Below are 144179 nucleotides of genomic sequence, written 5' to 3'. Positions count from 1 at the left end.
ATTTCTGAGGGTAATGGAAACACGACTAATGAGAGCGTCAGACTATATTATTCGTGCAGAGACTGCTATCACAGCGCTGCGAAATGCAGAAGAGACTTTAAGTGATGGTTTACTGATTGCAATGATTCTGAAAGGCTTGCCGGACTCATTTAAGACTTTTTCCATCCACATTACCCAAAGTGATGAAAAGATCACCTTTGCTGAGTTTAAGACAAAGCTGAGGAGTTATGAGAGCACAGAAAAGTTCAGTGCTGCCAGCTGTGGTGATGACAGCGTGATGAAAGTGAAAGGACAACTCGGCTGTGATGTGCAGCTGACCTGTTACAACTGTGGCCAGAGGGGACATAAAGCCAGAGAGTGTTCTGTGACTTGGCGAGTGCAGAGAGCAAAGACAGTGGTGCAGTTTCTGTAAGAGTTCTACGCACAAAGATGTCAACTGCAGGCGAAGGCGGCGAGACAACGACGGCTGGCGGCGGGACAAGGCGAAACAAGCGGTGGATGAGGAGGACCACACGTTTGCGTTCAAGGTGGGCCAGGTGGATGAAGGTCCCATCAGTGGACTGAAGGAGAGAGGGCTCATGGTTGATACCGGGGCCACGTCGCATATTGTGACTGACATTGCAAAATTCAAGAGCTTTGACTCCAGTTTTAAGCCGCAAAAGCACATCTTGGAGTTGGCTGATGGAGAGAGGACCAGTGGCATCGCGCTGAAGAGGGGCGCTGCAGAGGTTCGCCTGATCGACAGCAGGGGCTGTGAGGTGGAGACGACGCTGACAGAGGCGTTGTACGTCCCATCGTTTCCCCAAGACATCTTCTCAGTCAAGGCAGCGACCGCCCGAGGAGCGACTGTCATCTTTAAGGAGGGAGAGGACAAGCTCGTTCACAAGGATGGTATGACCTTTGACATTCAGGTGTATGATAGGCTGTACTATTTAAACACCGTTAGGCCTACAGATGAAAGTGATGATGATGTTGATGAATGTCATGGATGCTACGATCTTCAAACATGGCATGAAATTATGGGCCACTGCAACTATGATGATGTGTTAAAGTTGGAAAGTGTTACAGAGGGGATGAAAATTAAAGGTAAAACTGATAAATCCAACCTCAAATGTGAAGTCTGTATAAAAGGGAAATTTTCCCAGAGCAGAAATAGGGAACCAGATGAAAGAGCAAAAGTAGCACTTGCACTTGTTCATACAGATTTGGCCGGTCCCATAGAGCCAGTGGCAAAATATGGTTTCAAGTACACTTTAGCATTCACTGATGACTATTCTGGAGCAACTTCTGTTTACTTTTTGAAAGCTAAGAGTGACACAGTTAAAGCTACAGTGTAGAAAAGGCTCCAGGTTGTAGGCGTGGAGCTGACGCGATGACGTCACCCACACACGTTTTCCCCACACGCACAGACACTATCTCACTCTCTCCCTCTTAATTGATACGCGAGTCATAAAAGAATTAGCGCTCCTACCGTCTGCAGAAAGCCAGTTGAGAGACGAAAAGAGGTGAAAGGAAAGACGGGCAGTTCTCATTAAGCTAAGTCAGCAGTCCTCAGTTCTCCCTGTGTTGGATTCCTCCGACGTGCGGTGTGCGTCGCTGAAGAAGAGTAAGTGGACACTTTAAAGGAACACTCCGCCCATTTTCAACCAGCTTTGTATCATTAGAACATCAGCAGTATATCAGAAAACTGTAAACGGTTTTGAAGTCTGTCATTTAATTTGACAGTTATTGAGTGTTAAAGTGTGGACCAGTGACATCACTGGTCCACACTAACTCAAATGAATAACTCATTAACTCAAATCAACTCTCAATAACTGTCAAACTATTCATCATTCATCTAGTTTGACAGTTATTGAGAGTTACGGTCGATGACCTTATCATTGCAGCAAGTAATGATCAGGGCCCGTATTTATCAAGCTTCCTAGAATTACTCCTAAGAACACTGCTAAGAGTACACTTATGAGCAAAAACATTCCCAGCCAAAAGCTGCACTTAAAAGTCAGTTATTATGCATCTCACTCCCTCTTTCAGCGAGGTGTAGGACTGAATCCTAAGTGTCAATCTCAGAGCTGATTTACGACAGGTGTGTGTGCCGTAAAGGGAAATGTTGATGACGCAATTCCAAGTACACAGGAATGGCCAATCGCTGAATGGAATCCCTTATGCACGAATATCCTAAATAGAGATGATTCAACAGTGAAATGCACAATGGGAGTGTAGCATATATTCACCAATAATTTCAGAAGAAATTATCAACAAAATAATACAAGATAGCCTACATTGAAAATGATGATGTCCCTAATCAAATCGGTCACATAGATGATGCCCGCTCTGTCTAATCGATATCGTTTTATCAACTGCTCGTTGTCAAATAATTCAAGTACATCCTTCCGCTCTCTGAAGATTCGCGCACGTCTCTGTCTCCTGAATGCCATGATGTCAACATTGCCCTGCTGGCAACTCCTAACCACTTAGGACACCTCCTGAGGACTCCTAAATAGCTGGGGGAGTAGGAGTGTTTCCTAGTCTTAAGAAGGTTGATAAAAAGCTTTTATTCTTAAGTGTGAGAGTAGGACTAAATTTCACAAATTCTCAGCACTTACGACTAAAATGGCACTCTGAGACGCTTGATAAAAACGGGCCCAGATCATCAAAAATGTGAAAGAGATGTTGAGTGGTAAGTTTAAAATGAAAGATCTTGGTAAACTTACACACTTCTTAGGTATCGATTTCACACACGGAGAAGGTGAAGTAAAAATGAGTCAGAAAAGGTACATTACAAAGATCCTGGAGAGGTTTGATATGACTAACTGCAAACCAAGGTCGACCCCATGTGAAAACAAACTGCAACTTGACAAAGAGGGTCAACCTGTCGATCCAAAGAGGTACCGTGAAGTCGTTGGCAGCTTGATCTATGTCATGACGTGTACAAGACCAGATCTGAGTTGGGTTGTCAGTAAACTGTCACAACACCTGTCTGAGCCAACAGAGCAACATTGGATAACAGCAAAGCATGTGTTGAGGTATTTAAAGGGAACTGTAAACCAGGAATTGTGTTACAAAAGAAGTGATGTAAATCTCAAGCTTGTAGCATATAGTGATGCTGATTGGGCAGCAGATCATAATGACAGGAGAAGCATGACTGGGTACTGTTTTAGCTTGTCTGAGACAGGGCCTGTTATTTCCTGGAAGTCAAAGAAACAATCTACAGTTGCTTTATCCACTTGTGAAGCAGAATACATGGCACTGGCAGCTACAGCTCAGGAAAGTCTGTATCTTGTACAGTTATTGACTGCAATGGACAACGGATGTGAGTACACGCCAGTGACAATCTTTGAGGACAATCAGGGTGCTATTGCTTTGTCAAAAGATCCTGTATGTCGCAAGAGATGCAAACATATTGATATCAAATATAATTTTGTTCGGTCTGCAAAAAAAATCTCTATTGAATATTGTCCAACAGCAGACATGGTGGCAGATATTTTAACTAAGCCTGTAACTAAAGTCAGGATTGAGAAATTTGCGTGTTTTATGTTTGCCGTAAAGTGTTAAATACTGTATGTGGAAAAAAAAAGAAAAGAAAAAAATTGTGTCAAAGAAACATTGTCAGTGTTATAGCAAGTGGGGGTGTTAAACTGTTGCACAATGTTGGTGTTCCTGAATGTGCCCTTAACACTGACATCATGTCTTGGTGAGCTACACAGGTGCAGCTGATAATCAATAAATGACAGTGGCTTGCTCATGTGAGCAGTTCATGCCAGTCAAACTCAACTGAAGGCTGTGTGTGTTTGTTCTTCCTCCATGTCATGATAAACCGGTATTCCAGTCACCTTTATGATGGCAGCCTCAACACATGGCATAATCCATTCTGGCCAATCAGATTGGCGGATGATTGAGCGACAGAGCGTTTCATTCACTTTCATTTCAAGAGTCAATTTCCTTTAGTGCCACGTGCAAATCAAAGATAGCGTACAGAGAGAGCAAGGTTTCAAACAGGAAGCCTGCCGTGTACAAAGCCACGTTGTTTTTCTTCCACCGCTCATAATTCACATCTCTAGAAAACACCAGAGCTCCACTGAAAGAGACGGATTTGTACTTTGCTTTTCAGAAAACAGAATGAAGAACACCACCTATTGCAGTCCAAACTTTGACTTTCCACAGAAGTTCCTGCCTGCTGTTTACATCTTAGTATTCATTGTCGGCCTGATAGCTAATGGTTTGGGATTGAAGTCCTTGATCCAGAACTGGAAGAAACTGGGGAACATCAACATTTTTGTTCTCAACCTTGGAATCACAGATATTTTGTATCTGCTCACGGTACCGTTTATAGTCGTGTACTATTTATTGCAAAGTAAATGGATCTTTGGAGATGTGTTCTGCAAGATGACAAGATTCTTCTTCAACCTGAATCTATATGGCAGCATTGGGTTCCTCACCTGTATCAGTGTGTACAGGTACCTGGCCATTGTCCACCCAATGAGAGTGATGGGAAGAATAACCACCACCCACTCTGTGGTTATCACGATAATGGTTTGGGTCTTGGTGAGCATTCAAAGTCTCCCAGACATGTTCTTCACCAAGACAGATGGAAACGAGCCTGGGAAATGTCACGATACCACTTCTAAGTTCTACATTGAGGATTACCTGAACTACAGCCTTGGATGGACCGTCACTGGATTTTGCATCCCTTTCCTCATCACACTGGGCTGCTATGGACACGTGATTGTCATTCTCTGCCGAAGAAACACTATTGATAAGGTACTGAAACAGAGAAGCTTGAAGTTGTTGTTCATTTTGATCATACTCTTCTCAGTTTGTTACTTCCCCCATCATGTATTGAGGAACCTCAACATCAGGGCAAGAATTTTGATAAACCAGGGAGTGTGCCCTGAATGGAATAATAGAGTCTATATTGCTAGACAGATAAGTCGTGGACTTGTCTGTCTGAACAGCGCCCTCAACCCCCTGGTTTACCTCCACGGAAATGAAGGCCTTCCAGCTCAGCTCAGACAACTGTTCCAGCAAGCTCGTCAGATGGTCACGCGATCGTCCATCACTCACAGCCAAGTTCCAATGGTGGTAACTCACTCAGACTGAAACTTGTGAATGGAATGAAACATTTTGACAGTCACTCTCTTAACTCTCTTAACGGAGGCGCTGCACACGTGGCGACCCGGCTGATGGCTGCAGATGGTCTTTTGGAACATTGAAGTGTGCCTTTATTACTTTCAAACAAGTAATAATGTATTATAATTCTGAAGTGTGCCTTTATTACTACTTCAAACTAGTAATGATGTTTGTAGTATCCACTGCTGTCTGATGTGAACCAAAGTGCCCTTCTGGGACATGTATTAAACTGATTGATTGATTGATTGATTGATAACTCGCTCATGCATCTTTGTAATATATATTTCTAACTGAGAAGCACAACTTTTTGCTGTACTTGGATTTTTGCATTTGGCAGATAGTTGTTATCACATATGGAAAAAAGTTCAAATTAAAATACATGACATGCATTTAAGCCACTGTGACCATTTAGGGAGTGTTGTGAGGAGTAGTAGGCTATAGAGCTAGAGAGGCAAAGTGACCGCTTACTTCTTGCTTCAGCACTGTACCAGAGATTTTCATCCGCCATTTATTTTCCCATACACATTTCGTAAAATGCATATAAAAATAGTTGTACTGGTTCAAACCAAACGGTACAGATATATTTAGAAACAGGAGAGATCGCATAACATTTCACTGGGACCAAACAGTAAGAAAAATGCGGGTTTAAAGAAAATGTGTTTTCAATGTTTTTTTTAGTTTTGGTCAGAGTGAAATGTTCTATGGTCTCTTATTTATATATATATATATATATATATATATATATATATATATATATATATATATATATACGATTATAGCGTTAGCTGAACCGTTTGGTTCGACGAAGTAAAACTATTTTATAAGCATTCTACGAAATGTCTATGGGAAAATAAATGGCGGATGAAAATCTCTGGTACAGTGCTGAAGCAAGAAGTGACGTTCCACTTTGCCTCTCTATAGGGTGCGGTGGGCACGTTGCATGCTGCATCCATAGGTGTCATTTACACTGGGGATGCTTTTTAAAATGGCAGATTTGTCCCCTTCAGTTTTTTAAACATAATTTCTGGAGAGAGAAAAAAACTAGAACGACCGCACCGCGGATTTATGCCTCCGCCATCAGTTCATCCTTGAGTCCAAGTCATGTTTGAGGCAAATTTGATTAAATTCCGTCAAGGCATTCCTGAGATATCGCGTTAACAAGCTTGAAAATGGCGTTTGAGAGGTCACAGTGACCTTGACCTTTGACCACCAAAATCTAATCAGATCATCCTTGAGTCTAAATGGATGTTTAAGGCAAATTTGATTAAATTCCGTCAAGGCGTTCCTCAGATATCGCATTAACGAACATCGGACGGACGGACGGACGGACATACGTACGTACGGACGGACATGTACGTACGTACCGGACAACCCGGATCCATAGGCCCAATCTCAATGTCCGCACTCACAGACTCACAGACTTTGAGGCGCGTGCCCACGAGGTGTGCGAGGGCTTAGGGCTGTCCCACTGTCAAATCGTCAAGTGCATGAGGGCTCTCGGCAGACATTTCCAAGCCCTAAATGCAGACTTTCCGTAAGTCCGCAGCTCTGCAGACTTTGCCCGAGGGGATTTCCCACAGTTCATAGCTTTGTGATGCTACATTTTGGTTACCGTGGTTACTAGGGGATTTCCCACAGTTCATAGCTTTGTGATGCTATATGTTGGTTACCGTGGTTACTAGGGGGTTTCCCGGAAGTGTGAAAGAAACGGTAAACACGATGGAAGGAGCAAACTACCAAAAAGAAGTTCACATGTACAGTAGGTGTATACTTTCTTTCTTTTTTTTTTTATCTGTTTTTGTTTTTTGTCTTGTGAAGGAATGGGGTGAGGGGTGGGAGGAAGGTGGCTGGAGCAGGTATATATACTTGTTTGTAAAATAATCTATTATACTGTCACTGTTACAATCATTTGCAAACTGAAACTAATAAAAAATATTGTAAAAAAAAAAGTAAATGTAAGAGAACAAATCCCAACCCCACAAAGCTGAGAAACATGGCTGCACTTGTTGTTGGTGTTGTCAGGGTAACGTGAGAGTGCTGTCCCATTCCTCTTTATACCATTTTGACCCCTTGCAGCCTCTCCCACTCAATCTAGCAGCTGATGTCAATTAAGTCTGTGAGGGCTCAGTGCTCAGTGCTTAGGGGGGACATTGAGATTGGGCCATAATGTCTCCGGCCTGGCTATCGCCGGCGGAGGCATACAAATATGTGGCAATTATTAACCAAGAGTAGCCTACTATGTTCTCGATCCTTTAAAATGTACCATCTCTATTCTAAGCAGTCAGATGGTCAAGCGATGAGTAGTCAAACCATTCTTACCTGACATCATATGTGTCCAAAGAAGACACGTCGCAGCCTGGTGGATCCTGACCCATCAGATATATCCTGACCCACATGAGAAGCTGCTACCTCTGCAGCTAACTAGCACTGCAGAACCAGAACATCGATCTTAGCATCAATAATGTAAGCTAGTTTTATGAAGGTGCTATTTGATATAAGTTATGTTTACATTCTAGGCAGCACGGTAGACTTTATGTTGAAAGCCGGAAACGGAAGTGGTTGTGGTTGTTGTGGGGAACTGGATGCGGGAAGAGTACGAGGAGAACGGGACGGGAAGAGTAAATAAAGCTGGCGTCTCATGTTGAGAATGTTCAAGGTTGGAGTTGCTCCGTTTATTGCTTTTTATAACTAAGTCTAAGCGCAGCCTAAACGCTCGGCTACACTGGTGGCAGCGGTGGGATCAGCTCGGTGCTTGCGGGTGTGGAAGCCCGTTTGTTGAAGGAAGTGAGACGGTGTTACGCGCAAATCGGCCCCCCTGTACATGCGCGCCCCCCTATGTAAACAAACGCATTGGACAGACCTGCCCCCCGTAGTACCACATTTTAGCCGCCAGGTGTCATCTGGACATAAAAACACTGCTACATTTACAGGCAGACAGTACGTTACCACAGATCTTCAATTCTCACTAAATATAGACAGTTTTCACGGAACGATGTTGCTAGGGAACAGTTTGAAACATAGCTTAATTCCTGACAGTTATTGTATTAGCAAACACTGCAACTGGAAGTAAGCTAGGGACCATTTAGAATGCCAATAGTCAAGTTAAAACCGTCTAAAGTTGGATTGTAAAAACGTGTATTTGTAATTAAGAAAATAAATAAATAAAAAATCATGACTTGACAAGTAGGCTATAGGCTACGTGCTGTAGACATACTCTGTTATAATAAGGACATGCAAAACACATTACAACTGGGATTTGAACTCATGCCTCCCTAATCTGCAACATGGACCAGTAGTCAGCGCTTAACCCACTCCACCACAGAGACCATTAATGGCAATTGGTGTGTTTTGCATTAGTTAAATCGTTTCTATGTGCAACCTTGCTCTCCCGTACGTGATTGTCCCCCCTGTCTAAACACCTCTCCACACCTTCCACTTGTGTCTGGACAGAAAGGCCCCCCTGCAGTACCGCATTTCCACCACCATGTGTAGTTTCTCCCATGGAGGCTTATGTTTAACTGTAAAAACAGGTGCTAGTGAGATAGATAGATAAATAAATAAATAAATAAATAAATAAATACATACATACATACATACATACATACATACATACATACATACATACATACATACATACATACATAAATAAATATATAAATAAATAAATAACATTTAATCTCTAGGTCTCTTTAGATTGCCATAAGATGGACTGTAAAAACAGGTCAGTAAAATAAATTAATGAATAAACTAAAGAATTCATGGCCTTACAAGTAGGTAGTCATACTCTGTTATAATAAGGACAAGCAACAAACATTACAGGTGGGATTTGAACCCATGGCCTCCCTAATCTGCAACATGGACCAGTAGTCAGCGCTTAACCCACTCCACCACAGAGACCATTAATGGCAATTGGTGTGTTTTGCATTAGTTAAATCGTTTCTATGTGCAACCTTGCTCTCCCGTACGTGATTGTCCCCCCTGTCTAAACACCTCTCCACACCTTCCACTTGTGTCTGGACAAAACGGCCCCCCTGCAGTACCGCATTTCCACCACCATGTGTAGTTTCTCCCATGGAGGCTTATGTTTAACTGTAAAAACAGGTGCTAGTGAGATAGATAGATAAATAAATAAATAAATAAATAAATAAATAAATAAATACATACATACATACATACATACATACATACATACATAAATAAATAAATAACATTTCATCTCTAGGTCTCTTTAGATTGCCATAAGATGGACTGTAAAAACAGGTCAGTAAAATAAATTAATGAATAAACTAAAGAATTCATGGCCTTACAAGTAGGTAGACATACTCTGTTATAATAAGGACAAGCAACAAAGATTACAGGTGGGATTTGATCCCATGGCCTCCAAGTCTGCAGCATGGACCAAATGCTAACTCTTAGACCACTGTACCACAGAGACTTCTTGTGGCATTCACGCTGCTTTGCATTAGTTAATTCTCAATGTGCAACCTTGCTCTCCCATACATGATTGTCCCCCCTGTCTAAACACCTCTCCACACCTTCCACTTGTGTCTGGACAGAAAGGCCCCCCTGCAGTACCGCATTTCCACCACCATGTGTAGTTTCTCCCATGGAGGCTTATGTTTAACTGTAAAAACAGGTGCTAGTGAGATAGATAGATAGATAAATAAATAAATAAATAAATAAATACATACATACATACATACATACATAAATATATAAATAAATAAATAACATTTAATCTCTAGGTCTCTTTAGATTGCCATAAGATGGACTGTAAAAACAGGTCAGTTAAATAAATGAATAAACTAAATAATTCATGGCCTTACAAGTAGGTAGACATACTTTGTTATAAGGACAAGCAACAAAGATTACAGGTGGGATTTGAACCCATGGCCTCCAAGTCTGCAGCATGGACCAAATGCTAACTCTTAGACCACTGTACCACAGAGACTTCTTGTGGCATTCACGCTGCTTTGCATTAGTTAATTCTCAATGTGCAACCTTGCTCTCCCATACATGATTGTCCCCCCTGTCTAAACACCTCTCCACACCTTCCACTTGTGTCTGGACAAAACGGCCCCCCTGCAGTACCGCATTTCCACCACCATGTGTAGTTTCTCCCATGGAGGCTTATGTTTAACTGTAAAAACAGGTGCTAGTGAGATAGATAGATAAATAAATAAATAAATAAATAAATACATACATACATACATACATACATACATAAATAAATATATAAATAAATAAATAACATTTAATCTCTAGGTCTCTTTAGATTGCCATAAGATGGACTGTAAAAACAGGTCAGTAAAATAAATTAATGAATAAACTAAAGAATTCATGGCCTTACAAGTAGGTAATCATACTCTGTTATAATAAGGACAAGCAACAAAGATTACAGGTGGGATTTGAACCCATGGCCTCCCTAATCTGCAACATGGACCAGTAGTCAGCGCTTAACCCACTCCACCACAGAGACCATTAATGGCAATTGGTGTGTTTTGCATTAGTTAAATCGTTTCTATGTGCAACCTTGCTCTCCCGTACGTGATTGTCCCCCCTGTCTAAACACCTCTCCACACCTTCCACTTGTGTCTGGACAAAACGGCCCCCCTGCAGTACCGCATTTCCACCACCATGTGTAGTTTCTCCCATGGAGGCTTATGTTTAACTGTAAAAACAGGTGCTAGTGAGATAGATAGATAGATAAATAAATAAATAAATACATACATACATACATACATAAATATATAAATAAATAAATAACATTTAATCTCTAGGTCTCTTTAGATTGCCATAAGATGGACTGTAAAAACAGGTCAGTTAAATAAATGAATAAACTAAATAATTCATGGCCTTACAAGTAGGTAGACATACTTTGTTATAAGGACAAGCAACAAAGATTACAGGTGGGATTTGAACCCATGGCCTCTAAGTCTGCAGCATGGACCAAATGCTAACTCTTAGACCACTGTACCACAGATACTTTTTGGTGGCATTCATGCTGCTTTGCATTAGTTGATTTTCTATGTGCAACTTTGCATGCTTGTCCTCCCTGTGTAAACACCTCACATGTCTGTGAGTGTGCAGAACTGGCCCCCCTGCAGTACATTTCAACCACCATGTGTACAAATGTGTCTCCCATGGAGGCTTATAAAAGAATGGCACCTCATCAAGTCTCATCTGTACACACTAGCCCATTTAAAGGGAAAGGTTTCCAAGGTTTAGGAAAAGTGGTAACACCAGCATTGTATTCAAGTCAACAAAGTTACTGCACATATAATTCCAATAGGTCAAAATGTGTGGCTTGTTTGTGTTTTCAAAGTATTTTGGCCCACACTGTTAATCCCAATGTTATTGCATAGCTCACAAGAAACTAGATACAGCAACAACATTGTGATGGCCACATTAATCACTACAGGTATGTATATCAAATAACCAGTTACCACAAACACACAAAACTGTTCAATACAGATTGAAGCACACCACGTGGTTAGGTTTTATCCATTTTTATTTGTAGATGCTGCTAGGGAGTAATCAAGTTAGTTAACAGAAAAACAAGAGATATCAAATTAAAGTGTTAAGTGGCTTCAGATAATCAGCTTCAGATAATCAGCTCATCTGAACAGACAACTTCATCACCAGCCACTTTTTTTCCCCGAACGTTACATGTACACATAGGCCTATATACATATAATAAAACCAATCAAATGGTCATGTCCGACAAGCAGATACTAGTCTAGTCTAGTCCAAGCCCTATTCTCTAATATACTCTGTTCCAGAGTTGGTCATAACTATACAAATGTACATAGATTAAGATTATAACTTGATCAAAACAACCGTATTCATTCATGAATGTAAGGAGGAATTTTTTTTTATAGAAAAGCCAACACTATTATGATGATTGTGCATCCCCTTCTCTATATTTACCCAAAATGCAAAGTGAGCACCTCAGTGAGCACCTCAGTGGAAGAAAATACAAATAGGCTAGTGACAATGCCCCCAAAATTTGGAGATACCCCTACCCGAGGTAGAACAAGTCAAAACACAACAATGTTTTTCCTCATCTCCAAGATCTCCCATATATGAAATAGATTCTTGTGTAAAATATTTTACTGCAAAAATGAATTGATAAATATTGATAATATAAAATTGATAGATATTGTTATACACCCAAAAACAAAAAAATAACAAAAATCGAGCTTTGCCATAGTTGAGGCATATAAACTCATGTAGATTAATAATTAATGCTTTATAAATCAGTGAATGAAACACCTGTGATTTCAATTTGTCATTTGTTGACTTTTCATTAGCATTGCAATCTACTGTACACATCAGCGTCACTCATCCACATGATCATCTAGGACAAAATGGGTCACATTTGGGCAGTCAGGGAAAGGGCAAGAGCAAAACTCGGTGCATGCTAAGCCCACTGAAAGACCCTGGCATTTGCTGGCATCACTGCAGTTTCCATCTTTACAGTATAGGTGGGTGATGTCTCGGACTTCTTTAGATGCAGGTGCTTTCTGGAACATCACAGGTTCAAGATGGACCTCATCTTCTCTGAGTCTCCATCCTCTACCAACTGGGTTCCAAAGATGTGTCTTGGCCAGATGGCTGTGACGCCACACAGCTGTTTGATACAAGGCTCTCAACACATGTTGCTGGAAGGCATCTTCTGTCAACACATGTTGCTGGAAGGCATCTTCTGTTGGGGGTAGAGTTGCAGCTGATGAATCAGTTGTGGATGCCAGTGTGTACCTCAGTCAGCTCATCCAGGTTGGTGCAAGATTCCCTTCTCTTTTCCTTTGGCCATACAGGAGGAGGGCATACCGTCTGCCACTGGAAAAGCCTCCTCTATGCTTCCAGAGAGTCCAAGATTAGCCATTTATTTTAACTCGCTCAGATGCGTCTTGAGTCTTGTGAAAGCAGTAGTCTTCCCAACTCTGTACATGCTGCTTGTGGTATCACAGCCTGTGAGGGCATGGCATGCAGGTAAACATTCACAGTGCTGCACCAAGCTTCTGAGCCATGGAAGAGACTGGTACAAATCTTTCTTTTGGGCCATGTCCAGAGTGCATGTACACCATTGAAGATCCAAACATCCCCTTGCTGGAATAGTATACAAGCAAAACCAGCACATCTGCATCATCACATTTAACGATGAGACCGTCACTGCAAGATGTAAAGCATGTAACACCAATCTTGTGTCTGCCTTCTCCTGGATGAAGGAGAAGAGGCCTCCTCCTGGACACTATACAGATCTGTAAAGCAGTCAACGCCTGACTTGCTCACCATCTTGACCTCCTCACCATTTGTGAAGCACCTGCCAAGATGACTGTTCTGAAGAGATTCTCTGTGGCCTGTATTGGTTTGTAGTTTTGTCAAAACGACATAGTTCCCATTGTTCCCACTGATCTCAGGTCTTTCCTGTAGTTTGGAACATTAGATTTTCCATTGATAACATGCTTGCAGAACAAAGCTTCCTCCAAGATGGTGCAAAGCAGAATGTCCCTCGGCGGGCCCCAGCAGCACTCATCCACTGCTCTTGGCTGAATCAAGTAGAATATTCACAGTAATGGTGGAATCCGAAGCCCTTCGCTCCTCTCGGTGCAGAGAGTTCCTTGCTCTTGGAAGAGATTTCAAGGCTCTGTTAAGAAATGTCTCCGTGATGACAGAATGTTGCTTCGTTAGCGTTGCCATATCACAGGTCACAGGTCATCATGTTTATGGACTCTTTTATGTCTTTTATGTCCTCCAGATCCTTTTGAAGCTGTTTCAGTGTCATATTGATCGTTGGTAGGCGGACCGTAGCAGCTCTAGATTAAAGACAAATCACACTACAACGGTACCGCAGATCTGATGTAAACAGACTCATCCACTGCTCTTGGGCTGAATCAAGTAGAATATTCACAGTAATGGTGGAATCCGAAGCCCTTCGCTCCTCTCGGTGCAGAGAGTTCCTTGCTCTTGGAAGAGATTTCAAGGCTCTGTTTAAGAAATGTCTCGTTTACCCGACTACCGACTACTTGCTCGGGCAGGTATGCTGCGGGCAGGTATGCTGATGCTTCTGCAAAATTAGGCAGCCATTATTTTTTAGGCATTAGGCAGCCGTTTTTTTTTTTTAGGCATTAGGCAGCTGTTTTTTTTTTTTTTTTGCCATTATGCAGCCTTTTTTTTTGCATTAGGCACCAGTTTGTTTTTTGTTATCAATGGAAAATCTATTGTTCCAAACTACAGGAAATACCTGAGGATCAGCTGGGAACAAAGCTGCTCTATGTAGTTTTGTCAGCAACTACAAACCAATACAGGCCACAGAGAATCTCTTCAGAGAACAGTCATCTTGGCAGGTGCTTCACAAATGGTGAGGAGGTCAAGAGGGTGCGCAAGTCAGGCGTTGACTGCTTTACAGATCTGTATAGTGTCCAGGAGGAGGCCTCTTCTCCTTCATCCAGGAGAAGGCAGACACAAGATTGGTGTTACATGCATTACATCTTGCAGTGACAGTCTCATCGTTAAATGTGATGATGCAGATGTGCTGGTTTTGCTTGTATACTATTCCAGCAAGGGGATGTTTGGATCTTCAATGGTGTACATGCACTCTGGACATGGCCCAAAAGAAAGATTTGTACCAGTCTCTTCCATGGCTCAGAAGCTTGGTGCAGCACTGTGAATGTTTACCTGCATGCCATGCCCTCACAGGCTGTGATACCACAAGCAGCATGTACAGAGTTGGGAAGACTACTGCTTTCACAAGACTCAAGACGCATCTGAGCGAGTTAAAATAAATGGCTAATCTTGGACTCTCTGGAAGCATAGAGGAGGCCTTTCCAGTGGCAGACGGTATGCCCTCCTCCTGTATGGCCGAAGGAAAAAGAGAAGGGAATCTTGCACCAACCTGGATGAGCTGACTGAGGTACACACTTGCATCCACAACTGATTCATCAGCTGCAACTCTACCCCCAACAGAAGATGCCTTCCAGCAACATGTGTTGACAGCTGATTCCTTCCAGCAAGATGTGTTGAGAGCCTTGTATCAAACAGCTGTGTGGCGTCACAGCCACCTGGCCAAGCCACATCTTTGGAACCCAGTTGGTAGAGGATGGAGACTCAGAGAAGATGAGGTCCATCTTGAACCTGTGATGTTCCAGAAAGCACCTGCACCTAAAGGAGTCCAAGACATCACCCACCTATACTGTAAAGATGGAAACTGCAGTGATGCCAGCAAATGCCAGTGTCTTTCAGTGGGCTTAGCATGCACCGAGTTTTGCTTTTGCCCTTTCCCTGACTGCCCAAATGTGACCCATTTTGTCCTGGATGATCATGTGGATGAGTGACGCTGATGTGTACAGTAGATTGCAATGCTAATGAAGAGTCAACAGATGACAAACTGAAATCACAGGTGTTTCATTCACTGATTTAAATCATTAATTATTAATCTGCATGTGTTTATATGCCTCAACTCCCATACAGCCAGGCTAGATTTCCTTTTGTTTTGGGTGTATAACAATATCTTATCAATTTAACCATTTTAGCTGTAAAATATTTTTACACAATAATCCATTTCATATATGGGAGACCTTAGAGATGAGGAAAAACTTTGTTGTGTTTTGTTCTACCTCCGGTAGGGGTTTCCCAAACACTAAAGCCCTTTTTGACAATTGGTCACTAGGCTAAAAGCTAGCCAAGCCAACAGGAAGTGAAAAATGCAGGACCAAAAACAAACCAACACTAACCTTCAAGGCCGACATGCTGGACAGATCCAGATAGGGGTGGAGGGATAACCCACACACTCGCTGTGGTACCACCTCTGACAGCAGTCACAGGCAATCTAGGAAGATCAAAAAAAATTAAGATTTACACATGCAGAACCCAGGATTTAGCCTGCGAACAAGTCACAAGTAGCCATCGTACCCAGAGAGTGGGCTCTACCCTTGTGGTTCTCCTGCCACATGTCCTGCACAGGTTCTTCCTCCTACCTGCAAAAAAGAAAGGAAATAAAGACCATGCATTCCTCGGTACACATGCATGTTGACTTGACCTTTACCTTACCTTCCCGGAGCAGACTGAGCGCAATCTCCCTCCTGAAGCGGTTGACTGCTGGAATGTCTGAGGGGAACACCATCGCCTGACCCCTCAGGAGAAACTCGGCAAACTGTAAAACTCATTTGTTATAAACTCAAGTTTCATATGAAATGGATAACTCACTTTCATATCCCACTTTTCCATCTGTGCCCACCTTGCACACAAAGACGCCACATGAAACACCATCAGGCTGAAGTGGGTGAGGGAGCGTGGTGCATCTCCACCGTGGTGGCTCATGGCCTTGGAGCTCCATGTATTGCCTGTGAAATTTAACACAGGAAACAGTGCTCCAAACATGTGCATCCTGAAGACATGACAAGGCAATGTACTTAGTACCCTTTACTTACTTGGTACGTTCTCGGCAGAGAGTGAGCTGTGCCCGCGACTCCCTCAATGAGTTGAGGTAGAGCACCCTCCCCTCCTTTGGGTACATGGCCTATTGAAGAAATCAAATTTGATCATGCAGAATTCCAATACATCCAAGTCAAGCTAGAAAACTACACCTCAGCCAATGATGATACATATACATAAGAGAACCATGTTTGAATCATTGCCATCTGCATCCAGTTCACTTACGACAAATGTCCAGTGGTTGCCTCTACACAGTCCACCAATCAGGATATCGAATGCCAGTGGGTCAAACTGTATAATGGAAACACATGGCATAAGAAACTGATCAATTTACATTTAGAATTGATATGACGAGGGGGTATACACATCTATTTACACAAACACGTCAGCGTCTTTGGGTCATTGAAAAGCGCAATATAAAATAAATGTACACATCTAACCTTACGCATCCGTGTGGCAGTCTGGTTGAATATGCGTTCCATCTGGTAGGAGTCTATGACCGCAACTCTCGTTGTTGCCACAGAATTGTGGGCGTTTGCGAGCAGGGTCAGGTAAGCATTTATGACCTGCAGGACATAATGGGGAGGGATCAGGATGGCAGAACACTAATAATTACATACCCAACAACATTCATGTAATGTAATCATGTTAAGTGCATCCAATATGACAATTAAACAGTGTTGAGCATAATAGAGCTCATTTGATTATTACAGTAGTACAAAGTTCAAATGGCCTACCTCACTCTCAAGGTCCCTGTCCGGTGCCAGCCTTTCCAGGTCAAATGCAAACAGTTTGAAGGGCCCTATTCGGCTGCATAGGACCAAACCACTTTTACCTGCCCAGATGTCGTCGAGCCCTTTAACATAAATTTATAGTTGGCTCTGATAGTCAAGATAATGCCAGTTACACAACTTAAAATACAAACTCACATGTTTCCAGATCTTCCTCAACTGCTGTGGGTGTGCCATCAGGGTCTGAGTCCCGATCTAACTCAGACTCCGGTGTCTCACTGCCTGATGAGACTACGATAACAGACGTCACTGGAAGGGGAAGCCTCGCAGGAAGTGGGGCGGCAGGAGGACTCACAGGAAGTGGGGCGGCAGGAGGACTCACAGGAAGTGGGGCGGCAGGAGGACTCACAGGAAGTGGGGCGGCAGGAGGACTCACAGGAAGTGGGGCGGCAGGAGGACTCACAGGAAGTGGGGAAGCGGCAGGAGGACTCACAGGAAGTGGGGCGGCAGGAGGACTCACAGGAAGTGGGGAAGAGGCAGGAGGACTCACAGGAAGTGGGGAAGAGGCAGGAGGACTCACAGGAAGTGGGGAAGAGGCAGGAGGACTTGGGAGTAGAGGGGGAGATCTCGCAGGAGAGGGGACAGCAGAAGGCAGGGATCTAGCGGAAATAGTTGTGGAATCAGAGGGGGAGGGTGACAACCTCCTCAACTTGTGGGGGATTCGCTCCTCTGGGGTTATGAACGGGGTGAGATGATCAATGTTCACCTTGTGGGTAACCTTCCCATTTCTCTCCAGGTCGGCGCTCTTTCCCTCCAGGCTGGTGATGGTGAAGGGGCCTTCTCTTTCCTTCTCAAGCTTCCCACCAACCCTTTGCTTGTTTCGCCTGTTCGCCCTTTGAACTTTATCACCCACTTTGAAGTCAATCCCAGGTCCCTCAGCCAACTTCCTCTTTACAGTTTTCTGTTGAACCTTTGTGACATTCTTCTGGATGATTTTGAAGAGCTCATCCTGCCTCGTCAGGCTTTCATGGACGATCTCATCCATGAGGCAATCCTCTATGGTACTGCTCAACTAGTGTAAAGTGCAATATTATTACAATGTTATTGACTTAAATACACCTGGCGTAAAATACTAGATTCTGAAAGATTGGTTCCCACAGCGGAGCAACACTTACCGGATAATCCCTTGGGACCTCAAGTGGATAGCGTGCCTCTCTCCCAAACATGAGGAAGTAGGGGGATATCTTGTTTGTGAGCTGCACTTGGGTCCTCAGGTTAAACATGGTGGAGTCCAGGAAGTCTGCCCACTTGCTGGGCTTTCCATCCACCATTTTCTTCAGAATCCTATAAGATAAAGTATAGTAGTTTTGCACACGCAGGTTTTCACATCATTCTACAATGGCTAAATTCTGAAGCCCACACACATCTTGATCGTGTATATATATATATATATATATATATATATATATATATATATATATATATATATATATATATATATATACACGTCTTGATCGTTACAGACACGACCTTTTGCATCAGGACATAACAAGTTTGTTTGATTACTTCTGAATTGTCCCATTGAGACGCTCGACCAGCCCGTTGGTCTGTGGATGGTATGGTGCACAGAAGCTCCTCTTGATACCAAGTTCAGCACACACTGCTCTGTTGAGCTGAGGATTGAAAGGGAAAGGCAAACTGTAGCATATTGAAGTCAGACCTGTTAATGCTGTAGGTTCATAGATTAGAGACTGCTTCTCACCTTGTTTGTGAATTCACTGCCCTGGTCTGTGAGGATGCGCTTGGGTGCACCAAATCTGTAAAACAGCTTAATGATGCAGTCTGTGACCTCCTCTGCCCTCTTGGTGCGCAGTGGGAAGGCCTCACTCCACCTTGTGTAATAGTCTACCATTACACAGATGTACTGGTAGCCTTCACTTGTGGTTGCAAGAGGCCCCACCAGGTCCATTCCCACCAACTCCCATGGCTCAGTGACCTGCAAAGGTTCATATATGCTAATACTTAAGCAACTGATTTGTATCCACTCTGAACATGTTTATTTAGTCAGTCATCCGTTATAAACTTACCACAATGGGAGTATGAACTGTTGGCCTTTTCAGCCCCGTCCTCTCTCCCTGACAGGTGGGACACTGTTTTATCTGTGGAAACAAGGATTACAGTTCACAACCAATTTAGTGCAACATGGGATTAAATGATACATCCCCTCCTAAACTATTGAGTACATGCATCTGTTTGATTAGAAAACGAAGGATACTCAAGGTTCAGGGATATTCAGTCATGTTAGCTATGAGCTAGTGCAGTGGATGCAGTGTAGCAAGCATACTGTATGTACTCCGTGCATGTGTTGATTGTAATCGTGTGACAATAAAGACGGGCTTGTCCGTCTGAAATCGTGTAGGTTAATGGGTAATGGAAACAAAGCATCAACACTTACCCACTTCCTTATGTCCAGTGACATCCCAGGCCAATAGAAGCGGTGCCCAATGACATGCTCCGTCTTGTGATTGCCACAATGGCCACCAATTGGGCTGCAGTGGAACTGCTCGAAGATTTCATTTGCCTCCTTTGCTGACCTGACCACTTTGACAAGAATTTGATCCCCAAGAGGATCCAGCCTCTTGCGGTAGAGGTCATTATCTAGATACACAAGAGATGAAGGACTTGTTGTGAGATTTACTATATTTTACACACATTTTAGAAGACAATTGGTGATTTAGATTATACATCTTACCTTTGACTTCAAAAGGCTTGCTTTGCTTCCGGATTGACCTCTTGTCCTCTTTGGAGGCTTCTCCGGGGTATCTCCCCCAAAGAAGGTACTCCAAGATGATGTGATATTTAGCTGCTTCCATGACTACTATATTCTCCAATATTATATTCTCCAACACTGACTACTATATTCTCCAACACTAACAACTATATTCTCCAATACTATATTCTCCAACACTGACTACTATATTCTCCAACACTAACAACTATATTCTCCAATACTATATTCTCACAACATAACACCACTGACTACTTCAACAACAATGTTATGTTTCCATGTGCTTAAATACTCACCCCAACTAATTTGCTGAAGACCACACCTTGTCCTTGCAGGTGTCACCTATTTCTCACAATCATCCTGATTAGCATGTCTCATAAATGCATGTATGAGAGAATGCAACAAGCAGAGGTTCTTTAAATAACAATTTATTTTTGCACTGGACAATTTAGGATAGTCTACATTCAACCATTTAAAGTGATTTATGGGTTAACTCCTTCCAGAAGTCTAAGATGTTGGTACTGCAATTCACAGCCTGGATATAGCCTATGTTTTGACCTCTTTCCCTTTGAACATTGTGTAGCCTACAGAATATATTCAATGAGGTTATTATTTTTGAACACGATAAGCATCCACAGGGGACACATTTGGACAGCAAGCATGTGTGATGGCTGAAATGTATAGTTCATACAAGGATTAATTCCAGTCAACTGAAATAAATGTGTCTGCAGTGGGGACAACGACATTTTTCATGGTTCAGAGTTGCACCATGTGTGCTGACTGGGGGCTTATTTATTTCCCTCATTGACTTCTCTGTTACTGGCACATTGACAATTAGATTAACCACACCTTGTTGCAGCTTATCATCATGCTAACCATGTCTGTCTCTTTCATGTATTGCATGTGTGAGAGAATGCAACAAGCAAAGGTTCTTGAAATAACATGTATTAATGTTTGGTAGGCTGATCAACAAGGAATAGGCCTACATGTATTTTGCTTGAAAATAATAGCATTTCAGCATCTGTCACTAACTAGATTAAAACCTATAGGCTATCTGTTTTGTTTCAGACAGCCTTGTGACTTGCTTTGAAAGAAAGAAGGAGCCTGCCTGCATATCAAAATGTGGCTAATAATTGTTTATTTAAAATAGTACTTGACCAAATAAAATACAACAGAATATTGAGGAAAAACCATCTTGTCTCTAGCACAAGTCTGGGTAAGGAATGCTTATGAAAGATTCTGAGGCCTTAGTAGAAGTGTAATGTTGAAGGCAAGGCAAGGCAACTTTATTTCATGCCAAAGGCAATTCAAAGTGTGTTACAGAAATAGAAGAGATGAAACAATACAACAATGAAACACATGAAATTACATCAGAAAAAAAATTACAATCACAGTAAAAAAAATAACAATAAAAAAGAATTGAAGTTGAAGAATACAACATGAATCTCCTGGTAATTCAACGTATTAGCAAGATACACCTGGGTGTATTCATTCTAACAAAGCTTGTTTGCTGGTCGGACAAAACTGCCTCCCCACCAAGCCCCGCCCCCGCAGCAGATGTGTGCAGACTCGAGTTTGCCAATGAGTTTGCTTCAAGAAAGTCAACACAGGCAGATTCAATGTTGGAGTGCATGCGCCCCCTAGTGGATGCATGCATTTACACAGGGGGGGGCACGCATGTACAGGGGGGCCGATTTGCGCGTAACAACGGCTATTGGATGCTACGCCTGCCTGGGCAGAGGGGCTGAGGCGGATGCTACGAGAAGTCATACAGCAGGTGGATGTGTTGAGCACAGAGGTGACGAAGAGTGGAGAACGGCCGGAGGAGCAGCAAGAGAGACGGTGTTGGACTTGTGGAGAACCTGGGCACATAGCGAGGTGGTGTCGCAGCGGTCACGGGGGACAGACCAGGTGCGCGGAACAACGGTACTGGGGACGCCCGGGTGTCTGTTGGTCATGCGGTGCGTTTGGACATTTAGCCAGGGAGTGTCAAGAGGCTGTCTGGGACCGGAGGACAGCGGAAGAGGAGAGACGTGCAGGCGGCTGGCAGGTGAGACTCTGCTGGTCGTGTGGTAGGCCAGGTCATTTGGCCAGAGAGTGCACGGAGAGGATAGAGGACAGAGGAGAGACACAGGCTGGGGAGAATGTGAGCAGCCGGGGAGAGGTAATCTGCAACGCGGTGACAGTCGGAGGAGCGACGCTCGTGTCTCCAGGTGAGCGAGAGGGGTTGACGCCGGAGGAGCCGGCCCAACCTAGGTGCTCCACACACCCCACGGTTGCTGAGCAGAAAGCCGAGGTGGAGATGGATGCCGGTGGTGTTCGCCTTGCTGCCCTCAACACGCCGCCCCCTGGGGGAGGAAGACGAGAGGACGAGCGAGTGCAAGAGGCGGAGGAACAGGAGGAGTGTACAGATGTGGACCTGACGGACGACAGAGTGACCATCAGGGATGTCGAGGTGACAGAGTGGAAGCGCAGACAGATGGAGGATGCGGATATCGGTCCGGTGTACGCGTGGGTAGCGGCTGGACGCCGGCCCCCTGTGGAGGAGATTCCCCTGTGTTCCGGTGCCATGAAGGGACTGTGGGAGATTGTTACCGACCTGCGTCTGGATGAAGATGGGCTGTTGGAGAGGAAAGGGCATGGTAGAAGGGGGTTCCAGACGGTTGTACCCAGCTACCTGCGAGAATTAGCACTGAAGGGGGCGCACAAGGGCCCTGGAGCAAGTCATTTTGGGCCCGAAGAGACACTCAGCCGCATCCGTGGACATTTCTACTGGAGCGGACACACTGGGGATGTGCTGAGCTACTGCAGTGCGTGTGATGTCTGTGGGACACCGAAGGGGGTGTGGGAGAATTTTTGGGGTTGAGGGAGTAATGTGCTTCAGCTGGGGGAGATGCTGTAAAAGGGGGGATGGAAAAAGTGGTGGTCAAAATGAAGGTACAAAGAGAAAAGAAGTAGTGAAAATAAATAATGTAAATGTTGGGGTTATTGTGGAATGGAAATGTGTGTAAAAAAGATTGTTGTTATGGAAATGCACTGTGAATGTTTGGAAGTATTGATGCCTTTGCACAGGGGGGGATGCAGTGTTAAGAGTGTGTTCATTTCTGGGTCTTTGAGTGATGGGGTATTGAGTTGCTGAGTTAAGAGGGTGTGATTTTGAGAGTGATGGAATGTGTTGGGTGCTTTGTTACATTGCAATGCCAGGTAGTTACACCGTGAATGGATGCTGAAACGAGGACGTTTCTTTTGGAGGAGGGGAGGTGTGTAAGCTAGTTTTATGAAGGTGCTATTTGATATAAGTTATGTTTACATTCTAGGCAGCACGGTAGACTTTATGTTGAAAGCCGGAAACGGAAGTGGTTGTGGTTGTTGTGGGGAACTGGATGCGGGAAGAGTACGAGGAGAACGGGACGGGAAGAGTAAATAAAGCTGGCGTCTCATGTTGAGAATGTTCAAGGTTGGAGTTGCTCCGTTTATTGCTTTTTATAACTAAGTCTAAGCGCAGCCTAAACGCTCGGCTACAATAACAACTTTGCTTAATGTGACCCTAGTTCAGGGATGCAAACTCATGGAATGAAACATGTGACAGATAGCAGGGCAGACACACACTCAAAACCATTCACGTAATTAAGTGCCCTATTCTGGCATCATCAAATAGGTGACTGACTGTCATTTGCATCCCGGGCTAGTTCAGGCTTAGCGAAGTTAGCAAGCTAAACACACAGAGCTGTTCTTTATGTGTCCGTAGCTCATATTACAGCTTCTTCACTAAATGATCGCCAGTAGTGGCTGTCTGTCATCATTATTAGCCCATTCTTTTAAAGGAGCAGGTTAATCCCGTCCTGTCAGGAGGAAGTGTGGTTAAAATAGCTTCAGCTAAACATCACCTCACGCTGCTCTACTCTGAGTCTGACAGAGCCCCGTGCCCCCTCCCATGTCCCGTGACTCCCGCCCTAGTCTGCCCTTGATTGGTTGTGTTTAGGCATGAGGAGTGATGATTGGTTGGGTTTAGGCATGAGAGTTAAGGCGATTGGTTGTGGGGATGATATTTCAACCAGGGTAAGCCAATAAGAAGCAGAGTAGGGCGGGCCATCGCGTCGCCGGAGGCGATATTTCTTTCCCATGATTGCGAAGGCTAGTGCTGCCTTCCAGACAACTGGGACCTTCGGATTTTCTGGCCTCCTATTAGGAAAAGTGCGCTGGAACGGCACTCAAAGTGGGAGCTCCCACTTGAAAACTGGGAGAAAAAAATCTACCCCCACTAGGCTGGGAACCAGTTGTCTGACGTCACACAACAATGGCCGCAACATGGAGTATGTAGTCCAAAGTATTAAGTGCCTAAATAAAATGTATAATAGAGTCTGTTACATGATGTGTCATTGCTGCTCCTCATTTTCATTTAAATATGTAAGGAGGGTGCTCTGCTCGTTGTTAAGCTGTCTTGCTATTTGCCAAACAAAAAAAAGTTTGTCACGGTCCGCCATGTTTCTTGGTTGCATTTTGCCTGTGTGCTCTGGAATGCTTTGAAGGTGGGGGGTGGGACTTTTCCACTGGGAAACACCCACGTCCCAGGTGTCTGGAAGGCAGCATAGGCACTCGGCTTCACCTCAAACGAGCCTAATATATTTCATTCAGTCACTATAACATTATTTGTTCATAAAGTGAGCAGCAGGTGCAAAACAATCATTAAATCAACAAGCATGAGATGGCAGATGGCAGCATAGAATCAAAAGGTTATGTGTGAGATCAATAGCCTACTTGAATGTGTATTTTTTCTTTTCATTCTAAATGTCATCACCTTGTTTCTTCTGATTTATATTTCAATTCAAATACATGTCACTCTTGTGTTACAATGAGCTGAATTAAAGTTCAATGTAATGCATTGACCCTGTTTTTATATCCTTGATCATTCTCATGAGTCTTTTATCTTCTTTTTTTTAAATTTCCCTATAGGCTACATACATGCACTGCCAAGAGTAGCAGCAGCGTTATAAACGACAGGGCCAGACTATATTAAAAACAGAAACACACATGGCGTCTTTCATTCAGGCTAGCAAGCAAATTGCTGTCTGTCTGATCCACTGTCTCACCCATTGTCTCACCACATACTGTAGAAAGAGATGCAGGATAGCTAAGTGAATGTGATTGGATGAACATTTGACGCTAGGCCAATCAGAGGCAGAGAGGGGCGGGTCATCCCTTCGCCATCATGGGAAAAGAAATATCGTTCACCGGAGCTCTGGGCCGGAGCCAGTACAGAGCACGCCCCCTAAGTACAGAGCACGCCCATAGGCGAGAAATGGCGGCATGGAGAAAAATATCCAACATCATCTACGTCTCCTCTATGCCACTCTCGCCCATAGCTCGTCCTCGCCTGACCCAGCAGCTGTTTTGCCCTTGTGGTCAGGTAGCTCTCCTGGCTCATGAAGTTTGCTTTTTCTCAGCAGGAGTCAGTCTTCAACTTGATGATTCTTCTATAGACAGTTTTAACTTGACAACAATAACAACCGTCATAACCCACCTGAATATCTGGTTTACTTCCTGTATACATAGCTGAGCAGGCTGATATTCGGCTCATATTAAATGTTAACGTTAGGCCGTGTCTCCGACAGACACATTAACAAGGTAGCCTATTTCGGTCTTTATGTCTTGTAGTAGTTAGTAGTAGTTGTTGTTGTTGTTGTTGTTGTTGATAGTTGCCATAACAACCACCCCTGTCGGAAAGACTGCACACGCTGGGTAGGAAGCGTTGTTGTCCCGGAGGCGATATTTTTTTTCGGATGATGGCGAAGGCTATGCGAAGGCATAACCCGCCCCTCTCTGCCTCTGATTGGCCTAGCGGCTATCCTGCATTACATCTCTTTCTACAGTCTGTGGTCAGACCGTCAGACTCAGTGGGTCAGACAGACATACAGCAGTTACACTTGCTAGCCTGCATGAAAGACGCCAGTGTGTTTATGTTTTTAATATAGTCATATCTATGGTTTATAACGCTGCCTGCCACTAATCAGAGGCAGAGAGGGCCAGGGGTGGGTTATGCCTTCGCCGTCATCCAAAAAAATTATCGCTTCCGGTAAGCTAGCTAGCTAGCTAATGTTAGCTGCTGGTTGGTTGGCTAACTAGCGAATGTTAGCCGTTAGCTAACGTTAACACATTAACTAGACAAACACAGACATGCAGAGCTCCAAAAACAGCGCAATTCGTGATTTTGTTACTGTAGTTTCTGCAGAGTAACGTCCATGTACCTTGCAAAGGGATCTGACGGATAGTGCAACAGTCAGCAGCTATGATAGCGCAGCCAGGGGGGGGAGGAAGTCCATATATGGTCCATCCGGTTATGGGGCACAGCACATTACGTCATCACAGGATAACGCGATTGGCTGGCTCAGATCTGTTCAAATCTGAGCCAGCCAATCACGTTGTCCTGCGTTGTTTGCGACGTGTATAAAAGGCGACCGCAGATGGGGGTGGGTGGGGGGAACCAGAGGAGGCGAGGAGAGCAGAGGAGAGGGAGAGAGGGGAGAGGAGAGCAGAGGAGGGGAGAGGGGGAACCAGAGGAGAGGAGAGGGGGAACCAGGGGGAGAGGAGAGGGGGAGAGGAAGGGGGAGAGGAGAGCAGAGGAGAGGGGGAACCAGGGGGAGAGGAGAGGCGAGGAGAGCAGAGGAGAGGGAGAGAGGGGAGAGGAGAGGGGGAACCAGAGGAGGGGAGAGGCGAGGAGAGCAGAGGAGGGGAGAGGAGAGGGAGAGAGGGGGAACCAGAGGAGGGGAGAGGAGAGGGGGAGAGGAAGGGGGAGAGGAGAGGAGAGCAGAGGAGAGGGGGAACCAGGGGGAGAGGAGAGCAGAGGGGGAACCAGGGGGAGAGGAGAGCAGAGGGGGAGGAGAGGAGAGGAGGGGAGAGGGGGAGAGGAGAGGAGAGAGGGGGAGAGGAGGAGAGGGGAGAGGAGGGGAGGGGGATAGGGGAGAGGAGAAGAGGGGAGAGGAGAGAGGGTGAGAGAGGAGAGGAGAGGGGAGGAGAGGAGGAGAGCGCCGCCAGCGGTGGGCCCTTCCAGAGAGCAGAGGAGAGGGGGAACCAGGGGGAGAGGAGAGAGGGGGAGAGGAGAGCAGAGGGGGAGAGGGGGAGGAGAGGAGGGGAGAGGGGGAGAGGAGGAGAGGGGAGAGAGGAGGAGAGGGGAGAGGAGAGGAGGGGGGAGGGGGATAGGGGAGAGGAGAAGAGGGGAGAGGAGAGAGGGGGAGAGAGGAGAGGAGAGGAGAGGAGAGGGGAGGGGAGGAGAGGAGGAGAGCGCCGCCAGCGGTGGGCCCTTCCAGGGGCACTGCCATCTCTCTGGGCGGCCCTGGTAGTGGAAGCGATCATCTTGCTCTACAATGACCAGAATGGGTGTTGTTCAAACTGAACATTTATTTCTTCAACATGCTGCAGCAGAAAGGGAGATAAACAGCCAACACTATTTTCATAGTTAAGCTATGAAGTAGCCTACTTCCCCCCGCAGCATCGTGACATTGAATGAAAGTATAGGCTCGTTTGAGATGACTTCTGGCTCGCCTGGGAAGCAGGCGAGAGCAGCCGAGTGCAGTCAGCCAATTAGAGGCAGAGAGGGGCGGGTCATGCCTTCGCCTAGCCTTCGCCATCATGGGAAAAAAAAGATTGCGTCCCGGAGCTAGCCTGAGAGGCTAATAAAAACTACATGTTACAGAGTAAGCTGACTATCAGTACGTTATTGCACGCATAGGCCTATCTTTACTTAAACGTTTACATAGCAAAAATAGAAATAGAAGTAGGCTATGTCAGTGTTTTCCCCTGAATAGCTGAGAAAGTGGACACTGTCAATAGTTAGCACTGTGAAGCTGATACAATTCAGGTGGCGGTAATGCAACATTTAATGATGCCAACCGCCATAAAACACAGAAGAAGAAGCTGAGAAAAAGGAAGTGCTGTGGGGTTGCAGCTGGTGAAAACCGTCTATAAATAGGTCACAATGACATCAATTTCATTGTGACATCATTAGTGATGTCATTACTTTAATACTAATGTGTAATGTTGGTTCGGATTATTAATCCAGTCAGAATAAACCCATTGTGCAACGCACAGGCCTTCTTGAGGCATCCTCTCTGCCTCTGGATGCCTTTGCCCCGGGAGGGCCTGGTGAGACGAAGGAGGAGAGCGGCTGGGAGACAACCCATAGAGCCTCCATGCACTGAAGGGTCTTGCAATGCTGCGATGTAGCACTAGCTCTATTGCAGCAGATTGGGTGTGATCGGCCCTTCCGCGGGCAACGTTGCAGACAGAGTAGGAGGGCTGATCCGTGAGCGGCTGCTTCTGGGACGCGGGTCGGGGTCTTAATCGGCCTCTGCTGGGTCTACTGGGCGAGGGTGTATGATGTTCGACAGACCCGAAACACCTCACGACCCCAGTTAACATCACTGATGACGCGTCCCAGCGCATGCTGAAGTATGTATTTGTAACATTGGGGGTTCCTGTCTCTACCAGCACAATATTTTTGCTTGTTTTGTTTCTTCCTTTTGTTTTTAATTTTAATTATGCAAATAAATAAAACTAAACTCCCACTGTCTTATGAAATTATGACCATTAGTTGACACTATGCTTCCTCCAACCAAACCACCACCAATTAAAAGAGCATTTGGTATTAAAATGATATATTCACATTCGGTTGCATTGACACATGCCAGCTTGGCAGCCAGGAAATGAAGAGGTAATCAAATCACAGCCAATTATATGGTGAAGCGCCATATCGGTAGGAGATTCATGTGACATCATGATGATTAATGAATGAATATTGACACTGCAAACTGGCCACTAGCCAACAAGTTTGAGAGCCACTAGCTAGCCCAAAACTAGTAGCCTGGGTAAACCCAGCCTCCACGTGACCTCTATGTACATCACGTTACAGGCATAGTCTGTGACGTCACGTTGAAGGCTGGGTTCACCCAGGCTACAAAAGTAGTACTGCTGCACAGAGCAGATGGCAGAAAAGCTTCATAGATATTCAACATGGCAAGGAAAAAAGTAGCGTAGACAAAATGGACGATCATGAAACGGGAGTTTAGTTCTGGACATTCAGTAATATTAATTAATCATGTAAATATTAGACAATAAAACCTGCTCCATTTAGACTGGTATGCCTGACTTTGCATCTCCAACAGTGCTGGGTAACTAGTTTGAATGTATTTGCTGCAGTCTCAGCTGGTTAACTTAAACTACCACAGCTGAAGCCAGCTTGACTGAGGTTAGGTTACAGGTGTGGTCATGAAAAACTGACATTAAAGTCTTTTTTATTTATTTGAAAGATCATAAAGCAAAAGCTTTATACAAACAAGATCAATCTGGTACAATAACATTTGTATTTAAAACAGCAAACCTTATTCAAACCCAAACACACACACAACCAATGTAAAAATGAATTGCAGCCCAACATATTTGTGGAGACTGATAAGTGATGCAGTTCAAAGTATAAAAAGAAAAAAGGGGGAAATCTGAGGCTAATGTGTTATCTTACATACATACTATTTAGTAACTAGTAGGCAGTATGAGATTTAAGCCAAAGCCTTCTCCTCTAAAACCATAGAGCCCTAACCCTTATAACATCACACTCCACGCCTGAAGAATGAGACACTGGAAATATTTTCAGGCAATGGAAATGAGCAACTTTGATGCATTTGTACTTTGCTAACATGACATCACAGAAGAGACTTCTTTAACATTTTTGAAAAACCAAACTCAAACTGACCAAATTCAGTATGACCCAAGCTCATTCAAAACATGACTAGTCTTCTGTTATCTAAAGCCTCCTTAAGCAGGCCAGCCGCCTGTGATGGGTCCCAAACCATGGATTATGAAACACTCTAACACCATAGAATTGCCTTGAACAGGTAAAGGTTTTCGCAACTTGAACAAAATCAATGTGGATCATATGGTGCTGTACTCTATGAGGAATCAATGTACCATGGAAAAATAGCAACGCTGTCCAAATTGTCTCAAAATGTGATATTTTGCCCAGAAGAGGGCGCCAGTGACGGTGCTATGCCATGTTGGGCTCCACTGTGGACTCGATCTTCATGACTTTAACAGGCGTCCCCAGACAGTCTTCATCCTGGACAGAAAAAAACGGCACATTTAGGAACGAGCTGTCAAACAGGCTTCCCTAAGTTACATTTAAGACTTTTTCATACGCGAACGAAATTTAATGCCAACTTCACTGCCATAGAGCTCAATAGTCACGTGACTTTCCATGACGTCTCCCGGTCCGGAACAGAATTCGCCATTCCTTTTCTCTATAATTTTGAAAAATCCTTATATATCCTTAAACCTGGAACCAAGCCAACCAGCCACCTACTGAAGTGTGAGTGACCATAAAACATTTCACTTGGAGCACAAAAAAAAAAAAAATCTATTTCTTTTCCAGGCTTTTTATTGCCATGATATGCGGTGATATGTCGACAGTCTAAAATTTGACAAGAATCTTATAAAAACTTAAAGACCCCCTAAAGTCATGTTTCAATATGTATATAAAATACTCTACTTTAGGGGGTCTTTAAAGTTTTGGATTCACACGAAGGCTAATAATATCAGTGAAACTCTCAGAGATTATATACATGCAAACACTATGTTAAAACAGGCTATGATTTTGAATATGAGTTATATTATAAGAAGTCAGCTTAATCAATGAAGACAAACTTGCCTCCAGTATAGGGTTGCATTTGGTGGAGGAGGCCGTCGTCTTCTGGGAGTCTGGGAGGTTTGGGAAGTCCAACTCAATGTCCATCACATCACAACGGTCCAGCTCCTCACTAGAGACGGCCAGTGGACAAATACAACATTACAGCTACATATTTATATCCCCCTATTTTATTATTTTTTAATTTAAAGACTTTTGGGGGCATTTCTTCTTTTCCTTTGACAGTCACTGTAGAGACAGACAGGAAAGACGGCAGAGAAAAGGAATATTCCTAACAAATACAACAGAGTTCCCTGCACTAGCACTGCTCAGAAGCGACTTTATGGAACCCACTGCAGATTTGCAGTGGGACTGAAAGAGGCGTATAAATATGAAACTTCATACACTTCTTTCCTAATTTTCAACCCAGTGTGAGTAACTTTATAAGCGTTCAAGTGAATTCAAGTCGTTTACAACGTTGTGAAGTAGCAGCAGTCACACAGATACACAGCTCTCATTGACAAGCTCAGCGAGCATGCAGGCAATTAAGTCCGCTAATATTATGGTGAGCCCACCTATAATTCACATTTTGTGGCAAATAATATCTGCACGTCGGACTGAGAAAAGTTGGATGAAAATCGGCCATCAGGAGGACAGATGAGGAGCTTTTTGTCACAAGTTTATAAGCCTGAAAGAAAGTTTACTATGAGCCGCGGAGTGGACGGTGCTGAGAGTCCTTTCAACTCAAAGTGAGTAGCCTACAACTAGCGTTGATCAGACCTGTTCCCAGAACTAAATGACAGGGAGGCAATTCAATATCTTAGGTGGGGCACTACTCCAAAAAGCATGCTGGCGAAGCTTTTTGGACGCTTTTAAGCCCATTTTTTTAAGCCAGATTTAGAGGAATATTTCATTTCTCATCATTCACTGTAGTAGCTGTGTCAATATGTATATACTCTTATTTCAATATATTGTTTTTCTAAGTTCTCACTGACACCTACCTCTTTGTGTGTTTTTGACATAAGTTAGGTTGTTGTTGATGATTCTGTTGCTGTAATGCCAGAATTTCTGTCGGGATGAATAAAGTACTGTATCTATCTATCTATCTATCCATCTACTGTATCTATCTACTGTATCTCCAGCTACTGTATCTATCTATCTAAATTACCAGAGAAATGCACGTAGGAAAGATGTTAAGGATCACTCTGTTGGGCTTCTCTGTGCCAAGATCACTTGGTGCTGTAGCCTAAAATGGCCCATTATTCATCCTAGCATAGCACTGCTAGCTTCAGTAGTGTTGTTATTTACATCAGTGCTGCTCACGTTTTTAGCTCCAGGAGTGACGCTGCTCGATGCTGCTCTGATGATGCTACGCCATGTGCTGCTCTGCTGGCATTATTGTTGTTAAAATTGCCCCAAGCTTCATCCTATTTCGCCATCCTAGGAATACCTAGGATGGCGAAACAGCCAAAGATGGTGACGGGCAGCATGAATGAATGACCCGCCCTACTCTGCCTGTGATTGGCCAATACGTTGCCTTCCTTAGTTGGGATTGGTCAGGTTTTAGGCGTCATAACACGTTTCCCACAGCACTCTTTTAAAAACCAAAATACAACCACACTTCAGACTAGTCATCTTATTAGAAGGCAGAGAAATCTCCGGAGCGCTGCCTGCCGCCATGACACACTTATTATTTCATTGACCAAAACAAACCCACTTGCATGACCCGTCTGGGTCCGGGTAGTCTCGCTAGCCAGCCTCTCTTCCTTTCCGTCAGAGAGTCTGGCGCCGCAGGTTTCCATTGTGGGATTGCGAAAAAAATGCTCTGTTTGGGTTAACCAATCATCCTCGTCTTGGGCGGTGCTTAGCGTTAGTGCCCTTGGAAAATAGTTTCGGGGTGGAACTTGTGTCGGCGGAACATTTAGACGGGAGGAGAGCTCACAGGCATAAAGACAAACATGCAAGAACGTCACTGTTAGACAGCAAATGTTCTAAACATATTCTCTGGATATCTTTACAACCATCCACCGAAAGTGCCGAGCAGGCCTTCTTTAATGCACAATCCATATCTTCTTCAAAACTTGCCATTTTCAGCGTGTAGCAACGAGTTAGCCCGTAGGTTTCTGCCGTTAGCTTTCTACGCTAGCTAGTTAGCGTTGTTCGGCGGCCGGGAGCATTACGGCGACACACATGGGAGCGGAAGCCGCTCTGATTGACATATGGTCGGAGCCAATGAGAGAGCTTGCAAGCGGGGGAGCGGATATCCTGCTGCCACCGAAACAGCCGCTCGAATGGGAGAGCAGCTTTACAGGAAACAGGCTGATCCCTGTTGCCTGTTTCCACGGCGCCAGACTCTCTGACGGAAAGGAAGAGAGGCTGGCTAGCGAGACTAGGGTCCGGGAGACTGTTGCTAACTTTGATTGAGATTGATGCTGGACAGTAGGCAGTTTAACGTTCCAATACCATGAGTATTTACCGGTCTTTCAAAGCGCAGTAAACACAGATACTTTTCCATCAGCATTAAAAACACCATCTGCATACCTACAGCAAATGTACAGGTAAACTTAACACCGTTTAAGACTTAACACTTGGCCCAAAAAAAAGGTGATGGTGTTAAAGAGTGTTGTGCTTTCTTGTACTTGTCATTGTGAAGGGCAAATTTCTTTCTTACAAGTGACTGAGGTCGTTTTCTTGGCCCTCCTGTGCAGGAGAGTCCCAGGTGTTTTCTTGGCCCTCCTGTGCAGGGGGGTCCCAGGCGTGCAGTTTGACCTTCCACAGTTTGATCTGCTGGTCCCAGGAGCGACGGCTGTACTTCTTGAACTTATTAGGAGTCTTAGGGTGAACACCTGGCTGCCGCTGATGCCTACAAACAAACAGAGAGACAGAAGCAGTAGATGGAGTTTAACGGTGAGTAGCGTTGGAGTCCTCCAGGCCGGTCTTGGTCTCATGACCGGTCAAGACTAGAGGCCGGCCGATTATTGACATTTTGCAGCCATTTTGAGATAGCGCCATCGGCCGATTAAAAAGAAATTCTGCATGTCTGCTCTTAACTGGCACTGGGACTAAAAACAAGGAGATGTTGCTATAATAACATTATTTTTGATTTATGCAAGTAGTTATTACAACTGAAAATAGTGCGACTCCAGCTGCTCTCTCTGCCTCCGGCCATGGGGGGGGGGGGGGGGGCACTGGCCTTCTTGTTTCACCTAAATGGACCTACACGGTCACCCCTCTCTCATCTCTCTCTATCCTCATTTCAATCTCACGCTGTTGCTGTATCTCTTCCTATTAGGCTCAGCATTGTGGTGATTTAGCACCCTCCCGGCCAGCTTGGAAACTTCCTGGATGAGCTGGATACCCTTCTCTCCTTGTTTCCTGAAGATGACACTTCACTTCTGGGTGACTTTAACATCCTGGCGGCAACCCTGCAATCTCCCCTCTTCCTTAACTTTTTCTCTTCTTTCGACCTCTCCCTCTTTTTCTCCGCCCACTCATAAGGCAGGGAACCTCCTCCACCTGGTCTTCACCCGTTCCTGCATTATTTCCAATTTCACGGTTACTCCTCTCCCTGTATCCGACCACCATTCTCCCTTCCCATCTCCCTCCCATTACCCACTCATACCATTACCACCCGACGCAACATGAAAACCCTCTCACCCACAGCCCTCTCTTCTGCTGTCCTCTCCCTCCTTCCCTCAGCTGAACATTTCTCTCTTATCCACTGATGAGGCTTCCACTAGTCTTCTTTCCTCTCTCTCCTCCGCTCTTGATTCTCTGTCCTCTCATCTCGATCCTTCCCCCCGGCTGATCCTTCCCCCCGGCTGATCCTTCCCCCCGGCTGATCCTCCCCCCGGCTGATCCTCCCCCCTAACCCTAACCCTAACCCCTAACCCCCCGGCTGTCCAAGGCTCTGCAAGCTCATCGAACAGGGCAGCGGGCAGCGGAAAGGAAATGGAGAAAATAGATGTCTCTGCATATCACCTCATCTTATCTAACTTGACCATGTCTCTGCATATCACCTCATCTTATCTAACTTGACCACTGCAAAATCTTCCGTTTTCATTTCCGAAATCCAGTCCTCCGCCTCCAATCCCAGTAAACTGTTTTCCACCTTTTCCTCTCTCCTCAACCCTCCCTTCCCTTTCGTTTTTTTCCGGATTTTGTACCCCATTTAGACCCCCCATTAGTGCTAATTTTAATTTATTTATCCTGGTTGCTGCTCCACCCTCTGCTGATCTGGGGAGAGCCGAACTGGCTCCATGCTTCCTCCGAGACATGGGCAGTAGCCAGCCACTTCTTTTCACCTGACAGGGGAAGCTTCACCGGTAGGACATAGCACGTGGGAGGATCACTCACGCTATTCCAATGAGTTCCCCTCCCTCCGAACAGGCGCCCTTAACGACCAGAGGAGGAACCACATTAACAACCAGGATATTGCATGTTTTCGTGTGGGGTTCCTATATGAAGGAAACCCCCAAGGGGCACGGGGAGAACATGCAAACTCCACACAGAAAGGCCCTTTTGACGACCCCACCCAGGCGGTAGGCACTCGAGGACATGCGGACAGGCACGCACTCCTTCAGTGTTCACAGCGTCATCAAATCAAACCCAGGACCTTCTAGCTGTGAGGCGACAGCGCTGCCACTGCGCCCCCCTTCCCTCTTCCCTTTCTGCTGATGATTTCATGACCTTCTTTTCCAAGAAGGTTGATGACATCAGCTCTTCCTTCCCCCCTCCAGTCACTAACAGCAGCACTCCTAACCCCAGATCTGACTCTCTGTTCCCTGCCACAGGCCTTGCCTCCTTCTCTCCCCTGAAGACGTCCTTAAGCTTGTCATGTCCAACCGCGCCACCTGCTGCCCCCTGGATCCTATCCCCTCCTCTCTTCTCCAAACCATCTCCGCCCGATGATCCATTGCTGTGTGCTGTACATAAATAAAAACATCCCTGTGGTACTCTATAGGTTATAGGTTGTAGGCTTGTGTGGGTGTGTGTGTGTGTGTGTGTGTGTGTGTGTGTGTGAAAGAGAGAGGGAGAGAGTCAGTGAGAGTGTGTACCTGGGAACCTGCTTGGTGTATCGGTCGTAGGCCAGTGTGTTCTTGCCGTAGTTTATCTGTTTCTGCCGCCGTAGCAACACATCTTCATCAGTCTCCATGTCTCCCTCTCTAGAGTCACTGCTGCAGACAGATTGTGAAACAGACAGTGGTCAAGTGAGGTCCACTCTACATTGGACATTGGCATGTTGAGTAGGATTGCACAATTCATTGAAATTTTATTGAAATCGCAATATGGCCTACTGCAATTTTCAAACTGCATGAGGCGCAACATTTGTCAAAGGAGAAAATGTGTCAAAATACCATTCAAATTAAATATTGTCGTGCTGCAGAAACATCCTGGCATACATTCTACAGTTATGAAAAGATCTTTGGTACAGATCTCAACAAAAATCATACCATAATCATAATCTTATGTTTTTCAATGAAAATGAGAATAATGATGAAACTAGAAATACTGCTGTAGGGAAGTTGTAGCTTCCGCTTATTATGGGCTGGATTATTTAAATTGGAACTCGCCACAGGTGATTGGTCAGAATCTTATTATGGGCTGGATTAGTGTCCTCTAGAGAGAGAGAGTGGCGTCAGCGGAGGACCAAAATGCAAGACTCATTAGCCAATGAACAGCCAGGAATGGGTCTCGCGCTACTTTTGCATGCTAAAATAAAGCTGATAATGTACAATTTGATTCAAGGGGGGGAAAACCCTTTCAGAGTACAACACAAACTGTCTACCGTAAATTCCGGACTATAAGACGCACCGGTCTATAAGCCGCAGCACCAAAATTGACTATTTTTTTCTTCTATAAGCCGCACCGGACTATAAGCCGCGGGTGTTTTGATGTTTAATTACCATATGAAAGGGTTCGTGCACAGAGAGGAATGTCGGGAAAGAGATCGCTGTTTGGGGAAGCTCCCATTTATTAACATTTCAACAAAACAAAACAAAAGTCAGGTCACTAATCCCCAGACAAAATCACACAACAATAGGCTACCGTATATGTGCAGCAAACCTGTAACCAGAGAAGTCAAGTCACTAATCCTCGTCTTCCTCTTCTTCCTGCGTACTGAAACCACCAAAGTCCTCATCTTCAGTGTCGGAAACGAACAGGTTCAGGGTGGCTTCGTCAACCACTCTCCTCTCTCCTTCATTGTCACTCAAAACCAACGAACTCCTCTTCATCACTGTCGGCATCGAACAGCCTCTGAAGCCTCTGACGGCCCTCAGCGCCAGCTGTGGCGGCGTCATCCTTTTCATCCCGCAGCAGTCCAGCGTTTTGGAACCCGTTGGTGATTGTGGATGTTTTCACACTCCTATAATATTCCGTGATCTTCCTTTGTGTGAATTCGCCGAAGTTTGTGATTTTCTCCTGGTAGTCGGGAGGGAGTTGTTCAGTAGTTCTCCCCCGGACGGACAGTCCCTTTCGTCTCATGAATCGGTAGCACCAAGATGGCCCACCTCTGAAATGTTCAATTTTCATCTCGGTGGCGATTGTTTTGGCCTTCAGTCGGATCTGCACCGTGGAAACGCCTCGGCCGTCTCCTCTCTGGGTCAACACCCAGTCCTCAAGGGAATCTTCAAGTTCCGGCCATCTGCTTTTGTGGCCTCTGAAGGACTTTTTTGTCTTATTACACTGAGACAGTTCCTCCTGCTGCTGCTTCCAACGTCTCACCATTGACTCATCGATGCCCAGGGTACGCGCTGCTGCTCTGTTTGTTTCTTTTAGTGCGAGTTCGACTGCTTTCAGCTTGAAAGCTGCGTCGTGTGACTTTCTGCGTACCTTCCCCATGGTAAGTGAGAGAGAGACTGCTCGTCTTGTTGTGATTCCGGGCTGATGAACTTTGCTTACCGTAATTACCATATGTAAGGGTTCACGCACAGAGGGGATTGTTGGCTGTTTGAGGAAGCTCCCATTTACCGTATTACCGTAACATTTCAACAAAACAACATAACACAACACCTTTGTTTATTTCGACAGTGCACACAGTGTCCGCGGTGTGGTGAAAAGAGGGCAACAGAGGAAATTAAAACAGAAGTGGATTTATAGGTAGAAAGAGTGCTAAAAAAGAGAGATTTTATTTGTATTTGAAAAAAAAAATCTGAAAAAATCCATAGATAAGACGCACCGTTATATAAGCCGCAGGGGCCAAAAAACGGGAAAAAAGCCGCGGCTTATAGTCCGGAATTTACGGTATTTTGCTGCAACTCGACAGTGCTGCTTAATCCAGAACCTTACTTCCTGGAACTCTTGAGAGTAAAAAAAACTGGTCCATTGGAGTGAATGGAGATGTCGGGACTCTTCTATCTACATGGCTCTGGGCTGGATTATTTAAATTGGAACTCGCCACAGGTGATTGGTCAGAATCACGGAGATGTCTTTCAAGCTTTATTGGGCAAACAGGCAAAGTAGGGCAGCCAATCAAGTACTTAGCTGTCGAACAACAGAATCAAAAGAGACCTGAAACATTGCTTATGCTGCCTACACACTAGAGGATTTTAAAATCTTAACCGATTTTAAAAACATGAGAGACCACAGACATGAGGACAATTTCATCAGATTTTAACATTAAAATCGCCTGAACACACACACTAGACGATTCGGCCAGACTGCGAGACCACACACCAGCCGTTTCAAGTACCGACTCACAGCGATTCCAGCAACTAGACTGTAGGCTGTTTATATCCCACAGAACCGCAATTTTTTCCCACAGACAACGGCGGATGGCTCTCCAAACATGCGCCGAGCGGCGGGTCCGCTACAAGCGGGCGGACACCCTCGCAAAATAAGTTAAAACAACGTCCTGTCTGAGAGCTCATATTGCAGCATGTCCGCTCCCTTGGGGCGGGCCGCTCCGCTCGGCGCATGTTTGGAGAGCCCTCCGCCGCTGTCCACCCTGTTTTAAGCTGCTGTGAGGATGCTGGGGAGAGGAGCTACATGGCTCTGCTGTTGCCATGGCTGTTGCTCGTTTGTTGTGAGCGCTGCATTAACATCCGGGTATGACGCGTCGACGAGTCCCGGTCTGCTTGCTCTCATTGGCTATTGCGGGTTCCGTCGGGAGACAGCCATCGTAAATATCAAACATGTTTGATATGCCCGATTCGAGATCGGGCAGGCTCCGATTCAATCAATAATTTATTGACACCAGACACTTGACAATTATTTTGACAAAAAATCGGTTGAGACTAGCCTCGAATCGGGCCACGCCCCCCCGAGGGGAATCGGGCATTAAATCGGGCATTTTATCCTCTAGTGTGTGGGAGGCATTAGTTATATCTTGGCATGTATGACATCACTGATGACATCACAACTGCACTTATGACATCATCGATGACCTCATAGTCATCATCGATGTATATTTAAGCAATATCACACGAGAGGGAGTGCTGTTGTTGGCTAATATCGGCACTGCTGTGATTCGGTCGCAGGCACGGCCGAGTGCCGAAGATAATCACAGCAGTGCCGATATTAGACAACAACAGCACGACCTCGAGTGTGATATTGCTTTTATACAACAGTTCTATTAAACAAAGCTGATTAAAAAAATGACAAAAAGCTGAGAAAATATATGATTTCTCTATTTGATCCTACGCCAACAAAAATAGTCCCCTCAGCTTTCTGCTTTGCCAAAAATGTAGCCTAATCAGCCTAATTAACTGCAGGCTGTCTACTTTACTACTGTCTACTCTACAGCTGTGAAGCATTTGTTGATTACAGCAGCTGTGAAGCGGAGTGATCTACACACAGTGAAGCGCCAGTGCGTTATGAAATATCGGCACTGGTAGGATCCCTCTTGTCCAATCAAATTGCTCGGCCGGAACTACCTGTTGTATAAATAGTCTATATATATAGTCTATATATAGAGCACGGTTGTGTGCAAATTGTGCATATCACCTCAAGCTTCCGGTATCACCTCAATGCTATTGCAGCTAGCGTGGAAGCCAGAGCTAACGTTAGCTTAGCCGCTGATAATGCTAACGTTAGTTCCAGTCGTCCTAGTACGCGTTCTTTTAATACATCCATGGTACGAGCAAGCAGTCGCCAGCCTACACTCGACCAGATGACAGGGTTCAGAGCCAAGTTGAGGAAGTCCACGTCTGACAAAGTAACCAACTCACTGGGACTGCCGTGGACTGTAGACCACTTGCAGTGGTAGAAGATAAGGGGCGAGAAGAGGTGCTACAGATTGCATCGTCTGACACAATTTATGAACTACCCCACAGAAAGACAATTTCGGGAAAAGATCCAGCAGCTTTATGACACTGAAGAGGAAGCAAAGGAGTGTGTATTGGAGAAAGCCAAATGTGTTGCTCTGACTGGGGATAATCATCAACTTAAAAAAAACTTTATTTTTTCTTTACTGTTCTTTAAGTGCTTGAATTTACCTGAATCTCTGAGTTTGAGCCTTCTGAATATTGTCATCTCAAAATCCACTATCATATTCCTAAAATTGCTGTACTTTATGTTAGAAATTGCACTGATCTGCGTAGTAGCTTGATAAAAAATAAACAAGATTTTGTTGCTTAAGCTTATGTATCTGTGTATTCATTGATTCACTCGTATACCAGAATCCATTTGAAATGAAAAATGTCTTCTCGTGTCAAATATTGATATGCGATTAATTTTGATTAATTAATGACAAAGCCTCTAATTAATTCGATTGTTTTTATCGCGTCGCACCACTAATATATATATATATATACATATATATATATATATACATACACATATACATATATATATATACATACTGTATATATCTGAGTGACCATTTACCTTCCAGAAGAGCCAGAAGACATCTTTCTCTCTCTCTGAGTGAATTCTGCATCCAGGATCCTCCTCCTGTAACTAAACACACACACAGTCAGTTAACACACTCTGATCCTCCTCCTGTAACTAAACACACAATTAACACACTTTGCTCGTCCTCCTGTAACTAAACACACACACAGTTAACACACTCTGATCCTCCTCCTGTAACTAAACACACAATTAACACACTTTGCTCGTCCTCCTGTAACTAAACACACACAGTTAACACACTTTGCTCGTCCTCCTGTAACTAAACACACAATTAACACACTTTGCTCGTCCTCCTGTAACTAAACACACACACAGTTAACACACTTTGCTCCTCCTCCTGTAACTAAACACACACACAGTTAACACACTCTGATCCTCCTCCTGTAACTAAACACACAAACAGTTAACACACTTTGATCGTACACCGGACCGGATTGGCAAAACCGGAAATCGACCCATGCCTAGGCGGCGCAACGCTGCTCTAAGATGTATAGGCGAAACACTGCAGTAGGTCTGTCTGCCACACCGAGAGAGTCAGACAGACAAAAAGACAATGTTTTTACCGCTGTATGTCTCTTTGGACATCATTTCTTCTGAGCTCATCGTTCTCCACCCGGCTGCCCCAGTCCGTCTGTCTGCCACACCGAGACACAGCGCCCTCACTCTCTGGAGTGGTGAAACTACAGGACAAACACAAAGGTTACATAGTAGTCACATAGGGTTGGCAATAGCATTTTTTTGATTGATTGATTGATTTTATTTTGGATAAAGAAGGACAAAATCCAAGGAATAACATGAAAAAGTGTAAACACTTATTTCCATCATGGTCCCTGGCCTTATAAAAACATACAGTAACACATAATTAAGCAACAGATCATGACAGGCCGTGGTATATGCTCATTATAGCACACCTAAGGGTCGTGCTCGGTGTCGGGCAAAAACACCCTTAGGTGTGCTATAATGAGCATATATCACGGCCTGAAGTGATCTATTGCTTTTATAATACGGTTACCAAGTATGGCAATATGAAAGGAAATAAACAACTCCAATTTAAATTTAAATGGCTGTTATTCAGAAATCATACTCTTGGCTCCCTACACAGAGCCAACCCAGAACTGAACATGTCAGATAGCAACACAGACTTGATGACAAACAGCTAACGTTAGTGTGGTGTGTTCTATGTTGATTAATTCTATGTGTGAGTAACAGGGAGCCTTGTGGGACATAGCTTATTCGTAAGGTCACTCTGGAGTTACTTCCGGTGTTTTTGCTGGGGATATGGGGCTCGCTCTCTTATGGGTTATGCCCACTGATGCCAAACTCAATCCAAAAACATGTCAGTTTTACTGTTGTCTTGCTTGTCACTAAGTGCGCCCGACTGCTATAACATGACTTTAGACCTGTTCAGTGGGGTCTTTTCTAATATTCGGGCTAAAAACTGAAGCTCAGACCACGTAGGTGTCTTGTTTATTTACAAAATTCACATACACGCTCATTGTTTTGAATGGCGAGTTACCCCCAGTTCCGGGTTCCGTGCAGCCCCCCTTGCTCGCGTGACGTCAGAGTGACCTTACGAATAGGCTGCTGGTGGCGGGTTGTTATGGTTGGTTACTTCCTAGGGCAACAGTTGACATGTTGCTACGCTAAATAAATAGATTTGATCATAGTTCACAGTTTGTCTCACGTTGCTTCTTTTTTAATGTAAGTTAGCTAGCTAACTTTGGCTAATGCTTGCACTAACGTTAGTTAACGCTAATGTTTCAATGTTGTTTAAATGGTTGGTTGATTCATAGCATACTTCTTTATTTAATGGGAAACCTTATTTCCTTATTTAATGGGAAATGTTTGTTTTATAATGCATCAAGAGAAGAGATTATCAAGTATAGGTGATGATACCCAGTATGCGAAATCTGTGTGGTCTTGTGAAAACTAGGTACTTCTGCAGATATACTAAAGAAACTGACTAAAACCCATAATCTTCAAAAATTCTCTTTTAATTCAACATAAAGGCAGAAAAAAACACGTTGTTTGCATCGGAAATCTACCACAATGCAGCGCTGCCCAAATGCGCAAAATTGGTTGTTTTCTAGAGGCAAACTTGCTGCTGCCTTGCTAGCTAAAGGTTTTGTAGCTTAAAAACACAGGGCACATCATCTCCAGAGTCTAATGCATGATGACTTCATGACATCCAGAAATTTTGCGTGCAAAATTCCTAGATGTTATGGATTGTCTGTGCCCCACCAATTTTATCCAGGCCCACCTATAATTGAATTTCTGCCTATACCTCTGGCGTATAAGCACTTTACAAACAAAAAATTAAATTATTTTAATAGAATGTTTTGTACAGTCATCTATATGGTTGTGCGATGTCAACCAAATAGCTATCGTGATGGTTCCACAACTTTCAAAGCCTTGTTTTTTTTTCTCTCAAATTCACTGACTTTCAAGGAGCCATGGGAAGCCTGCTTATGATCTTACCTGGCAATGCTGGCATGTCTGTGGTCAGAGTGTGTGTCAGAGTGTCTGATCTTACCTGGCATGTCTGTGGTCAGAGTGTCTGATCTTACCTGGCATGTCTGTGGTCAGAGTGTGTGTCAGAGTGCCTGTGGTGTTTCCTATCAGCCCCATCTGTCTCTCTCAGGCTTCCGTCGACTCCTCTCTTCCGACAGTGGGACCAGCGAGACGGGCCATGGCTCCTACAAAGGAAAGACATGAATAACACATAGAAACAGAACTAATACACAAAGTAAAATAAATGCCTGGTCAATAAGCATTTGTGCTTGTGCCATTCCCTCTTTAAACAGGACAGAGAGAGATGAGTTACTCCTCAAAATGGGCTTATGTATCCTCATGTAAAGATTGCAACATCAAATCCTGTGTACAGAGGGGATGCTACCAGCAGCAGAATAAGTTAGGAATAACTGATGGTTGATGATCACAAAACAAAAAAATTCTGAAGAATTAAGAATTAAATCTAGGTCTATTGGATCGCTATCCATGTGCTGCACTTTAGCACTCTGCACTTTACAGTCAGCTGAATTCAGATACTAAGTCTAGCTAATTGTTTGTGCAATAAATCAATGTGCAAAATACAAGCACTTAGCACTTTAACTCAATAGTGGAGAACTCATAGCTAGCCAAAGTGTCGAGTAACAAACAGCTCAACTTTAACCAGACTCCATGACACCTGAAGTGATTCTATGTCAAACGCTGTTTTCAGGGCAACACTTGACTTTAATAGCTAACTTGAATGCTAAAATGTGTAGGTGCAGGCACAGCTGCGCGGCAAATGCATGACTAACGTTAGCTAGCCGGCTACAAAGCAAAAGTGGCAGTCTGTACATTTGTAAAGGAAATGCTAGCTAACTCGCTTGTAACAGCAGCTAGCTAATAGGCTAGTAAAGCTAAGGGCAACGCTACAACCAACCAACTCTTTGTCATTTTCCTCCAGTTCATTCTTCAGTGAACTCATTGTATTTAACCTGACCTATATGTCTTCATGCTAGCTGTCTTCGCTTTAAAGAGCACAAAAGCAGCTTTGCCTGTCCCTGATTTATATTACGAGCTAGTTGCAGTGCAGAATGGCGCCAGATACGCTATGTTTGAATCGGTGCTCTTCAGTGGAACAATTCATTAGAAATGACCACTCCAATCAAACACGTAACGTTGCAATCGACAGAAACATTATTTCCCTTCATTTGAAGGTACAGTATTATGCAGAACGTAACGTTCTGACTAGCCTCGACGCGAGGCTACGTTCTGACCAGAGAGAACAGAGATAAGTGGCACTCGCCTCTGTTGATGTTTTAAAGTCAGTCAACTCAAAGCTGTAAGGTTAAACTTCACAACTCACGTATCGTCATGTCCATTAACGTCCCTGTCAGCAGCGCGACGTGTTCTGCTCCAGTCAGACATGTTCTTCACAGTGAATTTGTGTTGTGATGTAGACGAACTGTAGTTGAGCTGAATGAATGCAGAGTACTTTCTCTGGCTGAGAGAGTCCGCGCCGGCGCCAAACAACAGCGCAAAAACCCGGGCTGTCAGCGAATATAAGAGATAGCGAATATATGGAGTTCCGGTAAGGTTTTTCAAAGTAAAAGAACGATTCTGCACAATTATAGAGCAGACAGAGGCGATTGAAAAATGATTATTTTCCACATTAAACTAATAAACAAAGCATTTAAATGAAGCTATACCATACAAATGATGTTTCTGTATGACAATAACTGTTTCAATAACATTGAGAACGTTCTTCTCAGATGAGATTCTGAAGGCTGAACGTCCAAACCGGAACTCTTATATTCGCTAGCTCGGCAACCGGAAGTCATATATTCGTTGATGTTACGGAGGTCCGAGCTCCGTCGGCCGGCCGCCTGCCACACTTCCTGCGGGTCAAGCTACCCAGTCAAAACAACACGACGTTCCGTTCTCACTTTCAAAATAAATCCCGTTCGACTTTCCCTCGATCAAGCAAAACACCAAAGTGAGGATAAAGAATGTATTTAATAGGGCGACTGGATCCACATCTCCCAGCTTGCACAGCAAAGTTTCAAAGGTTTTCATTCAGGCCGCTGCCGGTCTTCAAATATTAATTCCATGCATTGTCATCCAGTGCAGCGGTAGCCTGGGTAAACCCAGCCTCCACATGACCAATGTGCCATCTTTTTTTTTTTTTTTTTTAATTCAAACAGACAAGTGAACATTGAATATTGGAACAGACATGTGCTCATAACAGAAAATAAATTAAGATTGACAAGTATGATGGTACAAATTACAGTCGAGAATCAAGTAGCAATGACAAGAGTGAAAACAAAAACAAATTATTCCTCTTTAAATAGTTCACAATATAATTTGACAGTTTTATTACTCTTATTACTATCTATACGTTTAAGAGTCCTAATGTAATCATTAAACTCACAAAGAAACCTTATGAAATTGGGGGAAGATTTTAACACTCTGGCCTTATGTATATGAAATTTACCATATAAAATCCACAGGTTAACAATGTATTCAATTACACTATTCTCATGATCAAAGTAGGTAATGACATGTATACATTCAATCCTGATGTTATATTTAGTTTTGCTTAGAATGTAATCGTGCATTTGAGTCCAGAACGCAAGTGAGTGCAAACAATGGTAAAATAAATGAACAAAAGTTTCAGGGTCAACACTGCAAAAATTACATTTGTTATCTACTTCTAAAAATTTAGAAAAATACAGGTTTGTTGGATACATACTGTGCAAAATTTTGATGTGTACTTCTTTAATCTTATTATTGATACAGAATCTATGTGGTGAAAGCCATGCTCTCTGCCAGTCAATGTCAGCAAAAATGCTGTTCCAGTAAGCCTTCCCTCTAGGAGTAATTTTCTTTTTTTCATAGAAAGCATTACGGATATGTTTATTGTTACATTTAGCATTCAAAATGTCAATACCATTTATCTTCAAAAGGGTTTCCAACCGCAATACTTCTTGATATTGAAGATGAGTTTTCATTAGATGGGAAAGACCGTTAGGGATGGCTTTCATCACATAGTTGAATTCCCTGCTTGTTACTGGAAAAGCTTTACGCAGGAGGAAACCTAGTACAGCCTACTTGATATATCTGCCATCATCTGTGATCATTGGGCAAACAGGTGTGAAGTTACTTCCTTTTTTGTGTTAGGCCACGCCCACTTTTGGCATTTGCGGTGCCCCCTTTTGCTCACATCGCAAAATAGCATGTCAGAAATGCCATTTCAGATGAGGCTGAGAAGTTTGCAACCGGTTATGCGAATGGACTTGATTTACCACTATTACATGCTTACACCATAGACCCTGCCCACTTTCACCAATGATGACAAAACTTCTGATTCTGACTAGGACATCCTCCGCAATCATTGGACAAACAGGTGCGGAGTTACGGCCTTTTTTGTGTTAGGCCACGCCCATTTCTGGCGTTTTTGGCGCCCCCTTTTGGTCGGATTGTGCAACATTTGACCCACATGGTCTGTGATGATCTCCGAACATCTCCACCAAGTTTCGTCATGATTTGTTAATCGGTCATGAAGTTATGACAATTTAGCTGAGAGCCCACACCCTCTCACAACTCTAAGGGTTAATATCTCCGAAACGAAAGAATATTTCAAAAATCCAAAAAATCAGGATTGTAGCGCTTGCTCCATAGATGCTTCCTGGCAATTTTGGTGGAAATCAGTCAAACGGCCTAGAAGGAGATGTCGAAAATGTGTTTTCCAAACTTTTCAAAATATCTCAATATCGCAGCTTCACCTGAACATGTGGAAAATCAGACAAACGCCGTGGAAGAAGTTATGGCCTTTAACGTAAAACCTTTAATTATAGCGCCACCTTAAGGCCGAAAAATATTTCTTGAGCAAAAACTAGTAGCCACCAATATCTGTCAATGTGCCAAATTTCAGGTCTCTGCGATTTACCAACTCACAGAAATTTGCATCGAGGCAGATGAAGAATGAGAACAAGGAGACAAAGAATAAACCAGCACAAAAACAATAGGGCTTCAGCCCCTTCGGGGCTTGAACCCCTAATAATTATAATAAAAAAATCAGCGGCACGCCAGTACGGCAGCCGGGCCATGACACACAGGAGCTCGCCAGCCGCCTCAGTCGTCACCGCACTCAAGCACCAGGACGCCAGTAGCCTGGGTAAACCCATCCCCCACGTGACCTGCTCTCAGACCTGCTCTCAGTCACTAGTCGCTAGTGACTGGGAACTGAGAGAGCAGGTCACGTGGGGGCTGGGTTTACCTAGGCTAGGACGCCAGTGCCCGCAGCAGCCTACGGCCAGCAACTGCAGAAGTCTGCTTCAGCCAGGGCTCTGGCACTGGATGCCAGCGCCCCCTGCAGCCCACCACCAGCTACCACAGCAGCCAGCCTCATGGGCGGCACCTGGCACCGGGATGCCAGTGCCCCCTGCAGCCCACCACCAGCTACTACAGCAGCCAGGCTCAGCACGGGAACCTGTCACCGGGATGCCTGTGCCCACAGCAAAATATTTACGGCTTTCGTTCTCTAATTCACGCACCAGCATGTTAATCCAGGCCTCAACTCCCTTCGAAAATATTAACGGTCACTTTGGCCTACATACAGCGCCACCGCAGCCCACTTAAGCCGGGGCACCTGGCACCGGTACACAAGTGCCCCACCAGGGATTCCGGTTCCACAATCACCTCTGCCTCATCCTTTCCCAGATCACTTCTCCAGACACTCCTCCAGCATAAGAGCCCCCAGTTCAGCCTTCCTTAGCGGTATCCCAGAACACCTCATCCCACTCACGAGCCACGGGTCCTCCCCCACTTACGACAGCCACGTCCGTTCACGTCTCAAAGATCTCTGTCACGCTTAGTCTCAATTCTTCTCGTAACTGGAGGTTTTTGGGGGTCTGTCGTAGCCCGGGCACTGCGGCTGATCCCTTCGAAGCATCCCCACACCGCAGACGGCATTCATCGTGTACATTCAATAAACTGTCGTTAATTTCTGCACATTCGATCATCGTCGATCACCCGCTTATTGTAATAAATCTGTTAAACGTTCCTGGTTGATGTGTGGTCCTTGCAACGAACCCAAAGTGGTTGATGGTGTGGTCCTAGCTAGTGAAATAACAAATCATAAAATGCATGATTCCATTTTACCAGAAGCAATATGGTGGCCATCTTGAGTTTTTTACATGGCGACCTTTAAAGGGATAGTTCGGTTTGTTTGAAGTGGGGTCCTATCAGCTAGTTCGATACACTAACTTAATTAGGTACAGTGTTCAGGAGGCTGGGCGCATTGTGGAACGAGACCGCGCACTCAGAGCAGCACCCAAACCAGCCTTTTCTCTGTAAGTACGGGGGGTCAACAACTAAAACGTAATTTAGCCACCTAAAACAACGCCCACCTAAACAAATCGATATCTGTGTACATGCACGCTCTATTTTGACAATTTTCAACGCTTTACTTTTCCGCCAAACAGCAGTTTCATTCGGCACTGCTTTTTCTCCCAACCGGACAACTACCGTATTCCTCCGCTAAAAGCCAGCACAGAGCACAGAGCCGCGGTTTACAAAACAGGAAGGCTTAGAAGAGAGATAAAACACTGACTTACTTTAGAGACAACAAGTCACCTGGCCTCTCTGGTCTGGGACGTTTTCCACAATTTATCCTGGGAATGGTGAAAAAGGTCTGCAGGGCACCCCTGCATTTAGGCAGCAGGCGCATCTCTCTGCCTGTTCACTCTCTGCAAAAGTTCTTCTGTATTCTCTCTGGTTCATAATTGTATCCTCTTGTCACCAAGGTGAATGGCATATCATCCTCGCTATCAAAATCACTCATATTTTCGTTCGTGTATTCTATTTGTTGTGTCTTCACTAACAAACCGAGAGAAATAAAATACCCCCAAATAACTGCGGAGTAATCCAGTGCTGCGGCTCGGTGCAGGCTTTTAGCGGAGGAATACGGTAGTCGTACGGTTGGGAGAAAAAGCAGTGCCGAATGAAACTGCTGTTTTGCGGAAAAGTAAAGTGCTGAAAATTGTCAAAATAGAGCGTGCATGTACACAGATATCGATTTGTTTAGGTGGGCGTTGTTTTAGGTGCTAAATTACGTTTTAGTTGTTGACCCCCAGGACTTACAGAGAAAAAGCTGGTGAGGCTGCTGCTCTGGGTGCCGGATCTCGTTTGACGCTGCGCCCCGCTTCAAGACCACTGTACCTAATTAAGTGAGTGTATCTTACTAGCTGATAGGACCCCACTTCAAACAAACCGAACTATCCATTTAAAGCCCCATTCAGCAACTTTTCCAAGTTTTGCTATTGGGGAAACTGTGCCCTAAGGGTGCAATCGTATCGGTATCGATATCGCCGTTCAAAGTCAACAAAACACAGCACGAGAAAGCTCTATGTAGCCTACATGTTGTGATGTCGGGTAGCCTACTCACCACGTGATGAAATGATAATCCATAGTTACGTGAAACGTTTTTTTCGTAGCAAATCCGCACCGAGTTACTTCCTTGTTTTACTGAACACAGCGCTTCAGCTGTACAGTGCATGCACAGTATATGCCTCCAGGCGGCCTCCGGGACGCAGGCATGAAATAGCTTAGTCCCAGGAGAGGCCTTTGGAGGGCGCTGTGTGACCAATAGAGGCGACATTCTCTCTGTTATAAGTCACTGTACCATCTCCAATGACTAAAAAGCTGTTATATTAAGGTGAAAAAAATGCTTATTGGGGCTTTAAATATTCGTTTTTCTATCCTAAATTACCTAGGATCATGATTTGAGTAGCTAGATCTACATTTTTGGGGGCAAGAAATCCAATGGTGCCAATTAGAAATCAGTACAGCTGATCAATGGCACAGGTTTAGGTCGCCATCTTGGATTTTTAATGCACTGACGTTTACACTCATCTCCTTATCCTGGCTCCTAGATTACATAAGAACCTGATCCAAGTGGGTATCTGAACAAAAGGTATCAGATGAAGATATAGTATATTATTTTACATAACCCTAACCCTAACCCTAACCCTATATATTATATTGGATTTATTTTAATAATTGCTGTTACCCCATAAAACATAGAAATCTGGCTTCTCGACTAAAGGAGAATAAACCCCTAAAAACAAGTCGATTTCAGCAGAAGCAGAAAAATCTGAGAATCACATTGTCAAAAATGGACAAATCATAATATCATAATCACTAGCCCTGAAGCCACGGGCAACTCATAGAGATACATACAATACACTCAGAACTGCCTGCGTGTGACGAAATTGCAGACTTGTCATTATCCTTAAGTTGTGCACAATGCATAAACAAGACAATGCCCAAATATGACACTGCAGACAAAATTGGCAATGCAAGCTTTCAGCGTTCGTGATTACAATTTTTAAACACTAATATATATAGATATTTTTTGCCTGATGTTCCTTAAACTTTCATCAATCGGTTTCTCAGATTTTTCTGTTTCTACTCAAATTAATTTGTTTTTCGGTTTTTATACTCTCTGAAGTGTGTTGTATCAGTATAATGTACACATGACATGGATTGGCCACAACAAACACCATGTTCGAGCATAAGGATGCTCATAAGTGTACATGGCACCAGAGTATCTTAGGCCAATGCTCAGTGGTCGATTTTATTATTGTGTCATAACCTAAGGTTGGACACTCGGGCATGGGCGGAGTTAATGGGGCTGGCCCCCCCAGTCGTAAAAAAAAAGAAAAGAAATCTCCATTATAAATCTCCATCTCACTGTCTGGCTGAATATGATCATACAATGTATATCCACTTTGACAAGAATCACAGGTATCTCTTTGCTAAAGCTCTCCCCTCTGGACTGCCCTCCCCAGTCACATCTGACAGGCCAAAACTCATTGTCTTTCATACTCATTATGTCATCTTTCCAAAAAAGCCCTTTTCACTGTTGCTTTTGGCCTATACTATTTCTCTCTCTATCCCCCTCTCTCTCTCTCATCTATTTAAATATTTTCTCTCTTTATTAAAGTTGTTTTATCCTGTATTTGTAAAGTGTCTTTGAGCACGGTCAAGAGCAACAGTGAACAGTGAAGCGCTATATAATATACATTACATTACTAAACATACAATAATGAGTATTAATGTTCTGTAATTCTACATAACGTAATTCTATATTCTATTCATATTCTATTTCCATTCTTATACTTATTAAACAATAATTAGAGAGAAACCATGATGATGCCAGCCTTAAAATGAGATATTCCTCTAAATCTGGCTTCAAACGGGCAAAATTTCAAATGTAAAACGGCCAAAACAAATTGGGGCAAATGTACGTCTCCTGCAGAAGTGCCAGGATCCATCCAAGCTGTGTACAGTAAGGATGCAACACTGTTGACCTTAACTGAGCAGTGGAAGGAGCACTTTGAGGAACTTGTGAACCTGCGCTTTGGGCCCACCTGGCGCCGTTCCTGGTTCCTGAGCGGCGGTTCGACCACATCAACGTGGAACTGGTTTACAGCCAGACACTGTGGTTGTTGATGCCTGGTTTGGTCTAGTTAGCTATTCAGTTGAGCTCAAGCTGTACATGCTACATGCTAGCTGATGTAGTCAAAGAGAGAAGTTGTCAGTCTCATCGTTCCTGCCTCCCTCTCTAAAGTGGACGCAATGAACAACTGCCACTGCACTTTCTGGTCGATGTACTAGCGCATCTCTGGTCGGTCGGGATACCTGTGCAGGAGCGAGGTGAACTGGGGGGGGAATAGCATGATTCTCCCAGGTGCTACCGGTGAAACTGCTCGCTGTCAGGTGAAAAGAAGTAGCTGTCAACTGCACATGTATCAGAGGAAGCATGTATAGTCTACAACTCTCCCCAGATCAGCAGAGGGGGTGGAGCAATGACTGGGAAGTACAATTGGGGAGAAAACAGGAGAAAAATCTGAAGAAAAATACCTTGATCAAAAAAAGAATAGTAGAGGATAGTCTGACATAAATAAACAGTACTAGGTCGTGTTTTGTTTTACGTCGTAGTCATTGGTCCTGGGGGGTCCTGGGGGGTCCTGGGGGGTCCTGGGGGGTCCTGGGGTGGGGGGTGGGAGTGAAGATGTTTTCTTTTTGTTTATTTTTCTCTTTTGTTTTTCTTGTATGTGTTTTGGTTTGATTTCCCCCTTTTTTTAATCCTCACTGTTGCTGGTGGGTCACTGGCTATTATGATATGCAATCATTGTATATTATGTATGTCACTTATAATTTTGAATAAACTAAAATATTTGATTAAAAAACCCCATAAATAAACAGTACTATTGATTCAATATTGTAATCTTGGCCGTGACCCTGGCGAGCCTCACCTCCAGCTCAGCCTATCAGATGACAGCTGTGGACAGGAGAGCGTGGTATCAGCCTATCAGATGACAGCTGTGGACAGGTAGGGCAGGGTATAAATAAGAAAGAGACGTGTGAAACACACACCTGTCGCCTCAGATACACACAGGAGCCATGAAGCTCACGGTGCTGTTGCTGCTCGTTCTGCCCGGTGAGTTCAGCACTAAGACAAACAACAACAATAATAATAATAATACTAATAATACTACTACTAATAATAATAATAATAACAATAGTAATAATAATAATAAATAAGAAGAAGAAGAACAGACGTGCGTGGGGCTTTACAGTAATGGAAGGTAACTTTTTGACCTAAACCTTTCCATCTGCAGTTTGTCACATTTGCAGGCTGAACGTCTTTAAGGGGGTAAATCCAGAGCAGAGATCATAACCAGTAGTATCAAACTGATTATATCAGAATAAGGTCTTTAAAAGAAGAGCAAGTAAAATGTAATGCTTTCTTAAAAAGTATCATACATTCCTTTCTTGGTGGATGATGGCACACTATACCTGCTAATTTATGCTAATCGGTAAATACATGTTTTGACACAAAATAAATGGTGCATGTGATTTTATGGGATTGACAGGTTGCATTAACTGTAAGAAATTCGCTTTTTTTGGTGTCTTTTCAAGATAAAGAGGGATGGGTGGCTGAGTGGCTAGCACTGTCCCCTCACAGCAAGAAGGTTGTGGGTTTGAATCTCTAGCCCAGTCCTTTCTGTGTGGAGTTTGCATGTTTGCCTGGGTTTCCTCCCACAGTCTGAAGACATGTTCTGTGTAGCATCATAATGTCATCTAGTATAATGTGTAGTAGCATAATGTAATAGTATGTATTATCATGTGTGTAACCTATGTTGTGTGTAGATATATAATGTACTGTAGTATATGACTGTGATGATGCTAAAGCCCTGTGAGACATGCTTGTGTGATAATGGGCTATAAACAGAATTGAACTGCATATATATATATTTTTGATATATGATATTGATGTATATTAGGCTACAGAATGTGGACTATGAACAAAGAGTTGAAAATATGTAGGCTTCCTCAGGGCAGGCTTTCTCAGGCTTTCTCTCGCTTTCTGAGGCTTGGGCTTTAAAACCAGGCTCACGGGAGAAAGGGCCTTTTCTTTTTCCGCACACAGAGACAAAGGAGGCTTTAGCTGGAAGTAGCATCTTCAGTTTCACTGACCGTGTTCCAGACAACAAGAGACAAGACACGACACCACAGAGACACAAACAAGACACAAACAACAAACAACAGACAAGACATGACAGTACAGAGACACAAACAAGACACAAACAACAAACAACAGACAAGACATGACAGCACAGAGACACAAACAAGACACAAACAACAAACAACAGACAAGACATGACAGCACAGAGACACAAACAAGACACAAACAACAAACAACAGACAAGACATGACAGCACAGAGACACAAACAAGACACAAACAACAAACAACAGACAAGACATGACAGCACAGAGACACAAACAAGACACAAACAACAAACAACAGACAAGACATGACAGCACAGAGACACAAACAAGACACAAACAACAAACAACAGACAAGACATGACAGCACAGAGACACAAACAAGTAGACGAAGACAATAACAACAGACAAGACACATCAGCACAGAGACAAACAAACAGACGAAGACAATAACAACAGACAAGACACATCAGCACAGAGACAAACAAACAGACGAAGACAATAACAATAACAACAGACAAGACAAGACAGCACAGAGACACAAACAAGCAGACGAAGACAATAACAACAGACAAAAGAGGAAGAGCAGAGCAAGCTGAGACTCTGGGCTGCATTCCTCCGCACAAAGAGCACATTATGTTACAGGATGTCTCACACCCTCACACAAAACAATGTTCTGACAAAGTGAGCGTTATGTTACATGATGTTTCACATCTTCACACAAAACACTGCTTCATCCTTACTGAGAGGTGTGGTCCCCTTTTACATTAAAGGACAACTGACCGTGTGTGTGTGTGTGTGTGTGTGTGTGTGTGTGTGTGTGTGTGTGTGTGTGTGTGTGTGCGTGTGTGTGTGTGTGTGTGCGTGCGTGCGTGTGTAGTCCTGTCACAGGAGAATGAGGCGTTTACAGAGATGGATGATATGAGCCCGTCTGAGGAAGCCATCCAGCCTGAACCAGTGGTGAGCCTATTTTGAAGCTCCAATTTGACAGAAATAAACAAATAAATAAACATAAATACTATGTGTGTGTATATACTGTATATAGGCTATATACACGATTCCTAGGCTCGCCCGCCCTGCAGCTCGCATCCGCAGCTCGGTCGCTGCGCGGCCTCGCCCGGAGCTAAGCTGCTGCGTGGCCTTGCCTGCTCTATTGGCAAGCGTGTGTGTGTTGCTCACAAAATGTTATTGCCCTTAAGTTTACATGCGCGGCGGTGTGTCTGTGTGCCCCTTAAGTTTACATCAGTGCCCATGACATCATCAGTGATGTCTTATACGATGATTTTGTCTGCAGCCTGGCTGTGAGCAGTATGAGGAAGGACACTGCACCCGGGAGTGGGAACCAGTCTGTGGCACCGACGGACACACATACCCCACCGAGTGTGTCCTCTGCATGATCAACAGGCATGTGACACACACACACACACACACACACACACACACACACACACACACACACACACACACACACACACACACACACACTAATGGTATGTCCTGTTTTCTCCTACAGGGTTAAGAAGCAGCATGTGACGGTGGCACAAAGAGGAGAATGTCCACCTTCCACCACCACTGTGTCTTAAGCAGAACACACACATGCACACCCATGCGCGTGTGCACACACACACACACACACACACACACACACACATACACACGCTCGCTTACACACACACACACACACACACACACACACACACACACACACACACACACACACACACACACACACACACACACACACTTCCACTTTGTCTTAACCATCTGTCCTCGGGTCAATTTGACCCCATAAGAATAAACATATGGTTTTCTTCCATCGAATTTCCCGAAAATAACATGGGTGGTTCAACACTATGCCCTTCACAAATAAAATTAATTTGAACTAATTTCATTGAATTATGGGTGTTTTATTAAAAAAGTTCCATCCTGTTGTCCTCACCTCACAGTCGAAACCTTCCTGGTTCGACTGTTTATAAAAGCAACATGAAGTATATATTTTAACCCAATGTGTTACACCTTTTTAGGAACTCCATTCCAACCCATTACCACCATCTATGTATATTATAAGTGGCCGGGCCAGCGAAACGGCAGGGCCACTGTTTGTATTTGCCAATATCATTAGTGGCCGGGCCAGCGAAGCGGTAGGGCCGCTTATTGTATTTGCCAATATTATTATTATTATTCTCCCGGGAAGTTGGACTTCCCATACATGAAAATAAACCAAACTTTGCACAAAGGTCCAGTCCATGCCAGACTTAGTCGACATGAATTTGGCGCCAATAGTCCTGATGGTGGCGCTACAGCGACCGTCTAAAGTTTCAAACTTTGAAAATTCATAACAAATCAGGCATACGTGCTACGGCTTTGCAACTTTCAATGAAATGTGGGCCCAAGTGAGGAGAGACTTTTGTACACTGCAACCTATGGCCAATTATGAAGTCTAAAGACCGCAAAACTGCAAAAACTGTAAAACTATTTAAACCCTACTCCTCCCACATTTTTTCTTCAAATGACACCAAACTTCAGCATCTGCATCGTTACACTGTCCTACACAAAACAGACAGATTTTCGATTTATCAAAAATTTAGCCCACAGTGCATCAAAATGTTTTACTGTAAACGGTACTGTAAACAACTACAACTTTCACTCACTGAGCCTCCCCTTAAACTGTTTGAGCCCCCCTGGGGGGGGCCACCTCCTACTTTGGAATCCTCTGAACTGGAGTGTTAGTGTTCAGGCTAAAATCAACTATAGCAAGATCAAAGTGAAAATAATGTTCTAAACGCATCGGCTAGAAAGAATATAGCCTATCCCTGGCTGGATGTCATGATGAGATTAGATTGGTGAAAGTAGGGGCAGAATGATATCGTTTTCTCTCGTTACCTTTTCTTATCCCCCACTGCACAGGTAGGATGATGCAACAGCCTCTGAATGACAGGGGCTCAAAACTACGGTATAACAACTTTTATTTTCATCGGTCATTGTGCCTGTTTGACGCGCGAGAGAGAGGGAGTGAGAGAGAGAGGGGGGGGAGAAAGAGTGAGATGGCAGAGGAGTCATATCTCCGGTGCACTGAATAAGGCCTGGTTTTGAAAAGCGATAAACGCTAAATTAACGCCAGGGCGGAAGATAGCGCAAGGCCGGTATTTAAGGCCGAAACGCCCATTCTGGCCTATTCTGGCATTGCGCCACGCCTCTTCGGCGTAAAGCACATTTAGGGGCCTGAAACCATGATGCTATCTTCCCGAGGCAGTCGCAAGGTGCATTTTTTTTGCGTTTAACGCCAGTTTTAGCGCCTAAGGCCAGTGGGAAGATAGGGGCCACTTCCTCAGTTCTGTTACTTCTGTAGAATACCTGGCTATAGTTATTTCTGACCACGCACCACTTCAGCTAGACATTTCATTTCCTCTTAATGTTAGAAAACGTCCTCCCTGGCGCCTGGATGCTTTGCTACTCAGAGATAAAGAGTTTTACATAAAAATTGCTGAATCTATAGACAATTTATTGGCAGAGAACAAATCTGACTTTGTCTCCTATTCACTGTTATGGGAAATGTTAAAGGCAGTTTTATGAGGTGAAATAATAGCTTTTGCATCCTACGATAAAAAGAAGCGCAACAAACGTCTCACAGACCTCAACGCTGCAATATCCACACTGGAAGTGTGTAATGAAAACAAAATGGATTATTTTTTAGGTAACCTCATTTTCCCTAACCTGACGCTGCCAGATGGACGGTATAGCTCCACATAGGTTTCACTAAATGAAATGTGAGTTCACGTGACGGGCGGTTTACCAGGCTACATTTTCCCAACAATTGACCGCGAAGAAAAAAATCTAACTTGACAAACCTATAGAACTCAAAGAAATTTTCACAGCTAACAGATCTTTACGCAATGGCAAGGCTCCAGGCCCAGACGGTTTTGTGGCTGAATTTTACAAGAAATTCTGTGACAAACTAGCTCCAATTCTGTGAAAAATCTTCAATGAATCTCTAGAAAACAATTATTTACCATTGTCATTCACACAAGCAACTATAGTACCCACTGACTGGATCTTACCGCCCCATTCACTTTTAAATCAAGAACCAACAATCTTAGCCACAGTTTTAGCACAACGTCTTGAATCTGTCCTACCTGAGTTAATTTCGGCAGACCAGACAGGCTTTATTAGAGGTCGACACTCATTCTCTAATATCAGGAAACTTCTAAAGATTATTCACACGTCGGAACCAACTCTCCCCTCAGAAGTAATCGTCTCTCTGGATGCAGAGAAGGCGTTCGACCAAATAGAATGGCCTTAACTTTTTTCAGTTTTACGTAGATTCGGCTTTGGTGACACCATTTAGTTGGCTTCAACTGCTATATTCAAAACCGATGGCCAGTGTCAACACAAACTCATTGCACTCTTGCTTCTTTCACCTCTCCAGAGGGGCACGCCAAGGATGTCCTCTGGCCGCACTGCTTTGCTCTTAAAACATCACCCAATATTCGGGGTATTACGCGACATGGTAGAGAGTACAAGGTTTCCTTATACGCAGACAACCTTTTGCTCTACATAGAAGATCCTATACATTCCACGCTGTAGAAATTCTAAAGGATTTGGGGCATTTTTCCAGTTATAAGTTGAACTTCAATAAAAGTGAATGTTTCCCTATCAATACCCCAGCCCTACAGATTCAACAAAAAGACATTCCTTTCCACCTCTCCCATTCTGGTTTCATACTTAGGTATTAATATCACGCCAAACCTATCCTCTGTACGAAGCCAATCTTGTACCATTAATAAAAAACATGAAATCCAATCTTCAGCGCTGGAATAGTCTGCCCTCATCATTAGCAGGAAGAGTGCAATATGTAAAAATGGCTATCTTCGCAAAAATTTTACATTTTTTTCAATATCTTCCCATCTTTCTACCCAAAAAGTTGTTTAAGACTATAGACCAAATTATAACCGGTTGTATCTGTTTCTCTGTAATAAAATTCCCAGAATGAGCAAATCCACCAGCAAGGTCATGCTGGTCCACCAGCATCAGACCAGCCCTAACCAGCATATACCAGCATCAGACCAGCACTAACCAGCAGACCAGCAAGAAGTTCATGCTGGTCTATGCTGGTTTTTTTCAGCAGTACCCCACTAATATTGATATTGATAGGACAGGGTAGCCCGAGAGGGGTGAGAACTAACAGTAGATGGCGCCAGGGGACCATCTAACAACCTGGGGTGTGTTCAATATGAAATCGGTGTGCTACGGTTTCCGGGTCATGAATCCTCGAAACGGTCAGAAAGGGGGTTGAAATGAAATCCGCCCACCCCGACGGACGACAGCCGATACAGCCGAATCTCGATGGATTGTGTGTGAATTCGGCCTTAGCCAATCGGCAGCGACGTGTATAAACCCCCGCCGTTTAGAGAGGCAGTGCCCACACTACAGTGGATCCAACTACAACTAGGTTCAACACACCACTGTTTATAATAAAGGTTTTGCTACGTGTTGTCGGGGCTGAACTCAGCCCTGCTGTTGAACTATGGAATGGGGATAAAGAGTAGGTTTGACTGTAAAATATAGACCTAACGTTATGCCCACGACACGAATCTGTGTTGCACAGAGCCAACGTTATTAAATAACTCTACTTCATTAGGAAAATGTGCATTACACTAAATCAGCAGGTGGCTGATGTTCATGGCATTTAGCTAACTAGCCTATTAACAATGAGTTTACAGTAGCCTACATTTCAAGGGACATATCAGTCAGAATAATTCATGGAGTGACAGACAGACGGAGTAAAAGCTTATTTTTTTAATATATATATATAGATACAGGTGAAACAGAAACACTGCTCAGGCGATTTCATGTTGACGTATTTCTCCGCGACGCCTGCTTGAAACACAGGAAAAAACGGTGCGCGTTCCCGAGGTGATCCTGTGCGCGTTACCTGTGGCTAATGCTACCTTCAGGGCATCTAAGATAAACCAATCATTTTACTTATGAAGAAAAATAAATCTAATTAAATTACCTAAATTGGCTGTTTGGAGTGATTTTCAATATAATAAATGCTGAAAATAAGTGTATAGTATGTTCTCTATAATTTCATCTAGTGATAAAATTAGAGGTTACAGCATGACAATATTTTTTTGGCCCCCGGCAACAATCTGGGTTTCTCATGCGGCCCCCCAGGAAAGATAATTGCCCACCCCTGATCAAAACGGACGCTGTAGTTAATGTAGCCTGCTACTTATTAGAAACCAGGATAGTTTTGTCGTCGCAACAGGATGAACAAGATAAAATACATGTCAGTTATGCAAATAATACTTTAATCAATGTAATAACCAAAAGTTGATGTAAAATTGCTATAATACATAACTTTTCCTCCAACTAACGTTATCAGTTATGACAGGGTGCAACGCATCCATTATTCTCCATTTCTTCCTATTTACCACATTGGGTCGTTCTTGTGTTAAAGTCGTAATTCCATTATTTCAGACAGCACATGAAGGCAGCATCAGATAGCTACGTTAGCTAATCGCTTCCAGCGGAAAGCCGAGAGAAGCTAGTGAAGACAAGATGGCGGAGTGAGTCGGTTGCGCTTTTTTAAAGACGGCTGGCCCTTGAAGTTCGTCAGAAACGCTATTAAAGACGACAGAGTGTAAATCCAAAGTAACATCGGACGCGCGATTAAACAAAGGGCTGCTGTTGATGCCCTTCAACACGAAGGAGGTTCGGACTTTTTTTTTTCCGCGGTGGAGAACGTTAGCTTGGTGCTAGCTAGGTTTGGCTAGCGACTACTTGGAGGCTCTGGATGATCGTCGAAGGCCAACGGCTTATTGGGATTCATTTTCGGACGAGTATATAGTAAATTAGGCGGGCTGTTTCATGTCCCCCGCGGTGGTGTTATTTTAACAAAGGCATTTTGTACTTTTTTCGTGAAGTAAGTAGGAAGAACACTTTCCTGCCTTGCTTGCTAGCTGACGGTAATATCGTTAGCTAGAAGGTAACGTTGTTAGCCCTCACAGCCTCGGTGGTCCAGCTAGCACAGCACAGCCAGGCCAGGACTCTGTATGTTCTGCTGACATCTGGGCCAGAGAGTTTCTTCAGTGACTCGGGTGGAGATCGGTGGATATTATGGCGAGCAGCAGCGGCTCCAAAGCCGAGTTTATAGTCGGTGGAAAATACAAGCTCGTCAGAAAAATCGGATCGGGATCTTTTGGTGACATATATCTGGCCATCAACATCACAAATGGAGAGGTACGTTCTTGAACTGAAATCTACAGTTGCCATTTCCCTATGGAACAGTTAGCAATGTAGCTGGTGCAGTGTCGACAGTGCCTTCAAAATAATAACGTTAACCAATGATGTGTGTGGTTTTCAGGAGGTAGCAGTAAAGCTGGAATCACAGAAAGCCAGACATCCACAGTTATTATACGAAAGCAAGCTGTACAAAATCCTACAAGGAGGCGTTGGGATTCCACATATAAGGTAAAAAGAACCAATACATTATCTAATGCATTTTCGTAGTGTCGTGTGTATTGTCAATAGAGTGATGTCACGAGTCGTCTTCTATATTGTCTTGTTTGATCTAATGGTCTGTGTGCCTTGGTAAATAGAGACAGCTGTAGTAACTGCTTGTCCATGGCCTTAGCGCTGCTAATCTGCCTAGCCAGTCTATTCCGGTATCTAGCGTTATACCAACACAAAAAAAAACTTAATCTTGACACTTGGCATGGTTTTAGGTTTGTGTTTAGTAACCGTCGTGTTGAAGCTGGATCTGTGCTGTTAGCCATCAGATAGCAGCGGCTGGGGAGAAGCTAGTGAGCAGTTGGAAATGGCCGCTCCTCTTTTGTTGTGTTTGCTCTGCCCTGTTACAAAATGGCGGCGGGCGGAGCACAGCAGCCAAAACAACAGTAGGCCCCGCATTAGCAATAGGCTGTCCCTGTGTGTCTGATGGTGTATTTTGTTGTGTTGGAGTAAATGTTGAGAGAGGCAACCTTGTAACGCAGTGGACACACTTGGCATCGTGTAATAGTTTTGGATAATGCCTGATTGGCCTCAGCTGCAATTTAGTTGAATTACCGCCCATTCAAAACCTTGGAGGAAATGTTGACAACATAACATACCATACAAGTTCTGCTATGATAGCATTTTCTTTGAATATGTACACGAGGATTGCATGTGAACGTAGGTTAGACATGATTCAGATGTTAAGTTTCACAGTTAAAATCAACTTTGAAGGTCTTAGAAACAAAAGTCCATTTCCAAGTCCACTCTTCACCCTCCTGCAACCACAACCCAGCAATTTCAGAAGTCAAAGCTAAGTAATATGAGCAAATGACATGCATGCATGCACACATAGATGGACCACTGTTTGGTTTAAGTAGTTGATCGTGTAAGCAGGATTTTCACAGGCTGTTGGTGTAGGAAATTTAAATAATATTTGGGGGCAACTTTTGCCCCCACTGTCTAAAAACTGGGGGGATTTATATGCATAGACAAAATGCCACTGATAGTTGTGATATGGATATTTGACACTTTGTGCATTGGTTTAGGTTAGGATTAGTAACCTTGTAGTTGTAGACTGATATCAGTGTGTAGTGGACAAGATTGCTGAGCAGAAATAAAGGCAACCCAGTCGTTTTAGGGGCGAGGCCATTTGGCCTTCGGCGTCGCATATTTTTTGAGGCCACATGCCAGGGCACAAAGGCCATTGCTCTATTGACATCGTGAAGAGCGATTTTTCTGAAATGTGTAAAATGAGCCAATGACACATCCTTTGCATAGGGCAGGCTACATTAAACTGAGACCATTGACGCTTTTAAAGCAACTGACTGTACAAGGCTGGTAGCAGGGCACTGCCAAGGTGGCCTTAGGGATCTCAGGGCATCATGGCCTCCATGTAATTCCCACCATGCAACTCAGCATAATAATCTTATACATAGGGACCCTTACAGCTCTTTTAGAGCCTACTGCGAACACAAGAGAGCCGCCTGCTATCACTGAAGCCACTTCTAAACATGGAAGTCTGGACCCTGGCCGGTTAGACAGGGCAGCTTATTTGCTGCTTTTACCCTTCTAGACATGAGGGATCTTTGTTTAGAAACATTGGGGAATGGTCAGTTTTTTCTGCTGATTACGAGTGAGCGGGCGGGGTGAGGGGGGGGTGAGGGGGGGTGGCGTGGCGTGCGGAAGAGCAGAACCTGAGGCAGGAATTGGCATTGCCTAAAAAGCACGCACAGGTCTCCAGACACTGCGTTCACAACATGAGATCTCTGCACAACACTTTTCTCCACTACTCCATAACGCACATGTCTCACTGCGAGGTTCCTGATGCATTCCGAGTGTTCCGGCGATATCGTAGGGTTAGGGCTGCACGATAAATCGATTTTCAATCATAATTCGAATTAATTAGTTAGGACGATGTAAAAAAAAAAGTGTCAAATTGATTTTCACTTTAACTAGGGTAATTACAGTATGGCGGCTCTCCCTCATGTATGCGTGCAGCTTCCTCGTCCCTCCCTGCTGTAAAGTCTCTCTAAAGGTCGTGGCTAGTGGCTACTGAAGACAGCAGCGCAGCAAACTTATTTCAACACCTCAAAAAAAGCACACATCAGAGTTCTGATCGGGAGGAGATGAGAAACATCTATTTAAAGTACGGTAGAGGTCGACCGATATGGGTTTTTCAATGGCCGATGCCGATATTTAGAGAGCAGCGTGGCCAATGGCCGATATATAACGCCGATTATTTTATTATTTTATTTTTCGGCAATATAACAATGAATGAGAGTATTTGGCTAAAAAAACAAGTAGCCTATAATTCCATTATCCATTCATGCACATTGAGAATCTAATATAACGGTGGCGCAGTCGGTAGCGCTGTCGCCTCAGAAGGTCCTGAGTTCGATTCTCGCCTGGGACACTGTGGGCGCTGTGGTTGTGTTCCCCCCATATCTTCAGTGCCTACTGCCCAGGTGGGTTATCTCGTCGTAAGGGCCTTTCTCTCTGTGTGGAGTTTGCATGTTCTCCCCGTGCTCCCCCAGGGGGTTCCTCCGTGTATAACCCCCCACTAAAAACATGCAGAAGATCAGATCGTCATCGTCATCCGACCAGTGACGACAACATCCGAAGTTGGTCCCCGGGCGCTGTACGAGAAAGCGACCACTGCTCCTGGCCTGCCCCTCGGAGGAAAGGACATGTCTGGATGGGTTAAATGCAGAGGACACTTTTCACCGGCCACCGTCAGCATGAGTGTGTTGTGGCCGCATGCATGTATTGTGGTGTTCGTGTGACAATAAAAGACAGGCTTGTCCGTTAAGAGAGTTTTTAAAATACATCTATTAAAAGATGGTTATCTTAGCCAATAACATGCTTTAGATTTTTTTATTTTATTAATGAAATAGGCTACTAGCCTACTTTTTATGAAAGACTTGGATGTGCAAATATCGCAACGCCAAACTTTCCAGCAGCAATCTCCTGAAATGGACCAAGTGATGCTGGTAAGAATAGCGCTGCTCTGTTTATTCTCAACAGAAAAACTCAGCTGATTCTACCTACATCTCTCTCTCTCCCCCCCTCCCTCACGTGTCGGGGAGGGTGAGCTACGGCTGCATGTAAACGGGAATATTAGTGGATTATAGGGCTTTTGTATTCGAATATTATTCAATTTGCATAAATATTAATACAACTTGATTATTATTATTTTTGGAATTAATATTTAATTAAAAAAAATCGTTTTTATTTTTTTGTACGGCGAATCTCGTCTGTCTTGCTCTGGCCTTGGCCAACCAGCATGTGAAAACAAATCCTTTTGTCACGTGATGAATTATTAATGTTTTCTGAGTGTGGATCTGCAGTGCATTAACGATGCTTCTCTCCCCTCTCCCTTCACACGTGTTCGTATGCATTCGCTTCAACTCGGGAGTTCTCGGCGGAGGTGTTTAGTGGAGGAGCATGTCTGTCTCGAGTGGGTCTGACTACGTGAGACTTGAGTGGAGCATACCTTCCCAAACTCTCCTCATTTCCACAGTCTTTTCTTGCTGCCCTCAGCCTCTGGTGGAATAAAATCGATCCCCTTGATCAGCCAACAATACGGTCGTTTGAGAGAGTGGACTAGGCCGCAGGCAGGCACGGTTTCCTAGGGACTGGCCGGGGAAACGGCTTCACTGCCCGGCTAAGCAAGGGTCCATTTCCGGTTTGTCCGGTCCGGTGTACGAGCCGGAACCGGTTTGATTTGACATTAACCAGCCAAACCGACAATGTATTTCTCTAATCCTACTGTCCCATTTCTACCTAACGCTGGCTTAACACAGACAGACACAGGTAACTCAGACAGACAGAGAGAGGCTGCTGACGTACAGTACATTACACAGCAAGAAGCTGTTCATTGGTCCCACATGCTGTTTTGTTGTGATAAGGTGTTCTAAACACGTTTCACTGTGCGAGCATGAAGTTGTTTGTGTTTGTGAAACGCATGTATGTCTGACTCCTGTAGCTGAGCTACAAGTAGCCACCTGACTAGGGATGGGACCGATCCAATATCGTTATCGGGTGCCGATACCGACGTAATGCATGGATCGGATTTTGCCGATCCACGTGCCGTGTGCGGCCGAGCCAGTTTTTACATGGCTCGCGCTCGCGCTGAATGAGCCCAAGTAACATGAGGCACGCCTCCGTTCCAGTCTCCAGAAATTCCATTCCACAGTTTGCAGATCGCTAGCCTGTAGCTTGTAGCAGCCAGGCCGGCCGCAGCACTGTGACTGGCTGTACACAGAGCTCAGCTGAGCGGACTGGGCTAACGTAATATGCCCGTGGCGTGAAGATATGAAATAATAGATACACGGACAACTTCTCACTAATCCATTTAGCATTCGTGTTGACTGCTGGAAGTTTACTCTGCATCTTCGAGTTACTCGAGTGTCTCCTTTCGGCTTGTGTTGTCTGTCTCTTTGGCTGCTGGCTTTCAGACAACGCAACGGAGCTCCACCACTCGGAACGACAGCTTTGCAAACATTATACGTTGCTGTCTTGCTTTTTGGTGTTAGGAGAAACATTCCAGAAGTAGAATAAACTTCCAGCAGACAACATGAAGGCTAAAGGGATTACTGTGAAGTTGTCTGTGTTGCCCTGGCTGTTGGCGTTTGCTCTCTCTCTCTCTCTCTCTCTCTCTCTCTCTCTCTCTCTCTCTCTCTCTCTCTCTCTCTCTCTCTCTCTCTCTCTCTCTCTCTCTCTCTCTCTCTCTCTCGCCCTCTCTGATGTCAGCATCAGATCATAGCAGTAACGTTAATGGTAGCCTCACATACATAGCATCATTTGCACAAATCATTTCACTAAAAATAAAGATACAAGACATATCTTGGCAAATAAATGTATATTTATTACTTTTCACAAATCATTTCAAATTGTTTTGGAAATATCTAATGACCCATTTGTTATTGTGGGATATTATGAACCAGGTACCTAACAACTAATTTTATGAAATAAAACACTAAGTAATGTATCTTAGTAGGAGCCAGCTACAGGCAGAGGGCCCTTATTTAAAACAGCAATGCCTAAATAGTGCTCATTTGATTTATAAGCACCCTCATTTGCCTTGTATATTTTTCTTCATTTTGTTTTTTGCAAGTTGTAGTTTTCTTTCATTTTTTTTTCAATTGGCCAATTTTTTGTCTGTAATCTATAGTCAAGAAAAAAATAGCGATGATATCGGAATAATATCGATATCCGCAGACATCCAAATTCAGATATCGGAATCGGATCGGAACAGAAAAAAGTGGATCGGTGCATCCCTACACTTAACCACAAGTTCCACTTCTAACGTTATGTAATAAAAGTGGATTTGTCAATGATAACGTGTTCCACTTCTAACGTTATGTAATAAAAGTGGGTTTGTCAATGAACTAAACTCAACGTTTCACTGTGCGATCATGTGTTCGTGAAACGCATGTCTGTCTTACTCCTGCTGTCAGCTGAGCTCATTGAAGCTCATCGCCTGGTTCATTGAACTTCATGAAATCCCTCGCCGTCCACCACGCTTCATGGCAGCATATCTCGTTTTCCACCATAAAGCAAGGCTTCTGTGTTGTTGTCTCTGCACGCACGATGCCATCTCCGGTCGCCTAGTATTTAATATTTATAACTTTTATGAGTGACAGCATCCAGCGATAATGGAACGTAACGTGACGTTCAACGATGCTCGTCGGGGAATCATAAATTGCCCCTGGAGTTGAATTTTTAGAATGACGTCGCAATATTTACATTATGTACTTTTAGTGTGTAATGCTTCCATGCTGTTGCTAGCGTGAGCTTGCTGCTAATTTTAGCATTTGTTTGTTTCATGGGGTTTGCCAAAGAGGGCTTGCTCAATCAAAAAAAGGTTGCATTTAACCACTTCATTTTGAACCACCTTATTGTCAAGGCACACAGGCAATTCTTAACACACATGCTCTGAGTGCAACTGCAAGCAGTAATTTACAGACATGGGGATGTTTTATTTTGATGACAGCCTTGCATTGCCAGCCTCCTAAAAAACATTTGGACAGTTCAGTTTCCACAGTTCAGACTTAATTTTTCAGTTATCGCTGCCTGCTTGTACTGTTAGCTGACGAGAGAGAGGCGTGCTGTTGGGTGATAGCAGTTCCCTCGCTGTGGTAAGAAACCCAGTCCAGTGATGGGAGTTGCAGACACTAACGTTACCTTGATGAGCAGCAGTGCTTTTGAGGTTTGCATCATTTGCGCGTGGCTCGTTAATGCCCCTGCCTCTCTCTCATGTTCAAAATATTGAATGTTTTGCGGCAACACAACCTGCATTTTGCTTGGCCAGGTTTTGGTCTGTTGCAGTTGCCCATGACATGATGTGTAGGCATGCAGCCTATTTCTCCATTAACCAAGTGGCTAGTCTGCCTACCTCCCTCACCGAGTTTATGGAATTGTGTCAGGCCACCACCAATCTAGTTTTCATGTAACGTTATTGAGCGTGTGCCTGCTTGTTAACGTTATTTCTTAGTTTCCCAAACTATGGGTCGGGAACCAATTTGGGTCGCGGACCCGTGGGGGGTGGGTCGTCATGGCAACTCATTACAGTATGTTTTTTTTTTTTCAGTTTGAGTCCCAGGGGGAGACAACATTTATCTTTTGGGTCCCAAGATGAAAAAGTTTGAGAACCCCAAACATGAATTATTCTAAACTCGGTGTAAAACATTAACGACATGAAAATATTTATGAAACCAATTCCCATGACTTTTCCCAAACTTTTTCTATAACTTTTCCAGGGCCTGGGAATTGTATTTTAAATTTGACTTTTCCAGGTTTGTCATGATCGTACGAACCCTGAAATTAGTTTGGATGTACTTGTACTGTTCAGTAATAGGGATGGGGCGGGTACTCGAGTACTCGTTTATAACGTCATTAGTCGACTAGTGAAACATCCTTTTGGACGATGGCAGGGTGGGGGGAATAATGAATTATTTATTAAGTTGCTGCGTTGCTGTAATTCCATTTGGCTAGCCGCTGCAATGCGTTCACGTTAATAACACACGGCAGCTGAGCTCTATGATACCAGCGGGCTTGGATAGGCTATTAGCCTCTGCTCTGTGCTAGGGCTGTGCGATTAATCGATTTTGAATCGTAATCGAATTAATTAGTTAGGACGATGTTAAAAAAATGAAAATCGTAAAATCGTTTTTTTTATTTTTTTTTTTATTTTTTTTTTATTATTATTATTATTATTATTTTTTTTTTTTTAATTTTCACTTTAACTAGGGTAAGTACGTTACGCGGGGCGGCTCTCTCTCATGTTTGCATGCTGCTACTTGTCCATTCTCCCTGCTGTAAAGTCTCTCTAGAGGCTGTGATACTGGCTAAAGACAGCAGCGCAATGGACTTATTTCAACACCTCCGACCAAAAAGCACAGAGTGAGCACTGAGCGCAGCTTGTTGCACTGCGGGCTGTAGCCTACAAGATAACGATTGCCACAACACACTCACGCACGCACACGAACACAGACGTTATCACCGGACGATGAAACGTTACCTTTACAGTTCACATAATAACAAAACAACACGTGAGGCTACCGAGTACTGATAGATTGGCTGTATTCATGGCTGTAAGTTATCAGCCTCAGCTGACTCACCTGTCCCTGTGTGTCTGAATTTCCCCCTAACTGCTATCGCAGTTCCACGCATTCCTGTTGTGACTTTGTGTTATTCTAGTACAGATATAACTCCGAGCACGGGTGGTCGCTTAGACACTAATATAATTATCTCACGGAGGAACACGCAAATCCACCAGTGTCAAGTTAGCAAGCAACAGCCAGGAAGTTAAGCATAGCAGCGGCAAGCTAAAACAGGAAGTTGAGTTGTTCTACCTTCAGAGTAAAAGCGTAAATTGTCAATTATGGAAAAAAGAGCTCTGCAGGGCAACAAATGTTTAGAGAAGTATAATAGTATAAAAATCGAAATCGAAATCGAAAATCGAGTTTTGAGAGAAAAAATCGTCAATTTTAGTTTTAGGCAAAATCGCACAGCCCTACTCTGTGCTACAGCACAGAGCCAGGTGACTGAAGTGGGCAGTGGCTGTCACTACCAGCAATTTGAACGGCGCAAAACAAATAACATTAACGTTACAGATCCTCACCAACAACGTGTGTGTTGAATTTAACTAGCTGGCAGAAAACTGACTGAATTACTAGCTGATATAACGTTAGATTCACGTGGGCTTTTGAACCTAGAGAGAGTTTAGGATAAATGGCTAGAGAAATGCAGCTGCTGTATCTAGTATGGAGCAACTCCAACTTTCACTTTGGAAACAGGCAAGTTAAATTCACAGTTGAAGACTTGTACTCACTTTGGGTTGAAAACAGGAAAGAACGTGAAGTTTCTTTGTCTTAAAAAGTTTTCACAACACAGCCGACTTCACACCCGCGGGGGACGCGCCCGCGGCATTAAACAATCGCACCCAGTTCAGAGAAGCAGTGGAGTGGAGGAGGAGGTGGGGGAGTGGAGGCTTCCCTGAACTGAACTGGATGCGCTTGTTTAATGCCGCCGGCGCGTCCCGGTAAGTGGACTTGGCCTTTTTTATTATTAAAACGGCACAATTAAAACGGCCACACTTGCGTGCCTTAACCCATTGATACCTGATGCAGCATTTGTGTTTGTATCCCTTTAAGACCGCGAACCGCGCTAACGCGGTTCGCGGTCTTAAAGGGATACGCAAACAAATGAGGGATATACACGCAAATGCTGCATCAATGGGTTAAGCGCAAATTATGCTCAAGCGGAATCGCCGGCGCCGAGGGGGTCGCCGCAGCCTGCCGTCCTATCGGCGCAGCTCGGCGGAGGGTGCGTGCAGCTCCTCGAAAATGTGACTCCGCTTTACCGACGGCTCCTGAACGTGTCATGTGCAGGACTGGAAAGGATGCAGTCTCACTTTAATCTTCATCACAGTGGCTCATTAACCCGCTGTACACAACGTGCACCAGTTCTGCACAAGCACTCGCGGGTCTCTTCTCCTTTTACCGACTCTCTGACTAATCTCACCGTTGTTTACATGCTTTTCAGATCGGCTAGCTAACACCCTTAGCTGTTAGCTACTTAGCTTAGCTCTCTCCCTTTCTGTAAGATGTTAATGTTTATGTTCGTTAAGCATAGCATTCATGTATATTTGCTGGAGGGGAAGAAGTCTCACGCTAGTGTTGATGTCCAGTGTGATGGCAGAGACACTGGGAAATGTGTGTTTATTTGTTGTGTCGTGTGTAACGTTAATTTGACGCGTTTGACGTATGCATGTGATTTCCCCCCCCTTCCTGTTTGTTTGAGTGTGAGAGAGGGAGAGCTGACAAAAGGAAACATGAAGCGAGTCATGCCGGCGCCTTTAGTTATAAACAATGCGCGACAATTATACTCGAATGTTCACGATATAGTCATTTACTACATCTCACGTGGCACACGCCGAGATACATCGAGTATATTCGATATATCGCCCAGCCCTACATTGACTGTATGTTAACGCTAAACAAATCCGCTGCCTCCTCCCCACGTTTGGTTTAATGTAACGACAGCTTAGACTTTCCCCTCATCTCAGAAACCTTGCGGGGCATGTATTGCAAATTGCAATAGCGTTTTGTTATCATTTGAAACTGTCAATAGCCACACTGGAGGCAGCCATCATGTCTCGCCAGCTGCTTGTGACGTCACGAGATAATAATCGCGATTATTTTCAGAGGCTGCAGCAGGCTCAGTTTTACAGCCAGAGTTTCTGGTATCATATGAAACTAGAAGACCTAAGGAATCGATTTGTACCAACCATGTCATGCTAGTTTGTCAGGAAGGTATGTAAGTAACACTTGATAGTTAGGCAAAATTTTGGCGAGGGGATTTTTTTTAAAGGGGTCCTCTTTTTCACAGCCTAATATTGACAGGTGTGTGTGTGTCCGGGTGCCTTATATGATCATTTAGCCTTTCTGCTGCTATTGCATGGTTATATCAGCTAATTTTATTTTATGGTGGGGGGGTATACGCAGTGGAAGTGGTCCCTGGGAAATTTGGTTTGGTACGTAGTGGTACTTGGACAGAAAAGTTTGGGAACCCCTGGCCTAGGTAACCTGCGGTGGATACATTTTTGTTTTAATCATCCCTCCCTGCCCCTCAATTGCCCAGTGGGCAATTTTTGTACCCAAGATCACTGTTTTTAGGGCATTCTGTGATTTTTGGGGGGACATTTCTGCCCTGGCCCCTGCCTAATTTCCGGCACTGCATGATGCATGAATGTTTTCTTATGTTTCTCTTATATTTCAGGGTATCCGCGGGGTCTTGAAAAGTATTAAAAGTTAATAAATCAATTTAGGGAAAATTAAGGCCCTTAAAAAGTATTAAAAAGTAGGGATGCACCATAATTATCGGACCGATAAATTATCGGCCGATATGGCCATTTTGCGTTATTATTTATTATTCCGATAATGGCCTTTTTCAGATAAATTAACAGCCGATAATCAGGCTTTGTTTTTGCCTCGGAAGTGGAGCTATTCTTGTCGCACGCTCGTGACGTCGCAGCTGCCTGGCCAAACATGGCTGCCGCCAGTATGTTGCTGCTTTTCAGTTTCAGATGATCACGAGTCACAACGCTGTTGCAATTTGCAATCCATGTCCCGCACGGGTTCCGAGAGGAGGGGAAATGTCTAAGCTGCCATTACGTTAAACCAAACCTGGCGATGATGCAGCGGATTTGTTTGTTGTTTACTTTAGCTGTTGTCTTTAGCGAGTGTTAGCTTGTGTAGCACGGCCTACACTTCAGGCCACCCTGCTTGGCAGACAAACTGCTTGTGATCAAACAGCCCCGCAAAAGCACTTCATACTCACAGAGCTGACGTAAACATATAGAAACCTGATAGAAACTAATGGAAACCCCTTTACCCGAAATGAAACGCCCAGGGATTGTCTGAAACAACCCGCTAACGTTAAGCTAGTCTTAACACCAGACCCATGAGAGTTCTTACGCTGATACACTACGTTACTGCATGCTGCAGAGCTCTCTCTGGGTCTGGGACACTTTCCCTCAGAGGGCTGGTTATGGGAGGGAACCGTTCACTTGGCCAGTCATATGCCAGTGATGGCTTCAGTCCTCTCCAATCAGTCATCAAACGACTTTGCATCAGACAACACGGGAGGCGCAGCCCATTTTTCGAACCGCTCTCTCATCAGTGCTACGACCTGTCACTCATTCAATTTCAACCCGCCTTCAAAACCAGCAGTGGCTGTGAACTGGCACAGACTCACTTATGTACTATGCAGAGCGCAGCCATTCAACATAATATTTGAGTCTGGGGAGAGACTAACGTTAAGCTAACCGCACTAGCCGGGAGTCCCACTATAAACCAAAGGGACTTTGGAGTTGAGGTAACGCTAGCTAGATTCAGATTCAGATTTATTTTGCCCCCCACACACACAAACAGTTGACATGTAGATCAACATCAAGATACAATTGTGTGGAGTGCCAGGTCTCCAAAGAAGCTACTTAAAGCTTGTAGCAGGAGCCTGAGCAAAGACTTAAAACACAACTTAAATACATTTTTTTTTTTTTTTTTTTTCAGCTGCTGGACGGAGCCCTCTTTTTGGAGACCAATAATAAGGAAAACAAATGCGCACATTACATAAAAAGCATCCGTCAACATCACATAGTGTCTTTTCTTTAATCTGGTGGCAGCATTTTTCAGTAAAGAGCAAAACGACACGGATGGTTTATAGTTCCTGCCCCATTCAATGGAGCCAGGCTACAGTTCACAGAGAACTGGCACAAATGCTCGATATTGTATCATGGCAGACTTTGTGATATCAGATGATCTATATCAGTGGTTCTCAAATGGGGGTCCGTGGCACTTTGCCAGGGGGTCCGCGAAAAGTTTTCAGAAAAATAAAAACTTTTTTTGTTGTTGCAAAAGCTTCATAGTTCAACGAAAATATTGTATTCTTTAAATCTAAAATGGTTCATGGATTATATTCTAATCTAACAAACCTATCAATTTAAAAGTCAAGCACGTTACCGTGGAAACAATTCAGCTTAGCCACAAATCAGAATGAGGGGGTCCCCGGTATATTTTCTATCTTGTAAGTGGTCCTTGGCTGAAAAACATTTGAGAACCTCTGATCTATATAATATATCGTGATGAAACTTGTGATTTACACCTCTATCGCTGATGCGATGAAAGTGGCGCTGACGTCTTAAAATATATTTAAAAGGGCAAAAAAAAAAAAGGTCTTAAAAGGTATTGAATTTAACTTCAGGATTCCTGCATCCTGTATTTAATGCATTAAGAGCAAAGTAAGAAAATCCTATGTGGGATTGTTGAAAGGTGCACTGACAGCCAGTCTGTTCTCTCCCTTGTTGTGGCAGGTGGTATGGGCAGGAGAAGGACTATAACGTCCTAGTCATGGACCTACTGGGACCCAGTCTGGAGGACCTGTTCAACTTCTGCTCTCGTCGCTTCACCATGAAGACGGTTCTTATGCTCGCAGACCAGGTACACACACTCGCACAAACTCACAGACCAGCGTTTCCGCTAGAAAAAAACGGTGCCGGTCAACATGTCCGGCATGATTTCAGTTTCAATTGGAATAAATTCCGGTCAAATATTAGATCTGTGTTTATTGAGCTTAAAAATGATATGATAGTGGACTATAGCCTATAATCTCAATATTCCCTGCACCAACCATGCTTGTATGACCGGGCAATCAAATGGAACAACGCGAAATGCAAGCTTCAGGGTTAATTAATTTCTCCGTGCCGTGCAGTGTCAACTTTGATAGACGCTGCCTTGCATGCTGAGTCTCAGAAACGGCCCCCAAATTCCCCCGAATTTTGGAGCCCCCAGTGGAATTCGCAGAGGGTTGTTAAAATGACGAGTGAGAAAAACAAAAGCATAGTCGCCTGAAAAAATAGGGCTCAACTCAAGACCATGGACATAGCCCAGGGGTCCCCAACCTTCAACTCAAGACCATGGACATAGCCCAGGGGTCCCCAACCTTCAACTCAAGACCATGGACATAGCCCAGGGGTCCCCAACCTTCAACTCAAGACCATGGACATAGCCCAGGGGTCCCCAACCTTCAACTCAAGACCATGGACATAGCCCAGGGGTCCCCAACCTTCAACTCAAGAACATGGACATAGCCCAGGGGTCCCCAACCTTTTTTGGCTTGTGACCCTACTTTGACGTCACAAAAATCTAGGGGCCCGAGACATTCAAATTCCGGTACACCATCGATAATATCATCAGTGACATTGTCAGTGATGTCACATAGTATGCTTCTTTCCCCCCCCGCAGAATTCGGACTTTAATCTCAGAATTACATTACATTACGTCATTTACATTACGTCTTTGTCCAAAGCGACTTACAATATCACAATTTGTCAACAGTACAGAAAACAACTATGCAACACAATCACTGACAGCTAAGATATTTTGATAGACTAGCACCATGTAGGAGGTAGTTAGAGAAGGAATAAGTAACATGTAGCATTAGTAGGTTTGAGTTTTGTTTTTTTACTGTAATCTCAGAATTCTGACTTTATTCTCAGAATCCTGATTTACAATGTTGATTGAGGCTATGGTCGATTGATGGAAGCCTTTATTAGTAATGTCTGCATCACTGTTTGGATCTCACCTGCAATTACCACTCATCGCCATAGGTCTCATCCAAGAGAACAAAACCAAAATCTTAGAGATTATCACTTTAAACTCAGAACTCAAATAAATTAAATTTAAAACATCACAAGTGACTCTAATCATCTTCGGTAGTACAGTATTAAATTGTGTTTTTTTGTTGTTGTTTTTTAAGAAATTTCAGGTGACCCTATTTGAATTCTAGGTGACCCCACTTGTGGTCGCGACCCTAAGGTTGGGAACCACTGCGTTACTCCCACATGAGCTGTGTCATTCGGCATTTTCCAACCCAGTGACTGTGACTCACACTTGGACTCCAGAACGCTAGATTTTGGTGCTCAAAGGTCAAAGTTCAATGTCACTGTGACCTCACACAACCGCTCGTTTCGCTTTGATGGAATTTCATCCAATTTTCCACAAAACGTCCACTTGGACTCAAGTATGAACTGATTACATTTTGGTGGTCTAAGGTCAAGGTCACTGACCTCACAGACGCCATTTTCAAGCTCTGTAACGCCATATCTCAGTAACACCTTGACCAAATTTCTTCACATTTGGCTCAAATGTCAAAGTCTGGACAGACATGGATGTCCACTGCTGACTTGTTGGCGGAGTCATATATCCGCGGTGTGGTCGTTCTACTTTTAAATGCATGTTTCAAAAGTTTGATCGTGGCAGTTCTTTGTAAGTACATTAAACACACATGCTCACGTTTTTGTGTATCTGTTGGTGGGCTATTTTTGATGATTTTTACGACATTTATGGGTCTCGTTAAAAAAAATCCTCCGTGAGCAACCCCCCAAAGAAAGTCAATAAATGTGATCTGTTTGTTATTTTTCCAATGATGACCAGTACATTATCCCTTACTTAAACATCTGTATTGGAAATGTGACCCTTTTACAAATCTGTCATTTGTCTTAAATGACGTGGTTTATTCATAAAAAAAAATTAATACTAATTTTTTTAACTGTGTCCTTTGTGTCCTCAGATGATCAGCAGAATTGAGTATGTCCACACAAAGAACTTCATCCACAGAGACATCAAACCAGACAACTTCCTCATGGGCATCGGCCGTCACTGTAACAAGGTGAGACATTACACGTCTGGAGATTAACTTCATTTAAAACTTGTCCTAGATCTATACAGAAACAAGGTGAGAGCCATTTATTTTATTTATTTATTTGCACATTTAAAAAATGGAAACTGACTAAATGAAAATTACAAAATAATGTGTGGGTAGAGACAGGAAAGCGTAGATGCGCCTTATACAGGGTCTCTACCTCAGTATAGACGGGAAAGCCTAGATGGGCCTTATACCGGGTCTCTACCTCAGAAAACCAATATTAATAATAATCCGTACAAAGCATACATACATACATGACACGCTTGGAAAGAGCCAAAACCACGCCCACTTCTGCTTTAGGCATACCAACCAAGGGATTTCATCTGCCATTCTTTTGTCCATAGACATTTAGTAAAATGCATATAAAAATAGTTTTACTAGATCAAAACCAAGCGATTCAGGAGAGACCATACATTTCACTCAGGCCAAAACTTTTTTTTTCAATGTTCTATGGTCTCTCGTGATTCTAAATATAGCTGAATCGCTTGGTTTGACCAAGTAAAACTATTATCATACGCACTTTACGAAATGTCTATGGAAAAAATAAATGGTGGATGAAATCCCTTGGTTCTTATGCCTAAAGCGGAAGTGGACGTGGCTTTGGCTCTCTATAGATATGGATTATCCTAGGAAAGATTGGTGGTTGTTTTTCAGTTAACTTGATAGTCCTGTCCCATAGCTGTTGACTAAGTCATCTGATCTTTATAATGTTAGTCATCTCACCATGTTGATGTCAGATCCAGACTTATTGGCTCTACAGAAGATTCTCTGTTAATGGCTCTGATTTGGTCTATACCAGGGGTTTTCAAAGTGGGAGGCGGGCCTCCCCACGGGGGCTCCAAACAGTTTCAGGGGAGGCTTAGTGAATTGAAGTGAAAACATGACATTAATTATGAAAAGGAAATCACATAGAATAGCCTAAATGTGTGTGATTTGGTTAAAAAGATAGTTCAGAGATACTATTGGGGAACTTTAAGGCCTGGAATTAGGGCTAGCGTCAGTTCAGTTAAATTATTTTGAAAATGGAAATGGAAACAGTTTCTCCACTGACAGAAAGTTCACTCACATTCATTATTGTGCATTGATGAATGATTCCTTAGGATTTATAAGACCGCTTTCTCATGGAAGCTTTTTTTTATACCAATATTTAAATGAAAATCAAATTCTTCCTGAATTGATAGAATTTAAGCCAGTGTTGAAAATGACACCTGCTTATTGTGTCAGCTGGTTTCCGTGTTACTAATGGCGTGTACTGATCACACAACTGAAAGTACTGTACATCCCAAATCCCAATGCATATAAACTGATTAATAATGATAAATAAATGAGGGGGAGAAAAATCTCACCAGCCTGCCTGAAGTTTGAAGCTTTCATATTTAGTTAGACTTTTCCCCCCTTAATAGTCCACTAGATGAATAAAAAAGAATCCGCACAGATTGATAGAGCAAAACAATGAAATGTAAATTTCTAAATTCTTGCTGGACAAATGCCTCGTTCATTTCATATTGGAGGACATATTTACCATTTAGGTCAGCATCCTAGTGCCATTTACAAGTAGGACATGTGGGAAGGTTTTTGTAGTTTTTGATATCTCCCACTTTGTCACCAATTCGAAGTATGTCAAGCGGCAATGTCGTCAGGGGTGGCCAAACTTTTTGGGTTGTGGGCCGCATACAGAAAAATATAAGGAGACCAGAAAACCCTTGTGCCATCAACATTTTTATTTCTACCTAAATAAATATATGACGCATAGTTTATTGATGTGCTCACCTATTACAATGGGTATTTCTGTATGTTTAGGGTTAGGGTTTGGCCACCCCTGGTCAAGATAATTAAAAACAAAACTCACCAGTGTGTGCACACCAATACAATCAACACTACTTACACAAAGCAAGCAATATCTGCTCTTTATTTTACATTAATACCTAATAATTAATGAGTGTGTTGCAAACAGTTAAACACATGAAATCCTCTGAGTTGTAGTAACAAGATGCCATCCTGTTCTTCCACTTCTTCAGATATGACCTGGCGCCAATAACCATTTAAGGCTGGTGGTTTAGATCTGTCACTCTTAAAATGGGATAGCCAGATAAGATCTGCCTGTCAAATTAACATGATCTTAGTGAAATCTCATCAGTTGTTTTCAGACTACTATACACAGGTACAACTACCAAGAACCATAACAACCAGGCTAGCATTGTAGGTCATCTGTCAAGCACGGGAGTGTGGTCCCATTTGGTACAAATAATAAATAATCTTTATAAGTATTTTGTGGAAAATGAGAGGGGGAACAAGAATCTAACTCCCCTCTTGTTAAAGGGCAACTTGCCCCCTCATGTTAAGGACATTCTTCGAGGTAACCAAGCTAGTCTCTAAAGAGGTCTCTCTCTCTGCATGCATTGGTTCTCTGCCTAACCACAGAACAACACAATCATCCACAGCTTTGTTTTCTGCTGATTGTTGACATTTGTTTGATCTGGTCAGTGGTGTGTAGGCCACTGTATAATCAAGTTGCCTGAACATAACGAGGTATATTCTGTACCTCCTCATTCTGAGCCCTTGCAGACAGGCAACATTTGGCTAAGTTAAAGCAGAGACGATGGATTATAGAGACTTTGACATCCAGTCACTTCCTGTATCTGTGTCACGTGGGTTTCTCCACTGCCACGCCCCCTTAGGAGACTAACAGCAGGTCCTGAGTCTATTGGAGTCAGTAGCCCCTTTTACACAGCATGTAAAAGCCGTGATCGTTGTGGGACTATTATGTCTCGCCTCCGGTGTAAAAGTCACAGGGACGGAATGGCGAGTCATTTTGTTACGCCTTTCGTTATGCCAATGGAGGTAATATCAGGCCTGCACTGTTGAGAGCTGCTCCGCAGAGCCTACATCGGCGATGTTTCGTTTATAGCCTACACTATCCTACACAAAATATATTAATTTAGGCTATTTAATAGGAGGAGCTGTAATTTGTAATTTGAGTTTATTTTAATACAACTCAAATTGTGCGGAGATGGGATTCTTTTCACCGGACTTGGTGACCGGCATCATTTTAATTTGCTGGACTTTGATTAATTATAGCGGTCCGGCAATTACCGGATAAAGGAAACTCATCGGCGCCCATGGTTCACGCCTCATTTCAATCCGGGAGGGGTGGATGCTATGTAAAAGCACTCCGGGGCGGAAATATGGCGGGCTGCTTGGTTCTGTGTAAAAGTGCAGAGGGGGCCTAATGGCGGATCTTCTTTACACCAATATTGCGGGATTTCTGTGTAAAAGTGGCTAATGGGGGAAGTGAACCTGATCTCAGATTGTGACAGATTATTTCACCCCATAGTCATCAAAGTAAATATTGGGCCCATTTTCCACAAGCCACATATCTTAACATTCTGACACAAAAATTGCATATTTCAGACCGACGGATGAGGAAAAAATTTACTTTGTTCAAACCTGTCTGCCTCAGCAACAAACTCTCGCGAGATTTGGCAACAGGAGCTCACATTAGCTAAAGCGAATTGATTGATTTTATTATGGATATAAAAGACAACAAAATCCAAGGGATAAACATGTATCAAGTGCGGACACTTATTTCCAACATGGTCCCTGGTCTTAGAAAACAGGACATACAGTAACACATAACATCAAATAAACAATACAGATCAATCAAGAATAAAAAGAAACAAGAGATACAAGCAACACAAGTTCAAAAACCATTTAAACGAAAGGCTCAGCATGTTACTCTAGCGTACGCAAGAATTTTTCAGAAGGTTCTTAAAACCGTTCAAAGAATTTGCAGACTTAATTTCGTTAGGAATCTTGTTCCACTCCGCCCATATAGAGGAATGTACTTCTCCCCACCTTGCTTTTTAGAGTGAGTAGTTTCAAGTCCGCTACACTAGCTCTCGTGTTCAGGCTATGAGTGTCCCGAACAAACTGAAAGTACTTAGTAAAGTCATTTGGACAAAGGTCATGCAATATTTTATAGACCATGATGAGTTTTAACTGTTGAACTCTACTTTCAACGGGGAGCCAATTCAACTCTTTGAAATGAATTGGGCTAATGTGCGTTCTTGAACTGAGGATAAGGATAACCCCCATTAGTTTGTTTTGAGCTTTTTGAAGCCTGTCTTTTGATCTATTAGTTACACCACTGTACCAGGATATACAGGTGTATTCATAGCGCCATTGAATTAAAGACGTAGCTAAAACCCTCATACTCTTCTTGTCAAGGAACTTAGATATTCTTACCAAATACTTTGTCCTTGAGTGGATCTTCCCATTGACAGAGAGGGCCATAGCCTCACTCATCATACACTGATCCAATTGACTTCCCAGATACGTTAACACAAAAACAATTCTGTAACTTAGAACCGTTACATTCCACCAGAAAACTGGGTTGGTCCCTTAATTTAGGCTTTGTTTCAAAAACAATACATTCAGATTTTCCTAAGTGCAGGGATAAGCTTTTTGTTGCATAACCATGTGCTACATGTGAAGTTCGCTGATGTAGTAGCTAAATCTGTGGTTGTGGTTCAGGGAATATTGTAGTTACAACTAGATTGAGCTCACAAAGGGGCAGCTTTGTGTTTATATGTGTGGTGTGTGTGGTAGGGTTGTGCTGATTGGCGATCGGATCGTATATTGCTGACTCAGTGGCTGAAATGACGATTGATTTTCCCGCCGATCTCGATCGCCCCCGCGTGTGACTGCTGCCTGAGAGCAGAGATGTGACGCAGCAGTGTGACTGAGTGTGTGTTCTTCAGAGTATTAGTGAATAAGTGCTACTCCTACTGTATATTTTAACATGTTTCTGATGTCTGCAATAGGGCTGTGAATCTTCACTGGCCTCACGATTCGATTCGATTACGATTCAGAGGGCTACGATTCGATTCGATAACGATTATCGATGCATCTCGATGCATCTTAAATCGATGCATCACTTTTTTTCCCGAATACACGATTTTTTTTCTCACTTTCTTTTTTCTCACTGTGTGGCTACTTTTAAAATAATAGTGCATTTAGAATTGCATTGTATTATGATTCATAATTAAAATAAACAACTGCATGTACTTCCATTATATTTAATTTGATTATATAATTATTTTTTTTTATATAATCGATTTTTGACATTTGTGAATCGATGCAGAATCGTGCAGGTCCGCAGCGCGATGCATCTTATAATCGATTATTTTTGACACCCCTAGTCTTCAATAAGCCTCGTTATTAAAATCTTTAATAGAGAGCCCCAGGGATTATGTATTTTTGTAGTCGGAACGCGGAAGTCCCGGACTTCCTGGTTCTTCACTGTTTCTGCCTATGGGAATTTTGAATGGGTTTTTGCCGCGATGCTTCAAATAAGGTCTGTGGGCAACGCAAGCTTAATCAAATGTGAACCAGTGTTCAGCCGGATAATCTTCACACATGAGGACCACTTTCATGTTGTTGATGTGTGCGCTGCTGTGCACTGATTACCCCGGGCTGAACCAGGTGAGGGAAAGAGAATTTCCGTGTTCGTCCTTTGAAGTGATGACATTATTGACGTATAATATCCCCGTTGACTCAACAGTGTAGTCTCATTTAGCCGTTTGCTAGCTAGCCGCCCTTTTAACGGCATGTAAAAGCTTAAAAACTCATGAAAGTGGTCCTCATGTGTGAAGATTATCCTACTGAACACTGGTTCACGTTTGATTAAGCTTGCGTTGCCCAGATACCTTATTAGAAGCATCGCGCCAAAAACCCATTCAAAAATCCCATAGGCGAAAACAGTGAAGAACCAGGAGTGTTGGCATCGATGATTTCCGGACTCGTTCCTGGGGCTCTCTATTACAAATCTGTTTGCTGTCGCTTGTCCTTTGAGGTGTCTCATCTTGCCTATTTTCCCTTATTCTCCACATGCCGCGCCGCCTGGCATGCAAAACTAGGCTACTCTGTGCTCAGCTCCATAACAGTAACATTATATGTAGATGTAGGCAGGCACAATGACCGATGAATAAAACGTTATACCGTAGTTTTGCTCCGCTGTCAGTCATAGGCTGTAATTAATCTTCCTACCTGTCATCCAGTGCTGTCGGAGGATGAAAAAACAATCCAGTCTGTCCAAACCTTTTACCGATCTAATCTCCGTATGAGATGCAGGGACATATATCTGAGTAGCCAATGTGTTTAGAAGATCGTTCTCACTTTGTTCAGACAGTCTTGCTATAGTGTATTGTATATTTTACATGCTTGCTATATTTAAACTGCTGTGAGATTTGTTTGCGGAGATGACGGCGGGGATGAAAGTCGCTGTGTGGAGGAGAGAGGGGGAGGCTCACTTTTAAAAGACTGTAGGCTACGTGTGTCTGTGCTTTGATGCGACAATATCACTGCATCTCATGTTCAGTCAGTTTAACAAATAGCATCTTATCTTATCAACGTTACTTTTATGGAGCCGATGGTGAGCAGGCAAAAAGAATAAGAGATGAGATGAGACGTAGATCAAAGGACAAGCGGCGGCAAACAGGCTTGCAATTAGATTTTATTAAGGAAGCTCATTGCGGACATCAGAAACATGTTTAAATATAGCCTACAGTAGGCTAGTAGCATTTATTCACTGACAAATAGTCTGAACAAGTTCAACACACACTCACTGTCACACATCTCTTCTCTTTCTGCTGCCCGTCAGCGTCCACCGCACAATTGGACGATCTACCGAGGCCACTAGGCCGGAGCCGCGGGTTTTCCTAGCGACTGGCCGCGCTGCTGGCTTCTCTTCTCCCTGTAGCGTAACCCCGGTGCCGTGCCCAGTGCATGCATGTAAATAACCAAGAAGAAATATCCAATCTCCTGGTCTCATTTGCTCACGTAGGTCATATCAGAGGCATCAGTATTTCATAACCAGTTTAAAAGTCCCATGTAGGCATTTCATTTTAACGTAATATGTCCTCACCCTCTTAACCCATTGATACCTGATGCAGCATTTGCGTGTATATCCCTCATTTGTGTGTGTATCCCTTTAAGATTGCGAAACACTTGACTCGGTTTGCGGTCTTAAAGGGATACACACACAAATGCTGCATCAGGTATCAATGGGTTAAAATAATGGCCTATGTCACTTTTTGAGGTGCCATACCCACAATCCCGCACTGAATTTCAGGGCCCGAGCAGTAATCTATCGAAGCTGTGTCCTTTCTATTTTGATAGTGGTAGCTTGTGGTAGCCGTAATCTATCTAAGATGTACTCTCTCTATTCTGATAGTGGTAACTTGTGGTAGCAGTAATCTATCTAAGATGTACTCTCTCTATTCTGATAGTGGTAACTTGTGGTAGCAGTAATCTATCTAAGATGTACTCTCTCTATTCTGATAGTGGTAACTTGTGGTAGCCGTAATCTATCTAAACTGTCCTATCTATTGTGATAGTGGTAACTTGTGGTAGCAGTAATCTATCTAAGTTGTCCTATCTATTGTGATAGTGGTAACTTGTGGTAGCAGTAATCTATCTAAATTGTCCTATCTATTGTGATAGTGGTAACTTGTGGTAGCAGTACGGTAATCTATCTAAGATGTACTCTCTCTATTCTGATAGTGGTAACTTGTGGTAGCAGTAATCTATCTAAGATGTACTCTCTCTATTCTGATAGTGGTAACTTGTGGTAGCAGTAATCTATCTAAGATGTACTCTCTCTATTCTGATAGTGGTAACTTGTGGTAGCAGTAATCTATCTAAGATGTACTCTCTCTATTCTGATAGTGGTAACTTGTGGTAGCAGTAATCTATCTAAGATGTACTCTCTCTATTCTGATAGTGGTAACTTGTGGTAGCAGTAATCTATCTAAAGCAGCCGTGGGTAACATTTTTTTCCTGAGGGCCATACAGACTTACATCAAGTAAGTGAAGGGCCACACATTGGAGAATTATATCTGCCAACAACGATTTTCACAGGAGTCTCCCTATTTGTAACCCTCTCTTTTGTGATTGGTAATTTCTTGTTAATCTCCTGATATAATAGTGATACAAATCCAAGGGCTGTAGCAGATGAGATTTATTAACATAATTCTGCCTTTTATTGAGTTTTTGGGGGTTCGTTTCGTTTTTCTTTGAGTCCCCCCCTGGGGCAGCATTTAGCCCCAGGGCTGCAAGAAATGACTGTAGAACAGTCATTTCTTAAACATGAGATTACTTTTAGCCTTTTAGTCATAAAGATTATTGAAAGATAGCCTATTCCATATTCCAGACTGAAATGTTATAACAGAAGTGGAGTATTGGCCAGAATGACATGAACATTTGGACACTTATTCATACTTTTTTTTTTTTTTTAAATTAGTATTCCATCGCGGGCCAGAGGGCTGTATTTTGCCCATGTGTGATCTAAAGCCCTTTTTAGACTGGCCAGAAATCCCACTAATATCCACAAACTAGTGGCATTTTCTTCAGTCTAAAAGTTTCCAAGCCGGCCCGTTTAGCTAATAGAGTGACCCTGCAAGTGAGGTGGGTTTTTCCGCGGTGGCTCTGCTGCGGCTGACGATATATATCTTGGCGGTGGTCCAACCCGTGATTTTCCGACCTTGTTACTCCTCCTGATTTACCGCCCCTTTTCCAGCGTGAGCGTGAGATTCAGTGATTCCCACAGGCTGAAATTCGACTTTCTTAACAGTGAACTACTTTACATTGACGGAAAATGCAGAGAGAAAGTGTCTCTCGTCATGCACGAGTGCACCCCACACAGAACCAGCCCCAGGTGCATAGACTGCATCAAGTCATCAGTGAGGCTATTTACTTGTTTAAATGACATTAGTTTGAAATTTTTAGTTTCCGTTTTGTTTTGGCTGGTGGCCTGACACTGCGTCTGGACAGCAGTGAGAGAAGAAGGGAAAAAAGAGGGGAAGAGACAGCCTGCAGTGGTGGAGAAACACAGGTTGAGAGTGTTATCTAAAAGTTTAAAAGGCGATGCGGCTGCTGCTGCCCCCTGCTGCTTTCCTGGGTAACAAAAAATACATGTACTAGTGGGACTTATGATGTAAAAAAGTTATAAGCTGTGCCCCCTCTATTCTGATAGTGGTAATTTGTGGTAGCAGTAATCTATCTAAACTGTCCTCTACCTGTTCTGATAGTGGTAACTTGTGGTAGCAGTAATCCATAGAAGCTGTCCCCTCTATTATGATAGTGGTAATTTGTGGTAGCAGTAATCTATCTAAACTGTCCTCTACCTATTCTGATAGTGGTAACTTGTGGTAGCAGTAATCTATCTAAGCTGTGCCCCCTCTATTCTGATAGTGGTAACTTGTGGTAGCAGTAATCCATAGAAGCTGTCCCCTCTATTCTGATAGTGCTAACTTGTGGTAGCAGTAATGCATAGAAGCTGTCCTCTACCTATTCTGATAGTGGTAACTTGTGGTAGCAGTGATCTATAGAAACTGTGCCCTCTATTCTGATAGTGGTAACTTGTGGTAGCAGTGATCTATAGAAACTGTGCCCTCTATTCTGATAGTGGTAACTTGTGGTAGCACTAATCTATAGAAACTGTCTCCTCTATTCTGATAGTGGTAACTTGTGGTAGCACTAATCTATAGAAACTGTACCCTATTCTGATAGTGGTGGACAGAGGACAGCCATGGGCTCTCTCCCTCCCCCTGCCCCAGCCTCTCCTCTTCCTCACAGGCTTTTTCTGAGCCGTGGTGTTGCCTGTCTGCTCTGGCCTTTATTGCTGCTGTCAGACATGAACTTCAACTCAACAACGCCACGTCTATGGAGGCAAACTAAGACAGATTATGTAGGCTCTTTTTGGCACAGAGTTGATGTTTCCAGAAGAATCCTATTCCACCTGGTTTCTGCTAGATCCAAGAGCCCGGAAGATCACCTCTGTGCCACAAGAATTGTAAAGCACATCTGTGTAGATCAGCTCTGGATGTACAAAAAGACGTGCTGATCCTAGATGGACAGCAGAATTAGTTGTGTGAAAGGGAGTCAACCTTGAGGGTACAACCAGAAGTGCTGGTTGTACCCATGCTAAATGTGACTTAAAGTCGAGCTGAAATGGCATTCCAGAGTATTTAACTTCCATATTGTGACGTATTTCTGAGTGAAACGTTGATTGGAGGCGGGACCAGAGATTTAGAGGAATTTGATTGGACAACAGACTGCTAGAGAGGGGGGACAAAACATTTGGGGAGTTTGATTGGATCATTGGAAAGTGGGTGCGTCACTAGCATCAGAATAAACCAATATGGAGTCTGACAGCGATGAGTTGGATGCTAGCCCCGCTAACATTAGCCTCCATTCAGTTGTGGAGGACTCCTTCCCTCTCCCCTGTTACCAGAGCAGGCAGACGTTCCCCCTCGAGCTGCCGGGGGCAGAGACGAGGGAGAGGACGATTATTTGGTCCTGGGAGTGAGGCCGTGCATGTTTGTGCCTCCCCCCTTCCCCCACGCAGAAAAATCTTAGCTATTTAACGTTAGCTCTGCGTCAGCACCGCACAGTTGCCGGAGAATGACAGTTGGAGATTAATTGACAGCTGTCATGTCATGATATTATTGGTTGAAATTGAGTGGTAAATGCCGACGTAAGCACACTGTAGATTTCATTATAAATGAAGACAATATGGTTGAATTTTGATGTGAAAACCCAAAGACATTTTTGATTGAATTTTTTGTGATTTTTTGGGGGGCATACATTGTTAAATAGGTGCGCTCTATGACCAGGGATGTGATCTACAATAGTTAAGTCATTTTTCATTTCAGCTCGACTTTAATATGGCTAGAGGCTGTGTTGTTGTTGACCCCTGCCCCTCGTCTGTCTGCTCTAGTGTTTAGACTCGTCAGTGGGGAAGAGGAAACGAAGCTTGGCTGTTAGCTCTGCTCAGGACCCATCTTTCTCAGGATTAAACCAGGTGTGACCTATGACCTTTACCACAACACCAGTTACCTCACAACAGCAGTTGTCGCTTTGCTACCATACCTAATGGGCCATTCCATTTGTACTGGGAACTAGGAATCTCACAGTTCAACGGTCAGGAACGCCCCCTGCCCACGGATTTCTTCCGCTGATCTCAGGGGAGCCTCACTAGCCCCCAGTCGACCTCAAAATCCAAGATGGCAGGTCCGCGCTTCAATAGTAGTTAAAGTTGTAGTAAATACTGTTTATTGTTCTCCTGTCTTAATTGTGTCTCATTAAATAAGTCACACACAGAGTACTGTCTAACTTCTATCTGTGGACATGTTGCTACAGTGTCTGTATGCGTACTATACAGCGAAATACGTTGTTTATCAGTTGTTATTGCTAACAATGGCTACCCTTGCTAGAGCTAACCCTGGCTGGTTTCCCCACTGTATTAACGGAACGTGGTCAACTCGGGTGTGACGTCACTCAACTGGGATATTCCTAGTTCCCAATACAAAAGGAATGCCCCATAACTACACTTGTTCAGACTTATCCGGACCACCAGCAGCCACCTGGCCCTCATCATACCAATGTATACCTGCATCCAGTCTGCACTTTATCATGCTGGCAGAGAAAAGCATCCTTGTTCCTCAGCTTTCCTTCTAACATTTCTAGTTGACTAGCGGAATTCCATTCATATTCAGCTGCAACAAGAGGGGATGTCAACTCTTTTCATCCTTGCTGAAAGATAAGACACTTCCTATCTCTGTCACGAGATCTTTGGCCTGACAATGGTCTGAGCACCAGGTGAATCTGCAATGCATGGCTTGGTTCTCAGGTAGCGGCTTTATACAGTATACGTCCACAAAAATAGAGCTAAAACCAAAGTTTATCACAGTGATAGCTTATCACTCTGATTACGTTGATATGGACTGCAATAATCCGACTGTTGGGTCTTATTCAAAATAAGAGCATTTAGATGATGTTCAGATGAGTTCCTTATAGAATATTCCATTCACATTTCCGTTTACATGTTACACTCCCACTCCCGCATTACATCCCTACGTCTGAGTTTCCCTCCTGAATTTAACCTGAAAGTCTTTCTGTCATGTGTGTTCCATGTTAGGGACAAGATGTTAGGACTTATTTTTTACCGGTGGCAGCCATCTTTTCTTCTGTAAACATTAACAAGTTGTGCAACACACGCTGGAAGCTAGAGCATGCGTCGGACGTGTCGCTAAATGCTGGGGGTGACCCCAAATAGTTGGCGATTTGTTCGAAGGAGCCTGATTTGAAGCCTATCTCACAGTCGAATAGTCGCAAAATGTCGTTATGAAACAAGGATCATTCCATTCCGGCTATATGGGGGTGTTGAATCTTTGGTTTTGCATAGAATTGCTTGGTTCCTCCCAATAGATTGTGATATATAGCCTATTTTGGTATAAGTACCGGTAGTCACTCTCCTGAAACCTCTCTCAAAACAATGACAAAGGTTATGTGTTGAAGACTCCACAGCCGCAAGGAATTGTGGGATGGCAGCATTAGCCGCGTTAGCTTGCTATCGCGGAAGGGGGGGGAGCAAGGTCCTGAGTGCGAGTTGTGCGCTGGTGTTTTGTGTCCCCGCTCCTCCTTCAGTAGGAATGTTTCTCCTTGGTTCCTTTTATCAGCGTTTTCGGGATAGAGGCGATGAAGTCCATCTACACTCGTTCATGTGAAATGCTCCGTGTCTTTGAATAGAAGAGGATTTTTCTGGGTTGTAACATTGTTGAAAACATTTAAAATAATGGAAGTAGACGACAACAAAAAGTGTATGACAAATTTTTAGATAATTTAATGTAATAATCTTACTTAAGTTTACATATTGCATCTTTAACATGACGGTGGTTTTCAATTGTGTAGAGAGAGAAAAAGTCCGCTGCTCTGGAAGCCCTTGTAGTTGTGTTACGTCGGCTCCGCTAGGCCCGAAGGCGGGGGTTTAGCGAAACCGCAGCTTTTCCTGGTGAGTGGCCGCCGGGGTAGTGCCTTCCCTTCTCCGCGTAGCGTAACCCCCGTCTTTGGCCCTGTATAGCGGCACCAGTATTTCATAACCAGTTTAAAAGTTCCATGTATGGATTTAATTTTAATGTTGTACGTTATAGCATAGATATGCGGTCGCTAGGCTTGCCGCGATATTAGGTGTTACCGGTGTTACACGGTGGTGAGGCATACACTGATTACATAACATGCCCACCAGTAACACCTTCGACTCCACCCGCTCGTGACAGTTTCAGCATGCGCTCAGCTGCGCTGGTGTATATTACAAGCGCTCCCTCCTATCCTGGCTGTCTGAGTGTGGCTGTACTGTTCCTCGTATCTCTCTGGTTAGACATACCAGCAAGTAACGATAGTTGTACATGTTGTGAACACAATCCCCCTTCATACACATGTAGGTAAGACAGTTTTAACAGAGCTAAATCCCCCCTAGCATTGATGCTAATATGTTAGCTAAACCTCCGCGAACATTGATGGTTATAGTTAGCATTTATGACTTAGCTGTGATAAAAGCACGTGCTTCTCAGCTATCGTCATTGCCTGGCTTACTGCTGCTTGCTGGTCACGTTAATCCCATGGCCAGAAAAAATCCCCAGATTTGTGGCTAATGTTAGTTTCTTTTCTCCAGGAGGAGATCTGTCCTCAGTGTTTAACGTTATGTGAGGCTGACAGACAGGAGATCTGTCCCCAGTGTTTAACGTTATGTGAGGCTGACAGACAGCGCTCACAACAGCGCGCAGCAGCAGGGATGGGAGGGGCTGACTGACTGGGGGAGAAACATGGGGTAGAAAGGACTGTGTGCAAAGTAGCCTAATTTATAGGCCGACAAACGTAACCGCTCCAAACTATTCTCTGTGGTTAACCTGACATCCCTACCACGCTTGCATTGGTGACTAACCTGTAGCTAGTCTCATCATGGAGCGAGCGAATCGCAACTGAAGCACATGGCTAATTAATATGGACGTTAACATCCATATTAATTAGCCATGTGCTTCAGCTGCGCTCACCCTGTACTTTGCTAACTTAGCATCGATGCTAGTGGGACTTACCCAGCTATCGTCATTGCCTGCTTACTGCTGCTTGCTGGTAATGTTAATCCCATGTCAGAAAAAGTCTCCAGATTTGTCACTAACGTTAGTCTCTTCTGAGAAAGATTGTCTCCAGGAGGGTCTGAAAAGTTGTCTCGAGTTGGATGCAGCCAAGTATTGTGAGGCAGCCAGTGTTGTGACTGTGAGCGTCCAAGCTAACACAGCAGCGGAGAGGAGCTGACTGACTGGACCTTGAGGACAGCTGAGGATTATTATTATTTTTTTTATATTATTTTAATATTTTATATTATATTATATTATATATATTTATACGATGTTACCGGTAACACCGGTATTGTCACGTGTTTATTACCCGGTGTGAAAATGACCACACCGTGGCATCACTAGCGGTCGCATTGACGACCAGTTGTGGGCGGATGCGCGTAAACTTGCGGTGGAAGCAAACAGTCTTATCAGGTCGAGGCGAGTAAGGCCAAGTAAGAGTAGAGTTGTACTGTGCTGTTATATGTGGTGGAAATGAGCCATATGTTCCTCCCGTGCAGTTCTGGGCTGATCCCTCACCTTTTTTAGGATCATTGATACCCCACAAGGCGAGATCTTGCGTGGAGCCCCAGACCGAGGGCGATTGATGGTCATTTTGTGTTTCTTCCATTTTCGAATAATCACACAGTTGTCTCCTTCTCACCAAGCTTCTTGCCGATGGTCTTGTAGCCCATTCCAGCCTTGTGCAGGTCTGCAATCTTGTCCCTGACATCCTTGGACAGCTTTTTGGTCTTGCCCATGGTGGAGAGGTTGGAATCTGATTGATTGATTCTGTGGACAGGTGTCTTTTACACAGGTAACGAGTTGAGACAGGTGTCTTTTACACAGGTAAAGAGTTGAGATTAGGAGTCCTTTCTTAAAACGAGAGGACTAATCTAAACCAGTGGTTCTCAAATTCTTTCACATGAAGGACCCCTAAACTGACAAAAATTAGACCACGGACCCCCATTTGATAGGATTTTGTCCCACGGACCCCCATATGATAATAAGATTGATGCTTTTATATGTTTTATTACAGAAAGTGTATAAAACCCATGACCAAAATAGTCATTGTGTTACTTATGAATGGAATTATAGCGAAAATAAATTACCCCCCTTTGGGCTGGGGACCCCCTGGAACCCCATTTGAGAACCGCTGATCTAAACGGTCTGTGGGAGCCAGAATTCTTGCTGGTTGGACGGGGATCAAATACTTATTTCACTCAATCAAATGCAAATCAATTTATAACTTTTATTTGGTGTGATTTTCTGAATTTCTTATATACTGTATATACTGTCTCACTGTTAAAATAAACCTACCATTACAATTATAGACTGTTTATTTCTTTGTCAGTGGGCAAACTTACAAAATCAGCAAGGGATAAAATGATTTCCTACACTGTAACTAGTGACCCAGTTGGATATCTAAAAAAGCTGTTGTTTAGCACTAACAATATGGACATGGACGCACATAACCAGTTGTTTGAAGTGAACTGTCAGTTGCCTGAAATTTACCAATACTAATTCATAACATTAGCAGCCAGTAAGCGGAAAAGTTGAAGGTTGGTGGGGGGTGACTTTAAATCATTTCTATTTCAAGCTAAAGGATGATATCTGAAATGTAACTTATGCAGGTTTGGACCGTATGACTCACATTCATTTAACATTAGCCATGGCTTAATGTTTGTGAGAGTTGAGAGTGGTGAACCTAACCATATACTGTGTGTGTGTACAGTATATGTATATGTGTGTGTATATATATATATATATATATATATATATATATATATATATATATATATATACACAGTATATATTAATTATATAATTATTAGACAATGAATCATTACATCCATTTAGATGGCTGGATGGTTGCACCCCTAGTAACGACAGACAATGGAACAAGACAGTGTGTGGAGGTGCAGGGTCTGTAGACTGGTTGGATGATACTGGATGAAGCTATAATATAGGCATGGCCATCTTATCAGTGCTGATCCTATCTTACTACCCTGCGTCTGGATGCTGTGCTTCCATGATTGGCTGACATGGCTGATTGGCTGATGATTGCTCCAACGTGGACTGTAACCCTGCCTTGTTGTTGTAGGCTTTTGAGTTGTATTTAAATGAGGGGCCCAAAATAAGTAGTGTGCATGGTTTGACCCTGATTTAGTTATTAGTGTTTTGAATGTCGCTTTGGCATGATTTACTTACCATTAGCGTTTTGATTATAGCTTTTTTTCTTGCACTACTGAGTATGTAGTTACCCAGGTGTGTTTGCTACCTTGTATCACATTAATGTAAATAGGTTTCTAATGTAGTGAGTCCCTGTGACCCACAGGTGGTCATTTGAGTGGGCCCCAGGGAAATTGAGGGCATCCCAGTTAGATTTGTATGCCTCCGTCGGCGATAGCCTTGACCTGAGGGCGGCATTATGTTTTTGGCTTGGACAGCCGTCTAATGCTCGTTAACAAATCATCTCAGCAATGCCCATTCAAGCTTAGCTCAAACTTCCACTTGGACTCAAGGATGAACTGGTTCGATTTTGGTGGTCAACGTTCAAAGTCACTGTGACATGACCAAACAATCTAACCTTAACGACATGCAGCGAAGAGCGAGAGAAATGAGACATGACCAAACAATCTAACCTTAAAACGTCTTCTTGCTGCTGGTGACCTGTGGCTTTGCATTGCACATTGTTTGGATGTGTGATTGACAGAGGGCGGGGCCTAACTAGGGCTGGAGCCATCTTGCGTTGGCTGTTGTAATGCAGGCTGTAGAGTACCCTGACTCAACACACCTGGAAGTCTGCTGCTTCTACCTGCATGACAGCTGATGCTGACTCACTGCATTTCTTAAGGGAGTTTGTTTGTTAATCAATTTTTTGTACATGTTGATGTTGTCACAAGGACCTTGTCAGTCCAAAAGTTATTTTTTTAATGCAGAAAGTTATGGCTAGAATAAGTTCAGTAACACTGGGATCCATGAAACCCCTTTCAAAACTCAGCTAATCATAAAAATACATTAATTCATTCAACCTTTATTTAAAGCCCCGTTCCGTAACTTCTGACTCTTACTGACACCGGTGGCCGTTCAGAGTAACTGCAGCATGTGCTCGAGCTGGCCCACGTGCACCATACAGTCAATGTTAGCTGATGAAAGTCACTTGAAAACGGCAACCTGGACAATGTTTCAGCCAGATCAGCCTCGAGGCGCCCGGATGGATTCTGGATGAATTAGCGGATGTTATTATGGCATGTTTGGTCATGTTTTGGCTTGTGTTGGCTGCCAGGAAGTGGATACTAACGTTAGCTTGAGCCAGAAGCTAACTGCCTGCTATAGGGCCTATTACAGTCTGTGCCTGGGGCTGATGTGAGCTGGACACACTGCAGTCAAACAATGTTCCATACGCATAATGCAATTTAAAAAGTAATCACACCGTGAGAAAAAATAAATCATGTATTGAAAAAAGATGCATCCATAATCGTTTCATCATCGCATCGTAGCCCTCTGAATCGGAATCGAATTGTGAGGTGCCTAGAGATTCCCACCCCTAGAAGTTTATTACCCACATCCATTATATTTCCCCTAGGGGATCAATAAATCTTAATAATAATTCAAAATACGAAATAAATAATTTAAATAGTAAAGTACAGAGACAAAAACATAGGCAAATGATCCTAGGTGCCAAGAACCATAATAGAGATCAATCAAAAGAAGAACAGACGGAAGTGAAATAAGTAGAGATTAGAAATGTAAAATGTCCTAAGGATAAAAAAATACGCACACTTTAGACTGGTCTGTATGTTATTCCAGGTAGCAGGTCCACAGTGAGAAAAACTGGATTTTCCAACTTCACTAATAGCAGCTGGCACCTGCAGCGTGATCCAAGCATTTGAGCTTGTTCAATAGGGCCCACATTAAAAGACAGTAAAGAAGCAATCTGGGAACTCTGGGCCGTACTCTTTATTTTGGCTTCCTGTACAGCGCGAATCTTGCGCCCAGGACTTCTGCCTCTGCGCAGTGCTCTGTTGTTGTACCGGCGAATGTAAGAGTTCCGGTCCCGAACGCTAATGAATATATATATATATAATATATATATATAGTGAACGCTAATGAATATATATATATAATATATATATATATAGTGAACGCTAATGAATATATATATATATATAATATATATATATAGTGAACACTAATGAATATATAAGCAAGACAAAATAAAAGCAACGCAATGTATGTTTTTAAAAGGCAGCGTTGCTCGGAAGTGGAAGTCCCGGGCGGAAGATCCGCGCTGTACAGGAAGCCTAAAAAAAGCTATGGCTGTCCCAGAGTCTATGTACGTGCCGAAATAGACTCTGGGTTCCCAGATTGGTAAAGAAGTGATGTAAGAGGGTGAAAGACCAGTAAGGGCCTTATAAATAAAGATAACCCAGTGCCTTTCAGAGAGAGAGGGGGCCACCAAACCTTAGCATACAGGTCACAATTATGAGTATTATAGTTATCACACATGATGAATCTTAGAGTGATAGATAGTATCTAAAGGCTTCAGAGTCGCAGCTGAAGCATGCATGTATAAAACTACCGTAGGCATACACACACTCGATTACTAGGCTCGCACTGCAGCCCTATGACATCATCAGTGATGTCATGATTTTGCTCTTATGACATTAGTGATGTCATAAGAGCAAAATCATCTTATCTCATCAGTGATGCCACAATGCCTCCTATGACATCATCAGGGGTACAAAAATGGAAACAGAGATTGCCCTAAGCCCATTTTATATACTGTAGATAGATAGATATAGGTAAGGTAATATTTTATTGTTGTGTCATTCATACTACAGTATGCCCAGCCCTTACAAGAGACCATAGATTGCTTCATAGCCAGACCCATATATATGCCACCATAGTCCAAGACTGATTGTTAGTAGGGAGTGTGATTATCATAATCAATATTTTTAGCTCTACCGAAAAACATGAATTTAAATTTGTCTGCATTTAAAACTAATTTATGGTTAGCAAATGCCACTTGTAAATCAACAAAGCAGTCTTGAAGGGACTTGATAGCAGAATGTGCATTAACTACAATACAGTACAAAATTGTATCATCAGTATTGCACATTTTTATGGGAAGGTCCCACTGACGGCAAACACCATGTTGTCTCTCTCTGTCTCTCTGTCAGTTGTTCCTTATTGACTTTGGTTTGGCCAAGAAGTACCGAGACAACCGAACACGGCAGCACATCCCCTACAGAGAAGACAAGAACCTGACCGGGACCGCCCGCTACGCCTCCATCAACGCTCACCTGGGCATCGAACAGAGGTCTGTGTACTCACACTCACACACATACATACATATAGCTTGTTAACAACAAAAATAATCCTCCAGCACACTAAACAAAAACATTCCTCAGATATACAGTATACTGCTTAGGAGCTGCACACATTGATCAAAAGGGGGAAATGCCGGCAGGGAAAAAAATCGATACTCACAATTCTCAAACGAATTATTGAACTACACACGTTGGATTTAGGGTAAAAAAAAATCAGCAGAAACAAATTTTAAAAGCTCAGAACAAAAATGTGTTGCTAGTGAACGAATTTCCACTTTAAGGAGCGCATCACTCAGCCGCCCTGTGCAGTGCGTTTCAGAGGATGACAGTGCTGTCTCACCAGGCATCGTGTGTGTGTGTGTGTGTGTGTGTGTGTGTGTGTGTGTGTGTGCGTGCCACAGCACCCTGTCAATCTCTCCCCCTGCATCATGCACACACAGAAAGATGGGGAAATAGCAAAAGAAGATGCTTTAGACTTGTGCAGAATCATTTTATTTTGGAAATATCCGACTGAAGATTGTGGTTCATTTCACGGATGTGTCACTAATCACAGTAACGTGAACGTTGACAATCATGACCTGTCAATTCAAGGACATTTTCCACCACATCAGCATTACATAATGTTAGGCAAACAGATGACTAAATAATGTCCTGTGTTCTACTAGCGATAAGGACGATACGACTTCCAGTTGGATTTTCAAAGTAAAACCATTCTGCCCAAGTCTAAAGCACTCAGAAGCAATTGAAAATGTTTTATTTTTCTATTTCCCCTGTCTTTCTATGTGAGCGATTCAGATTGACAGAGCCGCACGCTGTGGCACAAGAGCAGGGTGGTAGAGAGAGAGAGAGAGAGAGAAAGACTACAAGACACTACAAATTCCAAGATGCACCAGTGCGTGTTATGAAAATATTTAGGCTTACTGGAAGATTTTAAGATGGGAAAATTTGTGTAAAAATACGCACTCTGGAGCCCTGCTATACACCTCTGACTGCAGGCTTAGTCCAGAATCCAGTTGCCACCTCCAAAAAATGTCTGATGCTTCTGCACTTGTTGGCTACATCAACAATGGCAACCACCTAGCCTAGAACATACCCAAGGAAGGCTGAGCATACTATACATAACGTTAGCTGACGAGCTGACTTCGAAAATGGCATTTCTCCGCCTGGATTCTTTTTATTTCTTATTTTGTCTATTCACACATAATTATTCACAACAAGTGTCACAGCTTACATGTATGTCTTTCATGCGCACACTTCAGGTTTATAGACAGTCCATATTGTTGTCTCTAGACTGCCTTTCACCGACGCAAGATAACAACTCGTTAACTACTGCGGGGGTCAGCTCTTAACAAGCCGCAGGTGCAGCCAGGGCTGCATGTCGGGAAGATGAGAGGGAGAGCGTCGGTGTTTGTCACGTCACCTTATTAAGATCGATTTCAGGTTTTATGAATATTATAAAAATATTTATTTTGGGGTGCACGGTTTGCTGTTTGCCGCACGTTTTCAGGAAGAAGCAATTGCGGCAACCAATCAAATGTGTTCGCGGGGGAGTTTTCCCAGCCCATACTAGGAAGAAATGTTAGTCCAGGAACAACTGTTACTTGGTGAAATCAGTTTGCGCCCAAAGCCCACATCCATGGTGTACATGGGCAATATATCCATTTACACTGTATATTATGTCAAAGATTCCTTGTTGTCTTTCATGTGTAATTCACAACTAACTGTGTTTGTTCTAGTCGTCGTGACGACATGGAGTCGCTAGGCTACGTGCTGATGTACTTCAACAGAACCAGCCTGCCCTGGCAGGGATTAAAGGTATGAGACATTAAAGCTTATGAGACTATGGTATCCTGCTGAGGTCTCCGATTGCCACGCTTTTTATTTTATTCATTTATTTTGGTATTTCTTCTGATTATTATGGGATGCGTAAACTCCTGCCCCGCCCCCATTTTCCTCCCATTTTCTTCCCAATTTTACTTGGCCAATTCCCCCTGTTGTCCCGGTCATTGCTCCACCCCCCTCTGCCGATCTGGGGAGAGTTGTAGACTAGCACATGCTTCCTCCAATACATGTGCAGTCGCCATCCGGTTCTTTTCACCTGACAGCGAGGATTTTCACCGGCAGGACGTAGCGCGTGAGAGGATCACGCTATTCCCCCCAGTTCCTCTCCCCCCAGAACCGGCGTCCAAACCGACCAGAGGAGGCGCTAGTGGGGATGGGCGTTTGTATAAATTTCCATAATTGAAATTCTGGAAAATTAACGATCAATTATCAATAACAATAATATTAAAACGTGCGTTCTCGGCAGGCTGTGCCCATGCCACTGTGTAGTGGCTCGAAGAATATCGGACAACAGTAGCGCTGTGACTAACACACTGCAAACCACATGTCGATGAGCCAAACAGAGAAACAAACATGTAGGCTACGAAGTGTACAAAGTTTCTTGTTTACAAAACTGCCTCTATCGGCTCCGCAGCTCACGGTCTATGTGTGCGCTGCCTGGCTGCTGGGTGCGTTTGTTTGTGCTCACGGCGCCTGCCGGTGTGAGTTCCCGGTGTTAAAGGATGGCTTTGTATCGAGATACAGTATATGTATATAATCTCGGTAATATAAGCACGTGGGCCGTGTTTTATCTTCTCTCTCGGTTTACCTCATGGAGAAAAATGCACCTGTCGCTGGCTGCAGAAACTCCGCCCCCACCAGCTGCAAGTCATTAAGGCTTGTTAAGGCTCTCCATGCGATTCTCCGTGGATGTGCGCATACTTAAAAAAATAAACAATAACAGCCGCCCTCGGAGCAGATTCTGCCTCTCCAGCACAACTTCGGCAGCACCGTTGTGACGTGTTGTGATGTAAAACGCATCAGAACGGAGCGCTTTGCCAGAGGAGGAAATGGGAGATCTCCGTGAGGAAAACAGAGAGAGAAGGTAAACTGCCCAAGTGCTTATATTACCCAGATTATTAATGCTACAAAGTGGGTTGATTACCGGTAAAGCCATCCTTTAAAAACAGTGTTGGTTGGCGCAACGATGATACACACACCCGCGCGCCAATGGAGCAGGCAAGGCCACGCAGCAGCCGAGCTGCGTATGCGAGATGCAGGGCCAGCTTCGGCGAGCTGCAGGGCGGGCGAGTGCTAGGAATCGGGCACACTGCCTAGTTTTAAATACATGCTATTTAATGTTTATTATCACCTAGTTCAAAATGTACCATAGGTGCCTCAAGCACTAAGAAATGTACACTGCAAAAACTTTACTGCTGACCTCCACAACACCAATCTAAAGCATGGCTACCAACATGATTTTTACAATCAACACTTACAGTAGCAGCTACCAACTGGACTTAAGGATGAATTGATTACATTTTGGTGGTCAAAGTTCAAGGTCACTGTGACCTCACGGACGCCATTTTCTAGCTCGTTAACACGATCTCTCAGGAACGCCTTGACTTAATTTCGTCACATTTGGCTCAAACGTCCACTTGGACTCAAGGATGAACTGATTACATTTTGGTGGTCAAAGGTCAACGTCACTGACCTCATGAATGCCATTTTCAAGCTTGTTAATGCGATATCTTCGTAATGCCTTGACGAAATTTCTTCACATTTAGCTCCAACGTCTACTTGGACTCAAGGATGAACTGATTACATTTTGGTTGTCAAAGTTCAAGGTCGCTGTGACCTCACAAATGCTATTCTAGCTTTTTTAACGTGATATCTCAGTAACGCCTTGATGGAATTTCTTCACATTTGGCTCAAATGTCAATGTCTGGACAGACATGGATGTCGATTGCTCACTTGTTGGTGGAGGCATATTTCCGTGGTGTTGTCGTTCTAGTTGATGATGTAATCCACATGCTCCTCAGGCTGCCACAAAGAAGCAGAAATACGAGAAGATCTCTGAGAAGAAGATGTCCACTCCTGTGGAGGTCCTCTGTAAGGTGAGAACCTAAACACACAGCAAGGACCATACAAGTCATCCTTTGATGCAGTGTGAGACTAAAATGACTAAATAAAAACAGGATGAGGTTGACTAAAACTAGACTAAAATAGTTCGGTTTTTCTTTGCCTAAGATGAGACTAAAATACTCACTTTTAGTCGACTAAAACTTGACTAAATCAAATCAGGATGAGGTTGACTAAATAAGATCAAAACTGACAAGGACATTTGACACAGGACTAACTAGAAAGTAGCTGACAAAATGAACACTACTTAGATGGTCCAAATTCACACCTGTGTGCGTGTGTGTGTCTGTGTCCAGGGTTTCCCAGCAGAGTTTGCCATGTATCTGAACTACTGCCGTGGCTTACGCTTTGAGGAGGCTCCAGACTACATGTACCTGCGCCAACTGTTCCGCATCCTCTTCAGGTATACAAACATACTCATACTATACACAAAGTACACACTCACACTACACACACTCCTACTACACACATCATCTTCTACATTTTCAATTTGTGTATTGTATTGAGTTTGAATGAAAGCTTTTATTTTGAAAATCTCTGACCAAACGTCCAAATGACTCTCCTGGGGTGTATTCAAGCCACAATAAATCAGAAAACTGTTTGCTACGGTTTCCAGATTGAACATCATGATCCCTTGCCTGTTTTCAACGCACCACCGTTTCCACCACCGTTTTGATATGTTGTGCCGACATTGTCAGGGCTCACGTTATCCAGCTGATCTAATAGTCAGGGCTCACGTTATCCAGCTGATCTAATAGTCAGGGCTCACGTTATCCAGCTGATCTAATAGTCAGGGCTCACGTTATCCAGCTGATCTAATAGTCAGGGCTCACGTTATCCAGCTGATCTAATCAGGGCTCACGTTATCCAGCTGATCTAATCAGGGCTCACGTTATCCAGCTGATCTAATAGGCGCTCTGCAATAGGCTATGTCAACAAAACATGTTGCAGATCTGTCGCCAACGTTAAATTACCCTTAATGACAGCATTGCACTGAAGAAGTTTGTTATTGTGAGAATTGGAAATAACACGTTCGAGGGATCGCTGTCATTGTGAACAGCCTATCCAACATTTAGGCTACTATCTACGAGTTGCAGCTAATGCTACCGCAAGTGACCACGTTAGCCAAAACTAAACGCAAACCAAGCAATGTAATCGGAATACGTTATACTAGGAACCCTGAAACCATGGCAGAGTGAACTGCAAGCATAAAATGCCTGACAGCCGCAGTAAGAAAGCTCCAAACCCAGAGTTAATGTATATTGCTGCAAAGTGGGTGGACTCAAACATGAGCGATGCAGGTAAGCAACTAGCTTATGCTTACTTTATGAAGTTAGCCAAACACGCTCAAATGTGGCTGCAGTAACATTATTATTTTCGGTGTATTCCCCCCTGACAGCGCGGTGTTGATGCTTTTTCGACGACCACATGTCATTTCGACCATAAACATGCATCTCCGCAGAAATAACATTACCAAGTTAAGGTCCTCACACATCAAGAGCGATGCGAATATACAGCACGGAATTGCGATGCGAGTTTTGACCCACCTGTCAATCACAGCCACAGATGTGTACACGTCGGAAGCGAATTTCTGAAAAATCAACCGTGGTTCGAAAAAATAAACGCTGCAAATAACGCTCAGTGAAACTTCGCCGTTGGTATGCACGGTTGCATTGACTGATATAAGTTGGGAAAATAATATTGACGTGCGAATTAATCGCACGAAAAAAACACTGATGTCTAAGGACCTTTTAGTCTAGTGGAGTTTCACTAGTGGCGATGTGAGCAACGTGATAACCTAGTGCAGGATAGGCTATAGTAACTAGTTACAGCTACATTAGCTGCTTCTCTGGGTTAGCTGATAATGATTCCCTCTGTCACCTGAATCCATGCTACTAGTTCTGTAACTCTGAGGGATGTTTTAAATGTAATAGAGTTGCGCGTTCTTGACCTCAGTCAGATCGTCCAATCGCCACCCTTTGACATCGCCAATGCACGATGTCATCGCACCCACCCCATCCCCTGTGGTCAGACAGTGTGTGTGTCTGTCAGTGGACGCTGATGGCAACTTGCAGAGAGATGTGTGGCGCAGCAGTGATTGTGTGTTATTCTGACTATTTGTCAGTGAATGGATGCTGCTGCTGTATATTTAAACATGTTTCTGGTGTCCGCTGTGATGTGTGTGTGTGTGTGTGCGCCTCGTAGTAAGGTCTGATTGCAGCCCTGTTTGCCGGCGCTTGCCCTTTGATCTGCATCTGTCCGTCTCTTCTTTTTTCACTCTGGTTCTCCACTGCCTTGCCTGCTCACCATCGGCTCGGAGTAACCCCGGGCCGGGGCGTCACGAGGACAGCAAGCGCCATTACATTTTCATTAAGAAATGTAGCATGTTCTAGTTGAATCTGATCATGATAATGTTGTGCTCATGTGTTTTATTGAATCTGATCATGATAATGTTGTGCTCATGTGTTTTATTGAATCTGATCATGTGTTTTAGGACCCTGAACCACCAGTACGACTACACGTTTGACTGGACCATGCTGAAACAGAAAGCAGCCCAGCAGGGGGCCACCACCGGGGGCCAGGGCCCGCAGGCACAAACCCCCACAGGCAAGCAAACTGACAAACCCAAGCCTAACATGAAAGGTTAGTAGCCAACAGCCAAGCGACGTTTTTTACAGACACCAATTGCTCATTATATATTCATTCATTATTCAGTATCATTAGGATTATTATTGTTTTATCCCCTAACCCCACACCCCAATGCCCTTTTTAAAGTTTTAAAACAAATTGGAAAGCACTTGCTTCCATCACAAAAAAAAATAAAAATAAAAAATCCAGGAGCTTCTTCTTGTTGTGATGATGAAAACACACAGCATTGTGTTAGTTCCAGGAGGCACCCCAAAAGAGCATTACATAAAAACGGAGAAATTGATACAATTGGTCTGTCTTGCAGAAGCAAAGACGTCCTTGGGGAATTTGACTACTAACTTTGCTGCCCTGCTCAAAGGGCTGCTCTCTGCTATTCTACTGTCTTAATGTTGGCCAACACATTCTGACTCTCCTCTTGATTATTAACCTTCCCTTTCCAAACGCCGTGATGATGCAAATGTCTTTGGGTGTTTTTCTGGTGAACAAGAGTGATTCTACTTTCACCAATCAATGTTCCATAATCATACATTTAATGCTTGTTTCACCCATGCCATATATTACGCAAGAGTTCAACAAACCTTATGTATAAGGACAAAGACACATTGACACCTAAATTCTAGGATCTAGATTTATTCATGGTATGAAACTATATTCTTAAATACTAATTTTGTAATATTTTTGTATTTTGTGCCAGTCATTGAAAAAGAAGTGCATCATCTATAAAAAGGCAGAAAGGCACTATGGTGTTGAAACTTATGGTCGTCCACTAGAGGCATCAAATGGCACTGAAACTGCTTTGACGGGTTATTATGGACACAGCGCAGAGTGTGTGCTGCTGTCTGTTCTGCCCTGGTCGCGCCGCCCACCTTCACCTGTGGCTTTTAGAGAGCACTCGTTTTGTTGTTGTCGTTATTGAGCAGAGATTTATTAATATTGAACGCATTTCCGGTCAAAAATGCACAGAAACAGTGCACTGCACTCCGTCAGGTCCGGCTTGGCACACTTTGAAGTCGATCCAACCAACGGTTCTCGAGATACGCGAAGGATAGAGAGAGAGAGACAGACGATCCTACAATTTTGTTTAGGATATCGCTCGACTGTAGTCCACCTGAAATGTGGTATAACGAGTCAATTACATCGTTTTGTTGTTAGGTGTCAATGTGCTGTCCTGTTTTTAGGTTTACACAAATCTTAAGTAATGTATGGCTCTTCTCTGTGCTGATGGAAAACTGTTGGATGGAGGAGGATGTTCTAACCAACAACTAACTACGGGTCTATCTACTGTCTGTATTAAATCCTCATTTCAATTGTCTCGTATTTGGTTCAGTTGCTCAGACATTTTGAATTTTAGCAAGCCATTTTCTTCTCTACGCGTAGCCATAGTATATTGTAGACATTTTCAACAAAAGCTTCCATATTTTGCTGTTATCTGGAAAAAGGCTTGTTAGCATTGTTGACATTTCTCATTCAAGCCAATACTTAATTTACCACCAGTTAGCATGCTAGCTTTCTCTGCCAGTACCAGTTGGTGTGTAATAAAGAATGATGATATACCGTTTTTTGGCCACCTGAAATGCCAACAAAAGAAATTGAGGAATAACTAAAATTCAAAATGTCATGTTACTCTTTTGATTGTTGTGGTTGATTTAATGTACATAATACATGTTATTGATGAAGAGTGATTTAACAGCATTGTTTGATTCCATCCCTTTAGCATCTTGGGCGGGTGGAGCCCGCCAGGCAGTGCTGACTGGGTAGAGCCTGGGTTCTAAACGTGTATTTAAAAAGTAGAAGCGGTTTTGGTTTGTCCCCTTCAGGTGTGGATGTACAGGTGAACCCATTGACTAACTATAATCAGTTTATCTGCGAGTCAGGGTTCCCAGGGTCATGGAAAACCCGGAAAAGTCATGGAATTTCAAAATCTTGTTTTCCAGGCCTGGAGTCGAGAGTAAAATCCTTTAAGGTTTTGGAAAAGTCATGGGATTTTGTTGTAACGGAATTGTTACAGTAATCCTCCTGTGGATAACCTTCCAACTAATGTAACATAACAGCAAATGTATTCTCTGTAGCTGTTGACGCAACGTAGCTCTAATACTTTTATGGAAAATTCCTGTTTTATTTCAATAGCTTCCATGTAACATAATGCAGTGACTCTAAAGCACTAAAATCGAATATAAAGAGGTCTGTCCTATTTGTCCAGTCTAGTAATAATGTCTGGTAGGGCTGTCGTGGTTATCGCATCACCTTGGTTATACACTCACATCATGCCCACCGCAGACTCCAGCTGTAACCGCATCACTGCCATCGACATAAATAAATATGGACAGAGCGTGGCTATCTCCGCCCAGCGGGGTCGAGTGAAGCCGAAATCCTGCCAGATCAGTGAAGCAGATTCTGCGCAGTAGGTCTGTGAGGTCCCCGCCCCTCTGAACTTTCTTATGTAGAGCTGCTGTTTCTAGATTTGCGCACAATGCGTTGTGTATTTATATACAGTCTAGCTCTGTAAATATGGCACTTTAAGTTGTAATATTTTTTGTCTCGCCAAAAGTAACCAGGAAGATTCCCACTATGAGATCAGTTTATCAAAATGACGCCTGTACGAAAATCTGATTTAACATTAGGAGTTAACGTTATAAAACACATTTCCTGGCATATGCAGGCAGTTGGAAAACCTGGTAAGTTCTGAAAATATGTCTCTATTATTGTGTTATTCCAGCTATCGTTATCGGTTGTTTGGTTATAGTAATATTAAGCCGACAAATAATGCAAAACAGCCGGTTACCACAAGCAGCTAATGCAAGCCTGCGTCCATTAAAACCATTGTGTATTAAAATAACCGATAACGTAGCTGGAGTAACTAATAAAACACATGTTTTCTGAACTTACTACTTCAGTCCCCAACCAACGTTACTTCCTCGCGCACCTTTCTCAAAACAATGTCCTTTTTATTGCGGTCCATCGATATGTCTGGTAGAAAACAGATCAAAGCAGCACTGTGTCTTGTCTATGTAAAACTAACGCAAGCTCTATAATATGAAGAGCCTGTCCAGCCAATGACTGCTTGAGACTGGCTGCCACAGCTGTCAATCATCCCTTTATGTCAAATAACTACTTAAAAACAAACTGATCAGAAAAATGACCACTTGCACAGGCATTAGCATGATACTCTAAATTTTCTAAAATGATACAAACCACCTTTGGAAAAAAATTATCTGACGTGTACTGTGATTATTTCGGTTGTCCATTTCCCCATCCACTAACATGGGGAGGCGGGCCTTGTGACCTATACTGGCACCTGCCGCCAGAGCGGCGATCTAACATGCAACGGCTTCACTAAAGGGGACCCGGCCTACACCCTTGGATCACCGCATGCAAATGAGCAATTAACGAATAATTGATTAGAATTCCGACTGCACAATCCCGACCAAGCAATGCACACAAACAATAGCCTATTAACGCTGACAAAGAAGTGTAAATGTCTCTACAGTTAATTTGAAAGTGTTGGTAGCAGGGAGACCCCCTTTTACCCGCGTGGAGAAAAAAAGTCACTCTGAACAACAACATAAATGCAGTCAGGTTAGTGGAGGTCAAAGCGCTGGTATATTACGAGGTGAACCAAAATGCTTGCTTACCACAAATAAATCCAATGAGGAGGGTTTAGTAGGCGACTCCCTTTGATCAGCGAGTGAGAAGAGCCTGACGCAGCAGTGCCAGGTGGGAGAGATGGGAGAAGCCGCGCACACACCCCTCTCTCCGCTGTCCTGAGTGTTATTGTCCAATGCCCACACACATTTTAAGCTGCATTGCTTTCTTATCAAGGCAATGTCGAGGAAATATTGGCTCATATTTGTGTCCGCAAATGCAGATAGGAGCATGCATGATGTCTGTTTCAATAAAGAATGTTAGTTAGTTAATAGTTAGTTATACTTTATTTGTGACCGGGTGGGAAATTCGTCATGGGCAGGTACACCGTTTCTTCGTATAAAACAATTACACAATAATCAATACAATCAACAATAAACACATCGCATAGGTAGAAGCATTAACATGGAAGCGCATAGGGCTTAATACAGGACCAAAAACAGATAACACATAACAGTGACAACATGGAGGCTCTAAGGTTTTTTAAGGTTCAGCAACTTAATGGAGGCTGGAACAAAGGAAAGCTTCAAGCGGTTTGTGTTGCACTTTGGCACCCGGAGCGTCCAAAGCTTGCCCAGAATGACGTGCCTGTTGAATGCCTGTAGAAATTAGTGATGAGCAGGAGGAGGGGAAGGAGGAAGAGGACGAGGCACGGTAGGCTCCCGTGATCACATCACCCCCGTCCAGAACCTCCACTGGCTCCCTGTCCCACAACACATCCAGTTCAAAGTCCTTCTCCTCACCCATAAAGCCCTCCACAACCAGGCCCCCTCCTACCTCACCGACCTGCTCCACCACCACACTCCTTCCCGCAGCCTCTGTTCCTCTGATGCTAACCTCCTATCCCCACCACTCAGGACCAAGCGCCGGACCTGGCTTCTCCATAGCTGCCCCCTCCCTCTGGAACTCACTCCCAAAACACATCCGCGACTGCACCAATCTGCCCCACTTCAAATCCCTAGTCAATTCAAAACCGCTTTTAACACATTCACTGCCAGCCGTTTTTCAATACTGTAGTTAGCTTCTGCCAGAGGGTTTTTTTGAGGATTCTGGCTCATCTTTCAAGAGCCGAGGATTTGTTTCTGTTAGGATTTTGTGAACACACAATATCTCAAAAGAACTAATAGAATGTGTGCTTTCTCTGTCTAAAAGTGTTAGTTTGTAGAGTTAGTAGTTATGTAAGCATTAGCAGTTGAATACAGCATGGTTTCAGCGTCTGAAAATTTATTCTGAGATAAACGGCTTTTTGTGAAATTCGATAGAACAGTCACTTTAACCATTCATTTTTGGCATCAGTAAGACGTCAGACATCTAAACAATAGTTTTGAACAGTAATTTCCTCCATAACAGCAGGAAACACCCCTCTCCTTCAAACTCCTCCCTCCGTGTGTGTTCTTCTTGGCTGCAGCGGGCGTGTCACAAGCTCGTTTCTGTTGCTGCTGTAACCTCGCGTCACCAGGCTCACTGCTTTGCTGCTGCTGTGCCTGTCTGCTGGCGGCCGCTAGGCAAGGTGGATGGGCTCGCTCGTTTCTTGGGGTTCTGAGAGCTTTGATGAAGCTTTTGCGATTCTGGTCTTATTTATGCTGCATGTTTCAAAGTGTGTTCCACCCGTAATCTATTATGCAAATTTGCAAAACCCCACCGCCAGCTCCCAAGCGCGAAAGCGTTTTCGCCAATCCATTTTCATGAGAATGGCTTCCTCACACTGCTTTTTGCTTGCCTTCCTCTAGAATGGAGAGCACTGTCGCCACTTAGTGGGTCGGTGGAATGGGTTGTACACGTTCGGTGGCTCCAATATTTTTATAGGAGACGTGGGGGGCATTGATCCACGTAGCACCGTCAAAAAATATATATATATTTTTTTTTTGACGTCTCAACTCGTCATTGGCAGTCAACCGTTGGATTTTTTTTGACGAGTCAACTCGCCATTGGCAGTGAACGTGTTAATGCTTGATTATTTGTGTCATGATTTTTAAGCTGTGTAATTATTTTACTTGGACCCTAGGATGAACTGTTTAGATTTTTGTGGACAAAGGTCAAAGTTCAAGGTCACTGTGGCCGCATGTCTTTCTGTTTCATCAAGGAAGGGGGCAGGGCTAGCTTAAAGGAGCCATAGCTAGGGAAAATGGGCGGTAGCTAGTAGGGATGCACATTTTCCACAAATTCCGGAATCGATCATTGGTAACGTTAACGATCAATCAATCGAGTAATTGTAATTAAAAATACAACATTTTCCAAACCATACCAAATGCGTTTTTCCTCAATAAACCCTTTATACAGCAGCAACTTATTGTATATTTCTCACAGCATTGCATAGCTGGCTATGAAACACATAAAAACGTAGAGGCATAACTTTTTTACATGTCAACATTTGGCCAGAATCCCCACCGTGGCCGCTGTCTAGGTCTAACTTACCGCAGATTGTTTAATTTTCTGCTCGCAGTGCGTCGCAGCTCTTAAACGCTGATGCCGAGTTGCTCACCTCCAGTCCAGGTGAGACTAGGATCCAGGCAATTTATCCGAATGAACATTGTTCAAGTGATTGTTGTTGTACGTGCGTCGCTCCTCTTCCTCGCTGATGGTGGGTTGCTCCAGGTTTGAGGAAGAGGAGCCAGCCAATTTATCCGAATGAACACTGTTCAAGTAGAGCATCTTATGACTTGTCTGAAAAGGGCTATAGTGATGTAGCCGAGTGTCTGGGTCCGCCTATTACTTACACTTTAATAAAACAATAAACGAGAAAGTCAGGCTGTAACATTATAACTAGGGCTGTCAGCGTTAACGCGTTAATCGCGATCTGATTAAGGGCTCACCATACAGAGTTTTTTTTTTTCGCGTTAATCGCATGCCGCTATTTTGTCCCTTCGTCTCACCCGTACTTGTAGTCAAGCCGTTCGGTTTCCTGTCTCCTGCTTGTGCATGCAGGCATGGAAGAGAACAACGGCAATACGCTTCTAAATGGCTCGTTTTACTTAAAAAAAACTCCCCAAGTGGCACAGTGGACAAGTTAAGAGCCGTAGTTTGCACCTTGTGTAAAACTGAATTAAAATATCACTGAAGTACATCGAGTTTGAGGCGAGCGATCACCTAAAAGTAGCTAGCGACCAGCTAGCTAGCGCGAGACTCATCGCGGGTCCTCTAACCACTGGGAGGTCGGCTCCAATGGCTTCACGCGATATACACGTTATTAATACATACAGTAATTTCCAATACCGAGCCATTATTCACATGGAAGTGCCAAAGTTTTTAGCTCAGACACAGCCTTCTTCGGCTGTGTCATTTTGGGTTTCGACTGCTCCACAGCGCCGCCGCCGGAAGTATCGGTTCTACATATATTTTGTAGACATTGTTACCTCCGGTCTACATTCCACTTCTATTGAATTGAAAATAAATCTAAAATTCAAGATCACAAAGTACATTTATTTGCATTAATTTGATTCCCAATCATGACACACTAGTAAGAATGATTAATATCTAATTAAAAATGCTTTGAAATGCAAAATAATGGCATTTTAAATATGCGATACAAAGATGCGATTAATCGCTAATCGCAAGATTAATCGCGATTAATAAAATTAATCGTTTGACAGCCCTAGTTATAACACGCGTCCACATTTATTCTCAGACAGCTAGCGCCTAGCGTTAGCACACTCGTCAACACCGGCTCTCGTCAACAACATAAGTCCCCCACTTCCTGTTCTACGGCAACTCTGAGGGGACATCCACAGAGCCTCGCATACACACTGAACAGTCTGTTACAGTGATATCATTCTGCCCTCTGGAGGATCATTGAAAAATGTTTTGAAAACACCGTTCTACTGACAGAATGCGCCTTGCTTTTTGTTTTGTTTTGATCGAGTACATTTTCACATGCTCGAGTAAATCCTTAACGAGCGAGTAATCGAGCTTCGATTAATTGTGTGCATCCCTAGTAGCTAAGGATAGGAAGGTCTTAGAGAGTCGGGATTCAAGGTGTGTAGGTGGAGTGGCTAGGGGGTGTGAGTGGTGGGAAGGGGCGTGGTGAGGGAAAGGGGCAGGGCTAGGGAAAAGGGGCCATAGCTAGGGATAGGAAGGTTGTAGAGGGTCGGGTTTCGAGGGGTGGCTAGGGCAATGTGGGAAGGGGTGTGGTCAAGGAAGAGGCAGGTCTGGGGGAAAGGGGCTGTAGCTATCAATACAAAGGTCAGAGAGAGTTGTGATTTGAGGGGTGGGTTGGGGGAATGTCTAGGGGGCTGTGGGTGGTGAGAGGGTGTGATCAGTAAGGGGGTGGGGCTAGGGGAAAATGGGCCATAGCTAGGGACAGGAAGGTCATAGCTAGGGACAGGAAGGTCATAGAGGTGTGAGGGGTGGTTGGGGGCATGTGGGTGGTTTTGGGGTAGGGGTAGGGCTTCAAGGTATTTGTGCTTGTATGACTCTGGACAGACATGGATGTAGACTGCTCACTTGTTGGCGGAGACATTAGGGATGTTGATGATTAACCTTGCCGTTGAGACCTTCACCGATTCAAATGAAACTAACTGATTAACCGACAATACGTTCTGTGCATCATTTCTGCTGTGGAACTCACATACGCTACTGCTATATTAACTTTTATACCAGCAGCATGCAACGTAAGACACGTAACGTTACTTAACCCAAACTAGCGGTCGCCGTATGATCTGGATTGGCATGTTATGGGCCATGGAAACAGAAATGGTGAGGCAAAGAAGCAGTCAAAATGTTAAATCCAGCGTGGGAGCGAGCTGACACGCACACAGAGAGCACTTTAGGGTGAGCTCCTCAAAACACATCTCTTTTCCATGGCCTTTCCACATTAGTTAGTTCAGTTTAGTTCAACCATCCCTGTTGTTTGTTTTGTTTGTTTGTTTTCCTCCCCCTCTCTCCCCTATCTGTATCCCACTCTTGTGAAGTGACCTTGGGTTTTATGAAAGGCGCTATATAAATTAAAGTTATTATTATTATTATTATGAGCTGAACTGACGTGGATTTCCACTGGAGCGAGTTGTCAATTCAAGAAATAATGAACTAATGTATGTAGGCTATTGCGATGCCGTTCTCAAATGGGCTCAGCTCGAGTAGCCTGCATGGTCAATATTGCAGTGCGAGGTGAAAGTGAAACATCTGACTGTGACAAGCTGCTGATGTGCGTGCAGCAGAGACAGTAACTCAGGATTTACCTTATGGTGGAAAAGGACATGATGCACATAAACGTGGTGGACTGTGAGGCATTTCCTGAGCTACTGAACTACATTAAGAACCAGGCTGTCGCGTCCCCCCAAAGCACAAGCGGCGCTGAAATTTTATTTTATTTTTGCGGTATGCAGCGTTAATGATGAACCGATTAATTGACCGTTAAGGTTTTCAACTAACGATTAAGGAAAATGCATGAAATTCCCATCCCTCTGAGACATACATCCACGATGCGGTATTTCAACTTTGTGCTAAGCATTTGTGACACGGTCTGGTGTTTACAGTACCAACTCGCCAGCCATTCAATCGTGCAAATTTTGGTTCTGCAAAAAAGGTTGTTTTGTGAAAACATGTCATCCCCCCCCCCTCATATTAGTACACAAAAAAGAGGATGAACTATTAAAATCTAGACGTTATTGGATCACTAAGTAGGTGTATTTTGTATGATAAAAACTAACTCCGAGAGATGGCCAGTATTCATTTGCATGCGGCGGTTCACTGGCTATTGTCTGCTATTGTTCTGGAGTTTCGGCCAATGAGAGGAACAACAACAAAATCCAGCGTGTAAAATGGGGGCGGGGGTTGCAGCACTCGGTTTACAAGAGACATGAGCCACTTTCAGACATGAACTCTGGATTATCTCAGGGTTGCTTCCCCTGAGCGATACGTCAAGTGTACCCTTTCAGACATGTGGAGCACCTCCGGGTGTAAAGTAGAGAGGGGGCAGGGGTGGGGGGAATTGGGGCATGATGACACAATGGGGCGTTGTGAAAACTGACCACACAACTGCACTTCATGCATGAAAGACAGCAGTCTGAGCATAATAGGCTACAGCCTTAATGGCACAAAGTGAATCACATTGTTATTCAACAAACTAGCACGACATGCAAATTCTGATAACAAGTTGCCAAAAATACATAATTGCCGATAACTGCCCGCTGTGCATATAATCGTTTGCGCATAACGCTAATTAATTAAACAACCCTACAACTCACACCCAAAAGCTAGGTGCGCAAGTGCTGCAAAGAAAACAGGTCTGCTAGAAATATACAGAATACAGGAAGCTAGACGTTTTTACCTTCAAAATGAAAGCAATAAATTATTACTTGGTAAACAAAAAACAGATCAGTCGACTCACTACGGCTTAAAATGTACTTTTCGAAGGCAGCAGATATTCTTCCAGTTTATCTCTGTTCTGTATCTTTCGAATCACACACAAAAAACATTGCACGTGCATTTACTTTATTTAATTGCCATTATTGCGAAGGTTGTACCAGGAAGTTTCCATTTTATACTGACTGACTTGACACTGCTTGGATTTTGTGTTGACATTTTGCGGTCCTGCTGCACGTGAATCATTGACAAACACTGTCTATAGTAAACGTGAAATCAAAGGCATGAACGCAACGGGTATATTTTGAAGGTGGGGTGCTGCACGAAGCTTTGCGAGCAGAGCGTTTCAATCCAGCCTGTTGGCTGACACACGGAGCAGGTTCTAGCTTCATTTGGAAAAACTGAAACTGCGTGATGTTTGCTCACTCGCTCATTCACATCAACTATTTATATAATAATAATCTGTCGGGCTGCCTGTCTGGCTCCCCCACCTCCTCCCACTCGCTTAGCTCAGCTACGTTACAGCACTCTGGAGGGGAGGGGGACCGACTCGCCACTGATACTAGGCTACGATGTGGTAACAGAGGCGGGATCGTAGGAGGGTCGCGGGAGCGCGCATAGCTCTCCAAATTGCGTTCATACCGCCACCTCAGGGTAACTGCAGAGTTCCAAGGCATGTCGGAAAGGGGCTATGGAGGCTCACTGAGGACAGTGTCTGTGTGTGTGCATTACGTTTCTTGAAAGTTTATTATTATAAGTGTTTAGTCCCGCTAAGCGCACTCCCCAAGTTTTAAGCCGATTAGATGAATGGCTATGGAGATAAAGCACTTTTTGTGTTGCCAGTAGGTGGCGCTATGCCAAATTGCACAGAATTCATCTCCCTGCACTCCCTTAAGTGTTTAGTCCCCCTAATCACACTCCTCGAGTTTGAAGTCGATCGGACGAACGGTTCTCAAGATAAACCACTTTTTGTGTGACCAGTAGGTGGCGCTGTGCCGAATTGCACAAAATTTGGCAGTTCTATGTCAGGTTCCCAGCAGCACACTCTCCAAGTTTGAAGTTGATCAGATGAATGGCTATAGAGATAAAGCGCTTTTTGTGTTGCCAGTAGGTGGCGCTATGCCAAATTGCACGGAATTCAGCTCCCTGCACTCCCTTGAGTCCCCCTAAGCGCGCTCCCCAAAGTTGAAGTCGATCGGACGAACGGAATGAATGAATGATGAAACCTTTATTTAACCAGTTAAGATCCCATTGAGACCGGAGTCTCTTTTACAAGAGAGAGCTGGCCAAGAAGGCGGAGTTACACGTCAAGAGTGCATGTAAAAAAACAAAACAGTACAGATTTAACAAGGACACAGACTACCAACTACTCACAATAGGAGAATACAACATGTGTGCAGCAGCACACTTTATGAAATACAATTTAAAAAAAAAGCTTACAGATCAAGATTCAAGTTCCTCAGGTTACATGTATACAAACGTAAGCATAATATACAATTTAAAATAGCATTACATTGCAGGATCATTAAGGGCATCAGGTGCAACTTCAAAAGTGCTAAAACAGACCAAATAATTACAACTTGTTACGCAGCTGACAATATTTTGTCTTTTCTTTTCACACTTCATTTTTAACTGACATTAAAGTGGTATTAAAAAGGTCTGGAAAAAGTCTTAAATGGTATACATGCAATGATAAAATAAATGACAGATTGTTTCTTTTTATAGTCCACAGAAATTGCTAGAATATTCAATATCAATTCTAAAGTTCTCTAAAGTATTTTTTGCTGGGTATATTATTATTATATATTCATTCTATTTTTACAAGTTCAATGGCACTCAAATATTGCATCCATTTATCCCAGTATGCCTGGAATCTGCTTACTTGCAACTTTAAAGAAAAGGTCAAGGTCACTTAAGACAGTGGTTCTCAAACTTTTTCACATCAAGGACCCCTAAACTGACAAAAATTAGACCACAAACCCCCCATTTGATAAGATTTTTGCTTTAGATGTTTTATTACAGAAAGTGTATGACACCCATGTCCAAAACAGTCCTACATTCTATCATTGTCTTACTTGTGGATGGAATTATAGTGAAAATACCCCCCTTTGTTATGTGGACCTCCTGGAACCCCCCAAAGGACCAATGGGGGTCCCCGGACTCCACTTTAGCCGTTTTCACACATGCCTACAGGAACATTGCCTGTAAATCAATGACGGCTAATCAATAGCGGCAAAACTCTGATGGTGAAATAAGTTTGCTTGTCACACAATAAATCACACTCGTTTGACTGAAGAGGGCATGTATGTTGTATCCTTCACATTCGCTAACCAGTCTTTGAACTAAAATCTTTGAAGAAGTTGGGATCCCTGTCGGAGAGAAATAGCCTGGTTCGATGTTTATCCGTTCACCTGCGTCGCGTTGAAGCACTTTTTACAGACTGGCTTACGGTAGTTTGATGTGTCCAGGGGGCTTGCCTTCGCTGTCGGCAACTTAAGCAAAATACTTCCACATTTCGCTTCGTGCATCTGTTTTCTCTACAAGCGTTGGGCGGCTTGCAAGACTCTCAGAACAAGCCGCTGCCATTTTCGCTGCGTCTGTCCCTGTGTGTCGGGCTGCTGCGGAGGACTGAAGGACTGGCCAGAGAGCGAGGGGAGGGGGGGAAATCGGCACGCCCACACATGAAGCAGACATACCGCTCTTATCACAAGGTTAGAAGTGGTCAAATGTCCGCGATGACGGGGGTGTGCTTATACCGGAAAACAACTTTCACACATGAAGGCATTACACCGCTTTCTGGTCATTTCCCGGTATAAAGCGCATGTGTGAAAACAGCTTTTGAGAACCACTGACTTAAGAGAAGCTGGGTTGTGCAGACTGTCTCCCATCTGTGAATGGAGTGCCGGTGATGACAGCTGGAGTGGACGGGGAGTGGTTAATGTAAATGAGGCGTTATTTCGAATCGCACATAAGTTACGCAAAAACCACACCCTGTGCCCGCCTACGCAGCAGTCAAGCGCCGGGATTGGCCAGGAGCAAGTCTTTTGTCTTCTTTTGACAGCTGGTATCTCCCACACCACAAACACTGCAAGGCACGCAGCCCAGCGATTTCATGAACCAACTGAATTGCTCTTGATAGCGGACATTGAAATGAATTATTTGTGTATTAACGCTAATGAAAACGTAACACACAAGCTTTTAACACAAACATTTCCCACACACCACAAACACTGTGCCCAGCCCAGCGATTTTATTAACCAAATTGCTCTTGATAGCGGACATTGAAAATAAATTACTGTAATAACGCCAATGAAAACACAAGCTTTTAACACACAATCGATTCAAAGCTTCAATAACAGAGCTCAGCTGACAGTTTAACCTGCAAATGAAATATATAAAAAATATAAAATTAAAAATACAAAAGGCTACAGCACATAGGCCTAGCTCCCCCCCCCAGGCCAGCCGTTTGTTCCAGGCCAGTGAAGTCCCAACAATCTACAAAAACATGCAATAATGTAAAATCATAGATGAAAAGTTGAATCATACACAATAAATAAAACCAAAAGTAAAGGGTTAGCCTTCCCAATGGCCAGCAGCATCTGTTATTCTGGCCTCATAATAAGCACTGAGGTGGGTTGTCAGAAAGTCAATAACATTAAAATACATTGTATGCTTTGGTGCGATGTAGGATTTTGTCTTTCAATATCCTCATTGCAGCCTCGCTTGGTGGTGTTGCTTCTCACAGGAATGGTGTCCTATAACAGAGAGCCCAACATGAGCGCCTGGCCAATCCCGGCGCTTGACTGCTGCGTAGGCGGGCACAGGGCGTGGTTTTTGCGTAACCTATGTGCGATTCGAAATAACGCGTAAATGAGCAGCTATTGTTCACTCCCCCAATACCTGGCTGGCCCAGGGGTGAAAAGTACTCTACCTTTCAGGCTGATTTTCTCTGAAAGTTGAGTTGAGAATGTACTAACATTCAAATAAGCATCTCTTCCATTATTTTCAGATTTCAATGTGTGACACATCATTTGAAATCGACAGTTTCATAATCTGTAAAAAAAAAAAAAAAGACCTCAGCCCATTTTGTACTCAAATTACCAGTCCCTGTCACATTTTGATTCACCCCCTCATATCATAGTCACGCTTTTTAACTTAGCAAAATTGACAAGTACGTCGGGTGAATCAATCAATCGCTCGTGCTTGGTGTCCGACTGCATTCACTTTCATTCCAGAGTGACGTTTGTTTGACGCATTGGTAAAACATGTTCTCTGCCATCAACACTTTCAGCTAGACATGGAGAGGCATTTACGCTTCTTTGTTGCCGCTAATGGGCTATTGTGCACATTGCTTGGCCCCTGTATTATTCTAATGATCTGTGTCTCTGCTCGTCTGCATGCGGTGAAGCGCTAATCAGCTTGACTCTGCCTTGGACCTGACGTGAGTGCGTAACCGCGGTAATGTGATCCTTATATATAATCTACTTCTATATATATATATAAAATCCTTACTACCAACTTAACTAGCCTGTACTCCACTACCGTACTCTACTGTACAGTCAACCTAGTGACGTCCTCTAGCGGCGCCCTAGTTAGCGAAAAGGTCAAATGTTCATCTTTCTAGCAGATATAGGTCAATTTCAGACTTGAAAGCAGCAGTCTTGCCTGATGTGAAATGCAAATGAACTAGAGTCATATGATCAAATTAGGAGTGTCACGGTACACAAAAGTCACAGTTCGGTACGTAACTCGGTTTCGGGGTCACGGGTCGGTACAAATTCGGTACAACGGGGAAAAGAGCAAAAAAAAATCCAGTTAAAATTTTTCTTGAATTCTGTGTTTTGCTTTTTACTCTCATTTTACCATCAGAAATTGTCTCGTTGCCCAACAGCGCTGTTTTAAGGAGAGGCCATGGGTGAATCACTTGGTACCCCACCTTGAAGACGTCCGCGAAAAGTTGAATCAGTGTCTGCAGACCAGCTCTGTCCCCTCCCAGGTTGCCTCCCAGTCTGCTGATCTTGTGGCCAACCTGTTGGTGTCCAACCTCAACTCCAGGTCGGTGTTGTAGACCTTTCCCCCGCCAAGTCCAAGTCCGAGCCCGGACTTCAGCAGCAGTCTAAGCGTCGACAGTCACTTCCAGCTCTTGACCCGTCCTTTGATTCCTGTCTGGCGGAAGGATCCCGTAGTTCTGCCAGTTTTTTGCCAAGATTGCCAGCTACTGAGGAAGAGCCTCCTTTGGTTCTGCTTTTAGGAACTGCAACACCCCCTTTGACTCCGGCTTCTAAGTCTGGAGCATCCGCGGAGACTCCACCTTTTACCAGCTCAGTGGCCTTGTGGTCTGAGTGTCCGCCCTGAGACTGGGAGGTTGTGAGTTCGATCCCCGGCCGAGTCATACCAAAGACTAAGAATGGGACCCATTTGCCTCCCTGCTTGGCACTCAGCATCAAAGGGTTGGAATTGGGGGGTTAGATCACCATATGATTCCCGAGCGCGGCGCACGCTGCCGCTCACCGCTCCCCCAGGGGATGGGTCAAATGCGGAGAACAAATTTCACACATTGTGTGACAATCAGTGGGACTTTACCTTTACCTTCAGGGACTGCAGCTTCCCCTTTGGCTGCACCTTCTGAATCTGCAGCATCCACTGAGGTTTCACCTTCAGAGTCTGCAGCACCCTCTGTGGTTGTCTGTCGGTCTAGCCGTTCACGTGGCAAATCTCGCTGGACGTCAGGTGGCGCCCATAGAGGGAGGGTACTGTTAGGTGATGTCGTACCACTTGGTCTGCCACTGATGTCACTCTTTGATGATGATGTCATATCTCACTGCAGTGATGATGTAATTTTTTGGATGGTGCCTCGTGATGTCATATTTCTGATGATGTCATAACGTAATGTGATGTCATGTTCTTGAGCTATAAGAGTCAGCTCTGCCAGCCCTCGGCATCCAGTCGTAAAATACACTTTCCAATCGAATTCGCAACAGCATTCAGTCTCCAGATTTGCCTGTTGCCATTTCTACCAAGTGCCTAGGGTTCCCAGTTACGGTGTTCAAGCCGTCAAGTGTCTGCGAATGAATCCACTTGACCCCCCGCCTAACAAACTCGAATTGTCAGATAGCGGGGGAGGGGTGGGTTTCACTTTCCCAAGTAAGTAACGTTACTGGAGGCAAGTTTTGTTTACCATAATGATTACGTTCATTCAGTCATCGTTGGAACATGACAAGGAGTCATGCCCTCTTTTCCTCACCGCATCTTGCTTGTCATCTCACGCGATGTAAGTTGCTTGCTTACAAGTTAACAGCTTTGTCAGTGTTATGTAACGTTACATTAGCAAGCTTACCTCGTTGGCTTGAATGTTGACAGAATTTGCAAAACAGCTTATTGCACGAGTCATAAAAGTCATTACGATACTGCTCTGCACTCGCTTTTTTGACGACAGGAAAGGGGGAGCAGCTGGACTCTTCGATATTGTTGTGGTTTTGTGAAGTAGCATGGAAGCAACATACGGCTTGTAAACACGCTGGTGTGACCCTCGGTAACGTTTCCTCTCCACAAAACGTTCCACTCTGTGAACACGGATTTCTATGACTCTTGTGTTGTTTTGGTGTGTCGTCTTCTGTGGAGTTTATGGCCTTCAAACAGCGTTTAGGTGCTTTACCACCACCTTCTGGATTCGTCGTGTAGCTGCACGCACCGAACCGTGACGCCCATACGTGACGTCACAGGACTAATACACATACCGTGACACCCCTAGATCAAATGTTTCATATCCTCTTTAATGTTTTATTGTCCAACCACCAACATGAACATCCCATTCATTATGCCTTTCAATATTGTCTAGGTACCAGCATTGCAAATTGGCTTAAGCTATAAATGTTGTGACATCAGACCGCTTCTTGTTTAAAGCAGGACTAAACCCCCCAGATTTCTTGCAAAACGGCATTCTACTTGATTTGAAAACTCTGCAGGCAAGATGGCCGCCTATACTCCCTTCTTTAGCTGGCAGAATTCCTCCCCCATAAACTAACATAACTTGGCCAATAATGTAACATACAAAATAAAACAAACGCTAATGTCTTCATTTGAATGCAGAGAGAATGCAGAGGACATGTAACTGTTTAGTTAAAGGCCCATTCCGTTGGTTCTGGCGAGATTAAATGTGCACAAAGTGTTTATTATTGGCACTGAGTGAATGCGCCTTGACGTAACTTAAAAATGGCGACCAGGGGTGTTTCTCTCCAACCAGCCGTTCAGAAGATACATGGAAAAACCGCAGTTTCGAAGGGGATAGCATTTCCCGCCACAGCTAGAGGATGTGACGTCTGCGCGCGTTCATGAGCCTCTTGTCCTAGACGCCGGCTAACAGGAAATGGCTAAAGTAGCTTTTAACGTTACGTTCGTCGCTAGCTGCTAGCAAAAGGAAACAACACAGACTCCAGAAAAAGTCCACACTAAATAAATAAATAAATATTTATCTAATGAAGCCCGTCTGGCCAGACAGCAGCAATGTGACCGACATCGGGGGGGAAACTAGAGTCAGGACTGTGTTTTCGGTTCATGAAGGAAACTTGCTGCTTGTAGCTACTGTAATGTGGTTTTGACCAGATAACGTTAGCTGCTTGCTAATGGATTTTCAAGATTCCAGATTTTTACTGTCACTCCGTAGTACAAATATCTGACCACCTGGTCAGAAACTGCTAGCATTACCGTCTTGTGTGAAGTAATGCAACCCTAACGTTACTACCGTTATGCTTATGGTCATGGAACATTATTGTTTGACTGCATTTAGCTGCGGTGGTGAGTCTGCCTATTAGAACCATAACGTTAGCTTGATGCTATACGCGGCTAACTAATAGATTTAGCTATATTTATAGAAATTACCACCAGCCCCACTAATAACGTTACTGTCTTGTGTTGATAATGAATATAACAGTCGGAAACATGCCTAACGTTAGCCTACTGTCTGTTATGATTACGGTACATTGTTTGACTGTTCAGTTTGGTCAACTCCAGGCATTACACGGTACCGTACATACAGGGGGAGCAGGCTATTTCCTGGCTTGTGCTAACATGAGTATCGACTTCCCCGCAGCCAACGCAAGCCAAAACACAACCAAACATGCCACAATAACGTCCCCTAATTCATCCAGAATCCTTCCTGGGCATCTCGAGGCTGATCTGACCGATAAATTGTCCAGGTTGCCGTTTTCAAGTGACTTTTATGAGTTAACGTTACAAAGCAACCAACACCTCTGCTGTTGCCAGGCAACTGCTTGTGCGAGTATGGTGCCCGCGCGTCAGCTCGTTCACACGCTGCCTGCAGTTACACTAACGGCCACCGGCGTCAGTAATAGTGAGTATTGACGGATTGGGCCTTTAAACTTGCATTCCAGGAATATTGTATTTACTGCGCTGCTCTAAAGATAACATAAGTGGCTAGAGACAGTTTCGTCCTGAAACCCACTCACTTTGCGCCAGAACACAATCGATTTGGGGGTGGAACACGCCAGGATTGGCTAACGCCAGTGCACAGAACTGTCAAATCAAATCATCGACAGAGACGCTATGGCCGGCCTCCCAGTATTTTCAGTGTATCAGAGATGGAGAACATTAAATGATCAATACAGCCACGTTATAAACAACAAACTAACGCTGGTGATCTATATGGAAAGTGTTACTCGAAATGGTTAAAAGTTATATCAATTTGGTCATTCAGTGGCGTTTTACTGCCATCTAACATAACTAACTAGCAGCTAATATTAGCCACAGTAGGCGATTACACATTGATGCATTGCTCTTAAAGGGCTCGCGCCGCGTGAACAACAGTAATAATCACATGGGGGAAGTAAAAAGAAAATTCACAGGAGTGGGGCACGTGCAAATACCACCGTGACGTCACGATGTACCAAATCTCCCATTCATTTGAGGGCAAAAAAAAACAGGTTTGGTCCCATAGAGGGAACTTATGCTGCTGAAATGATAGGAGTTTGTAAAATTGTAACAGATTGGTCTCAAATGTGGGGATTTTGACCAGAATCCTTCACATACCACCCCAAAAGCCATATATATTGGTTAAATGTGTTGGGGTTTAGTCCTGCTTTAAGTGTTCTATGTCTATGTAACTGTCTCTATTCAAATAAACATTGAAATGAAAGTGACGTTGCTGTGCAAACGGGTTAGAAATGATCAGTGTAACACACATACTGCGATGGGGTATATATATATCCCTCGCAAATACAACATGTTACAGCCATGATTGGGAAGTTTGACGACCGGTACACGGTTGCACTGTGATGTCCACTCCAACAAGACTTTAGCTTACTTGATGTCTGCTTTTTCAATAAAGACACATTTATGCCTAGGGTTAGACTTGTTGCATCATTTAGCCTGTGCTGTGATGTGCAGGAGCGGCAGGTAAAAGTTATAAAACTAAGCCTGCCCCGAATGAGCCAAGTTGTTCGCTATTGTGAAAATGTGGCCGATACGCTGGGATGTGTTTACAACATATGTCTAAAGATCATGGAAGTGGATGGGATCAGGAATGTCACCGGTAGTTTCAGGTGAGCTTACAACCTTTATCTGAAGGTAATAGAAGTGTATGGATGCATCGGGACCACTGGGGGAGTGAGCCAGCACCAGTCAAAGCTGTCGGGGTCTGTGTTATTCAGTGTAGCTCGCGGCTAAATGGCTTAATATGCTAGCGTGATGGCAGACAGGAGTTTGCTAATAGCATTGGCCGAAGTTTTGCAATGAAAGCTAGATCAGTTTCTTGAAATGCATTCTAACCAGCCGAAATATTCACATAAAACACAGCGGCCGGCTGGTGGTGGCCGTGACACTGGCAATGCCTCTGGAGGAGTGGGTAGAGAAACTAACCGGGGGGGAATGAAGGATTGCAGCCAAACACCCTCTCGATGCAGCGGATCTGCTAGGCCCAGTTGTCGCAGCCATTCCAGCCTGATGTCCGAGTCTCCGGGAAACTGATGCACTGCACACCGGTGTAGCTTTTGCACCCGGGAACACAACACTTTCAACCCATGACTATCCCAAACCTGTCCCTGGCCACTCAACAGACAGTGGGCGGGGGGTTACAAACACAACGTAGGCGTACTCTAAAACTAAACCTAAACTACTAAATACTACAAACACACAACTACAATTTACACTATGCACTCTAATCAAAATGCTCCACAAATCTCTCTCTATCTCTATTCAACAATTCTCCACACTCCATAGGCCGAGCGTGGTGTGCAGGCACATTTATAAACTTTGGCTGGGAGGGGCCTAGGGGCGAGAGATGGGCGGGATGGGTTTGGTGACATCACTGGTAGAGCTACGTCACTAATCAAGAGCTTTGTTAATAGAAAAGGAAGGGAAATTTGAGTCTACTCTACGCCTGGCCTTTTTTATGCCTCCGCCGGCGATAGCCAGGCCGGAGGCATTATGGATCCACGTTGTATGTCCGTCCGTACGATGTTCGTTAACGCGATATCTGAGGAACACCTTGACGGAATTTCATCAAATTTGGCTCAAACATCGACTTAGACTCGAGGATGATCTGATTAGATTTTGGTGGTCAAAGGTCAAGGTCACTGTGACCTCTTGAACGCCATTTTCAAGCTTGTTAACGCGATATCTCAGGAATGCCTTGATGGTATATAATCAAACTTGTCTCAAACATCGACTTGCACTCAAGGATGAACTGATTAGATTTTTGTGGTCAAAGGTCAAAGGCCAAGGTCACTGTGACCTCTCAAACGCCGTTTTCAAGCTTGTTAGCGCAACATCTCAGAAATGCCGTGACGGTGTTTCATCAAATTTGCCTCAAACGTCGACTTGGGCGCAAGGATGAAAGGATTACATTTTGGTGATCAAAGGTCAAGGTCGCTGTGACCTCTCCAACGCCATTTTCAAGCTTGTTAACGCAACATCTCAGGAATGCCTTGACGGAATCTAATCAAATTTGCCTCCAACATTAACTTGGCCTCAAGGATGAACTGATTACATTTTGGTGGTCAAACTTCAAGGTCACTGTGACCTCACCAACGCCATTCCCAAGTTGCTTAACGCAATATCTCAACAACGGCTTGATAGAATTTCCGGCTTGATAGAATTTATTCTGATTTGGCTCAAACATCGACTTGGACGCAAGGATGAACTGATTCCATTTTGGTTGTCAAAGGTCAAGGTCACTGTGACCTCTCGAATGCCATTTCCAAGCTTGTCAACACGATATCTCAGGAATGTCTTGATGGAATTTCTTAGAATTTGCCTCAAACGTCCACTTGGACTCGAGGATCAACTGATTACATTTTGGTGGTCAAAGTTCAAGGTCACTGTGACCTCACACACCCAATTTCCAAGCTCTGTAACGCAACATCTCAGGAGCGCCTTCAAGGAATTTCTTCCAATTTGCCTCAAATGGCGATTTGGACTCAAGAATGAACTAATGGCGGAGGCATAAGTCTGTGTTGCTAGTTTAGTTTTCGGGATGCATGGGTCCCTATAGGTATGTGAGAAGAGACGAGGAATTACTCAGATTTACAGTAAATGTCAGTATCTCTTTAATAATACTGTGAAATAAGCTATTACATTCCAGTTGTGCATATTATGTTTTTGGACTTGGCTCTGCACTCTCTTGACTGTTTTTTTAATGCCCTAAAACGGATGTCTCTTTAATGTAGCAGTGAAACTACGTTAATTCTAGGGTGAGTTTTTCCCCTATATTCTAAAATCAATGTAAATCCGCCTTTTAAAGCTGATATAAAAAATATATATATCTTCCCGGGAGAGCATTCCCCCGGACCCCCCTAGGGGTTCAGCAGTTCACATTTTTCTCACCTTTTTCACCCCTAGTGAGTTTGCACCCCTGCATATCATCCTCTTTCTCTGTTCTCATGGGGAGAGAGTGAGTGCTCACTTCAGCTAAAGGCGCTGACAAGGTTCTGCGCAGCCTCGACTTGGAGCCTTGCCGCCGCCGAGCGGCGACAGCGAGACTGTGCATACTCGAACGTAACTCTGCGCATTTGTCTTAAGGACAGGCGGACAAGAGCGGCTGTTCAAAGGATGAGAGCATTATCGTTTTTAGGTTAATGCAGGAAATTCTCATCCTGAGCTGTCTGAGTCCACTTTTAGTTGATGGCACCAGGCAGCTCAATTTAAACCTTGCTTGTCTCAAAATCCCACGGCACACCTGGACCTGCCTCAGTCATGACACACAAGTGAGCCGCAGAACACCATTTGATCACATGACTAGTTCCCTTCCATTTCACCTCAGACAAGCTGTGTGTGCGTGTGCGTGTCTGCGTGTGCTTCCAACTCTGACATTTACCTACATTTGCTAGAAAGATAAACATTTGACCTTTTTGCCAACTAGGGCGCTGCTCAATGATGTCACTAGCTCTCCCACATTCTCCCTGTTCGTTTATCTCCTTGTTCTCCATGTTACTGCACCGTCAAGTTGTGTCCGTTAGTTACCCAAGTCTACCGTCTTTTCAAAATAGAAGCACTTCCGTGTTCATGGGAAATAACAAAATAAAAGCGATATAACAAATACATTACAAACTAACCTACACATGTGAACCGCACTGTTTTCGTGTCATTTACAGTGTGGTTAATTTACGGTCTGTGAAAATGATTTTAATCGACATCTGAGACAGACAGTACAACGGACTTTTCCGCAGAAAGCCGCCTTCAGCGTTCTGCTGTCTAACTATAACGATGCTGTCTGAGCAGTGTGATAACGATGCGGTCTGTCTGTGACCAGTGTGATAATGGTGCTGTCTGTGAGCATTGTGATAATGGTCCTGTCTGTCTGTGAGCATTGTGAAAACGATGCTGTCTGTCTGAGCAGTGTGATAACGATGCTGTCTGTGAGCAGTGTGATAACGATGCTGTCTGTCTGTGAGCAGTGTGATAACGATGCTGTCTGTGAGCAGTGTGATAACGATGCTGTCTGTGAGCAGTGTGATAACGATGCTGTCTGTCTGTGAGCAGTGTGATAACGATGCTGTCTGTGAGCAGTGTGATAACGATGCTGTCTGTGAGCAGTGTGATAACGATGCTGTTTGTCTGTGAGCAGTGTGATAACGATGCTGTCTGTCTGTGAGCAGTGTGATAACGATGCTGTCTGTCTGTGAGCAGTGTGATAACGATGCTGTCTGTCTCTGCAGGTTTCTGAGCGGTCTGTACTGAGGGCAGAGCAGCGTAACCGTTGGTAACCAGGAGCAGCCGCCTCTCTTCCTGGACGAGCAACACCCAGAGCCTGTCTCTCTCTCCTTCCATAAATAACTCTCTATGTAACGGATATATATAGATATACACACGCCTCTGTCCATATGCTGCGGTATCTATATATCGGTATGTATATACAATAAAACTCTCCACTCCCAAAGAAAAGAAGAATTGAGAAAGCAGGTTTTTGGATGTGGAGGCTGTAGCCCCCCTCCCCTCTCAGCGTTGTCTTTGTTTGTTAGGTTTCTATGGAAACTGAAAAAGTTCAGAGGATAATGTTCGGCTGACCCTCTGTGTTTCTCTCCCCTTTTATTATTTGACTTCCTCCTACCACAGCTCAAGTGGAAAGATATAATTCTACAAACTGTTTCTCCCTTTTGTTGTTTCTGATCAATCCTGGGTATTATTTACGGAAAAAAATCAAATTGTTGGATTTCTATTATTTTTTGTTTTTTCTTGTTTTCTTTCTTTTTGTTTTCCTATGGTGATTAGGAGTGTGCCTGTTGACAGTATAAGCAGCTGACAGCAACAGTTTATGGTAGAATGACTGGCTCTCTCCCTCTCTCTTTAGAGCTCTACATTATTATTATTACATCCGTTGTAAAAACCTATGGTCTTCTGAAACAGTCCAAAATACCAATAAAAACCATTAAATAACTCCCAGCCCCACGCCCAATCATTCTCTTATCAGCCTTCTCAATGGAACACAGCTGCTATTAGAGGCCTCGGTCATCTGTGTGCTTTGTTTCAAATGTCTGTCTGATGTCAGGGTTTTTTCGGGATGCAGCGATTCATCGGCCGTATATTGGTAGCCTGGGTGAAGCCAGCCTTCAGCGTGACGTCACAGACTATGCCTGATAGTACACAGAGGTCACGTGGAGGCTGGGTTTACCCAGGCTAGTATATCGGTATCTGCTGAGATTGGCCTTGTTAACGGCGTTCACAGTGGCCGTATTTAGCACTTGGGTCACATAATTTCTGCCTGTCTACCGTACTGACGCACCTATAGATGCTTTTAACTTGACAACATCAACATTCTAAATTGCCCCTAGCTCACTTCCTGTTGCAGTGTTTGCTAAAACAATCGCTGACAGGTAATAAGCTGGGTTTCTGAACACCTCTTAGCCGTTGTAAAATCACTAAACCACAGCCTCTCACAATTTGCGTGAAAACAGTCTATTAGTAGTGAAATATTCTACTCATTGAGTAGGTAGGTAAAAGACTTTTGCAATCGGTGCATCCCTTCTTTTTTTACCCAGGTGGCAACACACACTAGCTCCTCCTGTTAGCTCCTCCTGTTAGCTCCTCCTGTTAGCATTTTTATATTACATGTACATACATGTTTCTTTTTTTCTTATCAGATGAGAACATTTTTCAGTAGGGATGGGAAGTGACCTTTTCTAAGCCCTGTCCCTCTGTCAGAACCTAGGTCACCTTTCATGTGTTGAGAGCAGCAGAGGTGTTGGTCTGTATACGCTTGCTGTGAGAGCAGCAGAGGTGTTGTTGGTGTGTATAACTGCTTACAATAAACATTTATACATCATGGGAAAGAGGAGAATGTCTACTTTCAGATACAGTCAGGTTTTTGGACAATTTTCATAATCTTGGCTCTGTACACCACCACAATGGACTTGAAATGAAACAATCATGGTGTGCTTTAAAGATGAAATGAACCCAACGGAATGCAAGTAGCGCGACGGTCGGAGACCTTTCAGAGTTTGAAAACAAATCTTGTCTGAGATGACGGGGTTGAGAGGCGGACCATAATAGCGTGTCGATGATTTGATTTGACAATTCTGGGGACTGGCTTTGGCATTGGCCAATCCTGGCGTGTTCCGCCCCCCAAATCGAGTGGGATTCAGCGTGTTGTGGTGCTACGCGGGTGGGATCCGCCGAGTACCAGGCAGCCTGAGTGCATGAGTGCTGCCCACCACCGCCCAATTCCCACCCACTGCAAACACTGGGTGAAAGCTGGAGGCCAGATGGTCTGGTAGAACAAAATGAAATGTGAGTTCACCTGACCGGCTGCTTTACCAGGCTAGCCTTTCTTTCCTCTGTGCGTGCATTAGAAAGTCTGTTTCACCCATCACTGCTGCGTCTTTATGGAACCCACTGCAGATTTGGGCAGACCACGCCCTGCGCCCGCCTACGCAGCAGTCAGGCGCCGGGATTGGCCAGGAGCGAGCCTTTTGTTCCCTTTTGACAGCTCGAATCTCCCACACCACAAACACTCTGCGGCCAGCCCAGCCCCCAAACACACACACACACACATCAAACACTCTGCGGCCAGCCCAGCCATTTCATTAACCAACTGAAATACTCTTGATAGTGGACATTGAAATAAATTATGGTCACGTACGTTCCTTAGTGTAATATGTTACAGTTCGCCCCTCTGTCGTTAGGTATGGTAATATTATTGTTGTACTTCTTCCAAAATCTCCTAATACAAATAATCTGCATCTTTTTGGTGGGGGTCCACATTGATGATATATGGAGGAAACCCCAGCGGAGTAGAATACACAAAGCCAGATGTGCTCATAACTGCTGGGAATTAACATAGTTACTGTAATTGTATTACTTTCCCCAGTAACTAGTAATGTAAGGGATTGCAATTTCCAAAAGGTAAATTATATTACACTTAGTAATTCAAGTAACTTCAATTACTGCATTGCTTTCTCCAGTGCTGGCACGGCGCTAAAACAAAGTGGAGATAGGTCTGGCTATGTGAGACTACTGTTGCCAGAACGTGATTAGTTTTTAGTCCTAGGTGGGCAAATGAATAAAAAGTAGTTTGGCTGATTGTTGACTCCTCCTGTAAGGTTAATTATTGCTCCAATAAAGTGGATTCAGTTCTAAAAGGAGTTGGCCAAACATGTACCTCACTTTACGGAAGGGGGTAAAGTAATAATATAGTAAACTACTTTCTACAAGTGCTACTCTACTACTTTAAAAAATCTTCGCTGACAGACTGTTGCATAGTTGATTTCACTACTGTTGACAAAATGTGATATTGTAAGTCACTCTCTGGATAAAAGCGTCTGCTAAATGACGTACTGTAATGTAACAAATTACTTTTGACACCGTTTTTCAGAAAACACTTCAAAAAAGTCATAACTGTCTATGTCAGGCGGGAGTTGGCACACCGTTGCTCCGATCGCCTCTGAAATTTGTCAAAACACTTTTCATGGGTCTGGAATGAATCGTGTGCAAAAACAATGGGGAAAAATCTGCAAACGGGGAGAACTACAGCAATATTTTATGTTTTTATTAGGCCTTCACACTCACAGAGCTATTGTGACATCAGTATCCCTTCCCTGCCTTCCACTGATTATGTCACCAATTAATATAATTTTTTATTACTGATGACATCGCAATTGCTTGAGTGACATCACTGATGACATCAATCATCCTATCAGCCCAATCTCAACTTTCTAGCACTGCAGTGGCCAACTTTCTTGCGTACAGCGCCCGGGGACCATCTTCAAACATCACTGCTCAGATGATGATATTCTGCATGTTTTTAGGAGGGGGGCCCATACGATGTGTGGAGGAACCCCAGGGGAGCACAGGGATAACGGCCCTTTTGATGAGATAGCCCACCCATCTCGAGTCTCCACCCTATAAATCGAGCACGCAAGATCTCTACTAATAAATAGTGAAGATGCTGCAATCAGACAAAAGTGGTCTAGTCCAAACTGCTGACAACTGCAATCATGCAAAAACAATGCACACGGTTTCATCAAAACAGCATGTGAAGAATGAGGATGTTTTTAACCATATAAAATGCTCGTCCTCAGCCCGTTACACACTGCACAGCTGGTTACAGGAGCTGTTTAATCCAAACATGTGTGAGGCTTCCTGCAGTCGTGTCAGATCACGTTCTCTCCCCAAAGGACACATACCAGGGTTTGTTCGGAACCGCACCGAGACCACCTCTCCAAAAAGGTCTCGGCCACTTGTCTGGTCTGCTTTTGCTGTATTCACACCTGCCCAAACGAACCGCACCAAGGGGGAAAACGAACTCTAGAGCGATTCAAACGGAGGTAGGTGTGAAAATGCCCTTAAACTTAATGCTTAGTAGGCTACGGTAAATCTTATCTTACTACTATAATAAGGTTGCAGGGTTCCGCGCCGTGGCGCAAATTACTTGAGGGACATCACTGATGACGTCACAATTGCTGTAGTGATATCACTGATGAAATCACATTTGCCAAGTACCATCACTGATGACATCACAGTTGCTCACATAGAGTGACATCACTGATTACAAGAAATTGGCTCGAGCCAGAGAACCTCCCGTTGAGCATGCAACGCTTAAACACATGGCTTGGCATGAGGAGTTTGCTCACACCCCCAAAAAAAGTGTGCCCATGCCCATGGCACATCCTCTCCACAGTCGCCACCTTCTAGTAGGTTTAACACAGAACAGTTGATGTCTTCACACATTCAAGCCTCTCTTTTTAATAGTTGTCTGTGAGCTTCTGTAAAGCTGCCAATTCTCATTAGAAACATTCTTATTGTTGTAACAGTAATGAACCTTGATCTCTGTCGCAAACGGTCATGTTGGCGGGAATTGGAATTGGGCCTGGAAAGTCCTTGAATTTGATGTTGAAGAAGGTGTGGGAACCTGCTGTGGCTGGCAGTGTAGTGAGTCAGTGAAAGTAAGTAGAGCCACACCTAATTACACAGTTTATTCCCCTGTGTGTGTGTGTGTTTGACATTTCCAACCAACATGCCTTTACCTGTAGCCACCTCCCTTGATAACACACTGACACACACACAAAGCTCTCACACCCTCTCCAGTTTCTTGTGGAAACTCGTCTAACCAGCCATTCTAGTTGTGATTGTAAAATTGCTGGTGGGTGGAAAACTACTAAAGAATCTTCTGGCTTCTGGCAGGAGCAGACATTTGGCATTTACATTTAAACCACATGTCTGTGACAAAGTGGATGAGACCTCTCCTTTCACACTCCACTTTTCCCTTAAATGTTCACCTTACATGTACACCTGATTTCTGTGTTCTGTTGGCTATCATTTACCATTGCTTGTTTAACTTGCTATCCCGGGTTTGTGTTAGCATGTTGGTTTACATCAAAGCAGATGAATAAGTTAAAGAAAACACACAGCCATCATATAGTTTCAATTACCTTTATTAATTTGCAGGTTAAACATTGTTTAATGCTTTGTTCTCTGTCCATACTTATGAACAGTTTGTCCTTTTGTCCACCCTGTGGGACTTTTGTTTGGGGAGTGGCCCGCTCACAGCACTTCCTCACTTTTATGCTGTTGGTGATGTCATGCTGACAACACCGGACCAAACCAAGTCAAAGGTGATGCCATAGGAGTGAGTGAGAAAAGGATCACATATTGGTGGTTAAGACTGAATAATGACAGACAACTGTTAATTTAAAATGAGTTATTCCTTTAAATCTGGCTTCAAATGTCTCCAATTTTTCGGGCGCCCGCCGTTCGGTCCCCAGCCCTCGGCCCACAGCTAAATGTGGCCCTTGGTGATAAGTAATTGGGGACCCCTGCAGTAGAGTGTGAGAAGGCACTCCCTATTTCCTAAGGTTACCCCAGGGAATTCAGTGGCTGAATATTTCCTCACAAATATTCAGCCACTCTCATTCAGCAGGCAAAGCAGCCAAGAAGAGTAGTGGTTTGGAATGACCAAGTGGGGGGCGCAGTCTCGACCATCCCATTCCCTGGGCTAAATCGGTCTGAGGGAAGCTGACAAAACCACACCGGAATCACTTGCTATGTTTTTTGTCATAATAAAGGCGACTGATGGACTTCAGAATAAGACTTCCTTTCTCAGCTACAGCTGTAATACCTGACTCAAAGCCTCGCTCACATTCAATGGCATATTATAAAACACATCAAAGCCATTTTTGCAAGACACAGAATTCCTGTGACTGTTGTGAGTGATGATGGAGTCCGGACCGCAGTTCAGTAGCCAGGAGACTCTGGAGTACAGGGACTTTGCTGAGACATATGAGCACGTGACATCAAGCCCGTTGTTTCCTCAGTCAAACGGCTTGGCTGAAAAAGGAGTACAGATCGTAAAACGTCTGATGAAGAAAGCTGCGGAGACAGGAGGAGATCCCTATTTGGCCTTGCTAAATTACAGAGCGTCACCTCTTGAATGTGGGAAGTCTCCAGCTGAGCTTCTCATGGACAGAAAGCTGAGAACGCGGCTGCCCTCAGCAGAACACTTGCTTGAGAAGAGTGCAGAACACTCTAAAGCAAACCAGACAAAGTCAAGCCTACAACAGGACCACCAGACCCTGGACTGAGAGTACAAACAAGTGCAGAGCACAACCCACCCAGTCCCACAGCTGTCACTGGAAGTGGCACAGACAGCTCACCTTCCCTAAGGACAGTGCGAGAGCGGCCACGTCGACATGCTATGAAACCAAAAAGACTGATTGAAGAGTGTTAACTAAGTAAAGTAAAGTTAAAAAACAAGTTCATATGATTTACTGTTTAAGAAAAGAAAAGCAATGTTCATTTATTATGATGTTTGTTCACTTACTGCTGCAATGACTGATTATTTACTATTACAGTAAGATGCAGTGATACACTGGTAAGAGTAGAATATTTCTAATGTTGCACTGTTTACTACAGTCTTGTTTACAGCACAGGAACCAGTTGGTTAAGAAAAGAAAATAATGTTTAATGGCACTTGTTATAGTGTTACAGTTGCCTATTTTTGTGGTACATTTTGCTACATAAAAAAGGGAGATGTACTGATAACAGTCTATAGACCAAATCACCGTGACGTCACCATGTAAACAAATTTACTTCCGGGTACCACTTGGGAAAGGCGGCAGGTTTAAATGTGCGTGTTGTCATATAAATGCGGTCAAACCCTCTCGTTGTTTTCGGCCGACTACTTTCAATTTAAATGGTTAAACGGTTGGTAAACATGCTTGTCCGACGTATCTAGCCTTTCTTCTGTGTTTGTTTTATGTAGTGTTAGCTAGCTAATAAAGTTTGTTTGTCTGTCAAACTCGCTGTTTTTTTACGTTACAGACAGAGTAACCTCGCGTCACCAGGCTCTTCTCGGCGAGAAAGAGCCTGGTACAGACAGAGCTACTGACGCCAGGTCAATTTAATTTAGCTTCAAGTCTACTCTAGTCTGGTCCAACAGGTAAATTAGCTAGTCTGGTCTCCACTAACGTTAGTGAAAGTGTTGTTATGAATGATATTAAACAACAACACAACACGGACGAACCATTTTTGTCTTCTTTGTCTGTTTTTGTCTTCAACATGTCAGTTTGTGCCGTCCACCGCCATTATAATGTGTGGACCTCAGGGGTACCCGGAAGTTCACTTGCATGCTACGCACACCGATGACGTATTAAAGATGCGCTCTTGAAACATGGCAGTCTGTTGTCTGGTCCAGTCATTACACTGTCAGGCAGTAAAGTGTACTGTCAGGCCTACCTTTGTAAAATTTACTTTCATAGCCAACAGCACGTTGGAATCAGTCTGAAAGAATCAACATGATGAACAAAACAACAGAAGTAGGCTAGGCCTACCCTACAGTCTGTATTAATTTGAGATGGACACACACCAAATAGCTGGTAGTCTAATTGTTCCACGTCACGTTAGGCTTGCTCAAGTCCAATCCCAAATGTTGAAATACAAAATGCCAAGTGGCAGGTGGCATGTCACCACCTGCTTTGGCGTCATTGATTAGGGTGTGGCAGCAGCAATGTTCAGAGTAACAACCCTTAAACCCAAATCTGTGGAAAGCCTGACATCTACTGGTAAAAATCATGATAACACAGGTGCAAGCAGAACATTAATGAGTAGTAGTAGAATCTTTATTTATCCCCCTTGGGGCAATTCATATGCAGCATAACGAAAATGTAATTAAAAAAAAAAAAAAACATACAGACATGAAACAGTAAAAAGTAGGGATGTCTTAAAACATAATACATTTAAAAGGACACGAAACCATGTAAATTAAAACAGTAAAAGGGGCATGAAGTAGGCTACTATTGAATTCAACAATTCAGACAGCGAATAGCCTCAGGAACAAAAGAATGGCTGTATCCCTGCAACAGCGGGGCATCCTATACCTGCGCCCAGAAGAAAGGAGAGAAAACTCAGGGTAAAGAGGGTGCTGTGGGTCACGCAGGACACCCTGAGCCTTCTTAAGAACCCTCTTCTTATATAGAAGACAGAGGTCATTCAAGTTACAGCCAGTGATTTTGGAGCTCGTCCTGACAATTTTCTTTAGCATGTTCTTGTTTGTCAAGTTTATGTTCCCAAACCAAGAAATAAATGCAAAGGTGAGGACTGACTCAATACAAGAAGAATAGAACATTTTCAAAAGTGACTTGTCTACGTTAAAACCTCTTAGCTTCCTTAGAAAGAACAAGCGCTGATGGCTTTTCTTTAGAATTGCCTTCACATTAGGCTCAAAACTCAGTTTGTCGTCCAGAATTGTCCCCAGATATTTGTACTGGCTGACCACTTCTAGCCTGGGTAAACCCATCCCCCACGTGACCTGCTCTCAGACCTGTTCTCAGTCACTAGTGACTGGGAACTGAGAGAGCAGGTCACGTGGTGGCTGGGTTTACCTAGGCTAGACCACTTCTACCTGTTTCCCGTTTATAAGGGTAGGTGATGGGGGGATGGGAGTCTGTCTGCGAAAGTCGATTGACATTTCTTTTGTTTTTGACACATTCAGTTTAAGAAATGACTTTTCACACCACTGTAAAAAATCATCCACAATTGTGCCATGACCAGTCTCATCATTTTTGAGAAGACTCACTATCACAGAGTCATCTGCAAATGAGGGTTTCCAACCTTCCAATCCATTTAGGTGTTCCAGTGCCAGGGCCCTCATTCATGTTTTGCTTGCACCTGTGTTACTTTTAGACCCAATATGGCTGCTGTGAAAAAGGTGGATGGAGCACAGCACATCCACAGAGACTGAACCCATTTGAGATTTAGATTCTGTTTGCTTAAAGGCCGGGTTTACCGTGGGGAACATGAATATATATTAATTCTTAAAAAATCTTAAATTTCGAATCCGTTGAAATTTTTGAAATTGCTTGTTCACAGCCAGAGAAAAAAAAAATGAAAAAAAAAAAAAAAAAAAAAATGGGCCAGGTGACGCGTTTCGACGCGAAACGCGTCACCTGGCCCAATTTTTTTTTTTTTTTTTTTTTTTTTTTTTTCATTTATTTTTTTCTCTGGCTGTGAACAAGCAATTTCAAAAATTTCAACGGATTCGAAATTTAAGATTTTTTAAGAATTAATATATATTCATGTTCCCCACGGTAAACCCGGCCTTTAACTGATTGATCAGTAGGCTATTGTCTCTCCATGACCATCTGTATTGTAGGTTGAGAGATAGGCCTATCAAAGCTCACTCCTCTGCGGTCTCTGGGTTCACTCGTAAATTAAATAATGTTGAAGTTTAACAAGTCATCAGTTAGCTGGGGACCCCATGGAGCCCCCTTAATGACCCCAGATGGTCCCCGGACCCCATGTTGAGAACCACTGCTGCAATAAATGAACCAAAGTCAGCCCTCAACATTTACCCGTAAGCATGTTTGTGTGCAGTAGGCTATCATAGATATGTCAAATGTCAGGCATAAATGTGAAATGCTTCGCTTATGGAACAGATTGGTAAGTATGCCTGATCATAGGCTGACGAGAAAGATTTTCAATTAGGAAACATTAAGACTATCTCCCTGGGCCAGTGAGGTGAAATCTTTATTTTCCATTTCTAATTTGTCATTCATATTTCACAATAGACTACGTTGCAATATTCAAGAAATTAAAAAAGTTTTCTTCCAATTACATAAAGAAAAATGGACTATAGAAATATGGAATAAGCCTAAATTAAGAACTTATTGTCTTATAAAAAATACTTGTGAAGTAGAAAAATATGTTGAACAAAATCTACCCAAAACACAAAGATCTCTCTGTGCCCAGCTACGCTCAGGTATCTTGCCTCTTGCCATAGAGACAGGCAGGTTTAGTGGTGTACCTGAGGAACAGAGACTTTGCCTATTCTGTGATTTAGAACAGATTGAAAATGAGATTCATTTTATGTCCTTCTGTCCTCCCTTGAATTATGTTTTAGAAAAGGAGCATTCCATACAGCCAATTTTATTTCTAAAGCCTGGGAAAAGAGAAAAAATATGCTGTATATTTGATTTGAGTTCTATAATGTGTATAGTGCATATGTATATGTATATATGCTAGTATGTATATGGCATACATACTCTGTGTATATGTATATATATGCATACATACTGTATGTTTTTGTTGAATTGTTTACACACCATGCAAGATTGTTGTTTTTAGTGTCTTATAAGCCCATGCGGCACCCTGTGTGCATGACACTTGAATAAAATATCTATCTATCATACATACACTATGATGTATATATAGGCTATCATACATACACTATGATGTATATATAGGGTATCATACATACACTATGATGTATATATAGGCTATCATACATACACTATGATGTATATGGAAAGCCCTTTGAGACTTGACTGTGATCAATTCCTATTATAAAGGAGAAAAGAGACTGACAGCTGAGAATCTCTCCTATAAACACCTGCTAAATTTTATTGTTTGAAAAAAAGGCTTCCGCTTTTCTCTCATTTCTCTAAAAACAGCTAGATGCTGCAACTGCCCCACCTGCTGGTCACACACTAGGCTTCTCTACTGTGCTGTCTGATTGTCATGTAGGCCTCTATAATGTAGCCTATCGTCTTGTCTTGCTTGTAGGGCAAACAGCCTACTGTTAGGTTGGACAATATAATTATATTATATTCTTAAGCTGTTGCGATGCTGTGGTGTTATCTGGTACCCACCCACCAGCAATTACACATCCTACTGACACCACAATTACTTAGCACATTCTGTAATGTGTTCAATTGGCAATAACCTGATTTAATTATGTATCCAGATTATTTATCCTGATTTAATTTGCTTTAATTTATGACATTTGATTTAATTTGTGCTTGTTAAATGATTATTATGGTATGTCATGTCACTTATCACCATTAGAGACCGGTCGTGTAACACTACAGTAAGCCCCTTTTTGATTGGCCCAGAACGCCATCATTTTCTTCCGTCTAAAAGTTACCAAGTTGTTTATTATAGCCGATAGAATGACCCTCCCATACCTACTTTACATAAAAATTACCGCGTATACACTTTTTACTTTTTTTCTTTTACACAGGTAAACAGCTGCTACACTTTTATTTTATTTTATTTTTTTGCTGAAAGTGAAATGTTTTATGCTCTCTCACGGCTTGGTTCAAGCCTTAAAACTCGTTATATAAGGATTTTTCTAAATGTATGGGGAAAATTAATGGGGAATTAATTCACTTCTGGTGCAAGAAACGTCACATGACTGTTGAGCTCTATAGTCGATCTCCTCATTTAGACCAGGATATGTAATAGTAAAAAAAGTAAAAAAAAACAAAAGGTTTCCCTTTGGAGGAGTCTGGAGGCTCTAATGGTCTCCTTCACTAGTTCTAGACCCTCTATCTTCACTAAAGAATCATTGCTGTTGTGTATGGGCATGGGATAATCTTCATTCTGTGTTCTGATCGCATATTTGTGTTCTGACAGTCGTTCCTTGAGGCGTCTCTTTGTGCGTCCTACATAAAAACAAATCCATGGACAGCTGAGACAATATATACTATATATATATATATATATATATATATATATATATATATATATATATATATATATATATATATGATGCAGAATTGTGTTTTAGAATGATGACTCATGTTGTTGATACATATGAGCGTCAAGTTTTCAGAATTGTGTGCAGAATTCCATTCTTTGTGTGTGTGTGTGTGTGTGTGTGTGTGTGTGTGTGTGTGTGTGTGTGTGTGTGTGTGTGTGTGTGTGTGTGTTGTGTGTGTGTGTGTGTGTGTGTGTGTGTGTGTGTGTGTGTGTGTGTGTGCATTGGAGAAAAACTGTCATGAATATACAGGTAGGCCCCAAAAAGGATGAGTACCACTGGTTGCTGATGTGGTTTACATCGTGAATTGTCACACATTTTTATTAAATGCTGTTTCACCATTCATATTATAAAAGTGGTTTATGAAAAGAAGAAATGACAATGTATTAAATACTTGAATATATTTATTATTTACATTTATGCAACATTTAGAACTAGAATTAAGACCATGAATGCTTACATTACATTCACAATGTTTACATTACATACATTTTGTAGCAGTTTAGGTTCTCCCCTGTTTAGACAAACATATCATCTGCAAACAGTTAAAACATGGATCTATTACTGTGAAAATTCAAACATGACACACTGCTGTTCACAATATCATGTAAAACATACATCCAGATATTTACATGCACACAGTGCACACATTATTATTATTATTATTATTATTCTTAACCACATGGGATTGTGAAATTGATGGTAAGCCCCGCCCCCAAGAACAGTATTTCCAGGAATCCCCCTTTCGGATTGGTCAAGGGATTCCTGGGAAAACTGGACCCCAGGAGAGAGGAGAGAACGGTAATCCACAAGGTTGCCCATACTTCCACTCACACCTATTTAACAGTTTTTTAATAGTTTCTTGTGTAGTTTTCTATTAACCCAATTTGATAGATTATTCATATTCTATTTTATCATATGAGATGCTTACTTGCTGCCACTTTTCTGTTACAACAACACAGGCTCATCCTAACCCTCTAATTATGTTTGGCCTCTTGACCCTTCAACATTTAACATCTCTGACATTAACATTATTTTTCCAGCTTGACGACTCTTCCTAAATGGCTAAAAATCACATTTAAATGATGATGCGTTTTCCATCATAAAGTGGTGTTGTTTGTGGTCATTTTGACCCCAAACACAATAGCCTTACAAAACCAGAGAAAATATGTAAGTTTCTTAAAAAATGTGGGGCCCTATCTTCCCAAAAGCGGTAATTAGCGTTTGCGCTCGTTTACCGCTGTGTGCAATGCAAATTGGGGGCGGGCACAAGCGCATGCCTGTTATAATTGTACTGGGCATAGGTGTGCCACATGGCAAAGCAGGCGTTTCAGCACTAAAATGTGGGGATAGATGGCATTATCCTATCGTCAGCAGCGCGCAATTACTTTACGCTAAGAGCTTTGAAAAGGACCTCTTATCCGCTAAAACACTCACTGCGCTGTCCCACCACAGTCAACAAAATAACCAGAATTGCATCAAAACTCAGATGTCTTTGACAGGTATATGATGTGATGGTGTCGTTATGAGATAGGGATAATATATACAGTCAATAGGCCTACACCTATCCAAATTACGCATGGGGAGAAGTACAACATGCCTCACGCAAATTGTATTACATGGACTGCAAGATGGGAATCTGATTGATGTAACGCCCAGACATTGCCAGGCCACACCTGTGAATAATTCTGGTGGTTAACACCGCCCAAATCCCGTTTGCGCCGTGCATAAATGATTTGGCACGCCTCTAATCTGCGCTTGTGCCCGTTGTTGTGATAAATTATGCTCCCCCGTGTCACGTGAAGTGAACGCAGCCTCACGAGATTTTGGGGCTGTTTTAACCTAAAAACAGGGAGGTCACGTCTACCCAAACAATTAAACAGTTATGTTTCTGTATAAATCATTACAATTATGCTCCCGTGAGGTGGGGATGCTTTTTTTTGCTGCTGGGCGGGGGTGCAAAACTCAGCATACCACCTGGACAAATGTGCAATGCGGACTGTTATGTTGCCTGTGTTAAGGCATGCGTAAACGGGCGGCATTAGCTCAGGAGGTAGAGCTGTCGCCTGGTGTGTGTGTGTGTGTGTGTGTGTGTGTGTGTGTGTGTGTGTGTGTGTGTGTGTGTGTGTGTTGTTGTTGTTGTGTCCTCTGTCCCGAGCTACAGTGCTTCATCTCAGACTACCAACTGACCAGAGATGCAGCACTGCACCATGGGCCACAGGCAGGGAGGCAGGGACCAGGCTATAGACTGGAGTCACATTACATTACATTACATTATTACATTACATGAACAGGCAGGTATGGACCGGACCAGGCTATAGACTGGAGTCGCACGCGCACACACACACACACACACACACACACACACACACACACACACACACACACACACACACACACACACACACACACACACACACACACACACACACACACACACACACACACACACACACACACACACATATACACATACATATACACATGTATGTGAGGGGGTACACATACATACATACATATGATACATACATACAGAGAGAGAGACAGAGAGAGCGGACTGTACATATTGGGAGGGGGAGCTAAACAGGAAATGGCTTTAACCCCAATAGACCTACATAATGTGAACTTCCTGTCCCTCTGCTTCTCACTCCCTCTCACATTCCATACACATACACACACACACACACACACACACACACACAAACACACTGTGTTCAAATTCTACAGAGGGACCTTGATGAAGGCCACAAGGCGGTGTAAAAATAAAGTTGTTGTCTATAACAGTGATTTCCAACCAGGGGTGTGCATCTTCCCTTGAGGGTACTTGAGCAGCTTGCATGGGGTACGTGGAAAGAGAGCATTTATTTCCAAAATGATCAAATATTCCAACTCATTTCATAACTTAAAAACAAACTTCTTTCTTTTTACTTTTGGTCCGAGGGAAATGTTCTATGGTCTCTCCTGATTCTAAATTTAGCTGAATCGTACGGAAGCGTATTGCATTCACTTGAGAAATAAAAAGTCGCCCTGTTTTTCTGAATTAATGAGATAATTATTTCATGTTTTTCTGTTTTTCTGAATTAATGAGATAATTATCTCATTAATTCAGAAAAACAGGGATCAAGTTGAAGTTCAAGTTTATTCATATGTCCCAGAAGGGCACTTTGGGTTGCAGCAAAGCATAAACATAAAACAGCCATAAAATCACACAAAGCTCGAGATAAAAACATGAAAATAAAGTGCAGACACAAATAGACCATAAAAACAAAAATGGAGACACAATGACTGGGTGACTTTTTTAATGAGATAATTATCTCATTAACTCATTAATTCAGAAAAACAGGCAGACTTTTTTATTTCTCAAGTGAATGCACTACGCTTCCGTAGAATCATTTGATTTGACCAAGTAAAATGAATTTTTTACAAGCATTTTACAAAATGTAGATGGGGGAAAAAATGGTGGACTACACCAGATTGGGGAACGTGACTTTGGCTCTCTATACCAGTGGTTCTCAACTGGTCGATAGGGACCCAAAGATGGGTCGTGGGGCTGTTTTGAGTGGGTCGCAGATGTGTGTACGAAAAAAAAACTTCCATGGTCCATGGCCAACTGCTGTCTTTCAGAGGCTGTAGTGAGCTCACTTTTAAAGCCAGAGTGAAGATACTGGTATCCTCTGAAACTAGAAGGCCTAAGGTATTCATTCGTACTAAACATGCTTGCTACGAGCATCACACGTTTAAACTTGTTTAAAAAGCATATAGGCATTGAGGAATCTGACATTTGGGTCACGACTTAATGATTAGGAAAAATGTGGGTCGTGAGCCTATACCAGTTGAGAACCACTGCTCTATACTGTATATTGTATGGATTTACTCATGTCTGTGAATGCACTGCAGCAGTATTGGCATGAGTGAGGGGGTACTATTGGCATGAATGAGGGGGTACTATTGGCATTGATACTCACCTCTCCATTAGTTCATTTTCTGATTTCTATTTTCCGACAGGAAACACCTGAAACACACACACACACACACACACACACACACACACACACACACACACACACACACACACACACACACACACACACACACACACACACACACACACACACAAGCACACACACACACACACACACACACTTGCACAAGCACACACACACACACACACACACACACACACACACACACACACACACACACACACACACACACACACACACACACACACACACACAGTTAGAGACCAGAGACAGAAACACTGACAGTATAACATGAAGTAGTACAAGAAGTACAAGAAGTAGTAGAACATGAAATAAAACATATAATGTAATAGATTACATATTGTACCTGATGATGCAATGATAAGATCGACTAATAATGTAACAACACCAGATATTAGCCTTCTACTAACCTACTATTCTTCCATTTCTTATCCAACCCATTTAGAGGGACAATTCTAATTACTAGTGGAAAGTAGTAACATAAATAGATGATGGAACATATAAGCATACTACTTTCCACTATTAATTAAAAGGAATTAGAGAGTAGACGATCCGCCCCTTCCGTCATTGTTTACAGTCCAATGACATCTCTGCAGCTATTTATTATTATTAGCCGAAATGTCATCTGGAGTCTGGACGTATGACTGATCAGTTCCAATTCCATTCTTGTGTCAATCGGACTGTAAACAATTAAGTCAGAAACGGAAGCGGAAGTCTTGGGGCGGACATCCACTCTGCAGCAGAAACCCCGGAATATTAGCCGTCTGTCCCAGTCTTATTACTCTGTCTGTCTGTCTGTCTGTCTGTCTGTCTGTCTGTCTGTCTGTCTGTCTGTCTGTCTGTCTGTCTGATGAAATAAAGAAGTGGAAAAAGCAAGTCATATTTTAACACGTTGAGTGCCAATGACGAGATATCTCGGCTTACAGGATCCAACCGTTGAGTGCCAAAGACGAGATATCTCGGCTTAAAATTTTTTTTTTTTTTTTTGACGGTGGGACATCGATCAACCCCTTTTACGTCTCCTATACCAATATTGGAGGAAGAGAATGTGTATAATCTATTTTACCGACCAGCTAAGTGGCGACAGTGCTCTCCTGACTAGAGGAAGGCAAGCAAAAAGCAGCCATTCTCATGAAAATGGATTTGGCGAAAACGCTTTCGTTTTCGCGCTGATTGCTGGCGATGTGGGATTGCAAATTTGCATAATAGATTACAGGTGGAACACACTTTGAAACACGCAGCATAAATATGACCAGAATCGCAAAAGCTTCATCAAAGCTCTCAACCAAAACTCCAAGAAGCGAGCGAGTCCATCCAGACTTCCTCAAACAGCGGCCACGCAGACAGGCAGCAGCAGCAGCAAAGCAGTGAGACTGGTGACAAGCTTGTGACACGGCCGCTGCAGCCAAGAAGAACGCCCACGGAGGGAGGAGTTGGAAGCAGAGGGGGGTTTCCTGCTGTTATGGAGGAAATTACTGTTCAAAACTATTGTTTAGATGTCTGAAGTCTTACTGATGCCAAAAATGAATGGTTAAAGTGACTGTTCTATCGAATTTCACAAAAAGCCGTTTATCTCTGAATAATTTTTCTGACGCTGAAACCATGCTGTATTCAACTGCTAATGCTTACATAACTACTAACTCTACAAACTAACTCTTTTAGACAGAGAAAGCACACATTCTATTAGTTCTTTTGAGATATTGTGTGTTCACAAAATCTTAGCAGAAAAGAATCCTCGGGTCTTGAAAGATGAGCCAGAATCCTCAAAAAAACCCTCTGGCACAACCTACCTACAGTAACAAAAAAACGTCTGGCAGTGAATGTGTTAAGCATATGGAAATGGACATGTTGAATGCAGTGTGTGATTGTGAGCACAACACTACTGAGCTACAATCACTAGATCACCATATGATTCCCGAGCGCGGCACTGCTGCCGCTCACCGCTCCCCCAGGGGATGGGTCAAATGCGGACAACAAATTTCGCACACTCAGGTGTGTGACAATCAGTGGGACTTTACCTTTACTTTACCTTTACAATCATCCAGGAGCCTCGAGTGACGCTGCCCTCTGCTGGACTGGAGGATCCACACTGGATACTGGACTCTCAGGTATGGAGAGGCAACGTCTGCGAGAAGGCTGAGAGACAGACATTCTCTCTGTGTCACACACACACACACACGCGCACAGAGGAGAGAGATACAGAGAGAAACATAGTGAGTTCCGGGGTCTTTTCCAACAGGAATGCTCTTGGTCTGCTCTGTTGGAAACTCCCAGCCGTGCCCATATAAGGCCTGAACCTGCCTCCAGTCATGCCCATATAAGGCCTGAACCTGCCTTTTTTTATTTTTGGGATCATGGAAAATCGGATGGAGCTTTGGATAAACATTCCCAACAGTCTGCAGCCTGCGATCGCTCCCACTGATAGTTTGTCATCCCCCCTCCCTCCCCCTCCCCCCTCCAGCCAGCTGCATACATTCCCTTTTCTAGTCACACTGTCCTAACTACTGACTTAAAAGGTAATGCAGAGAGAGAGAGAGACTACAGCTTTTATCTCGCTCACTCCTTCTCCCTCTCCTCTGTTCTTAAGTCCATATAAAGAAAGGCCTGCACACTCTCTCTCTCTCTCTCTCTCCACACACACACACACACACACACACACACACACACACACACACACACACACACACACACACACACACACACACACACACACACACACACACATTGAGTAGGTCATGTCTCAGGAAGTGTTGCCCTCAGGGACACCAAACCAACAAACACATCTGCCCTCTCCCAGCCCCTGTGTTTGTGTGCGTGTGTGCGTGTGTGTGTGCCCATGTGTTTGTGTGTACCTGTGTATGTGTGCGCGTGCATGTGTGTGTAGCCTGTTCCCAAGTAGAGCTTCGTCAATCGTCATCATCATCATCATCATCACGTTAAATATATATTGAAGACTTGTATGTAGCGGCAGCAGCCAAACAAACGTGTGTGTGGGGGGGGGGGGGGGGGGGGGCAAACAAACGACAACAACAAGAAAGCGGTCACATGACATGGTGTTTACAACAAGAGAAACGCGTTCAGACACACATGTGCTTTGAATTCACACATGGGGGTTTTCTTGTGAGGGAATTGAAGAGACTGCAAAAGCCTGTCCAGTGCTGGATAGAGTACTGAAAATCTATTTTCAAGTCAAAGTACAATATTCCTATAAAAATGCCCCAAGCTAAAATTAAGTACCGGGTTTTTAATAAATGACTCAAAGTACAAGTTACTTTCCATTGTAATATTTTGGTGTGTGGGCAAGTGCAAAACCACGAGAAAATCAGCACTTATGGATAAATGTTTTTGTTGTTGTTGTAATAAAGTAGAAGAGTATGTAATCCAGTGGTGTCCAAACCTTTTTGAATGGGGGCCAG

The 144179-nt window shown here is 43.5% G+C and overlaps 4 protein-coding genes across 7 annotated transcripts in view; 3 read left to right on the top strand and 1 right to left on the bottom strand.

Annotated features, from left to right (window-relative positions):
* The window catches only part of LOC310790813 (P2Y purinoceptor 1-like), a gene marked incomplete at its 5' end in the record, with an annotated part of 6721 nt that extends 1338 nt beyond the window's left edge, over positions 1-5383 (top strand). Inside the window, 2 exons of the mRNA XM_083652524.1 lie at positions 430-891; positions 4109-5383. Of these exons, the coding sequence (XP_083508650.1) occupies positions 430-891; positions 4109-5097 (1451 nt within the window). The 3' untranslated portion in view covers positions 5098-5383. The remainder of the gene's footprint in view (positions 1-429; positions 892-4108) is intronic.
* Positions 5384-29426: 24043 nt separating this feature from the next.
* slbp (stem-loop histone mRNA binding protein) lies at positions 29427-44582 on the bottom strand. Of its 3 annotated transcripts, none has more exons than XM_083651330.1 (8): positions 44460-44582; positions 43174-43302; positions 41170-41286; positions 40580-40651; positions 35809-35928; positions 33423-33614; positions 30776-30884; positions 29427-30187 (listed from the first exon to the last, which is right to left on the bottom strand). In XM_083651330.1, the coding sequence occupies exons 1-8, from the start codon at positions 44519-44521 to the stop codon at positions 30116-30118; spliced, it is 873 nt and encodes a 290-aa protein (XP_083507456.1). In that variant the 5' UTR covers positions 44522-44582; the 3' UTR covers positions 29427-30115. The 3 variants fall into 3 exon arrangements, with proteins under 3 accessions (XP_083507456.1, XP_083507457.1, XP_083507458.1); XM_083651331.1 differs by having other exon boundaries at positions 35809-35925; XM_083651332.1 differs by having other exon boundaries at positions 40580-40645.
* Positions 44583-52548: 7966 nt separating this feature from the next.
* On the top strand, positions 52549-55528 carry LOC310789692 (trypsin inhibitor ClTI-1). The gene is made up of 4 exons (XM_083651350.1): positions 52549-52601; positions 54553-54632; positions 54967-55076; positions 55186-55528. The coding sequence occupies exons 1-4, from the start codon at positions 52565-52567 to the stop codon at positions 55253-55255; spliced, it is 297 nt and encodes a 98-aa protein (XP_083507476.1). The 5' UTR covers positions 52549-52564; the 3' UTR covers positions 55256-55528.
* Positions 55529-60208: 4680 nt separating this feature from the next.
* On the top strand, positions 60209-125668 carry csnk1a1 (casein kinase 1, alpha 1). 2 transcript variants are annotated; one of them, XM_083652402.1, is made up of 10 exons: positions 60209-60914; positions 61039-61145; positions 73543-73669; positions 75801-75899; positions 95077-95216; positions 96963-97041; positions 99090-99164; positions 99486-99592; positions 101684-101796; positions 124950-125668. In XM_083652402.1, exons 1-10 carry the CDS (start codon positions 60792-60794, stop codon positions 124955-124957), a joined length of 978 nt encoding a protein of 325 aa, XP_083508528.1. In that variant the 5' UTR covers positions 60209-60791; the 3' UTR covers positions 124958-125668. The 2 variants fall into 2 exon arrangements, with proteins under 2 accessions (XP_083508528.1, XP_083508527.1); XM_083652401.1 differs by having other exon boundaries at positions 101684-101832.
* Positions 125669-144179: the final 18511 nt, after the last annotated feature.

The sequence above is a fragment of the Poromitra crassiceps genome (genome assembly GCF_964638095.1).
Source record: "Poromitra crassiceps genome assembly, chromosome: 15".
Taxonomy (NCBI): Eukaryota; Metazoa; Chordata; class Actinopteri; order Beryciformes; family Melamphaidae; genus Poromitra; species Poromitra crassiceps.
Note: the sequence above shows the minus strand (reverse complement) of the source record. Positions and strands in the feature narration are given on the sequence as shown.

Bases quoted from the DNA above. Each gene is read 5' to 3' on its own strand.
- slbp (XM_083651330.1), bottom strand. From the start codon at position 44,521: ATGTCTGACTGGAGCAGAACACGTCGCGCTGCTGACAGGGACGTTAAT. The intron at 40,652-41,169 runs GTAAAAACATTG...GTGTGTGTTTAG, and splicing joins GTCCAAAGAGACATACAGCG to TTACAGGAGGAGGATCCTGG. The intron at 30,188-30,775 runs GCAAGTTTGTCT...TTTTCTGTCCAG, and splicing joins AATGCAACCCTATACTGGAG to GATGAAGACTGTCTGGGGAC.
- LOC310789692 (XM_083651350.1), top strand. From the start codon at position 52,565: ATGAAGCTCACGGTGCTGTTGCTGCTCGTTCTGCCCG. The intron at 54,633-54,966 runs GTGAGCCTATTT...TTTTGTCTGCAG, and splicing joins CCATCCAGCCTGAACCAGTG to CCTGGCTGTGAGCAGTATGA. The intron at 55,077-55,185 runs GCATGTGACACA...TTTCTCCTACAG, and splicing joins GTCCTCTGCATGATCAACAG to GGTTAAGAAGCAGCATGTGA.
- csnk1a1 (XM_083652401.1), top strand. From the start codon at position 60,792: ATGGCGAGCAGCAGCGGCTCCAAAGCCGAGTTTATAGTCGGTGGAAAA. The intron at 97,042-99,089 runs GTATGAGACATT...CATGCTCCTCAG, and splicing joins TGCCCTGGCAGGGATTAAAG to GCTGCCACAAAGAAGCAGAA. The intron at 99,165-99,485 runs GTGAGAACCTAA...GTCTGTGTCCAG, and splicing joins CTGTGGAGGTCCTCTGTAAG to GGTTTCCCAGCAGAGTTTGC.